Below are 144,179 nucleotides of genomic sequence, written 5' to 3'. Positions count from 1 at the left end.
TCTTCTGTAAAATAATGACTTTCTGTCTTTTGATGTGTTCTGGTAAGATCCCTCAATCTTTTAAATTAACGCTGAAATTGCAGGCAAACAAACAAAAATTTAATAAAGTCAGTTATTACTGGTATAACTCCCTATCTGTGTCCTAACCTGGGCCTCTTGTCTGTTAGCTTCAGTAAGAAATAACCAGGTGTTTTTAGGTGTTAACTTAGCTGTTGGTGAGTCTTCCTTTTGTAATACAGTTAGTTCAGCTGTTGTTGTATTTTGGAAGCCATCTGTCAGAAACGCATAGTAGGACTTACAAAAATTTTCCAAACTTGTGTTGTTAGCCTTCAGTGTCCACAAAATCTTACAGATTATAAATAAGTTTGAATTGTCTTTACCTGTTGTATTCTTTCAGCCTTCTTGCTAATTTGGGGGGGTAAGGGGGGTGGCGGGAGGGGGGAATATGCTTAAACTGTTAGAAAGACAAGATCGAAATTCAGGAAATAATTAAAAAATGGTTGCCACTGCTCACAGAATAAAAGTTGATTTATGTATCTTGAGGAAAATGTATATGGAAAATTATTAATAAAATATTTTGGTATCTCAGAATAGATGCATATTAGTAGCCTGATACCTCACTCCATCATGTCTGTAATGTTTGTGTCGTCCTGTAGCTGTTGATGTTACAGCCTTTCTGCTGATAGATGAGCTTGGGTCTCCCATGTAAGGGCATTGTCTTGTGGCAATGCACTGGGCAGAGGCTGTACCAGCCCTGGGTTCTTCCTTTAGCTCTGCAGGTGAGTTGCTATGTGACACTGTCGTCTTGATTTTTATAAGAATGTTACATTGAAGCTGCTAAAAATGTGTATCTGCAGAAACAAAACTGCAATTTTAATTTGCTTTCTTTGCCTTTATAACTGTTTATATATCTTTAAAAACTCTGTGGTTTTTATTTAGATTTTGGGAAACATATGTCTGCTATGGCTGTCTATGCAGAGGTTACCACTATGAGTTTTGATCTCCTTTACATAGATTTCCAGTGATGCAAATGGAAACAAATATTGCAGCACAGTAAAGGCAGTAGTGACGTGCCAGCTTAAACTTGGCAGAATTGATGGCATGTCTTTCTGGTAGCAGATCAGACTGGTAGTCCATTTGTAGCATCTGTAGTCAGCTTCACTTTAACATACGGAAACAGTTCTTTGATGTTTGGAAAGCTTCAACAAGATGTAAAACTTAAAAGCTTTTCTGGTTTTAAACTTAATAAAACAAGAAGAGTTAAAATCATTTTTCCTGCAGTCATTTGGAAACTATCATTCTTGTGCCGTTGTACCGAACATTTCCTCTACAGATTTTTTTATGCTTGAATACTTTGCTTCATGCTGTTTCTGACCAAAACATTGCCTGTGATTATCTCCTAAGCTTTATCTCCTGCACAGTGCTCTGTCCATGGAGTATATCTTGTCTTCCTTCAGTATTAATCCTTCTTCCTTAAACTCTGCCCTGATCTTGGTCAACAAGTCTTCACTCCCCTCTGATAATGTATTTCTTTACCCAGATGCTTTCCTCTGTCGCTTACACTATTTCCCCCCCCCCCCCCCTTTCTCTCACTCTCCCCCCTCCTTCCTGTACAGATATTTGAGGGATTAAATGTTACTGGCGACCTTACCTTCGATTTCAAGTGATACTAATTTGCTTCGTGAAGGGGATTATGATCCTTCTGTTCAATATCTTGCTAATCTTTCTGGAGGCTGAAGTAGAAGATTTCTTAAGTTGTACGTCTGTCTCCCTTATCAACTCTCTTCTTGTTTCATTACATCTGCCCATTATTATGGTTTTTTGCTTGGAGATTATTTAAACACTACCCATATCAACTTGTCTTCCATCATCCATCTAAGTCAAGTTAACCCTACAGCAAAACTCACAATTCACATCTGATGTCTGTATGTTCAAGTTTGACCTTCTGAGTATGCCGTTCATGGATCCGACTCATCAGTTACGTCCTTCTATCATTTCTTTCTCAGTCTTCTAAATTGCATCTTCTATTCTCAAAACTGATGATGTTGGGAAAATGTAAATATTTACATGTGTTTATATGATTTCCTCTAGACCAGAAGAGTTGTCTGTATTGACACCTGATATTTTTACTGCTGGTAATTTGCTAAAGCTTATGAGAATGTGAATTCTCTTTAAATTTTATGGACTGAAAGTTGGAAGATGAAAAAAATTTGGAAGGTTTTATACATAGGTGTGTAAAAATAAATAAATAAAAAGTTAGACCTTGGGTATTTTCATATTTATGGCTTAAAACTATCTGGAGCTTTAATATGGGAAAATGTAAGAAAACTTAGAAACATTGAAGTTCATCAGTTGGTTTCCGGTCAGGTGATATTAAAGGCACATGTTTCTTCACTAGTTTTCTGTAATCCCTCATTTTAATTAATGAGTCAGATATAGCTGGGAATTTTAGAAATAAATGAGAGGTCTCTGGAGAGTTACTGACAGATGGCATGTATGGAAGTTATGTAAACAAAATTACTGACAGTCTGTCTTCAGCAAAGGTAGGTTGCAGTGTTGCTGTGCCAAGAATATGCAATCACACTTTTTTTTTTTAGTTGTAGTTTGTTGCATTTCAGAGTAAGAGCTGTTATGAGAGATCTGTAAATGCTTTCTATATAGTTCTGTAAAACATGCCTCACCAAACAGAGTACAATCTGACTAATCAGTCATTCCCAATTTAGTAGTGTAATTTTGCTAAGACAGTATGTTCTGGTGTTACTAATTTCGTTTGCCATTTTCACAGCTGAAGTACAGCCGAGCATCTGATGACTTGTGTCCACATTACAAGCTCCTGCAGCAGCTAATGATGAACATCATAGCCTGGGGCAGACTTACATTTCTGTCCAACTCATAGTTCAATAGTTCTTGTAGTACTGACGCACTCCAGGAAACTACCCTTATTAGACGTGTCTCCTGCAGAAAGCCTAGCAAAGAGAAATTTGGATAGTTCTTCCATAGGACTTAACTTCCTTTATCAACCCAGGTCTGAAATGTCTTTGATCTGACGCTCACTTGGGGCAGGGGGGTGAGAATTTACAGAAGGAAGGACAAAAACTTAATTGAACATTTGCATGGCTACCTTAGCTACATTTTGAGGCTTTCCACAATTTGTGTATTAAGATGTGCTTCTTTCAAGTATATGTGTATATGGAGGTAAACAAAGAGAAATAAATGAAACAATTTTTGATACAATTAAATAAAATCCTAGTGCAATAGTTAGAGCCTACTTTTGGATTCAGTGCTGCATCGCTGTTAAGCATACAATACTCACATGCAACAAAAATGTGTCTGAATACATCTGGTATTCAGACTTAAAAAAACTGGGTATTTTGGGTTGCCCATGTGTGCTGGTTTTGGCTGTGATAGAGTTAATTTTCTTCATAGTATCTAGTGTGGGGCTATGTTTTGGATTTGTGCTGGAAACAGCTTTGATAATACAGGGATGTTTTCCTTACTGCTGAGCAAGGCTTATACAGAGCCAAGGGCTGTTCTGCTTCTCATACCACCCCAGCAGCAAGGAGGCTGGGGGTGCACAAGAAGTTGGAAGGGGATACAGCTGGGACAGCTGACCCCAATGGACCAAAGGGATATTCCAGACCATAGGACGTCATGCTCAGCATATAAAGCTGGGGGAAGAAGAAGGAACTGGGGGACATTCTGAGTGATGGTGTTTGTCTTCCCAAGTAACTGTTGGGCATGATGGAGCCCTGCTTTCCTGGAGATGGCTGAACACCTGCCTGTCCATAGGAAGTGGTGAATGAATTCCTTGCTTCGCTTTGCTTGCGTGCGTGGCTTTTGCTTTACCTATTAAACTGTCTTTATCTCAACCCATGAGTTTTCTCACTTTTACCCTTCTGGTTCTCTCCCCCATCCCACCAGAGGGGAGCAAATGACCGACTGCGTGGTGCTTAGCTGCTGGCTGGGGTTAAACCATGACACCAGGTTAAAACGGATTCAAGTTTTCTGCATATCTTAAATCTCTAAAGTACCTTAATAGAGAAAACATACATAGCTGAGGACCAAATCTCCACTGCAGACTTCTGTCTACCACAGCTTTCCATTTGTAAAAGGGGAGGAATAGAATATAGTGTGAGAGTAAATATATTCAAGGTTATGCCATGTTCAGTGACTTTTTAATAGGTGCATGAATTTTTAATCACCAGAATAGTAGAAGCTCCTTAGAATATTACATAATATCCTTGGCAAACCTTTAAAAGAATAGCTCAAATTCAGACCATGTGTCCTTATATGATCAGTATGTGTGAGTATGTACACCAAGTTCTCATTGATTTCTCCCTTGTGCGAGACAGAATTGTATGTTTTGTTTGTCAGAAATATGGGCACCCTGTGCACCTAATGAGCTTAATGTTCTCATTTGTGTGTTATTTTCCTGAAGAAGGCTAACTTGAAGAACATGCAATATTGCCTTTGGTGTCACAATTTAAAATAGAGAACTCTGCTTGACCAAGACACATTTTGCTTACCTCTGAGATGAAATCACATATCCATGCTGTAAGAAACTGACAGAGAAAAAAATCCCACAGTACTTTAGACAAGACATCTCAGTTCAGGGGCTGCTGAGCGGCAGCAGCTCATCTTGTTGTTTGAGATTATTTATTTCCATGTTCTTATCATCATTCAATTCTGATGCTGCTTGATATGTTACCTATCAATGAAGTTGCATCTTTTGATTTTAATCTCAAGATGTCAACTCGCCTTTGTGAACCTGTAGTAACACAATATATAGAATCATATTTGTCAGCTTGAGAAACCTCTAATGATAGCCGAAGAATGTGCAGTTAGTGATCTGGCTCTGTGTAGTTCACAAATAATCTGACCGAACAGAATTTCTGCTGGTTGGATTTATCTGTTTTGCAGCCTCAATCGTAAGTAGAATGAAGTCATAATAGTGTTGCCCCTAAACAGACATTCTTTAGGATTTAAGACATACCAATTTTCATTATTTGGAAGAATTTCATGTCATGGAGTATTGTGGCCTGACATGTTTGTTTTTCTGATGTGCAGTAGTCATGTCATTCCTATATTAAAATAGACGTGGCTACATAACAGCCAAATCATAAACCTTCAACTTACTCATCTGAGGCTGTTGCTTTTAATACGTTCTTTCCCTGTATGCTCCCTTCCTGATCTCATGGGAATCTTCACTTCATTGCTGAGTGAACTGAAGAAATATTCACAATCCCGAAATGCATCAGTAGATTGATCCATAGTACTCAATACAATGTCCAAAGCAGATTATCACTCAGCAGCTGTGTTACAATAGCATTTACCACAGCTTCAAGTAAGCAAAGAAATGAAGCTTCCCTTATTCAATGATTTAGGTAAAAAATAATGCACCTCTCCATTGGAAATTAGTTTAGCTGTGTTCCCATCACTAGGAGAAAATTTCCTGCCTAAAGAATTATACTGAGGTAGGGAGAGGAGGAGGAAGGGGAAGAAATTTATGGACAGCAAGTCTGTTACATAGGGATATGTGATGTTGTTACTTTTTTTGTTGCAAAGTTGTTTTCAAACTGAATACTCTGCAGAAGAAATAGGCTGTTGTCCCTAAAGCAAGTACACCACAATTCCACAACTGCCATTTCTCAAGCATTTGGGTAGTAAAGGATTTTGAGTTCAAATGTGTAACTTCAATATGTGCTGAAAACATTAATAAATTACTTCGCCTGCTTCTAGCAAAATACACTTCTGTAGTCAAGCAGAGATTTCTCATAACATCCAGCTATAAATTACTGTCATACAGTCCTTACATCCTACAAAACTGCAGTATCAAAATTTAATAGGATTGTTACACTGAAAATACAGGAGCCTTCAAATTCAATCTAAGACTTGACTCTTCTGTATATTAAAAGCTAATGGAAAGAAAAAAGTCTTTCCTTTTATTGGCTCTACATTAAGTGCTTTGAAATTTAAGTACAAAACAATCATCTGAAATGTTTTAAAGCATCAGCAATTACAGTAGCATTTTACATTTATCAAATTTTTTGTTGACATATGTAATCTCTTGTTATATAATATAATCATTGTCCGAGAAAACAAAGTAGAAAGACTTAGTGTATTCTGTACTGATATGCCCTGTTGTTTTCCAACTGCTATGTGCACTCCTTTGTGAGTAAATGAACTTTTACAGGGTGGTCTGTAATGTTGCATGACACTGTACATCCACTGTGGAAAAAATGGCACAATTACTGCGGTGTTGAGACTTGTGTACCATGGAAGGTCTCACAAGGGCTCCATCACAGTGTCTTCTACCAGTGATTAGTTTTATTTTTCACCTATATACAAATTCCATACAATGCTGAACATTAGCAAGCTTTATATTGTTTAACTTCATCATGCAAAATTCAATTTTGCCCTTTCACCCCTTGAAGCAAAAATTTGGCTGAATGAATGGGAATGGCTAATTAATGAGTTTTCTGTGTCACCTCATTGAAGAAAGGATATAAAAGATGGATTAAATGTTGCCTGTCTTCCTCCATTATTACCAGATGTGTTCGTGCCAGTGTTTGTCAAGTTAGCACTCATGCATAAGTGAGGAATGAATGGGATGCCTGCACTTTGTCCTCATCTGCAGACTTGCCACTGGGAATAAAGAAATATGAGACTAGCAAAGTTTCTGCTATACTGGATTGTGGAGCTGTGGAAAGGAGCCAGTATCAGCCACTCAAAGATAGGTGGAGGTTTTCAAAAGACTAGAAATGCAGGCACAGCAGAAGATTGAAGTCTGGAAGGCATGAACAGGTTTCAGGGTACCTCTGTGTAAGAGAATGAGCAGTAACTCATTCAGAATAAAGCTTGAAAGGTCTGGTGGTGGAGTTAAGCATGAGGAAAAAATTCTTATGGAATTGGTGCATGTGTTTTGTTTGAAGAGTGAGCAATTTTTCATATACTGAATATGTTTTCTCAACTTTCCACAAGCAGAATTCAGATTGTTTAGGAATCATTAGGAATGACTCATTAGGAAGAGTGTGTTGGAAATATTGCATCTGTAAGAAATGCAGGAGCCAGCCTTAATGAATGGAAGTTGTTCTCTTAACAATGTGTAGAATAGCTTCGCTTTTTCTGGGGGCTTGGTTTTTTTCCTTTTTGTTTGATTTTGCTGCCTCTTGAGGCGTGCATCAGCACTGAATTGATATAACTGTCTATTCAGAGACATCTTTTTTAGTAACACACCTGGTTAACTATAGTGCAAAAAACAGGATTTTATTTTAAAAAGAAAAAAAAAAATCTGTTACAGCTGTGAGTACCTATTGATTGAGGATAACAGTACCATATTACTGTGGGTGAGTTACCACAGTAGATTTCCCTGATTTAGTCCACTAGTCTCTTCAGAAATGATCTCTCATGGTAGGGCATGTGTTCCCTGATGTGGAAGGAGTGGAAGTCTTGACCCCAAGTGCATCTCTCTTCTGGATCGAAAACAGACAGTAGGGCATTTGTTCAGATATCTTTGGTATTTACATGGGCTATTGGGTTTCTTTCTAACCGCACTTTCTTATGTTAACTGCTGAACTCTGCATGTCCAACATTGACCCCCATCCCTTATCTCTGGAGCATAGGGCACTATGCATCAAGAACACACTCTTTTCTTAAGAGAATGAAGGTGAACACTGTGGCTGTGCTGAGTAGCTGTTTCACGCTAGTGGCTGAAACTGCCAGATAAAAAAAACAGGACAGAAGTTAGAGGTGTGACTAACAGTAGCTGCTCATGTATCTTCATTTTCTTGTAAATACGAATCTGCAAATATTTAAATAGTCCCTGCAACAAGGAATGTAGGGACTACCTGGATGTTACAATGTGAATGAAGCACAGTACCGATGAGTAAATGCAGTTGTTATTTCTGCACTCTCTTATTGATCCAATAGCAATGATTTTTATGGCAGTGGCCATGTGGATTATTAAAATCAAAACAATGATCTGCAAATTTTAGCTAGGTATTTCTTACATAATCAACGTTTCAGCAGTTAGCAATCCTATTTCCCTTGAGTTACAGAACACTTGTGAATGAAACAATGGTGTCAATCATAACTATGTGCTACAAATGTGGTATCAGATCTCTTCTTTATTAACTGTCCTTGCGCTGTAGACAAATCAGTTTATAATATTTTTAACTTTCCTTTTGATATGCAGCCAAATACTCTTTTGTAAGCTGTTAATACTGTTTTAAAATATATTTTCTAGAATGCTTTTTGGAGAAGTGTTGAAATCAGTGATGGTTACTTTTTTAGATAGATGATTTTCTTGAAAATTAAAATTTCCTGGAACCATGAATTTATAGAAGTACGCTTCCCTAGCACTAAATAAGCTGTTTTCCCCAGTATATTCTGTTTCTGAATCCTTAGCCTACTCAACTTTTTTACTGTGAAGAAGATAATAAATTAGTATATGTTAATAAGAAAAATGTAGGTTATTGTGTTGTAACGTGGCAGCAGTGGAGGAAGGACCATCATTTTTCTGAAAATCACTGTTGACTAGCACTGATGAACGATAAGAGGAAGTATGTCGAATTAAGTGGTTTTGATATATTATTTAATTTAAATCATTTTATCCCAACAGGTAGGTAGTTGTCTTTTTCTGACAAGAACAGCTAGTCTGTACAGTCACTCTTTCATTGTTTTTACTTGGACACATCAATATAGCTTTGCTGAAACAAGCAAAACCTGCTCATTATCTTCTCTTGTTCTTTCCAATTCATCACCCAGGGGCAGCCTTGTCCTTTTATCATTTAATAAATCTTACCACATGTATCCTTAAGGCTCTGAGCACTCCAGGCTGCACTGTATCTACTAGCCTTGGATCTATTTATTGGCACAAGTATAAGCACAAGCATAAGCACACTGTACTCAAGGATTGCAAACTTATGTCTTAGACATAGCTCCTCATCTGTCTATAAAAATACAGAACTACTTCTCTAATTTTGAAAACGACGTTTTCTCTTGTATACCTTAATTGGGCTTTAAATTGTAATTTTCCAGTCATTCTTGTACCTGATAATACAAACACTTTAATATGCAATGTAAGGTTATTCTATCTGCTGTATTTTGAGTTCAGAAAGCAAAAGGATGAATCTTGCTACAACTGCACTCAATAGAAGTTGCTCTGTTGAACGTAGACAGCTCTGAAGTGAAATGTTCCTTGATATGCTAATAGAAACTTCTGGGAAGAAGATAGATTTCCAGATATGCATGGTGGGTTTGGGACCCTGAAAAGCAAAGAGCTGTTCAAATTATGTTGTCTAAACTGCTTCATTAGTTTTGTATACAAGTTTGTGTAGCCCTTTTACAGGGGTAGACACTTAGAATTGAAGTTAAAAGTCAATTCAGCATGTACTGCAGTGGCATGGAAGTGTGCTTTCATTAGAATCATTGGGTATTGTATCAGGTTCTGGGTTCTCTTACCTTAGGCACCAGATGATTTGTTTTTTATCACAGCATAGTGGTTGCTCAGAAGTATATTTCAAAATATTCACCACCTACCTTAGTATATTTTATTATTTTTCTACACATAAATATTTGAGCTATTGAATCTGAATTACAAATATGCATAGTAGCCATAATTTAATGAGCCTGTGCTCGTTCTTACTCCTTGATCATCTTCCTTAGAACCCTTCAGTACTTAACTGTCAAGTTTAGAGCTTCAAACAGCAATGAGGTGTTGAGATTGCTTCATGAAGGTGACAGGTGTGTTCTCCCTTGTCCTGGTTTCAGCTGGCGTAGAGTTAATTGTCTTCCTAGGAGCTGGTACAGTGCTATGTTTTGAGTTCAGTATGAGAAGAATGTTGATAACACTGATGTTTTCAGCTGTTGCTAAGTAATGTTTAGTCTAAAGTCAAGGATTTTTCAGCTGCTTGTGCCCAGCCAGCAAGAAGGCTGGAGGGGCACAAGAAGGTGGCACAGGACACAGCCAGGGCAGCTGACCCAAAGTGGCCAATGGGGTATTCCATACCATGTGATGTCATGCCCAGTATATAAACTGGGGGGAGTGGGGGCGGGGGGAGATCGCCACTCAGGGACTAACTGGGCATTGATCGGCGGGTGGCAAGCAATTGCACGGTGCATCATTTGTATATTCCAATCCTTTTATCATTACGGCTGTCACTTTATTAGTGTTATCATTATCATTATTAGTTTCTTCTTTTTATATTCTATTAAACCATTCTTATCTCAACCCACGAGTTTTACTTCTTTTCCCGATTTTCTCCCCCATCCCACTGGGGATGAGCGGCTGCATGGTGCTTGGTTGCTGGCTGGGGTTAAACCACGACATCCCTCTGTAATAGTAATTCACTGCTGAACTGCTGACATTACAGGTTCAATCTGTGATGCTCAAGATGAGAGCCGATGTTGAGTATTCTTGCCCCCTCAAGTCTTTGGCTGAAAGTCCATTTGGTAGTAGGAAGGCATAGAGAAAAAAAAACCCAAACCAAAACAACCAAACAAGCCTGTAAGCCAGATCAGAGGGAAGAACAGAATGAGTTAATAAAATGTGATGTATTATAATAAATATGTTGAAAAGAAGTAGTAAATTATGATTGATGGAGATGAGGGACTAAATGTAATTTTAGAACTCTTTCCAAATGTATCATGGAGAAGAATCATGTTTTCACTAAATGAAGACAATGAAATTATTATCTCAAAATAGCTTAAAAAATAGAGTCCCATCTCACAGGGGCATATAAATAGATAATTGATATTAATGTTAAAATGCTGAAATGAATTTGCATCATATTTAACATTTGTGTATTAACTAAGAACAATCACAAGAAGCATAGAACAATCTTCTGCATCCCAGAGCTGCAGTTTAGATTTTACATTATTTGGAATATATAGATCATATCCATAATAAATTTAAATAACCCAGCCTCATTTTGAAACTTGGGAAGTAAAGTAGCACCAGTAGACTGGGAGGAAGATAACTAGGGTCCAATTCAGTAGCACAAATGAGCAATCACCTCCACATTTCTTTTAAACTGTGTACATTTGCTGTTTTTCTTATATCCAGCAAAATTATGAACTAAACACTAAAATAAGAAACACTAACATTTTAGATTGTAAGGTTAAGAAAAGTGAAGCTTCTTAAGGACACAGAAAGAATTAGGTATTTTAATAAATGCAGTCATCCTTTTTTACTTTCAAATAAACCCCCTTAAGTATGGATCACTGCTCCTATTTAAATTTGTATAAATAACTTTGTATAAGCACGAAGGAGCTTATATTCAATTGTGATAGGGCATGGTACAATGTCCAGATTTTGCTTGAAGGTTTGGGCTAAGGTTAGGATGCTTATTAGACTGCATGAGACGTTCCCTTGTGATGCTGTGCAGTGTGAAAGGAATCAGTTCTGTGCTGAACTGGATTTACGATGTTGTATCACCATATATACACAGTTTGTCATAATTTCTTTCCTATGTCTCTGACTCAACAAAGTTTCAGTTACTGTTGTCCAAAAGCTTTTTATTGAACCAGACAAATTTTTTTCAACAGTTAATCAGGACATTAATATAATGAAGCAAATCTAATTAAGAAGGGGGTAACATTATGATGAAGGAGAGATACTTTATATTAAGACAGTATCCTTTCAAAGGATCTATAGTGGTCTATAGCAAGCACATACATTTTATCTATTAGTGAAATACAGTCTGGGTTAAGGTAGAATGAATGCAAACTGTGAGATTATCAGCAGAATGTAGCAGTTATTGAAGTGGTACCATAAGGCAGTCAGTAAAGCATTTCTTGTGTACCAGTTCAGTATAAAGTATGGATGAGATGGACTCACCGAGGAAACAACATGAGTCTGGGCAACAAGAAAAGCCATGAGAAGGTGAAGAAAGCATAAACCGCAAACTAATTCATATACCCTTTCAAATTACTCAGAACTCTCTTAGTAAATCTCCACAAGCACCATACCCATCAATCAGTATGCTATGTGCTTATACTAGGAGACCTAATAAATACAGTAATTCGTCATATACTTGCATGGTTAGTGCGACAAATGAATTATATTTTCTATTAGCGTTTTACTCTTGTAACCAGCTTACACTTCACGTACAATTTATGTTGCAATTCACAGATTGCTCAGGAAAGTGTTACAAACATATCTGCACTGGAAAATGGCAGAATGTTTTGCATTTTCAGAGAAATGGCTGAGATGACAAGATGTCTTTTCACCTCTGTGTCACATTAAGTCACTGTTTCACCATTATTATTTTATTACTGTACAAATTTATGTTGGCTTTGCTATTCAGATCCGTTCATGTTCTCTGCCTTCCCCTCTCTGTCAGTAAGCTGTTTGGGTAATGCATTCCTTTAAAGAATTTTATAAAGTAAATAATATTTATTAACACACTTGCTATGGTATTTGACAAATAGCACATGGCCTTATAGGTCTTATTCTAGCAAAATTCCTATTGCATATTAGTTTCTGATACAATTTCTAAAATTGAAATCAGATTAATTTGATATAGCAAGAGAACTTAAATTTCAGCTCCGTGATTCATGATATAGTACTTACCAGTTTAAACAGTGCCTTTTCAATGTGGTAAGGTCTCTCATTTAAGTTATGTTGTCTATCCTCTAGAAAAATCTTTACCACAGTTCTCAGAGTTCCTAATAGTAAGAGTAGCAGTACATGGACTGTGATGCTACTGAAAGAAGGTTGACGTAACCTTCAAGTAACTCTTTGAAAAGGAAAAGACACCTCAGTGGCAATTGACTCTGTATGTCTCAGCTTCAGAGTCAATTATAAGCTCCTAAAGAAAACCGAACCTCAACCCATTCCTGATTTCCTATTACCTTATTACTATATTGTTAGAGTTTCTAATAGTTTTTTACCTTCACTTCTTTCTTATATTTATTGAATTGTATTCTGTGCAATCAATCTGTCTTTCAGTATCAATCATGTCAGTTATCTTTTCTTGTAGAATTATATCATTTATCAGTCTTTCTGCAGGGCTTCCCAGGCGCTTGCTGCAGTGTTATGTAAGCTGTCTATATGATCAAAATAGGCTTCTGATAACAGTTCACCTATCTTCCCTATATTCTCTCCCCCTCCCCCTTAAGAACAGATGTAAATTACTACCGCTTCATAGGATGAACCAGCCAAGTAAAAGCATGAGTAAGCTACTTGTCTCTATGTAGCACGTCTCTACTAATGTGCAGAATGGTTTCACTGCAGAGGTAACCCAGAGTTTCCACCCCCAGATTCCTTTCCTTCCACACACATACAGTCTTTTATACCTATTTGTTTATACTTAGAATGTAGTTTTGCGGCAGGGGCTGGCTCAATGCTGTTCTGGTGAGTGTTAACATTCTTCAAGGTCATTCATGCTGTTAGCTTCCTAATGTACTAGCAATAGACTGTGTGAGTATAGTACTTAACAATGCAGTCTCCTTTGTAGTCTCATTAACATAGATATGGGGCTTACTTAAAAACACCTAATGTTTGCACAGAGTCTGTCTAAGTGCCGTTCACCTTGAAATACAGGTATAAATTTGAAGTTATTTTTTCGATTCATGACATTGTTAGTATTGTTGAGAGGGTGAAGTAAGGCATTAACATAATTGTTTTAAAAGATTTTGTAAAACAGTTTTAGAATTTTGTTTATGCCTTTACTGTAAAGCAGTTTCTTCTCAGAAGATGTGATCTATCTGTTGTTGAAACCAATCAAAGATCTCCCTTTGACAGGAATTATGTCAATTATGCTGATGCTTTATTTTTCAGTATAAAGCAGCTTCTTTGTGTCTTAGTTGTAGTGGAAAAAAATTAATTTGATTTCAACAACAGTGGCTTTCTAGTTCATGCAAGTTGGACAGTCCTGCCAAGCTATGCTAAGAGCATCTGCTTGCTTGTTTACAGATTGTCTGGTTTGCTGTGGATGTTCAGTGGTTTGCACTACTCAGCCCATGGTTATGGCCTCAGCACTCTGTTAGGTTTATTTATTTAAAAAAGGAAATAGAGTTTTGAGGACTTGGGATATCCTTTCTGTAATAAAATGAAAAACAGAAAATGAAGGAGAAGGAAAGTTTCTGAATTATTAGTGGATGCAAAAAGGTAGAGTAAGTGATTAAGTATCTTTAAAACTACGGTCTGCACAGTGAGTATTGTGTAATTTGTAGAGAAAACCCATTGTATCTCCAGTGTTATAGATTTCAGTGTTGATGTAATAATACTTGCACACGAATGCCCCCTTTCTGATTTCAGCTGTGATTTAAAATCCATCCACTCAGTTTTGTGCTGTTGTCCAACTGAACACCGTAATGTGCTATAAAATTCAGCATTTAAAATTAGTCATCAGCCTTGAGCATGTAAAGCAAGTACACTTGAACCCCTGGTGTAAAGTAACATCAGTGTTGTCAGGGATTATTTCATTAAGTCTAACTCGCAAGGAGAAACCTTGAAACGCCTTCCTGGATCATCTGTTGTCATTTTCTTGACTTAGAATGAGCTCTACAAACCCCATGATCTTTGTACTGTATTTATGTTCTCAATACTAAGGTCTTTCAGAGTTTATATTTATTGTATGTAGTATGATAATTTTAATAGTCTGTTACTACTAACTTGTTTTAAAGTTTGTAACATCAGTGCTTAAATTATATTTTATAGCTGAGAAACAGTGAAAGGTTTTTGACATGTGGTATACTGACTGCTGTTTCAATAAAATAAAAAATTAAGATGCAAATTCAAATGTCCGTATTCCTCTAGCTGTGACAGTCAAGAACTGTCACAAGAGCTAATTCGGTTGTGTCAAATATGTCTATTTGAAATGCATTTTGCATTCTTGTGGTGCTTAAGTGGATCCCCAGTCTTGAAATATCTTTCCTGGGAACACTTACTGTCCATAAATAACCAAAGTCACACTATAAGTATAGTATTTGTTAGCCTATAGCTGTGTAAACAATGTACAAATATACTAGTCATTTCCATTCAAATAGAGAATTGATTATTTTTAATACTGAAAAACGTCCAGCCTGTACTGTTAAGGTTTTCTTTGAAAGTATTATGTAACTGAACTGCAGATAAAGCTGTTTGAATACTCCAGAAGGCAACAGTTATTTCAGAAGAATACAGTTATTCTAACATTATGCAGATTTAAAAAACAACGACAACAACAGCAACAAACATTTTTAATGTAGGTTCTGTGTGGGATTATTGACAAAACCAGTTGTTTTTACTTTAAAAATATGCAAATTTAAAGAGCTTCTGACTGAAATACCTTTAACTCCAAAGCTGGATGCTACATGCAGAGAATACTTCAGCAGTTTGAAATTTGGCACATGTAAATCTAACCTTGAATTGTTTTATTAATGTTGTTCCAGGTCACCTGAGCTCATAAGAACATGACCTCTTTTTAGCATGTATCATTGCATATTAATGTGGGCCACTTCTTAGGGAACATAAGAATCTATGTCCCAGCAGAGCTAGAGGTAAGTGTAAGGTTTTTCCTTTTTTTTTTATTTCCCCTGCACCCCTCACCCCCCCACCCCCAGTAATTTGGGACAGTATATATAACATCCTGTAGCTGCAGGTGTATGATTTTTCTTATGCATGCTCTCCTGGTGTATAACGATTGCTGTTTTTGTTTACTGTCACAACAGTCTTGTCAGTTCAACTTCTTAATTAAGTTGAAATGAGTATGACCAACTTACTCTGATTGGTAGTCTGATACTTATCAAGTTGTGAGCTGGGTATTGTACAGACTGGGTGCTAGTCAGTATGATCAAGAACATCTGTATTTACCTACTAGTGGTAGCAGATTGCCAATGAATATGAAAAAGTAATATTTACTTGCACTTTAATTTGTATGGTTTTGATTTTCAAAACAAGAATCTGAACTTTCAGTAGAAGAACATAACACAGAGTATGCGTTATGAAGATTTAGAAATGCGAGTACAAGGGCAAGCATTGTTTTCGGATAAATCAATAAATGCCTGGTTAATTTGAACAGTAGGAACATGGCAGTATTGACTCTGCATAGAGCGTAAGAAAAAGTTTGGCCATTACATCTTTTCCATAATGTTGTACTGTGTTGCTCATAATACTGTGAGATGAGTAATATTTCAGAAGTAGCTTCCTTTGGACTCCTAGACAGACCAAGTACCCTGAGCATTATTTTGAGTTAGGGTGAGTACTGTATTTTAATATCCAACTTGCATCTTGATTACAGGTAGATTTTTCTGTACATCTTCATGCTATTCATGTTTTAAATAACCAGCACAGACAAAACCTTTAACTGTTTGCTCTCTCAAGTACAATTTAATTAAGACTAGGTGTTATGATTTAACTTTCTAAAAATCTGTTAGTCAAGCTTTGTTTTAAAGTGATCTTGACTTTGCATTTCATTTTGATAACCACAAGTGCTTTACAACTTTAGTTAAAAGAGTAGCAACAGGAACAAATAGCATTCACTACAGACTCACCAATGAGTTACACCTGTTGAATTTGAGTTTCACTTCCCACCCTTTCATGTACTAGTATCCAGAAAGCCTTTAAAGGTAATGGTAGGTGGCAGCTATGGCCCTAATGCAATTTTGGCCCTCACTGCAATTTTGCATCCTAAAGCATAGAGAAAGTTTTAGGACTGTATGAGAATCTAATTGTTTCTGTTTCACTCTTTAATGATGACAACTTGGTATAAATTGTAAAAGGAGCATAAATTACTTCTTTTCTTGACAAGACATACTATATGTATGCTATGGAGTATAATATTTGTTGTGTCATGCCTTTTCTCACACTATCAAGTTAATCCTTTCTCACTAGAATTTTCCATCTGTCCAAGGTACATCACATTTGCCTGCTGAATAATTATACACTTCTTGCGTAAACTATGGCCATAATATTTAATGGATTATTAGGAAAGATGTGTTATATCTAAACACCAGCTTTCTCTTGTGACTTAAGTATTTGTTGGGGATTGTAGCTGCGGAAGGCTTGTCCAACGTTCAGGAGAGTATTTGAAACATTGAGAAGAGGGCTAGTCATTGGTGCTCTTCCTGATATTGAATGTCATCTTGCATTGATAGTATCCATCCAGAGTTTGAGCGATGTATTACTCTTCTTTGATGAAATATATCAGTATATAGGTTCCCATTAATCTGTGGACAGGGCTTTTTGGAAATCAGCTATTTTTCCTCTACAACTGAAGCACAGTCCACTTTTTAAATGGCAAAATGTCAGTTTGTCTAATAATGAGATTAATGCTGCTTTTACTGGAACCAGCGGCAAAATTTCAGTGTGCAAAGCAGGAGCTACATTTCATCAGCTTCACTGGACTCAAAGTTAATATGATCTGCCTCAAATATACTGCTGTAAATCTTAAAAAATGCACCATTTTTGGTGATATGAAAACACAGGTAATGTGGAAAATGTGAAAATAATGCACATACTCTGCATAAATCCCTGATTTCATTTTCTCATAGACTTAATAAGCATAGAGAGAGTTTGAAGATTTTCTGATTATTTCATCACCTGTCCATACACCAGTGCATTCTAGTTGAATAGCTATTTTAGAGATATTGCAATCCTGAGGTGAAGGCCTCAAGTGACAGGAAAAAAAAAAATTTCTTGATGTGTTTTCCCAGTGGTTAGTTGAATATATTAAAATTAACTCCATTCTAGCTTATTTTACTTCTGATGCAGCCTTTTTAGGCTCCCCCAGATCAAGGAAGATCCATGTGCAGTCGGCTTTAATTTTTCAGTCAAAATACAATCCCTTAATTCTTAATTAAATCCAAAACACTTAAACAGATTCGCAACATTTGATCACAGGGGTGTTCTTTAATTTTTCTTTTTAAGTGGCTAACTGAAGAAGTGGTATATGACTTAGTCAGGTGTACTTTCAGATCATAATCTATGTTAGATTCTGTTCTCTCCTGACAATTCACAGAAAGTGTCAGATGCATGGGATGTGGGTTTAAGACAAAAAAGAAAAAACAAATATTTTTTCATGCTGGCTTTTATGCTGCTGTCTTAAAGTGATAGGTAGTGAGAGTAAGGGTTATATCATGTGATTCAAACTACCACCATATGGTTAATGTAGCTCAGTGTCTCATGATGCAGTGAAATCATTTCAATTTGATGCAATTAAAAATGACAAGTAGAAAATAAAAATCTTTTTTTTATGTTACGGTGCCCATATCCAAAATAAAATGCTAATCCAGTATTCTGCTTTGTATAAGATGTTTTTATTCTATTTGTGTAGTCAGAAAGTTCTGCTTTCAGATGCATCTGGTTTTCAGCAAGGTCTTGCTTTTGGTTGTTTTCTGGATAACCTGATCAGAGTACAGCAAGACAGCTCATTTGCTCCAAAGTCAAAGTAGTGTGGTTAAAATATAGTTAACTATAAAATGTGCTGGAGTCCAGAAGCGACCCAAAGACTTTCTCCCAAAAGTTAATTTGGCAACAATATATCCATCCCCTACACATCAGTAGAGCTGTGTTCTCTTGCTGTGACCTTCGGCAGATCGAGGGAACATAACACATACTGTATGCCTTTCCAGTTTCATCTTTTTTCTGAATCTAGCAGTTCCTATGTTGGGAGCTACCCAATGCAATTCTGATAGTTCTAATTATGTGTGTACTGAGTAGCTGTAGCTATGGCAGCCGTTACAACTGTATGGGCTGTGCAAAGCCTGTGTAAAAGCCTAAAGGAAATTGTAAGATTGTTTCTGTGCTTGTAAGTGTAGCAAAAAATCAGTTGAAAGGGGAAGATGGAGGATTATGGAAGGAGCTGGGGGACTAGTATATAGTGATTTACAGGGTGATGATTAATCATGTTCCACATATTAAAGTCTATTCCTTTTTTTCTTGTGATAAGATTCTTACTTATTAGGGATTATTGTCTGTATAAGTACTGTGGCATATGCTTCTTAATATACTGATTAATCTTCTGTACATTTCACATAAAGTCTTATGTTCAGGTTATCCCTGAAATGGTGTTTGAATATGTCTGTACAGCTATGAATTAACTGAATTAGTGCCAACAAAAAAGCATTTGCATGCAGAGGTTTGAATTTTGATTTTAGCATTAAAGCACTTTCTAGCCAGACCTGCCTTAGCAGAGGAAGCAGAATTTACAAGACACGTCGAAGAGGAGGAACAGGTTTTGTAATAGATGCCACTCTGACAGCATTTCAGATATTTTAATTCATATTAAGACTAATGGTAAAAATCAGGGAAATCATGCTATGTGGATCTGCCAGCCATTTTCTTCTCCTTAGAGAACTACACAACCAGAGCGCCCTATTCTTCTGGCACTGTGGTTGGGGAGGAAGACAGCTTTGGACAGTTCTGTGCTAAATTGCTTGTCCAGGCCTTGTTTCAAAGTGCGGGGTTTCTTGTTCAAGAAAAGTGTACCCATCAAACCAAAAGCCTTAGGAAAGACATTTCAGCCTTTACATTTTCACAGTGGGAAAGAGCCCTATTTACAGCAACAGTTCAAAACATTTAATACACTTGCCAATTAATAGAAGTACTTAGTCATCTCTCAATTATCCAAGGTAATGGGAGATAAGAATGGGAGAGAAATTCAGTATAGTACAAGTTGTATGTAAATTAGGCTTATAAGAATATATTCAGTAAAATCATTTTTGAAAAGCTTGTAAGCAATTTTCTGTAGAGAGTAGGTGTGGGCTGCTTTAAACAGCAGAAAGCAGAACAGAGCCTGATGTAAGTGGCTTCCCTAGTGTGACTGGGAGCAGGGAGAGAAGCAGTGCAAAGGAAGGACCAGCTTCATGCCCTTTACTAATACTGAACTATGCATCACTGAGAATGGGCTGTAGGTCCAACTACAGCATCAGACAGGCAAAGGTAGTGACAAATTGTAAGTACCACTGAAGCACTAAATCAAGCATAGAAGAGGATTAATGCAAATAAAAAAAGTGAAGAGAGCTTCCTAATCATAAAGCTGTTGCTGTAATTACCACAACAGAATCAGAATTTGTCAGTTATGGGCCATTATGTCTGCTCCACTGCTGTTCTATAACATGTGCCAAAGGCATGCTTCTGTCTTTTAAGTAGATTATAGGAAAGGTTAGAAAGCTCAAAACTGCATGCTGATTCTTTTTCTTTCTTCCACCCCCGCCCCCATGTCACTTAGGAACAAACTCTACACGCTCCCCATGTGAGACTTTTATATGTAGGATCACATATTTTCTTCCTCAAGTATACAAAAAATTGATTAACTGCTCACTAAAATATATTGAGAAAGTCCAGAGGTGCAAGAGCGAGCCATCTATTTCATCATCAGGGGATTTTGTCACTGTCACGATGTGCGTTAAAGGCCACATTTTGTCTTCAAGCACAATGTCTCCTCACTGGAATCAAGGGACAATATAAATGAGATGAGGCAGTGGTTTCACTTAAAATGTCCAGTACTGAGCATACAATTAAAAAGGATTTGAATATACAAGTGATTTAGCTGTACTGGGAATCACTGGCACTGATAATTATCCCCTTCAGGTACATCCTTTGTAATAACTAGTCTCACATGTTTGTTGACAGATTACGTGGTATCTTCCTATTTAACTTAGTGTGCTACATCATCTTGAAAAGAATCAAATATAAGCATCGTGTACGTTCTCACTCAGAAAGGTATCTACAGAGTAATTACAGACTACACACTTCTTCCTTGCACTTACAAAGAGTCATTTTTTTTTCTTTTTTCCAAGAAATATCCCTTTCAATATATATCTGAGGTGAATTCTGCTTTTTCTTAGTGATTTAATCTTTCTGATTGTGAAAGGGACTAAAGCATGTTTTGTCATCCCAGTTTCTTCTATTAAGCATCCTTCGAGCTGAAGCAGCATGTCACAATAGATCATAGTGTCACCACAAGCTGGTGAAAATTTTATAAGCGGAAGACTTTGCGTGTTCCATAAGCATGCAACCTAATACACAGGCATATACCATTTTCTGAATAACAAATAAGAAACGGAAATAATTATCCCCTAGTGTTCCAAATAAGTCAAAGCATGTTTTTAATGTACTTACTTGCTCTAAGGATAATACTACTCACAGTTAGGTCTTACAACAGTGTATTTTGCGTCACTGTGTTGGTGATTTACAGACCACAGCAGCAATATCTCTGTATGTATCGGTACCGTTTACAGATGAACCTGTGTTAGATAGCTGTGTATCAATGTCTACCTACCAGAAGTTTTTCTAGTGGTAAAAGTCTAGTTTTACAGTTTTAGTGATGCATAGCTGTCAGTGACTGGGAGAGCAATGTAATATGATTTTAGGCAACAAACAGGTTTTGACATGCTCATATTTAAGCAGTTGAGTAGCCTGACTGGCCTAGGTACCCAAACATAGAGAATAACTCCACTCATACTGAGATCAAAGAGCAAGAAATAATAAGCTGAAGGGCTTACATTTTAGGTCACTGCAGTAACAATGAATGCCCACCATTCATGGTCACTGAGCAATGAGAAGTAAGTATTTAAAGTGAATTAAAATGGTACTTGTGTCATTATGTCATGTGAAAATGAGTGTTTTGGAAAAGTTGTCCAATTTGCAAACAGACATTTAATTGGAGTTATAAGTTAATTAAAAATTTTAGGATTTTGTGTGACAGCTAAAAACAACAGTGATTTTGAGGGGGGGGAATCAAACCACCACCACCACCAAAAAACCCCCAAACCCTACAATGTAACTCTGGCACATTGGTCCCTCTGTTTATTCTCTCAAATTTAAGAATAAATGTGTTGTATCAACTTACAGCAACCAGCAAAGGTGATGTTGCATTGTTTTTTCCACTTAGGATTTTATGAAAATAAGAACACTTTAAAATTTAACCAAAAAGGTTTCTGGGTGTTTATGAATCATGTATCATGTATAAGGGGGAAAAACACTCTTAAGTTATTTTCCACCAATTGAAAGGATTCATACTTAGGCCCATTTTCAGGTGATGGAAGGCTTTTGGTTTTAGAAATACTTGTGATTTTCAGAAGTAGAGAAAGCATTAAAATAAAGGAGGTGAGAAGAATTCTGGATATACTAATCTTATAGATTTAAAATATTTCTGACATCATGGAGTTTTCATTTATTTAGCTTTTTCATGAACATAGAGACTTTGAAGCATAAACCTGGACATTTCATGAACCAGATTCATCAAAACTGGCAGGCATGTTTCAGGCATTTGATTCAGGCTAGTGTATATAGAAAATTAACTATTGCGTTAAACCATAAAATTTTTGAGATGATACTATAGTTGCAGTTGACTGATGTTATGTATCTCTTTAGTGTCAAAAGCACAGGAACTTCAAAATATTCCATCTACCAATTTCCAGAATTTTCCTCTATCTGAATTGTAGGATGTATTGCCTACAAGGCTAGATCTATACAATCACTCTTTTTTTCTTTTTTTTTTTTTTTTTTAATTTATTCTAATAACTGGTAGGCTAGATTCTGACTTAATTGCCACTGATACAGATCTAGGTTAATTCAGTTTAGGTGTCTTTAGGTTTTCATTGGTGATTCCAGTCTGAATCTGCCCCATATTTAATCTCTCTATGGTAGCTTATGAAAAGGGAATCCTTTGCCTTTAATTAAATAAATATACAATTATTTACAGCTTAACAACAAAAAAACCCCAGTAATGATTTCATTATTTTTAATGTCACTCCCTTGTACAGGTTGTTGGGAGTTAGGAAAAAAAAAGAGAGCGGATCTTTTAGGGGAGAGAATAAGTAGTTGCCCATTGCCACTTTGAAAGTCTTGTAGGAGAAAAAGCTCCTTTATTGCTGAATGTGTACACTGTTAGTGACATGTAAGCCTCTAAGTAGTGCTTTGTCAAGGGTGTCCCAAGTCATTTGTGTTAAAAGCTGCAGAGAACTGAACACATTGGAGTTTGGCATGTGGCCTCTGCTCACTGACAACTGTCATCTGTTCATGATGCCGTGGAAATATTTCCATTATTATCTTGCAGTCTGTGGAGATCCTTCATTTAAGAGGAATGTGTTGCAAAGGAACTTGGGATCTGAATAATAAATTGGTAGTAAAACCTTTTAATTAGAAAAATACATTGTTTATTAAGCTATAAAAACAGTGTTTGCATTTCTTTGAGAGAGTTAAGGAATGAGAACTCTGAATTAGTTAAAAATGCGATTGTGATATTTCTACCCTGCAAGGCTCCATAGCTTTTCATTTTTAATACTTCTCAGATAACAAGTGAAATAGAATAGTAAATGTTCGTGATGAATAGTAATTATTCTATAATTATTCATTTAATTTATAATTTGCATTCATATATCTAATTAAAATGCAGTATACTGCAATTAGGCAATATTGAGCTGGTAATATCATCTAATACACACAAGGAAATGCAAATTTAAGGCTTAGTCTGTATCTAAATGTTATCAGACTCCTTGAGGGTAATGTTCTTTGCATCCAGCTACCCTGGATGTAGTTTGCACTCTGTGTACACTCAGTAACTTGTAGGAACCAGGGGTTTTTTTTCTATATATTTAAATAAATCATACTAATTCTGTTCATGTCAAGGGGTTTATAGTTCTGATAGGTAAAGGAGATCAATATCAAGCCCTTCATTTGCAGTCAGCAGCCTTCTAACAATGCCTGAGAGCCTGAAGAAAGGGCAGTTTTATTTTCAGTGTTTTGAAGCAATCCATTTGAGTATGGTTGCAAACATTTCTATTAAATGTCATGTGTGTTAGTCTGAAACCCTTGAGAAAAAACAGGTGGGTAGGTAAATAGCTTAAATTTTGCTGGACAGGAATTGAAATATATCCAGACTATATGTCTGCTTTATTAGAGAGCAAATAAAGCAGTTTTGTGACAGTTTTATCATCAGCGGTCCAGTGAGTTTGAGTGGCTTTTGGAAGAGCATAGCTATGCCATTAAACTCAAAAAAGCAGCCATTTCTGTTATTTCTCCCAACCAAAAAAAAGTATTAGAAAGAACAAGATTGTGTTCTCTGGATATAATGTATGGACTCTTCATCTTCTGAGAACCTATAACTTTTTTTTCTTGAGAGCATTGCTCTTCCTGTGTTATTCTATTTTGGAGGGAGACTTTCTTTTGTGAAAGATCACCCTCATTCATCACCACTGAGGTTAACCTCTCTCTGTTAAGCTTTAGGATTAATATGCAGATTTGATCTGAGCAAAAGCAAAATAATCTCCTTTGCATTAGTCCTTGTATTTATTCTGTGGCTGGTGGAACACTGATTATTTCTCTAAACCAGTTTATTTTGGTATCATCTAGTAAAGAATCAAGGTCGTTCACAATATAGCAAGCCTTAAAGGAAGCATATGCATCTTATCATGTTATCATGTAGCTTAAACGGTTGGTTACTTCTCACAGTAGTTGTTTTTTGATTGAGAATGTACTGAATGATCTCTCTGTGAGGCTTTCAGACAATTAGAGATCACCAGAGCTCTGACTGAAATCAGTAGGAAGTTGAGATAGTAAGTGTGACAACAGCTGTGGGATTTGAGTTGTAAGAAATAAAATTAAGTTTGTTCTATAGTTATAATAGTGTTGTAACTGGATATCAGGACTGTCCCTATATGAACACTCACTGCATGTAAGTCATTAATTGGTTATCCAGGAACTCCCTCATTCATCATCTGCATAGAGGAGATAATGGAGTGGTTTGCATCTGCGTGATTGACAGGACTCCCAGCCACCTTCACAGTGAGGTATTTGACTGATGGCTTCAGGGTCTTTCCAGGTGGGAATTCTAGTCGGTTCTCAAGATTCCCTGTGCCAGCTCCTGCTGTGTTTAGTACAATTTGTATGCTTAAATTATTGCCCTGAGTGGAGTGTCCCAGAGAGTTCTGGCTGCAGAAGAGGTCAAATTGAATATAGGTAAGACATTTGTATATACTCTATGAAACTCTTCCTGTGGGTGTCAAAATGGTCATATATAGTTAAGATGAAAGCAACGGATTATGCATGTGCTGGAGTGGTTATGTAGGACCTTGGGCCAGCTGGATTGTGAGGTTTGAGCAGAACAGTCTGGGTAGTCTCTCACAATCCAGATGAAGATGATCCTGCAAGGATCCTGGCAACAGAGACTCCCATTGCATTCCAGACAGAAACTGGCCATCCTGGTAGAGAGATTTGTTTCCCCATATGAGTGTTATCTGATACCTAGGTCCTAAAGAATTCATTTCTTCTTTTTAATGAATACTCTGTCCATGGGTGTCAATGTAACAGTAAGCACCATTGAAAATCAGCATCCTTTTTTGTCATGGCTAAATAAAATGGTAAGAATGCTCTCTTTTCTCTGTTTCACTTCATTCACAACATGTTCATCAATTCACTTCTGACTGCAGTGTTTGTCCCTACTTCTGTCCCTCCCAGATACTTGCCACCCATCAGATCTGTCAGCTCAGCTGCTTAAATGAACCCTGTCTGACCTGTTTCAGTTAAAACAAGTGGCTGAAATAGATCAGAAAGAGCTTTAGCAATGCATCAGCTTTTTCATAGTAGTGATCAGTTAGTGTTTATTGGATTAATAATTAACATGACCATACTCTTGCAAATATGGACTTTTATTGCTAATTCATTTTGGTACTGATTGAAGGAGATTTATATTTTATCCCAGTAAACAAACAAGACTTCATTTGCCAGTGTCACTTTGCCAATGTCTGCAGTTTCCTTTGTTGACTGTTCATTCCAAAAAAGAAATAGCTTGAAACAATTATTAAAATAGCTTGAAAAATTTTTTAAAAGCTTGCTTTAATTTATAACTTCTGTCACTTTTATGATGCAGTCTTAATAAATATCTCATTGCTCATTGCTTTCTTTGACTTACTTTGTTCCTAGCTCCCAATAAATGAGGCTTTGAGTGATGATGATGGAATCATCACCACTTTTGCAATGAAAGACTTCTGCTAGCTTTTTTTTTTTTAACCAGCTTAAGAATGGCAGCACTTTTAGATGCATCAGAATATAGCAATTACTTAAATGTTATTACCAGTGTACCGTTTCCTTAAACTTTTTTTTTCACTACAAGACCTCCTACAAGACACAATGACCCTCTTTTGTTTGCCTAAAATGGTATTCTGTTTCCCACTGAGCTGTAAAACCTGTTTCCAGCTTTCACTTAACAACTTCTGCTTATGTTATTCGTGGCTTAAATGGTATTAATTATTCAAGCGTAAAATAAGTATGCATCCCCTGTGATAGTTTAATATGTTTTTCCACTGTGCGGTACTGTACATTGATTTATAATGCATAATTATAACCTATTTATATAACCATATTTAACTGCATATAACCATGTTTATATAAGCACTATAACCATGTTCTGCAGAGGATGAAATGGAACATGCAAGCATACATTCCAGGTATGTGCTTTATGATTATGCATCCAGGGTAATAGCAGAGACTAGAAATAAATTTGGGTGACTGGGACCTTTTTACAGCAAATACGTATACAGTGTTTGGAAGCTTAATTTACTCAGTGAAACTCCCTAGAAAAAGTGAATGATACCATAAGTGAAAGTGCTGCTAAATCACGCAGGGTGCTCATGTCTTACAAGTGAAGGGAATTGTCTCCAGAGCTTTTCTTCCTGCTTCTGCTCAGACTGACAAGGAAATAAACCAGTGACAGACCTATAAGGATCAAGATGAAGTAGGCACAGATGACATGAGTAGGGTGACCAGATATCCCAATTCAATGAGGGTAGTCCTGGAGTGAGAGCCACTGTTTTATGCCAGATGTTATTTGTGATGTAGCAATTTAATTTGTTTTTCCCCTTTTCAAACCTTAGTGCCACGTAGCCTCACCCTCCAAAGGTCACTTCTGGGATCTGTTTGTGCTCTGTAATCCTGAGCCATCAGCACAGTTCCCAACATCTTACCAAGACAGATTAAAGTCCTGTGGCATAGCTCATATAGTCTGCTGATGGTGAGACTGTTGGTGCTAAAAATCTTGGTTTCCATAAGTTCCACACTCAAAGAGCGGATAATTTTAAACCACAGAGGACTTCCTGCGACTAAACTAGTGGGAGTGGAACACAGCTATACCACCTGCAGCATCATTTCCAGATAGTAGCTATTGTGCCAACAAAAATACGTGGAGACATGGATCTTTTCCTATGCTTCAGCAGCAACAGGCATTTTTAACAGCCACTAAATGCTGTGTCTTTTGTTGTTGTGAACCTTGTCTCTGTGGTAACCATCCAGAGCAAAACCCAGTATATGCTTCTCGCTTGCATTGGTTTCCAAGCCAGGTAGGCTTGAGTTGAGTTTGTTTCCAAACCAAATACAAGAGATGCACAAAGCAACACTGAACAGCTCTAAGTCCAAAAGGGAAATTTGCCTGATTTTGTATGCATATAGCATATGACTGTTAGGAAGAATAGGGCAAAATTATGTGATGTTTTGCCTGGGTGTTTATTAGGAGAAAATCAACTGTAGGACCACTGTAATGTTAACAAAAAGAATGCTGTTTTTCACCCAGGTGCTTTGTCTGGTCAGTTGTATGATATGCCTTACCTAGGCACAGAGTTTAGAAAGTGGTTGTCTTGTGTTCAGATGGAAAGATTTGAACATAAACAAAAGGATTGAATTAGAATAAATACGTTGTAATTATTTTTTCTCTAGGCATAATTAATACTAATGCTGCTAGTAATGTTGCTGATGTTTTCAGAGTTGCAAATTATTAACTAGGGCAGATGAAGACTATTTGTCATATCCTGGTTTTAGTATAAACTTATAGAATATTGGGAGACACTGATAATTAGTGTAGTAGGAAAAGAAAATACTGCTTTTCACTTTTCTCGTGTTCCCCTAATGCACATCTGTAGCACAATGATGAAATGTTCTGTGTGTGCTTGTTCGCTGGTTGTGTACAAAGAACAGCAGCTTGAGGGGCTTATCAATACGTATATACCTCTGCAAGTCTGTAGTTTCTTTCATGAAATGAATGCTTACAAGAAGAGGCTTGGATACAAGTGTCAAAAGAAATGTATTTAAATGCAGACAGGCAAAAAAGGACAATTAAAGGTAATGTCCAGTGTAGGGGTGTGTGTGTTATTATGTATATGTATATATACATATGCATGCATAAATATATATACTCACATATACATGTGGATGTACAAATTTGTTCTTTGCTGTCAAAGTGTAAAGTTTAAAGCTCCAGAGTATGTTTCTTAAACAACTAATGGAATTCTCCTGGGTTTTCAGGGGAAATTTATAAATGATGCTCATGTATGCATCAATATCAGCCAAAGATTTAGCTTGTAGTCTTCAACAAGAATAATTGCAAAACATTTTGATGATATTGCAAAACTGCCATTCAGCAGTGCTGGCCATATCATGGGGTTTCTTTGTGCTTAATTGTTTAGAAAGAATTAATTTTGTTTTAATCTTCATCTCTGTCTTCACAGCTAGGTGCTCTCTGGAAAAAGTAGTATGGGGTTTTCTCTTTGTTTTAACTCTGTTGCTTGCTGTGCTGTGGGAAAAGACTTCATGAACTTTGTCTTGGGCTCTGAGGTAGCCCACTGTAGCTGGTAAGTTTCTTGAAAGCATTAGCCAAGAATTCTTTCTGCCACTTGCTTGGAAGTGGTGCAGAGGCAGGATAGCCACTTGTGGAACTAACTGTCTTTGTGTTACGTATAGTTATTGCAGTCAAACAGAATACTTTAGTAACCAAGCACATTATTTTGACAGGTCTCTGCCAACTATTTGCAAGCAGTTTAACGTAAAGAAGCTACAGTACTGTTCAAAGTTACAGAAATGATTGTTTTAACTTGACCAAGGGGCAAAAAAAATTAAACCTTTGTTACTTATTTGCCTTTTCAGGTAGCTGTGAATGAAGCAGACTTTTTTCATGAAATGTACCTGCAAAGATATCATTAGATCAATTGTTTGATTCAAAAAGTAGAGAGCATATTTATAAGAGGGAAGAAAAGAGACAAAATCCTTTTTATTACATTTTACAGCAGTGGGGAACAAAAGCATTGCTGTTTTAACTTGGAATTAATGACCAACTAAGAGGTACTGCAGTTGTGTTATGAGCAGCATCACATCCATTTTGTTTCTGGCATATTGCTAGTTCATTGTTTTGATGCTTTCTTGTTCCCTAAAGAAAGGAGTTAATATTATGGGATGAATTATGCCATACTGTGTGTGCCTTTGTCGTTCATCTCTAAAATTGCAGTCTGTAACTTTGGCTCTCAAAAGAGGGGAAAATTTGGTGTTAAGTAGCGCAAAGATAATTGCTAGGAAAAGGACTACATGCATGTCATCAGTGTCTATATGAATATTTGTATCCATTTCCAGTCAGATTTAATATCCTTATGGTCTAAATCAATAGGTGTATTCACTTGATGGATAGTTCCATCAGTGCACAGTCTCTTTGTCCCCAGGTGTAGGCAGTTTATGGATGGAGGAATGTGTAGAAGCGGTAATAGACTAAGGATGTTTTACTGGTCTGTGTTGTGAAGCTGGTCTCCACAGCATCCTACAAAACAGTAGAGGGAGACTCCTCCAAGGGACATTTCCAAGTAGCTTGATGAGTCAGTCCTCTGTATGGAGCTTTCCTTGGAGAAGCTCAGCCTTCCATTGCAACTTCCAAGTAACTGTGCTAGCTGGTAAACAATATGCATCTCCCCCCTAAATATCTGTCTATGGACTCATCCATTCCTTACAAAACAAGATATCCTGGTTAGATAGTTCTGCAGAGAAGGGTGTTAAAAAGAACTCTCCATTGAGAGGAGGTGCAGACTTCATTTGTTAATGAAGTTAAATCCAGATGAGAGATTGTCATTGAAATTAAAAATAATGAAGTATTTCAGTGTTAGGAGTGTGAGTTTATGCAAATGCGACTTTTATACCTGCTTTAAGTACAGCTTACAAGTAGAACATGTTTGAGAGGCTGCAAACAGTAGGAGTCAGCTGATTTGGTTTCAATTCACAACCCCCTGCTGTGATAATTAGCAAAAAGATGACAGAGAATTAAGCATGAGGGGTTTGTTTCTTAAACATTACCTTTTGGATGAAGCGTAAATAATGAAGCAAAAAATGTCCATAATTAATATTTTGTCATTCCTACAGTTCATTGAGGATTAGATCAAACTGCAGGAGCACCAGAATATTAAGTAGCTTGTTCTGCTCTTTAAGGAACTGTTATCAGATTTCTGATCACACTTCTTGTTTTTGAGGCCATAATGCAGACCTATTTAGAAATGCATAAGTAGTGAAGAATTCAGCTTCATGTAGTATTGGGAGTTAATTAAAAATTATCTGCTGTTCACAAACAGCCAATTTTAGAATTATCTGGCAGAAATTCAGATTAGATACTTGCTTTCCAGAGTAATAGTGAGGAATATGTCTCCTCTGTTGGCATTTTGAAGTATCGTTATGGGAGTCAAATTGTATATTAAATGGTAGATGGGTGGACTCATTCTGTAATCATGAAAATTGATCTGATCTGTAATTTTTTCAGAAAAAGAATCTGAACTAGTTTTATGAATTTGGAGAATGGTAAATAAATGCTCTTTAAGTACTATCACTCATTGCATGGGAATGCTGTAGATACAGACTAAATATATATAAGTATATAAAGACCTAAAAGACTACTTAGGTAGTAGTAATTGCTAAGTTGTAACTCATTTAGGAGCAAATTTTGGAAATTGCCAAGCATTTGTGAACTTGTTAACTTTCTAGTATATAAAATTCTTAGTAAATCATTAAAAAAAGGTGAACACACCCACATGTTTTCATGGATACATTTTAAATTTATGAGTGGGTCCTTTTGCATGAATTCTGTCACTGAACTCTAGAGGTTCAGGCACTACCTGCAACTTTCTTTGGCCACACTCATTACATGGTGAAACCTGCGTGTTGCCTCCTAGTTCATATTAGCATTCTCCTTTGGACTCAAAGACCCATTGATCTGATTCTCCAAAGCCATATCTGTTCACTAAAAAACTGGGTAGAGTATGGAAGAAACCTGTTCCAAATCAGTACAATTTGTAAACGAACTGAGTGACAGCTTTTGAAAGAAGTACTTGTCAGGACTGTGCTTGAACTTTAGATAGGCCATGATTTTTGTCATTCTGTCTACTTATCATAATTGGACAGGGAATTTAAATAAATCAACTTTAATAAATAAATAGAAATGCACATTCATTTGTGAATGCAACCCTCAAAAAAGTGGTTGTGAGAGTTTTATGCCTGCCTTTAGACATCATGTGAAGGGAAGGATGTGGGGATGCCTGATCTCCTGAAAGTAATAAGTTAGGAGGACAGCGTGCTGGAGGGCCGAGGGGGTTGATTTGTTGGTTTTTCTAATCAAAAAGTAGAATTCTTTCTTTAATATTTAATTCCTAAATGTGGGAACGAGCAAAGAGCCTTGCTAGAACAGGAAACCTGTGTGTTCTTATACCAGGACTTCTGCTGCCTCAGCAGCCTCTATAGTGTGTAACTGACATTGACAGGCAAGAATTAGCAAACATGGAGTTCATAATACAGCATTAACACAAAAGTTTGAACTATTTTTCCAGATTTAGTAGTGCACAAACTAGGCAAAATTCTGATTAGGAGAAACAATAGCCTTCTGCTTCATTCAAGGCCACAAAATAATTTAACTGTAAGAGTATCGAGTGGATTCTTGCAAGTTCAGTTCCCAAACTCATGAACCAAAATCCAGTCTTACTATACTTGTATACTTAATTTTAAGGATTTTTACTTCCTAGTGTCTTATTTTTGTTGATCATTGATCTGAGGCCATCAGGAGTGTTACTCGGAAATTGATGGTACATAGATACTCGTCACAGGGGACAAACTTCAATTTAAGTGGTTTAAATCAAATCAGGATCAAAGCGGTTTATTGTCTTATTAATGACCCATAATTAGTCAGCTATGAGGGAACTGTAAATTCAGAATCAAAATGGTTTCTATCAAAGCCCTAAACACAGGTATGTTTTGAAAAGTTCCTTATTAAAATGAGATATCCAAATTCCATTGCATCTCATTAAACACCAGAACAAATTTCCAGTATCTGAAGTAAAATTATTTAGAGTAGGAGAAGCTGTTAGAGCTAAATACAAAGTCCCTTCTGCCTTCCACACCCTCACAGGCAGCAGTGACCCTGCAATCAGAATACAGCCAACACTGCTGTTGCTAATATGTTCATCCTGTCCTTATGACCATGTGGCATGTTAGTCAAGAAAGAATCTGTCCTTTCTGTAGCCTAGTTACCTAAGGGGAGAGGATCCTGTTTGATCTCCAGCACAGAGAAAAGATGATACAGAGACTTAAGAGGCTGTGTAAGCAGCAACTTTAATTATCCTTTCTAGCTTCAAAATACAGCATTTGGGAACTGATAAAATTAATTCTGGAAAAAAAAAGGGGCACTACAGTTTCAGGGACAATGTAGCTGAGAAGTTGTGTTTTATATTACTGTAATCTGTTAAACAAGTTTAAGCTCCTTGACAATTTTATGGGACCCCATGCTGATCAAAGTGGAATAGTCTGGTCATTTGTTACAGCAGCGGCCTGTGTTGCTTTGTATGATGTTGAATATTTGGTGAGTTCAGGTCATTAGAAGAACGTGATGACCTTGGATCCATATCTCCAGATTAATTTGTAGTAAGCAGGATGCTGTCTTGAAGAGTTTAGCTGCTTGAAATCTGTTGTAAGTGAAGAACCTTTAAAGTAAATTTCTCTTCATTTGCAGCATTGTATATCGTGGTTTGCAGTTCTGATACCACGTTGTATTGAACTGCATTGAATCCTTTCTAACACGATGTCAAATTCTGTTTCATTTTTATCTTGCGTAGGGTGAGGTGGTTGCTTTTTCAATTGCAAACCGAATGAAAGATCGGAGAGACCTCTGTGGCTTCAAATGTTCCAAGTATTGATATTGTGCATTAACCCATCCATTTCTGGATACTTTGTCTAGATGAATGCAAAAAGTGTGCATTCTAGAGAAGAAACTGAGATTTTTCATTTCCCAGTATTCCTTTAAGTAATCTTTGCATCTGTTAGAGGTACTGAACCAGAGGCAGAATGGATTAAATGACAGCTCGCTCAGCTGGCTTAATTGGTGTGTTAGAAAGAAACGTGCCTTCAAAACCCTGTTAAAGGCATGCAACTTTTAGTGTTGTATTCTTACTGATTTTTGTTACTTGCATGATGGTAGTACCTGTTGATGCTGGCTATGACTGGTTCCCTTTAAACATGGTGTCTGGGTAAGCTAATATTAGAACACAACACTTGTACTGCTGTATGTATGGTATAATCAGGGAAGACTGAGGCTGGAAACACCTAGGAGTTGCAGTGATGCATCCAAAACCACTTAGCAAGCCACTGGCAGCACTGGAGAACAAGTCTGAGGTCTGTTTCCTGCTTGAGTGCCATATGTTGGGGTTTTTTTATCATGGCTAGTGTTTATTTTGAGCTTCTTTTGGGGTAGGGATGGGTGAAACTGTTCAAAAACTTGCTACACTCTCTTATTGATGGAGGAAGGTGGAAAGTTTGCACTGGTTCAGCACTAACTGCCATATACCCCACAGCAAGTCCGTCGTACTCTTCTAGTGTGGGCTGCATCTAAGCTAGGGCTACAAGGCTAACCATCTAGGCAGCTGATAGCCAGGACATCTTACAGGTGTAGGCTTGGACATCTGAAATCAGACTTAACTCTCTTGGATATTATAATCTCTTCTAGTTTTATTAATTGTCAGTGTCGTTACACTGACCAGTATCTCAGAACAACATTTCTGATTAAGGCAGAAATAGTAATTACAGGTTACATAATTGTCATTTCTACTTGAACTTCAGCTGCTTATTCTGATGAAGCTGTATTATAAATGTAGGATTGCATTAATTGTCATCCTGTTCTTTAGACAGTGATAGATTAAAGATAAGACAGGAAAATACGAAAATTATGGAGAGCTGAATCTTCAGCTAGATGTGAGGAGCAGGGACTTTGAGTGAAAGGACTGGTGTTATGGTTACATGATAGTTACAAGACTTTTAACATAATTCAGAATGATTTGGAGGTCTCAATAATAACACTGACTTCTGGCATCCTCTGAAGACTGTAACAGGCACTTGATATATGAAAGAAAGGAACTCTCTTGTATCAGTGCTCTCTCTTCTGTTACAGAATTCCACCCTGGGGGTAGTACTCTTCTCTTTGGAGGTACTGGTTTTATATTTTGTGAAATGTAGCCATTCTGAGCAGATGACTGCTACAGCAGACATGCTTGCAGTGGCTATGTCTAAAGTAGCAGTATGCTAATATTGCTACTAATGAAGCCAGGACTGATCTGGATTTGTTCACTGTGCTGCATAATTTATGCTTGAAGTTTATACCCCTCACTGTCATTTAAAAATGCAGCATATGTTTTCTGGTGCTTTGTGTTATTTATTCTTTATCAGCTTTTTACATTTAGTAGGGTAAGTAGGAGGCCACCCCACATACAGGAGGAATGCCAAAGAGTTGGAGTTTTTGGAGGAGACTGAAAATGGAACAAAGCTGGGTTGAAGCTGAATAGCTTACTGCAACAAAGGTCATTTTTCTCCTCATGAGAACAATACCTTTCACTGTCCCTTTGGCCTTCACACTAGTTTTCTATAAACCTGTTTCCAGCTGCAATGGAATTTTATTTTCTTTCTAAAGTTCTTTGATACTCTCTTTACGGTTGCCATCAGTCCTATTAGATTGGGATGAAGAGCTGCTGTCTGGCCCTGCTGTTTCCTACCTCCTTCACTGGATCCTGAATATCCTTAGGCTTTTTTTTCCCCCCTATATTCACTTACTGCAAAGCTGTTCCTTGGGTTCCTGTGTCCTAACCACATTCATTCTAGCCAAAAAGACTGAAGAGAACCTTGTGGAATGTTTGCTGCCTTTTCCCGCCATTTCAAAGAGAGTTGTTAATCATCTTGATTAAGGCCAGCTTCATCTTCATAAATGCTGGCAAAAAAGAGGGATCGTATACTTCTGACCCTTTAGTGGTAATAGCTGATGGCAGGCATTTTGAGTAAGGAATAATTCACAGGTTGGCCGCCTTTAATCATGTTTTGATGGTATGGTGAAATTCCCAGAAGTGTAGTGATGAGGTTATGAGGTACGAGAACATTTTAGAGATGTGAGTATGAATGCATTCACATCTGTGAGGCGTTACCATCCTGTGGTGCTGGAAACCATATTGAGTCAAATTAATCATTGGTATTTATAATTTCATTATTTAGTCTTTTTATTCTGACATGTTTACAGAGAATTGGGGATATATTGGAATGCCTGTGGTCATAAGTCAGTCAGGGAAATGTTGCAATTCTGTTGTGTTTAATACATGGTTAAGTTATTCTTGAACTTCTGCATTTGCTAAGCCTGAATTTTGTGGATTTTAAAGGCAACAAATCAATTTGAAGCTGAAGTGTACTGTATTTTATTTTTTTCTATTTCTTTCTATATTGTTTTTTTAAAGGTCCTTTTCTGTCTTCCATTGATCAGTGTAACCAATGGCAGATTTTGCAGTAGCCTGCAGTCAGATCAAGTTGTTTCACTCTGTAAACAGAAAAGTCCTTGTATTCACATTGTCTATTTAGTCTCAGTGAGAATTATGTAAGATTTAAGTTCCCTTGCAAGATGAAATGCCAGACCTTGCTCACAAATCAGCTCTTTAACATAATTAAGGGAAGAAACTCTATGGTACTGTTCTATGAAGAGATTTGAATGCTAAGTGAAGAAAGCTTCAAACTTTTTGCTTTTCAATTACATTGTAGCATGGAGGTTAAATTAGACAAATTTTAAAATTCCTATTCTTATGCTTAACATTTCAGTTACATATATTCCAGTTTATATGACTATTTAATGATGACAAGTTTTTATATATTCATATATTTTATATAAATATACACATACAAGCACAGATATATCAATAATGTAAGACAGTTAAAACATTCAGCTTTATGATTTGTGGGAAATCTGTTGCTTCGCTGTTGGCAGCTTTGTAATAAATGAGTACATTGTTTATAGTTGACACTGCTGTGTGCTGTAAAGTGTACAGATATGCATTATGTTACAGCAACTGATGTAGCAATTTTTCTTTCTGAGCTTTAGTCTTAGAAGGAGTCTAGGATCTTAGGGATTGCATATGCAAATATACTCCTGCAGCCTCTCACCAGGAAATGAGGAACACCTCACTTTTCCACAGTTTCTTTTCAACTAGTGAAAAAAAGTAATTGAAAATCTGTAGTACTAGTGAGTGAGAACACTCTTCAGTCTCCTTGTGTAACTTCTGCAAAGTAAATGAGTGCTTTGGCCATCTGTTTCAGATTGAGGGGAGTGAGAAGGGGAAGATATTTAGCTAATTCAAAGTAAGATTATTTTATTGCTAGTTTCACCTAAATATAAATATTTAGCAAGTCATACATTACTTATTAAGAATGACATTCATTAGCTTTCGTGTGTAATTTTTAACTTTAATACAGTCAATCATCATACGCAATATAGAGATCATTAAGAATAAAGTAAGTGTGAATTCTTCAGTATTAGTATGGGAGGCTAACACTCATTGCTTTAGCACTTAACGAGAGATACTTGATGATTTATTTAGAAAATGGGGGAGAAATCTTAACTGGTTTCAGACATACCAAGAGAAGCATACTTTTTCCTGTTTTTCTTCACCAGAGAGGAGTCTAAAAGGTTCTTATAATGACCACTTGGAAAGTTTTCTGTCACTTTTACATTTGTAACAACTCTGTTCTATCCTTGTGTCCCAGGTTGTCCTTTATGCTGACTATTTCAAGTGCAGACACTTCTGTGGTGGAACCATAATGTAGGAGAGGAAATGAAGAAAAACTTCATTTCCAATTAAGGCTGCAGAGAGAATTTAGGTAGACAGAATGTAATTACACAGATTGGAATTTGCCCAGTGTTCCAGGTCTAACAGCTCTATAATAAAATAAAAATCTTTTGTTTACAAATATTTTATTCTTGTGAGTGCATCCTACACTCAGTTCCAATCAATTTCAGTATTACCCAAAAGAAACAAATGACAGCTTGATGCTATGAGTAGGAGTAGCATTTTAGGGGCAGTCTTTTATTGATTTGTTCTGGGATTTTTACCTCCTGAACCACGAGATCTAATTCGTCAAATTTTGTTTTTCTGTTTTTTCATATTCATCCCTACAGTGGATGAAATCTTACTCTACTGATCGAAAACAGTTGGTTCATTACCTAGCAGACAGGTCTGGGTTTTTTGTTTTGTTTTGGTTTGGTTTTTTTCTTTCTCTGTCTCTCTCTCATAAGGGATATTAGGGAGGCAGAAATACCAACAGTTTGGTCTTTGCTTTCTGTTGCAGTAAACTAGTCTTGATTTAAATCCATTTGTCATTCCTTGCTGAGTTTCCCAAAAACTAATCCTGAAGGTTGCTGTAACTGTTTTAGCTGTTGAAAGATTTCTGGTTAGTATATGGGGATCTTTATCTGGAACAGTAAGTGCAGTGTGGGTTTTTAAGGCAGAAATAAGAAATTAGAGTCATCATTGTGTTTTAATGAGCTCAATCTGTCCTTGAAGGAGATTCTTTCTAGTATATTCTTGTGCACACAGCAATGTGGGGTGAGGGGAGGAGTGTTTACTATAGTGATAGACTGGGAAGAGTCCTGTGACTGTTGATACCCATTGAGTAAATAGCTTGATTATCCAGGTAGCATTTGTGATCAATGTGAGCTCACTCTCAGTGCTTGAGATTAACCTGGTCTGAAGTGCTGTGTCCAGATAGATCTTACTTCAAGGAAACTTGCACTCAGACTTGAAAAAGGTGATTAGTGTAACCCACCCCTGAAATGATCCAAACAAGAATACTCTGTCTTTATTATTGTGCACTGTGAATAGTGTGTTTAGGCAGCATTTTTGAAAAATGCGTAAGCCAGACACCAAAAATTCATTGACCTCCAGTAGCATAGAAGCACCTAATTATTTTAGGCAGATATAAAAATCAGTTTACAACAAGCTATTGCAATAATGAAATGCATTTCTAACCTGAGCAGCTAAAACCAAAGCTTCAGCCTTAGAATATCAGTGCGGTTTTATTTTGGGGGGGGCAAACTGTGGATTCAATACTTACAACTCATGCCCTCCCATATTTTCCTTCCTGCAGATAAGCTACATGGCATCATATCCATAACAAAAGGCAAATATTAGCCGATTTCTACAGTTGGTAAATATTCACAATAACAGAAGTGTACAGAGTAATGAATTTTCTTTGCACTTCATTTACCTATGTGGGAAGCTCTCAATTTTCTAGATATATCTTACCCAAATGCAAGTTATTGTCTTCAGTGTGAAGGTTTGTGGACAAATTATTAATGTACTGTGACATACAGAAGCTAAGGCTGTGTGGTCTGGTGACCCTTATGGCCTTAAACACTGAGACTTGGAGCCTATCACTCTGATACTGCCATTATAATCCTGAGTTCTGTTTTTAGCACACTTGATACAGATCGTATGTGTTTAAAAAAACAAAACACAAACAAATCTTCCTAAATATAGTTCCCTTATCAGTCTCTAAAAGGAAGATGCAACCAAACTTGTTTGTAATGCTGCAAGTCCATGAATTTCAGCCATACCTTTATCTTCCCAATTACAAGAAGATTGCAGCTTATTGAGCAACTGCTGCAGAGAGGAGCTAGAGTCTGTTAAATATTTAAGTAACTGAAAAGAATCTTTTGCTGAAAATTATTCCATGGCTATAAAAAGCATGATTTTTAATTTTCCATAGTAAGAAGTAGTCATGCAACAGATTCCTCTCATTGTTTTACTGCAGGCACCTGAGATTTTAAAAAAGGTAGGATAGCAGATTAAAAAATATCAGTAACCCAGCTCTATAGCAATGGTCTGTGGAAAAGGAAGTCCACACATTGTGCCCTGAGCGCAGAATGTGCTGTTTTAGTGAGGTGCTGAAATGCAGAGTTCAATACCCAGTTAACTCTTGAAACACTTCTGATGGTTGGTTGCTTCTCTGACGCTGATACATCAGTCCTTTAGGAAAGAAACATGTGCAGTGGAAAAAAGGTTAGAAGAGTGTGTGTGGGGGTTTTGTTTTCTTTTTTAAAAATAATTGCAGCATAGCATATCTGGAGTTAGTAGATTGCCATGTCAATGTATCTACATTAATACAGCCTGCCTTCACCTTGCCCTCTCTGTCCTCAAAACAGACTTCATAGTAGGACTCCATCATCCATGTACGAGTAGGAACTTGAAAGCATCGACTGCTTTTTTCTTCTGCTCAGGACAGATACAGACAGGCTGGATCTGGAACTTGGGAGCTGTAAGATGTTTTCCACGGCCGACAGGCATACAAAGAGGGGAGCAGAGCCTGTTACTGTGGTGACTTTTTGATTATCCCTGATTTTGCTTTGTTGATTCAGACAAAAGGATGTTGTAATTTAAAGCATATGATTATTCTTAGTATTTCTTTCTCAGTCTTTTGAATATATTTAATAAAGGTACTTAATCATGAGTCTCCATAACATATTCTTCTATGCTTACTATCCAAAAAGGTAAGGTCTTTTCTTCATTTGTGTGCAGTTTGGGTCTTCAAACTGTTCACATTGCTGGTATAACAAGGAGAAAACAAATGTGACCCAATGGCATACGTCGTGATGCCAAGTCTCCAGTGGTAACTGTTGGCTCGTTTCCCGTGCTCCATTTGTTCGTTTAGATTAGCAAGCCAGTAAATACAGCAACAGGAGAGCAGCAGGCACAGTTAGGCTTCTTATCCATTTCTGGCTGAGGAAATATCTTCCTATGAAGCTGTCTGACAGAAAAAAAAACCCAAAACAAAAGTCCCATATGTGGGTATACACCTTCATATGGTTCTTCTGTAAATAATTAATCTCCCCAAGCTTCCAGGAGTCATGGAATAACGATAAAATGAAGGTGGTGTTACATCATTGTTAATTTATATTTCCCTAATCATAAAAATCTGTATCTGCAGATGGTAACTTAGTTGATTATACCTGATAATTATTGTATGAGATTTATATTAGTTGAGAATAGTGTATAACCATGTAGACTAATAGACTGATGGTCTTTGTAATTTTTCTTATGATTAGTTGTAGCTGTGGTGATGGTTTTGTCTTTTTTTAATATACTATTACGTGTCATCTTGAACATGTATTCAAAGGTTATTTTCCTGAAGGCATGATAGGTGCAGAAGTCTCAGTGGAGTTAATACATGGATCCACCCTTTTACTTTTTATTTCATTCAGTAGAATATATTCAGCCTGGTTTAGATTTCTGTAATCTGCAGAATTCAGATCCTGGGGCTTCAGGAGGATGTCACTCCCTTGTGTGTTCTTTCCTATTACCTCTTTTGCTCGTGTTTCCTTTTTCCAGTCCCTTAGTGTAGAAATAAAGTCTAAATGCAGTACTCCTTGATAAGACCTCTTCTCAGGAATATTATCAGGACCATCAACCCTGCTTGGAAGACTGACAGAAAGAAGTGGTGAGGAAAGGAAAGACATCACCCAAGCTCTGACACATGCATAATAGGAAGATGGCAACAGAAAGCATTAAGCTTATGTTTAGTCATTTGTAGGATCTCTCCAGTAGATGTGCAATTGAATTAAACTTTCTTCTGCCTACCAAACGTAAAAATCTGATCAAACTGCCTACCTTCTTGTTAGTGTTCTCCATGGCAAATGCTGCATGAACAGACATTATGAGCCAACTTTTGCCTTCTTTCACATGGCTCCAGTGGTTTGAACCATTGCACGTACTCAGAATGAAGTTGTTGTGTAAGAAGTTGCCTTTTCTTACCCAGGGATGGATCCTAACTCCATTAGACTCGGTGGGAGTCTTCAGCATTAATGGCTTTAGCAAATGTAATCTCAAGCCCATAGTCAATTTTATAACCCTACTGCAATTTAAGTTCTGTCTTGTGCCCTCTAATCCTTTTACCAGTCTTATTCCTCATCTTTGAACTCACTTCCTTCTTCAAAGTGGGTCTGTCATTTGAGAGTCACTATGCATTTTGTTTAAGCTGCTTGCAAAATTTTTAATTAGAATAGTATAAGAACTGAATCCCTCCAAAGATTTTACTTGGCTTGCTTTTTTCATCTGTTGTTTAAGATTATGCAATTTTCCAGGGAAATACCCTTTTGGAAGACAGAATGAGGTTAGCAATACAAGCTTCATAGTGGGTTTAGAGAACATTTGCTAAAAAATAGATTTCAAAAAAAAGTCTCAAGATAATACTACTTCTATACTCCTTGCAGTACCCATCATGGGATTGAAAGAAGGTAATTATTCTGGCTAGGAAATTCCTGTGATGATACTATGATACTTAAAATATGATAAAATGTTGCCTCTCTAATGGAAAAATGCACATGTATGTAGCTATAGTCAGTCAATATGTGCTATAAAGTGACTTGAATGTGTTTTCAGAACTGTATTTACAAATTTACAGGGTACTTGTAAAAACTGGTGTATTTGCAAATATTACACAAATACGTGTAATATTGGTTCTTCAAAGAAGTGAGCTTTCTAATTTATTTCCTCATGCCCCAAAAAATAATGGCTTTAAAGAAATTGAAAACCTGAATCATTACCTTACTTCTTGCTGTTCCTGAGTGCAGACCACTGCACTCCAGGCTTAAGACTTTTCCCATCAAGGCAGTTTTGAATGGACATATTTGATATAACTGTATATCCCTACTTTTCCAATTGCCTGGAAAGGTTCAGAAGCAGAACTTGGCTGTCATTGTGAACTTCATTTTCAGAAAACCTAAAGAAATTGAAGCCCATAGACAGATACGATGTTTTCACTGAGTTTTGGAGTAAATTCTGAATTCTTTAATGAACACTGAGGATGGGAACTTGTGATAAACTGCAAGCATTGGGGGCTTAAAAGCTGGTAAATTTGTACTTGCAAGGGGAAGTTTTACATCCAAGGAATTTTGCATTTCACTAGTTATATGCTACTACCATTTTTGAAAGCACATCCAACAGTGGTAAAAAGAGAAGCAGCTTTCCACCAACCCAAATGGAAATGTTGCTGTTGGGAGAGAGTTTGCAGGTAAATTGTGCATTGAAGGGAAGAGGCTGCAATAATTAGCCTTAGTTGTCCTGGTGATAGCTGTTCTCTCTTGAGTTTGCAATATTGCATTTTTAAGGATGCCTTAAAAACATTGGCACAATAATTGATAGAACTTTTTGACTTTCAAATTAATACAGATGATTGTTTTGAAGAGATGGAATTGGTGCATTTGCAGAGAGAGTTGAGATGATACTAGAAATTAAGAGATGGTGATGTCTTTCTCAGGTATAGTGTCACTAGATGGCACAAAAAAAGCTGCTGTTGTAGTCTGTATCCTGTGGGAAGTCCTGGGAAAAGAGACTACAGTTTGCTTTTGGTTTTTGAAAGAGGGAAAGAGAGAATGTGCTCAGGTAGCTTCATTAAAATCTCTTACAAGGAAGAATAATACCCAGACTAAAAAGTCACTTTTGACTTATGCGGGCTGGAGGATTCTCTGAGCTCAGGGGATCTGATGCTGCTACCTGAGGGTAATGACAGGACACAAGTAAACTTATTGCAGCTTTGATGTTTCTGAAGGATTTGCATGTACAGGTGACCTTATTTACACTTCAATTGTAAAAGTGTGCCTGAACACATCACTTGCTCAGTTGATTGCAGTCACTGTCACAGCAAGTAATTGCACCTGTGCAGTTGTAGGGTTTTCTAGTTCTGAAAATGAGGCTCAAAAGCCTTATTAGAACAGCACTGTGCTCTTACCTGTCCCTGGTTCCACTTCCCTTGTTTTAAATCAAGCACATAATCCACAGCGTCTAAACCACACTCAAAGCAGCTGAATTGAGCATGTCTGACAGGATTTTGGATTGTTCTTTTTAGAAATAAGTGTTCTTGAATATGTGAGAGGAGTGGTACAACACGTAAAGTATGCTTTCTCACTTCAGAGTTATTTAAAATCCAGGTATTACTGTGCAGTAAATACTACAGGCATGGATACAAGAGGAGTACATTAGAAGTTTGCAAAACATACAAAGCTTGTTCAGGATCATGTAAACAGCTTCTGTAAACTATAGAATTATGTAAATAGATTTGTACCTCAGAAATGTTAACTTATTTTTCTTCATGAGGAAAATAATAACTTTGGTAGGTTTTAAGTTGCCAGGTCACATAGGTACCATTTAACCAACTGTTAAATAGCTAGAATAGAAAACTGTCATTAAGACAGCAATGAAACAAACAGGACTGTAGACAGAGTAATAGTCACTTTTTTGAAGACCTGTCAACTTCATAAGCTAAATTAGTTGTCACTGTCTTGCTGATTTGAGATAATTATAGGGGGGGGGGGGGGGGGGGTTGGTTGGGGGCAAGGGGTTTCACAGTAAGCTTGTCAACCTACCCAAGAAGACTGTCTCCCTTACCTGCTGGTATCTCTCAGTCTTAATGTTTGAGATCCTGTGGTTAAGTTTTCATCAAAGATCTATACTGACATCTTAATCCTGCTCCACAGTTTTTACAGCTGAAGTTTTACCATTCATTTTAGTAGAGCACCCTAATGTTTTCTTAGAAGGCACAAGGCTAGTTATAATAATAGGACTCAGCTAAGTCATAAGAAAATTCCCACAATGATAAAATAAGGAAAAGGAGAATTATGGGAGCAGATTGGGTCATACTGTAGTGTTTAGTCTGTCATTTAATTTGAAATTCATGTACGTTCCCAGCCTTTCTTTTAACTTGTTTCATAACTTCAGCACACTAGCTCCAGGCATATCTCGTTATATGCTGCCTATTTGGTTGCGCAATTCTTTTCTGAGAGCTGAAAGCTGAATCTGCCATTTCAGTCGCTTCAGTACTAGGAGTGCTTCACAGAGGTATTACTCCAACAAGGACTGCTGGCAGCTGTGAATCCTAAAAATGGATAATACAGCTGTAGGTGCAGGCAGAATTTTAAGCAAAGTAGTAAAGTAATAGTTAATGCCTAAGCAAAATTGATATGCACATAATAACTTTTTCTACGCTATAAATAATTCAGATGTTGACAAAAAAACCTATATGTTTTAAGTATCTTCTTGATGCTAATATTTTACATACATAGTTCACAGACATTTTCAGGTTAATAACACTGTAATTGTGCCATACTGTTCCACCCTTGTGATGTTTCTTTTGCATGCAGTGTGTGGTATTCCACACAGAAATGGTACAATCACATCATTTTTTAATGCACAGTCTGTATTTTTACTCTGAGGTATTTCAAAATATCCCCAACCTGCATCCTTTCCTTGTGAAATCAGCTGGTTTCCCCAACATTTTTTAACTGAGTAAATTTCTTTTCAGGCATATGTCAGTTTAGCTTACAGTAATAAATTACTATCTTAAAGATAGCTATTTATAATGCAGTAGCCTCTGGAAGCCAGTCAGTAATTGGCCTTTGCTAAATGTATTATGCTGTACTTCTTCTCTGGAAGCAGGAGCACTCCTACTCACTTACTCTTCCTATAAACAATGTGCTGAGAGTTACAAGAGCCTTACATGAAGTCAAACTCAATCCCTTTCTTTTATATGATGGTATAGACACTCTGTTTTTATCAGTACACATTGTCTATTTTATTAGGCTATTCTCATCAGAGATTAAAAGTGTTTTCCCAGAGAGAAAGTAGCACGCTTGATAGCCCAGCAGCTGCTGTTTTAAATATAGATGCCAGTAACTCACACAGGAAATGAGGAGCTAATAAATACCACCAGGAACCACTTGTGGGTTTCTTACAACTCTGTATGTAAGTACCAATCGTGTTAGGCCATATAAGGCTATCAATTGCTGTGAAGCCACAGAAGGAAGAGGAGGTACACCAGGTTAGAGGATGAATCACTATCACCTATGAAAAAGAGCTTGTCTGTGCTTACTGTAGGACTGTCAGGAGGGACAGGATGTATTTCTTCCCCCAAACCCACCAAAACAAGCACTGACAATAATTCTTTACAAACTGATAGCAAGTGTTACTCAGGCTTATCCTAAGCATATCCTCCAGGAGGTCATCTTTCTTGATACTGATTTGTTGCCTCTGCAGAATCAATGGTCTGTCAGTTTGCCTTGCAAGTTAGACAAGCGTTTCAGTAAAATAAGAGAAAAAAAAAAATTATTTAATGAGTTTTAGGCAGTCATATGGGCAATAATTGAAACAAATGTTGTGAATAAAAAACAAAAAGACCTGACAGTTTCGGGGATTTTTTCCCAAAAATGTTGTGCTTGTTTTCATGGGGCAATCCTGTCATCCTATTCACAAGCTCTATTGTAACTCTTCAGCAGATTGTGGTCATCGACGTTGTTGGCTGAACATTTTTGCAGATAAAATTTTTCAGAAGGTGGCATATCTGTTTCTAAAACCCCTCATTTTCAGATCTTTACTGTACTCCATTATCTTTCTCCCCTTCTCCTTCCTACTAAGGTGAACTCTTGGAAACCTATTGAGATCTAGAAATTCCATCATGTGCTCTTGAAAGTTTGACCCATAACTGGACATCAGTTTTGTTAAACTTGTGATCTTCACAGTATGCTGAACTTTTGATAGAAACCACGTATAACTTAGATGGATATAGTACTTAAAAGATTCCAGACATCGTATAGGGCACTGGTCCTGCTGTCTCTCTTAAGGGCAGGCTGTCTCCACCATAGCCAGTTCTTCTCATACTTCAATTTCTGGGGACTTCTAAGTCACTCTTCATGTCCCCTGTGAAGTCACTTGTCTTTCCAATGAGCACCACCCCATTTCCCTCTTGCCCCATTCTTCAGCGCAAAATACACCCATTCTCATCTTGACCAGCTAATTTTTTAGGCTTTCTTCGTTTCAGAGCAGCTCACAAGAATAAGCAACCTCACAGTGAACAGCTTCTTAAATCAGAGCTATTTTTTTCATCTGCTGCAGTTTGGAGTCTCTTTAGGGTAATCTGAGCAATGTGTCTATACTGTGTAAATAGTAGCTAGTCTTCCTCTCTGCTCTACTTCATACTCATTCTACTTCATATTTAAAGCCAGTATCATGACCCTGGGAACTGATCTTTATTCAGTTCTGGGACGTCGTGGGACAGGATCAAGTGAGAAGTAAGGTGGAAATGTAGCAGAACAAAGCTGAGGCAGAAAGTTGCGTGTTTCAAATAGGTGCCAAATGCCACAGGTTCTGCATGTATTTTGAATGAGATGGTGCTCTCTTAGCACGCATGTTGTCTTCTGGAGCCAAAAAGGTACACACAGAAACGTAGACCCTTAAGATCATCAAGTCCAACCAAAAACCTGACACTGCACGAATGATGATTGTGTGACAGGGCTGTTGGGAGAGTTTGGCTCATGTAGGTTTTTGTTGCTTGGTTTGGGTATTCTGGTGAAATTGGGATGAAATAGCTGCAGTCATTTTGCAAGTTTCAGTATTGCACACATAATATTACTTGTCCTTCCTGGCATTTGCACATCTAGTATACGTTACCTCGAATAATAAGTAATGAGGTTTCCTTTCCATTTCAGTTCCCTGATCTTTTCAAATTAATTTCTTTATAATGGATAAAAAATACTAATAAAGAGAAAATAATGAAACTCTCTCTGTCTTGTGAACCTTACCTGCAATCATAATAAATGCAGTTTATCTCTTCAGAGACATGGGTCATGCAAATTTAAGTTCTTGAGCTATCCTGAAAGACCAGCTTCCTTTGCAGGGAAAATTCTTACCTGTACATCTGGTATAACTCTGCCAGCATTTGCAGTGGGGGAATTCATGTCAGAAGGGAAATGATCAGTGTATAATCAGTACCACCCTGCTGCCCAGCTCTGTTCATCACACAACGCAGTTGTACATTTGCACTAATACCACCACCAGTGATTGTGTGACTTCTTTCCACCTAAGCTCTTTATTATGCTTCATGTAGTGACTTCCCTAGTGGAAATGAATGTTCACCAGGCTTCTATTTTCAAAAATGTTTTTGATCCAAATTCTGAAAAGCACTGTGCTGCCTCTGAGAATATGAGCCCTTCAGGTCTCAAGTGTGCAAATCTCTTTTGAAAATTGGGCTGAGGTTCTTCAGGCATTTAAACTGCTTTGAAAATAATATCTAAAACTTAATTCTTTGAAAAGCTTAAAGCTTTTACAGTTTAGACAAAAAAAAAGGAGAAAGATTTTGTTCAATATTTAGGTAGCATATAGTAACAGACATTAAATGGTTACATTTGCCTCACCTCTGGTTCTTGCCCTACACTCTACAGCCAGTCAGCCAGTGAATTACATGCAAATAAAATTTGCTCACACCTTATCTAGAAAAAAGTCCTTTTTCTGGCATGGTTGTATGTGCATATTTCCCTTTATTGGGGGGTGGGGGGTGGGGAAGAGATTGATTTTGTACATAAAGCTTTCCAAATACACTATGATAGAGTATTCTTTATCTGTGTTGTCAGTCTTGTTAGCTGGGTAGGCAAATGTCGTGGTTTAACCCCAGCCAGCAACTAAACACCACGCAGCCGCTCACTCACTCCCCCTCACCCAGTGGGATGGGGGAGAAAATCGGGAAAAGAAGCAAAACCCGTGGGTTGAGATAAGAACGGTTTAATACAACAGAAAAGAAGAAACTAATAATGATAACACCAATATAATGACAACAGCAATAATGAAAGGATTGGAATGTACAAATGATGCGCAGTGCAATTGCTCACCACCCGCCGACCGACACCCAGCCAGTCCCCGAGCGGCGAATCCCTGCCCCCCCACTTCCCCGTTCCTATACTGGATGGGACGTCCCATGGTATGGAATACACCGTTGGCCAGTTTGGGTCAGGTGCCCTGGCTGTGTCCTGTGCCAACTTCTTGTGCCCCTCCAGCTTTCTCACTGGCTGGGCATGAGAAGCTGAAAAATCCTTGACATTAGTCTAAACACTACTGAGCAACAACTGAAAACATCAGTGTTATCAACATTCTTCGCTCTGAACTCAAAACATAGCACTGTACCAGCTACTAGGAAGACAGTTAACTCTATCCCAGCTGAAACCAGGACAGCAAAGAGGAACAACTTTTGGAAAAAGGGCTGAACTCCTTCACTGTAGAGTTTTGCCTTTGCTGAAGTTCTGCCTAGTCTTTTCCTCTTCCTTGCAGATTATTGGCTTGTATCAAATGGCAGTGTGACTCACTTTGCCTGCCTGCAGACCAGCATTTCTATACTCACACATCTTCAGCAGCTTTCTGACTCAGCAAGAGCTCGTGCTCTGCTCTGTCACAGAATAGCAGACTGAGTCCTCTGCAGTGTGGGAAGTGAAAATTTACTGCCTTACCGTTTCCTCTGAACTACTCTTGTGATGAAAAATACATCTTGCTTCACCAGCTTCTTTACATACATCTGCTGTTCTAGTTTTGGTCTGCTATCACATATGTTGGGTTCTAGCTACTCTGTGATTTAATCATTTAAACTAGTGGAGAGTTTAAAAATAAAAAAACCCTGTAATAATAGTTATACTTTGGGCTGTAATCTATTGCATTCACTCATGCTACCAAAGTTAAGCAAAGAAAATATGCTTGCGGCATAGGCATGTGTGTCAGGTAACACGAAGGAAGAGTTTCTTTCTTAAAGCTTTTTTTTTTTTTTCCAAGTGAATGGGAAAATCAATGCTGCTACTGTCTGGAGAAAAGTAGTATGGAGTACCTGCTGTACCCTCATGATGCTCCCTAACACAGATCATTTCCAAATCAATTATATAGTTTGTGGCATTGCAGAAAGACTATTGAAGTTTCCATACTAACTCTGTTCAAGAGGAAACATTCACCACCCTCACTGGAGGTGAAGGCCCCTTATGAAAACTGTCAGTAATGAAAGCTTTTTGACCAAACACACTGCATACTAATGAGAAAATTGAGACACGAAAAATGCCATCTCTGATACCTCAAAGAACTGGAGAATAAATTAAGTTATTTTTGAGCCCAAATAGTCTAAATTAGGTGTATGTATCAAAGGTGACAAATATTGCAATTCAGAAAACGCTTTGTTTTTTTGCAAAAAGTTCTGACATTGTTCAGCTCTGAGAAAATGTCTTTCTGTTGTTGTTATTACTCTGCCTGCTGTGCAAAGAGATGATACCACTATTCTTGGGGCCCCTGGAGCAAGGGGCTGATGAGTTTGAACTTGCAGAAGTTGCAAAATGAAGGTGTGTTTTGTACATAATATTGGGCTAAATCTCCTGTCATTTACACTGATGTAGGGTTACTGTTAAAATATGATAAAGCCAGTGTCTGGAGATGCAAATCTCAGAGTTTGCACTGTGCAGGTTTTATACTGCTGCAAGTAGACAGGACATTTTCCAGTGCACTAGGGAAAGTGCATAAGAAAATAAATGGGCTTTTATTACTGTATTTAGTGGGCATGAATCCACTCTTTCAGAACTGAGGTTGGATGCTTTAGATCTCTGCAGTGCCATTCATTACGGGTTGGCTTCCGTTGGGTGCACAGAACAATCCATTAAATGATTGCAAATGAACAGTGAGCTTTTTTAAAAGACAGGCTATAGTGCGCTAGGGCTAAAAGCTGTGCTGGCCATAGGAGTTTTCACTGGTAGCCCATTCAGCCCACACAGATTGCTTCAAAATTTCAGCAAGAAGGTTGTTACCCCCATCCCGTTTATCAGCTGGCATACTAAAAGCCCTAGCATATTACTGCAACTGAAAAACTACTGGAAAGCTATGAATTCCAGTAGATTTTTAGCAACAGAAACCATACTGAGTTTGAGATAACATATACATTTTCTTTGCATACATTTTTTTCAGAATATTTTTGCAAGTGTTTATTTACATCTTCGAGTATGTTTTGTTTCAACTCTGTATCCCTGAAGAAGCAGACTTTATATGTACATGTCGAAATAGGGGGAGGGCAGTGAGATGTTCTCTGAGTTAGATAAAAGGGACAAGAGGGCTTCAGGCTGTGACCAGCTCTAGACCTTTGCGTATGTATGTCATTAAATGAAGTGCGGTTCAGATCAGTTGTCACAAATGAGGCTCTGCACATGTATGTTAAGGACCTAAATTGAAGTGTGGCCATCTGTGACTAGTCTGTCCCCAGTCAGTGTGGACCTGACCTCTCTCAGCTCCCATCTGGCACAAACAGCACAGGCTGTCACTCAGCTGCCGGTGGTCAAAGAAAAACTTTCCTATGGCTGTCTGGGCTTTGGTGTACAGTCTGGTACTGATGATGTATGTCACAGCTCTCATTTGATGATGATATCAAACCTGCCTCCTCCCATTCTCTGCCAGTCCTTCATATGCCCTTTTTTACCTTTTACAGCTTGTTTTAAAAGATACAATACTTTGGCAGCTTGTCCTTGTTCCTAGTCTCTTCACTGCAAGATACTTCCAATTATAAACAACATGGACAGCGTGTAAAGTATCAGGAAGCAATGATACAACAGGTCTTTGCTAACTGCAGACAGGATAGTGAATGTTAACCTAGACTGCAGAGAAAGATGCTGCAGTTCGACTTTTAAAACTGGTCTAGTGAAGAAAGAACTACAACCACTGTGCATATCGTTAACCTTGTTTCAGCTTAGTCCAGTTTAAGCCAGTTTCTGATAGACTTAAGAAAAGACTAATTGGGCTACGTATTGCAACCCATCACTTCCAAGTCTCTTAGATTGTTACCTCGTCCAAAGAAAGAAATATCTTACAAGCTGAGCTAAGCACTAACCAGTGAAGACAGCACATTCTCATTGTACCCACATACACAGCATAGTCAGAAGAAGGAAAACTTACTCGTTTTTCACACCGCACAGTGGAACTGGCAAGCCTGCTTTGCCCTGCAAGTACACTGCTGCCATCTGTGAAGGCTTCCTCAACTGTGACAGGCGTATGTGCACTGCAGTGTTGGCAGGAATATTCGTTTGAAGCATATTATTTCTAGTGCGCAGTTTGGCATGGTAATGTCAAATTTTGTGACTACAGTCTCTCTTGAGTCAAGGGTTAAACGTACATACTCTTCCTGAATGTTGGTCCTATAACATTCTTTCCAATCAAAATATTCTGCAAATTAGGTTTCACTTGGCCAGAAATTGGAAGAAGGACAGGGAGTAATAAACGTGCTGTGTCAGCAAAAGCAGTCTCAAACAGGAATTCTTATATAGTAGAATCATTGAATCATAGGATCGTTTAGGTTGGAAAAGACCTTTAAGATCCTCAAGTCCAACCGTTAACCTAGCACTGCCAAGTCCACCACTAAACCATGTCCCTAAGCTACACGCCTTTTAAATACCTCCAGGGATGGTGACTCAACCACTTCCCTGGGCAGCCTGTTCCAATGCTTGACAACCCTTTCGGTGAAGAAATTTTTCCTAATACCCGTTCTAAATCTCCCCTGGCGCAACTTGAGGCCATTTCTTCTTGTCATATCGCTTGTTACTTGGGAGAAGAGACCAACACCCACCTCACTACAATCCCCTTTCAGGTAGTTGTAGAGAGCGATAAGGTCTCCCCTCAGCTTCCTTTTCTCCAGACTAAACAATTACAGTTCCTTCAGCTGCTCCTCATAACGCTTGTTCTCTGGATGCCTCACCAGCTTTGTTGCCCTTCTTTGGACACATTCCAGCACCTCAATGTCTTTCTTGTAGTGAGGGGCCCAAAACTGAACACAGTATTTGAAGTGCAATCTCCCCAGTGCTGAGTACAGGGGAACAATCACTTCCCTGCTCCTGCTGGCCACACTATTTCTGATACAAGCAGGATGCTATTGGTCTTCTTGGCCACCTGGGCACACTGCTGGCTTGTTGACCAGCACCCCCAGGTCCTTTTCTGCCAGGCAGCTTTCCAGCCACTCTTCCCCAAGCCTGTCGCATTGCATGGGGTTTTTGTGACCCAAGTGCAGGACCTGGCACTTGGCCTTGTTAAACCTCATACAATTGGCCTTGGCCCATTGATCCAGCCTGTCCAGATCCCTCTGTAGAGCCTTCCTACCCTCAAGCAGATCATCACTCCCACCCAACTTGGTGTCATCTGCAAACTTGCTGAGGGTGCACTTGATCCCCTCATCCAAATCATTGATAAAGATATTAAACAGAACTGGCCCCAGTACTGAGCCCTGGGGAACACCACTTGTGACCAGCTGCCAACTGGATTTAACTCCATTCACCACCACTCTCTGGGCCCAGCAATCCAGCCAGTTTTTTACCGAGCGAAGACTATGCCAGTCCAAGCCATGAGCAGCCAGTTTCTCCAGGAGAATGCTGTGGGAAACAGTGTCAAAGGCTTTACTAAAGTATAGGTAGACAACATCCACAGCCTTTCCCTCATCCACTAAGTGTGTCAACTTGTCATAGAAGGAAATCAGATTAGTCAAGCAGGACCTGCCCTTCATAAACCCATGCTGACTGGGCCTGATCTCCTGGTTGTCCTGAACATGCCGCATGATGGCACTCAGGATGATCTGCTCCATAACCTTCCCTGGCACCGAGGTCAGGCTGACAGGCCTGTAGTTCCTGGGATCCTCCTTCCAGCCCTTCTTATAGATAGGCATCACATTTGCTAACTTCCAGCCAACTGGGAAACTATTGTCTTTTACAGCAGTAGCCAGATTAAGTTCTAGTTGGGCTTTGGCCCTTCTAATTTTCTTCCTGTATAACCTCACAACATCCTTGTAGTCCTCCTGAGTGACTTGCTCCTTCTTCCAAGGTCATAAACTCTCCTTTTTTTTTCCTGAGTTCCAGCCAAAGCTCTCTGTTCAGCTAGGCTGGTCTTCCCCACTGGTTCATCTTTCAGCTTTTTATTTGTACATGGGGACGGCCTGTTCCTGTTCCTTCTAAGATTTCCTTCTTGAAGAATGTCCAGCCTTCCTGGACTCCTTTGCCCTTCAGGACTGCCTCCCAAGGGACTCTGTCAAGCAGCCTTTTTAACAGGCCCAAGTCTTCCCTCTGGAAGCCCAAGGTAGCAGTTCTGCTACCACCCCCTCTTTACTTCTCCAAGAATCATTTCATGATCGCTGTGCCCAAGATGACCTCCAACCATCACATCACCCACAAGACCTCCTCTGTTTGCAAACAACAGGTCCGGCTGTGGTGGCTTAACCCTGGCTGGACGCCAGGTGCCCACCAAAGCTGTTCTATCACTCCCCCTCCTCAGCTGGACAGGGGAGAGAAAAATATAACAAAGGGCTTGTGGGTCAAGATAAGGATAGGAGAGATCACTCACCAATTACCGTCACAGGCAAAACAGACTCAACTTGGGGAAAATTAACTGGATTTATTGCCAATCAAACCAAAGCAGGGTAATGAGAAATAAAACCAAATCTTAAAACACCTTCCCCCCACCCCTCCCTTCTTCCCGGGCACAACTTCACTCCCGGATTCTCTACCAACCCCACCCAGCGGCACACGGGGACGGGGAATGGGGTTTACGGTCAGTTCATCACACGTTATTTTCTGCCGCTTCATCCTCCTCAGGGGCAGGACTCATCACACCCTTCCCCTGCTCCAGCGTGGGGTCCCACCCATGGGAGACAGTCCTCCACGAACTTCTCCAACGTGGGTCCTTCCCACGGGCTGCAGTTCTTCACGAACTGCTCCAGCATGGGTCCTTTCCATGGTGTACAGTTCTTCAGGAGCACACTGCTCCAGCATGGGTCCCCCATGGGGTCACAAGTCCTGCCAGAAAACCTGCTCCGTGGACTCCTCTCCCCACAGATCCGCAGGTCCTGCCAGGAGCCTGCTCCAGCATGGGCTTCCCACAGGGTCACAGCCTCCTTCGGGAACCCACCTGCTCTGGCGTGGGGTCCTCCACGGGCTGCAGGTGGATATCTGCTCCACCGTGGACCTCCATGCACTGTAGGGGGACAGCCTGCCTCACCATGGTCTTCACCACGGGCTGCAGGGGAATCTCTGCTCCGGCGCCTGGAGCATCTCCTCTCCCTCATTCTTCACTGACCTTGGTGTCCGCAGGGTTGTTTCTCTTACATGTTCTCACTCCTCTCCCCGGCTGCCGTTTCCATCTGTCACAACTTTTTTCCCATCTTAAAAATGTTATCACAGAGGCGTTACCACTATCGCTGATTGGCTCGGCCTTGGCCGGCGGCGGGTCCGTCTTAGAGCCGGCTGGTATTGGCTCTCTCAAACACAGGGGAAGCTTCCAGCAGCTTCTTACAGAAGCCACCCCTGTAACTGCCCCGCTACCAAAACCTTGCCACACAAACCCAATACACTGGCAGAACCCCTTCCCTAGTTGGCTCGCTCACCAGCTGTGTCAGGGAGTTATCTTCCACACACTCCAGGAACCTCCTAGACTGCTTACTCTTTGCTGTATTGTATTTCCAGCAGACATCTGGTAAGTTGAAGTCCCCCATGAGAACAAGGGCTAGTGTCTGTGAGACTTCTCCCTGCTGCTTATAGAATATTTTGTCTGCCTCTTCATCCTAGTTGGATGGTCTATAACAGACTCCCACCATGATGTCTGCCTCATTGGCCTTCCCCCTGATTCTTACCCATAAACTCTCAACCCTATTGTCACTATCATTAAGCTCTAGACAATCAAAACACTCCCTAACATACAGGGCTACCCCACCACCTCTGCTTCCTCGCCCATCCCTTCTGAAGCGTTTGTTGCCATTCATTGCAATACTCCAGTTGTGCAAGTCATCCCACCATGTTTCCATGATGGCAACTATATCATAGTTTTCCTGCTGCACAGTGGCTTCCAGCTCCTCCTGTTTGTTGCCCATGCTGCATGCACTGGTGTAGATGCACTTCAGTTGGGCTATTGATCCTGCCACCTTTTTGAGGGTAAAGTAACAAAGTTGTTATGGAAATGTTTACAGCTGTATGTAATCCATGTGTATAGAGAGGTAAGATAATATTGTCTGAGGGATATTGTGCGTATATCTTGCTCTGGGATGCAGATTATTGGTTTCCAAGCCTAAAGCCAATTTAATACAAATATTTATATTTTAATTTTTGGCTTATTCTTAATTCATTTGCATGCCTACCATGAACCAGAGTAATACATAAATGATAACTGTGAGGTTTGTTGGACTGAGTATGGTCCTTATCCCAGACTCTGGACTCAGTAGAAAGATTTCTCTGCCTTTTACAGGCACTGGGTTATATCCTGAATTGTTTAGTTAAGAGGAAAACCTCTGTGGATGTTATTCTCATGTACATATATTCCAAACTAGCATTATATCATGTCATGGCTGTTAAATTTTTGTTGGGTTTGGTTTTGGGGGTTTTTTTGAGGTAAAAATACGCAGATAGTTCAAATTATTTTGGAGTTTAAACTGCTATTCCTGTATAGCTTTATTACAGGGACAAGTCACTGCAGCTCTAAAAACCCAGTGATTTACTAGTGATATCTTTACAGTGAGGGTATAGACGAGACACTGAAGCTACATTTCAGACTTGAATATTTTCATGTTCTGTTAATAAATTGCAATTTTGAATGTGGTCATTGGAGTGTGAGAGATTGTTTATTCTCTCTCTATGCCATCATCTGCAAATTGCTTAATAACACAAATAAATGTTACATAAACGTTAAGGTTTTCTTCTAAGCAGCAGAAGCAATGTAAAAAAAAAGATAATAGCGAAAGGCTTTCATTTGTGGTTGTAGTCCTGTTAAGACCCTGTTTGATTACCAGGTTAGATTTGCTGTAACGTGCAGATTCTGTTCACAGCCTTTTAAGATTTTCTGGTACTTTAATATCATGATGTTAGGCTAAGAAATCAGTTTTGTTGAAGAGAAAATATATTCTGATTGTTCTTAGAGGATTAAAACTGGATGGCTGATACTGTTACAAGTATCAAGACCCAGTTACAAGCCACAAGACCCAGTGTTCTGATGGACATTGCCACCCACAGGGCAATGACATTGGATCTGCTCATGTATGAACTCCTAAACCACAGCAGCTTTCAGTCTGCCAAGCAGGTGCCTGACAGCAGTAGTAGACAGTAGTCTGATTTTAATCCCCATTCACAAATGCTTCAGAAATCGAGTATGAGTGATGGTAGGTTTATACACAGTGCCAGGAAACTGCCTGGTGTGTGCTGAGCTAAACCTGTCTGACCATTTTGAAGTATAACGGTAAGTCTGAGGTAATATGTCCCGCTTCTCAGCACTCGAGGAAAGGGAGTAGGCGTGTTGGCTTGGAAGAGTGAGCAGCCATCGGCATGAGCCTCACCTGAATATCTGACACTGTGACCCATGGCAGCTCTTACCCAAAGACAGGGTGGATTCAGTAACAACTACATGCTTGTATGACTTGCTGTGTTGACCTTGACCAAATTGGTCTTCATCAGCTGTTCTTATAAGCTTGTGGAATCAATAAGGGAATGAAGTCTTGGGTTCAGCAACACTTGTTTTACTACAGGCACATGCTTAGCAGGATATTGTAAAGACAGAAAGCTTTTCAGGAAGCTGTATCAGCATGTGGGCAGTACAACTCATCTGTCTGCTAAAAACTACACTGGCATGTTTTTTCCCCATCTGGGGGATATTTTGCTGATTAGATATTTTTTCACCAGTAGCCAACAAACAAAATTTGCAGCTGGCAAAACCAGCAGTTTATTCAGCTGGTATGGATTTGTTTTTTCTCTCCTGTTTCTCTCTTCTGTGTTAAACTTCAAGAATGAAGTTAATACTGCCATTGAGGCCAGTCCAAAACATAGGGTATTTCAGTCCTACTTGGTTAACTTTGACCACTTATGTAAGACTGAAGTAATATATGTTTGGTGTGGGAGTGGTTTGCTAGGAGAATGTGAATGTATTTATAATTATCGAAGACGTTTGTCATCCCAGATTGATATATCCAATGACATTTTTCTTTCTTTTATGGCTATTCATGTTTTCTACTGCTTGAGTTTGTTTCCATTTTAGCAAAATGAGAAAGAATCAAAAGTCTCTTGATCTAAATCTTTTATTTGTACTGGACTGAAAAGGTATTGAATTGCTTATATGACAATCAGTACCTGACAGATGTAATATCTCTTTCTAATGCCCTTTATGCAATGTTTCTTAATGTAAAAAATAGTATAACAAAAGGAAAGAAAATCTGGGACTTTGGTTTACCTTCTTTTCTTGTTAAAGAAGGTGAAAAGTTGAATTGTCACAGGTGAACTGAGATTACATCCTGCAGCTAGACAGAATGTAAAGAGAATTTAAAGAAACCTTTAAAAAAAGTCTTACATAGTATTATCAATTCCTATATAAAATAATTTAATATTTTAAATACTGTTTAAATAATTTATCTGTATTTAAAACTAACCTTTTAAAATTTCATGTTTGGAACTTTTTTGGCATTAACACTTAAATAAAATTTTTTAAATATTAAAAAGTTTTTTAAATACTCAATACAATTCAATATAAAAACAGAAAAAGTAATATACATTGTTCACACATAGTATTGTACATGACAGCTGAGCTCTAGAGTGAGCTTTTAAATTTGTCAGACAAGTCATAGCTTAGTTGTGGTGAACCACTTGCTTATCCTCTCTCTGGACTCTTAAGATCATTACAGATCCTTACCATCAATATGTAGTCTTTAATATTATATACACATACTGTATACAGTATTTTATTTCCATCTTTATGCCCAGAATTGTAAATAAATATTTTTCCCAGCATTTAGATCAAAATATTGTTTAGCGGATACACGAATATATTTAAGACACACACAATTTGACAAGAAACATACCAATTTTGCTCAGCTCAGTTATAGGAAAATTTAACTCATAGGTGCAAAATAACGTAAGTGAGAAGTTGTCACTGTTGTATTTAAAATTTATAATAATCTTATTACCAAATGTTTACAGGTTGTGTTAACAGTAGGAAAATTAGGATTCATTTGTCCCCTTGGTGCATTTTCATTAATCCTGCCAACAATAAAGGCAGTAGTGTAGGCATGATGCCGGTGTCTTACAGCTACTTTGTCTAACACCTAGTATTCACTGACAGTATTACAAACTTTGACAGTATTACAAACTCAGTGTTACAGACTTTGGCAGGACTTCACTAAAGGCCAAATACCAGTCTCCAGTTTTTAAGCGTAGGCATGTCTGTCATTGATAATGAAGTTTACTGTCAAATTGTAAATTGTTTTCTCTATCCTTCTATAAAGAACTCCTGTATTTAGCAAGATGATTTCTACAGATACTGTAAATGGATTCTGGTGGAAAGACGGGTACTTTCATGCTTCCTATATTACATGTGTCATGTATTATGATTGCAATAGTTGTGTCTCATTGTACAAGGTAGTCCCTAAAAGTCTTCCATTTCTTCTTGAAAAATTCTTCTCCAAGAGGACCCCAAACCTTTACAAACACTAACTGGAACGTTCTATGTAGCTTTTGCAGAAGGAAAAAATACCAATGCAAATCAACATTCACATCAGGAAGCCTAGTCTAGAAACATTACTCGGAAGAGCAGCACATGCCACATCATATGCGTAGTTATTCACAAATAGGCAAAACTCACATTTCAGATTTTGGACTCATAGTTTCCTATTCATATGCAATCTACAAACTAGAAACTATTTGCAGGAATTACTGCATGGCTAATTCTTAATAATTGTTCCTGAAAATATAACATCTTCACAGATAACTCTGAGACAGTTTCAAGATGAGCTTTCAAGAAGGATTTGAATGCTTTGCTCATGTCTTCACAGTGTGAGATTCTGAATGAACATTCAGGAAGACAGAATTCACAAACTGTAAGAAATATCCTGCCTTCCTTTCACTCTCCCTGCCCTTTTCGCTGGCATGAAGGTGCTTAAGCAAGGTGTTCACTCGGGTGATGGACTATACCTGTGGTGACTCTGGGCTTGGTTTACATGAAATTTGATTCTCCTGCTTTCGGGGGAGCAGACTCTGAAAATGAAATTGTTATCTAGGGAGAATAAGCATTTCAGTCACTTTATTTTAATCCAGCTCAAGAGATAAACTCAGGCTTTGAGTTTATTTCACAGTGAAAACATGGTACAACAACAGGCCTCCATTTGTGTCTCTGAAGACCTCAGCCAAAAAGTCAGGATTCTGTAGGACAAAGCAAGCAGTCAATGCTAAAGTAATCCTCCCCCACACCTTTTACCACTTTGATCACTGGTCAGGAATACTGGTGTGCCAGCAGGAGACTAATTCTCAGCTGTTCTGTACACATGAAGTTTCAGGTCCTGGTATTCTCAGCTCAGCCCTTTTCATTAAGACATTGAAGTTGCATGAAAATTAAATATATTTTGACAGAAGAATTTCAGAATCAGAAATAACACGAAGTGATGAACTATTAGTTTTGCCTTTGCAAATGTCTGTCTAGACGTAAGAGAATTTGTATTTATGTCTTAACCTTTCCTTGGATGTATATGCAGTGTGTACATATAACTATGTATTTATACAGTTTATAGTTTATATCAGACCCAAGAAAGCTTTATTATTCATTAGTGCTCTTCAGGTGATAAACTGAGCAGAAAAGGTGCAGTTTTCTTGTAAAGACACGTTATGGTGATTCAACAAAAAGAGGTCTATAAAAGGCTAAGCATATGACAGCTCAAACATCTAATTTTTAAATTAAAACCTTGATCGCAGCATTTAATGGCTTCTTTTTACTTTAGATTCTTCATTTATGCTTAAGCCTGTACAAGACACTGAGTTACTTTTTCCACATTGCAATCTGGTTAACAGTAAAGAGACAAGTGTGTGTATTTTTTTAATTCTTTTTTAAACAAGTGAGGAAAAAGGCATCATAAATCCTTCATTTTCTTTTTGATAGTGAAAAAGGTCATCAGTTGAAAAAATGTCTTTCTGGGGAGATGGAAGAAGTAGTAAACACTGTGAAAATTACTGTGAAGCCTGTTCGAGAATTCAGGCTAAACTTCTAGGTCAAATCCAGAAAGGACAAGTTATGCAGTGTATCTTCTTAACTTTCAGGTTTCTGGTGTCTCAGACAAATTCAGAATCCTGTGAAGTCACATATGATCTCTCTAAAATGCCTGGAGGGAGTTGCAGGTCTGACTGGTTATGAGTGAGCCGGAGAGCTACATACCACAACTCAGTAAGAAGCAGTAACTGAAGAGCAAACTATTTCTCCCTGCTGTTTGAGCTTCCTTCTATTTGGATTTAATCCTCTCCTAAACGTAACTGTTTACAATCCCTCATTCGAATAGTTAAGATGGACCACCTTCTATCTTTTATACAAAGTCTGGAAGAAGTGACATTGTTGGCATTGCCTACCTGTTATTTTGTAATAGCCAGTTCAAAAATGTGTAAGAGACGGTGGTGCAATGCCCTGTCATTCTGAAGGGACTCGCAGCCACTTCACTTCTCCCACAGAAGAGTGCTCAGAGGAGCTGTGCACAGGCAGCTCAGGGAGAAATCCTTGGCTTCCCTTCTGAAATGGTGCCACTCTTCCAAAAGGAACTCAGGACCAGAGAGGGGGACAAAAGAAAGCAGACAATGAGAAGCAGTATACTTACTAAAAGCAAGTGATCAAACAAAAACACACTGTTATTTGCTACATATCATACTTTAGAGAATCAGATTGTACTTAGGAGTTAAGCAAAATCTTTAGACACAGCCTCTACAAAGTTTGGTGCTGACATTAAAATACCAATTGTACAAATGATTGTGAAGACTGAAAAAGCCATCAAGCAGAGCCGATCTACTACAGAGGCTGCAAACTTCCATTCGTTGCAAATGGCTTCCTCTTCATCCTGGTCTCTGAATCGGTTTGCAATGTACCTGACCTCTTCCAATATCTTAGCCAAATCTGGGTCACCTTCAGAGGGGTGGCCACTGTGCAGCAGGTTTTCTTCATCCGTTGGTGAGCAGGTCATCCTCCCACAGATCACCCCTGAATCAGTGGTAGGTGTGCAGTGAACCCCTTCCAGCCCCCTAAACCCAATGTATAGCATATTCCCATTACTGGATTGCTGTCCACTCACAGTGTTCATCTCCACACTTGATAGGCTACATCGACGCTGTTTATGTTGACAGGCAGGACGTACTTTATCTTCCCCTGGTCTTTTCATCCTCAGAAACCAAGCACACCAGTTGAGAAGGATGATTCTTGTCTGAAAGAAAATTTTTGAGAATAAGCATCTCTGCACACAGCCACTGTCTTTGGGCACTGTTGGTTATTTTTACAGCCTGGATGACTGTCTGGTCCGTGGTCTCTGCTTAGTCTGCACAGGAGTTCTAGAAAATGGTGCCAGAGTTTTCCAGCTGATTAATTTGCCAATCATTGAGGCTGCTTTCTTATTCTAGCAGTGCTGTTAATTGCCTCAGGCTGACTACCACTGTTGGGAGTCCCCCCTCCTCTGATGGGAATCTCCATAGTGTTGATTTTTCCTTACACTTGAACATTGATATGGCAGCCTTTTCCACTTTTACTAGAAACCATGAATTTAAAAAAACCCCACACTTACTGAAGAAGAGTTACTTTTTAATAGTCTTAATAGCGCTGCTTTAGATTGTAGTCAATAAATTACAATTCTTTCACTCATATTTGTGCTCTAATATTAAATTCACATGATATTACTGTTTGGAGGGGTCTGCTAAAACAGATGCTATACTGAACTGGACCGGGCCACCAAGCTTTACAAGGTTTTGGCTCTGTTCTCACGTTGCTTTCATGACATTTGATTGCAGATTTTAGAAAACAGATCTGGATATAGCATGGAGAAAAGATGGAAAAAATACTTTGATTAAAAAAGCATGCTTTGCAAATTTAATCAGTGAGTTTCATTTTATTGTTTTCTACATTGCCTTAATCCAGCCTTACAGAAAGTGCAGGCAGGCCAGAGACTGTTCCAGTTCAGATGCAAGCTTCTGTAATTTAGTTCAATCAGATTTTAAGAGCTCATTCCAGTGTTTCTTTTCCAGAGCACTAATGAAATATGATTGTCTCGTACAATATGCAAATCTTCCACTGTAATTAATATTAGATTTGGTCTATTTAGTCTGACTGTGGGTTGCCACTCAGAGTAGATATATCCAGGCTAACATCCCAGCCAGAGACCAATCTTGCCTTGTTACTCTATTTACACTATCAAGCTGTGCCTAGAAGGATGATATTCTATTAACTGAGGGCCTGATGCAAAATTCACCAGTATCCAAATAATGTTTAATGGACTTCAGCTTCTCAACACTGATGCTCACTCCTCAACCTCAAGCACTCTGTTTTCTGAGGATGTTTAGCTCAGTATAAACATCTGTCTCCTTTGGGTCACCAAACATGCATCTAAAGATATATACCTTTTATTCTCTTCATTCAAATTTATTTTAAAGTCACTACCCCAGAACGGGCCAGGGAGTATCTCATTATCTCTTGGCTGCAGAACACTGCTGTATGCACATTCTTTTTGGCTAGTAAGGATAATAATAACTCATTGTTCTAGAGAGAGAAAAAGGGAAAGGGCTTTCCATCTTCAGTAATGCCTGATGCTGCCATGAGCTGGGTGAAGTTAGGAAGAGCGGACAGTTAGCTGATGATACTCATCAATATTTAGTAATCCAGTATCAGAGTAATGTTCTCTGTAAAAACAACCACTCATAGAAGTACATTATAAAGAAAGTCTTATGTGCTTAGAACAAGACTTTAAATTTTCTTTGCACTCTACAGATGATCTTGACCAGAGATGTAAAGATGAGTATTTTCAGAGCAAGTTTCACTTCCACTTTAACAGCCATCTTTAACAAGTGCTTTTTAGGCTATTGATGTTTCTGTATGCACAGCAGCTAAATATGTAGTGGCTGCACAGTTGCACCTTGAGGCTAGTGTATTTCATGCATTTATAATCTCCATCAGCATCTTGCTCTTTTCTTCTACCTGTTTCAACTTTTGACATCTGCAGCTTATTTGAAAATCACCTCCACTAGGACATTTAGGTTTTAGAAAAATCCTGAGGTGCTTCTAGCTGTTGTGAAGGAGATTCTGAATATAGAAGCAAGTTGAGGTATATTAATTCTCTCTCGTGCGCATACACTCTCTAAGAAGCCAACCACACGAAACGTATCTGGACATCTAATTTCTGGTGAAACTACTTTTCAAAACAAAATGTTTAGGAAGGATATCTATGTTTTGAACAATAAGAAGTAAACATGGGTCACTAGCTACTCTATCACATCACTGATCTGGACATTTATGAAATGGATAATGAATGAAAATCAAACCTTACCCATTTAGGCATTTTCCCCCCATCTGGATCATGATGATGGTATTGTAGAACAATAACAGTGACAACAACAGAAAGACCAACAATAATCATAGTGCTGGCAAAATACTGAGCTGCAAAATAAACAGATAATTAAAGCAATATACTTTGGCTGATACTGCTTTGTACCTATTATAAGAGGTGTTTATATACATGCATACGGAGTGTTAAGTTCTTTTTCCAGTGTAGTGATACACATGCTACTTTAGGTACTTGTTAAAGATTTCTCAAAAGCAGAAGGAGCAGCCATTATTTTGATAGGATAACCAGCCTTTAGCAATTGTCTTTGTGGAACTGAGCACCTGCCTTTTCTAAGCAATCTTGAAAAAAATTGTCCTCTAATTTTCTTCCACTGGTATTGCAGAGCCTGGCTAGTACTTATTTTGAAGGTTTCTCCTTCTGTTGAGCAATTACAATGGGAAGATTAATCATGTTTAGCTCTGTATTCCTAGTGTCTGGCCAATTGTGTTGAAACTGCAACGTCTTCCATGGAAAACTGACTCCCTTACACTTTCCCCAAATACACATAGGTTCTCTATTTTGTTCAGAGCAGAGAGCACAGAAGTTGTATAGTGGATCACACCCATCAGAGCCTCTCATCAATTGGCAACATTTTTCTAATTCAGTTGCAGTAGACCATTGTACAGATGGTAATTTGCCTTACTGCTGGCCTTCATGCAAAGTCACTGCACCTCATTTGACAAAAAATAAAAGTGAATAAAAGCAGTAGTTAGCTTACCAATTAAGGGCACAGAATCAGATGTTGCTGGCATAATTTCAGCCACAAGTAACATGAAGACAGTGAGAGACAATAAAACTGTTATACCTGAAAGATAAACATGAAGTATGAAATTAGATCAGTAGCTTGTAACTACAACGCAGTAAGAAGCAGAAAATAAATCTGAAGGAGTGCTTTTAGCAAGATGCATTCCCATTGTTACCCTCACACCAGCACATTAGTGGTACTCCTATCCTTTCTTGTACTACCTCAAGTTCAGGGCAGCAGTGCTGCCAAACTAGTACCAATGCTTGCACAGACATATATATTTTTACATCCTTGTGACTGTTCAGCTTTTATCACCATTTGCTAATTAGCTGAGGTAAATCAAAGTCATTCTTGCTGCTTGTTTGCTTTAGGAAGACGGTGTGATTTTGAGTATTTGAGCATATGACACTCAATTAATGGGCATGGAAGCTATGGGTGGGGTAATGCATAATATTCCTGAAAAACAGATTTGCTGTCTTGGACAGATTTTGGTATCTTTGATATTAGCTGTTGGGTTCTGCACGTGGCTATGTCCAAGCAGTCTTGACTGTTGATTTTGGGAGTTTGACTTCTGTTGCTTAGTGATGAGCTCCCATCTTCCTGGAACAAGGCTTAGCTCTTTTCTCAGGACTAGTCTTAAACAAGAAGGAGTCATTATCAGGTGGAAAAGGATTTAGGAAAAAAGAATTCATCTTAAAATATGGGGAGGGACTTCTTGATTAGGGAGGCTACTACTCAATTTAAATCATGTTCTGGAGAAATGTCAATTTTGTTTCTACCTTTTAACAGCTATGTTAACTTAGTAGAAGCCACTGCATTTGCAATTTTGTATGAGGCAGGAAGTTTCATTACATATTAAACCTCCCATCTTAAGGATCAAGTAATTAAAGTCATAAGATTTGTTTCACAAACCAATACTTTAGTTAAAATTCTCTATAAAAATTAGAATAGTAGCAGTTAGAATCAGTCTTTCTGAGAAGGCACCTTACACTCTTAATACAACTCACTATTAAAAGGAAATATTAAGAAGAATTCCATGTTAAAGTGTTCAAATGCATATTTGTAAACTTAAGCTCTACTCAGTGAATGTGGGATTTTTCTTCAGCAAATAAGCATCAAAAAATGAAACCCTGCTTCTTAAGGAAGGCAGTCAGGAATTGTCATGCTTCAGCTTGGTTGTTTGGAATTCCTCCATTTCACAACTTCAGTGTACCCTAAGCTGAGAGCAAGGGTTAAACATCACACAGCTTCAGCATCAAACAGTAAAAATAGCTCATGAGCCAGAATAGGGCACACAAGCTATTCCTCGCTGCCTACTAAGACTGTTTAAAAAACTTTTAAAAGGACAACTTCTTTTGGTTTGGTCATATTTACAATATCCTATTAAGGGTTTACCTAGTGAGATCTTTTCTCCCGAGTCTGCTGGAAGCAGAAAAACTAACAAAGCAAGTGCTGATATCAGTACACAAGGAATAAGAAGATTGAGTCCGTAATAGAGAGTCCTACGTCTCATAGTTACTGTGAATGTTACATCTGGGTAGGGTTCTTTACAACATTCATAAAAACTCTCAGTTCTCTTCCCAGGAACTCCTGTGTAGGAGGGAAAAGGAAGAAAACCAGAAATTAATGTGAATAAACTGTGTATTATGTAGTGATTATTTTAAAAAAGGATAAATGTAGCTTTCTAAGTTTTACTATAGGTAAAACTACTTCTATGAGCTTAATTCTCAATTAAGTCATTTTTGTCAGATAATAAAGGAAAATCAGATAAAAGATACTTATTGAATTCAAGAAGCAATTTTGTCACCTACTTCTGTATGTTGATTTTCATCTTACATCTGTTCTCAGAGTTTCAAATGCCACTAGCTAGGTCATTTATTAATTTAATTTCTGTCCTCATTTCCCAATCATTATTCCATCCATTTCAGCAGTGGAGACAGGGCTGCAAGTTCACAGTGTAAATAAGAAATCAAGAGCTTACCTACTAAATCCCACTCTCCATTTGAAATATAGCCAGATATATCTGCTTCTTGCATTTGTAAGTCCAAGGACCAGCCTCCGTAAGTCCAGGATCCAAACTTCAGGTTACACTTCTGAACATCAAATGGAAACCAGCGCACATCTATGTAGCATGAGCTTTTAAATATGCCTAGATTGGATTTTAAACAAGAACACTTAATTTAAATGCTTTTTCCATATAATTTCATGTACATTCTGAAAGCAGACCTTGTTCTACACTGCACCCCAGTTTTTACTTGTAAAGCATATTTAATCTCAGTTGACGTGTAAATAGCAAAAGTCACTCATAGAAAAGGGAAAGAATTGCACCATTAATGTATTGATGTTATAAACTATTTTTTGAACTACATTTCCATTTTGGCACATAGTGGGCGAATATCTAGAGAACAGCTCAGATTTCTAGATACTGTATTTCAGAAAGAAATGAAGCAGAATATGCATTCTGTTTCTCCTATTTCTTTTACTGAATAAAATAAGAAATCCTGAAAGATTATTTGCTGTTTTATTAGATTTACATGATCTTGATTTATTCAGGAAAGCTAGCTTCTTATTCTTCCCTTGAATGAAAATGAGTCACGCTAAATGAGTCAGGCCCCTGTCATTTAGCAGCTTTCAGAATTAAATTGAAAAACCCCCACCAAAAGGAACATCTTAAATCAAAAGAACAACAGGCAAACCCCTGAAATCCTCTGGGGATCTTAGATGGAAGTTAATTCTAAGAATTGTGCTAACTGAGCCTGGGAACAGAAACAGTACTCCACCGCTATACATCCAGAGAATCAGTGATATATTTCTGATATCAAATAAATATCAAGCACAGACTACTTCCCTTTTAGACTAAAAATTGTTGTGATGAAGCATCCAGTGAATCACTTCAAATAGAAGATACATCCAAGATATTACTAAGCATCTTACTATAAAGTAATGTATTAATAGAAGAAACAGCTAAATTAATGAAATACATTTTTATTAAGAGGCATTACCATGGCTTTCATAAACAATATATTTTTATATTAGAGGCTTATATTTTTTATCTTTTTTATATGTCCACACTTCTGAAATAGTGCATTATGACAGAAGATTTTACATAATTGCAATTAAAAATATATCTTGTATGGTGTTTCTCATACAAAAGTATTAACCATGTAATTCATGATGCATTCAGCTTAAATCTATCAGATGATGCTAGCTAGATAAATAAAATATCAGAGAATTTATGTCAGATTTGAAACCACACCATATATAAGTAGTCTGAGTTATCAAAATTTATGACATGAAAACAGCCTACCTGGTGGCAGATACTGGCAATGTCCCGAAGAATTGACTAAAACATTAGTGTGAAATGTAGCATCAAATCTTTCATCAGCACTAGAATAGGAAAGAAAAAAAATTGGTTATATGCTCTTTGACTGGCTGAAGAATATCTGAGATGAATCTGTTCTTGATAGAAGGATTATTCCTCCCCAAAAACTTGACAGCTTTTCTCCTGTCACCACTTTTCTGTGGCGTCAGAGTAATTGGCCTGATACTACTGGATTTGTTCCTGATTAACTACTCTAAGTGAAGGTGAGCCACCTCATTCTCACTGCTCACCAATCCCACTACATTCATTACAGTGCCTTGGCTCTATTGATTTCCATTTTGAAAGTAAGCACTTTTAAAAAACTTCTCAAGTAACTGTACAGGGAAATCTGTTCTCTTGCTGTCTACATTAACAGCAGCTAATGAATACTGAGGAGATGGATACTCCAGTGTTTCATCCTACCCCTTTGCATGGGTGAACGTTATTACTACATGTCATACATAAGACTTTTAATGCAGCTCCAGCCTTCATTATCTACTTCAGAAGCCACCAACTGGGTTCAGCAAAAAAAAAACCAAACTATTAGAGGTGTCAGTGTAGTGGTGCTGGCCAGGACCGCCCTGATGTGCCGTTCTTACACATCTCTATAAAAGAATCATAATGTTACTTGGAGAGTGCTTGAAATTATGAATTCGCGGCTACTGCCAAGGAATCTCTCAACTACATCTGACACTATGACCCAGGAATTTACTAGGCATTAAAATTTTAAGAACTTCTGGATGGGAAACAACCTATTTTCAAATATTTAGATGATGATATAAAGACTCTTTCCTATGACAAGTTTAGTAAGTTCGCTGACTCTATGAAAGACATTTAGATTACTTAGCATTGCAATATATGTATGCTCATGTAGTATTATGCCCTATTTCACAGTTCCCATTTACTACTGCAGGTTTTCGTGGTAAGTTATTACAGATTTTGATCTATACATCCTTTAAAGTTCAGGACCTAGGTATTCAAGAAATTGTCATAGTTATTGAAATTGGTGCCTAGATTAAATTCCACAGAATGTACTAGGAGGGTACTAGCAGTGAATGATCCTTGCATCTCAAAATTATTTCAGGAACTGCTGTGTTGAGTTCACGTCTGATGGCTGTTGGCCCTGATTACAGACACAGGCTCCTTTCTTGGGCTTTCACTGGTGCAGGGATAAGCAAAATGAGACATAGGCTACTGTATTTTGTTGTATTGTTTGTAGTTTCCAGTCACCTTGCGGGGACGGGTTGGCACACAAGGCAAATACAGTGCCAGTCGCTCTGGGCCAGGGCAAAGGAGGTCGCACGAGCCTCAGGGTCTGGCTTCTTGCTGCAGTCTGTGCTTTCATTGATCTAAAAACCTGTGTTGTCTCTAGGTTGATTTGAACATGGCAAGTCTCTAATGTCTCTTTGCCTATTAGTGGTTTAGTATCTCATAATTTTCTAATCACCTTCTAAAACATCATCAGAAAAATACAGTAAGAATCTAAGATGGGGAGAAAGTGAAATATTCATAATTCTAGCAGAAAATGAAGTATAATAAATGGCACATTCTTCCAGCAGGAAAACCCTTTCTGAAATACTGTTTTTAAAAAAGAGGACTTTAATATTTGATCTATTCTGATGCAAATTTTGTATCTCAGAAGCTAAAATAAAGCAATCACTATTTTAGTTATTGTTACTTTGCTTTTATTTTCCCCTTATGTATTTGAAGAAATTACATTTTAAAAATATCTGGACTGGTCTGTGAAATATGCAGGCAAGACGAAACTAAATCCAAATAATTACATGCCCATCTGGAGTTGCACTCTTTCCTGTGGTGAGCAGAAAGCTCACAGTATTGAAAATCTTTGCAATTTGAATTTGCAGTATTTAATTTGAACTCTGAAGACAAGCAGAAAAGTCTAAATATTATGTATGTAGCATGAATGGATTCTAGGACTTTGAGGGGAAAAGGCAATTCAATTCTAAGGCAGTTGAGCTAATGTAGACCGCTCTCCTTCAGATTCACAGCTCATGGCTGGATTGTCTGAGTTTGTGTTGCAGCTTCTCTTCCAGTTGGAGCACTAATTGTTCTCCCTCCTCATCTTGGCTGCCTGTTTTCATGACATTTTTAAGAAACTGGTACTGCTAAGATCTCTACTGATTGCCCTGCTAAATTTGGCAGAAATGGATTCAGAGGAAATTAGGGAAAGGGGCAGCAAGAAAGATCATACACAAACATCTATATTCACACAGGTGTGCATGCCTACACGTGCATCTTGTTTCCTTAGAAAACCAGACTTGAAGTCCTGCAACAGGTTTCTATATTAGACATAGACAGGTAATTGCTTTGACTTGAAATTAATAACGGCTACATGATGAAACTCCGAACAAGTAGTCAAATTTAGGATGTAAAAATATCCATGCCACACAGCTGACTTGTAAAGGGGAAATAAATGACTAGAAATAAAATTCTTAGCCTCCTAGGCTAGATTCTGTTCTCTTCCCCTTGAGCGGAGGGCAGTTAAGCACCAAAGGATTGCTTCTAAGACCTTGCTGCTGTTTCTGGTAATTGGCAAAAATAAAATATTCGAAAGGACACTGGTGATCAAGGAACCTAGGTTTCATTGCCATGTTACTTTGGCTTTCATAAGACGCATTCTTAAAAGAATATCAAGAGGTACTTAGACTCAAATATGAAATTCTTTTTTCTGAAAAAAGATGATATGTGTTTTTTCTACACTGTAATTCTAATTGTTTTTTGAAATGCAGTGCTTCAGTTGGGAATGCACCAAGTAGCTAAGCCTTTGCTTGGTGAGACTTTGAACTCAAATGTAATGATAGAAAAACATTTCTGCTATGTTACTTCTTCAGGGTATAACCACTTGAAAGCATATACTGACTGCAGTACATTGAAATGACAAAGCTGTACCTAGCAGATATAATCCCACTGGCACCTATCTGGAGAATCTCAGGTTTATAAAACTGGAAAAATGAAATTGTTAAAATGAGACATAACTACCAGAATTTTTGTAATTCCATGAAGTACTGAACCCTATGTGGCCATTTGGAAAATAATACCACCAGAAACGAGCACTTTTAGTAAGTCTAGTAAAACTAACAAAGTGGAAGAGAGCCATACATGACACTAACACAGTCAATCCTGGAATTTGTTCATAGGCCAAGATTTTCTTCCCTCAGACAAACTACAGATGAACTGGCCCTGCTCTTCACGATAGACTGGTTGTAAAATTTAATACAGCTGCCATAAGTTTCTCTGTACTAGGCTGCAGCAAGATGTGTAAGGACTCAAGACATAGTGAAACATGCATTCATTAAAAAGAAAAGTGAATTTATAGTTCATTAATTTCTTTGTAACTGCAGATGCATGTCCCTAGTGAAGTGTATAGAAATTGAAAGCATCTATCTCAAAATACCATGTCACTATAAAAGAACATCAAAACATTCCCAATGCAGTTTCATACAGGAATAAGAATTTGTTTTAAATAGCTTTGCTCCCTGACTAAACTCTGAATAAGATTTAGGATTGAATATGTGTTTGAAATACAAACACTGTAGAAAAATTCTTCATGACTGTGCCATAGTTAACAATCCCAAGATTTGAAACCCTATATTAACAGAAAACAAGTGTTTTCAGTTTTTCAGGTTATTAAGTTACCCTTCTCATTCGATAATGCTCTTCGGCTACAGTTAGCATGTATGTATTAATATTACTAATTTCTAAAAAAATAACCCTTTCATTTTGGATACACTTACTTAAATATTGAAGCATAAATCCTCAGACACACTGAAAGTCTCCTCTCAGGTATATGATATATGTGAGGAAGAATAGTGTCATAATTCATTCTTTTGGAAACCTCTAAACTGCTGTTGTAGAGTACCAATTTTATGGCATACACAGTGTGTTACTCAGCAGAATGGAGATGAATGCGTGATTTGTCAGATTCTCCCAAGAATGCTGTCATTTACAGAATCAAGGTAGCTAGGAATAAATGCTCAAGAGAAGAAATTTGCATTGAAAAATACATTAAGCAAGATTAATGTTGCAAAAATACCTGTCCAGGTTGCATGCTGCTCCATTTTGTGTACAGAGCATTTGAAAGGTTTTTCAGGCTGGTGTATGGGCAACTGAAGTGCTAATTGTCGTGCTTAAACCAGAAACAAGAATTAATCTTGACAGGCAGTTACCGTAAGTATGGTGAACTCTAGTGGAGATCACCTCAAATCATTTCGTATTAATTGTACCTCTGAGAGAAGCACTGCAGCATGCTGTAAGCAAAGCAGTAATGTAGGCTCTAGAGAGAAGTACTTAAGTGGCTGACAAATGCTGTCACTGGGTGCTGTTATCACATTAGTACAATTCAACAACACCTGTGACAGTGACATTTATCATAAAGGTGATCATCTAATGGCAAAAGGGAGCATAACTGCAGCTGACATATTGGGTACAGCTATTTTCTAGGTCTTGTTGCAACAAAAAGCAGCTCTTGAAGTGGGGAGGGGGAATCAGGTTGATAAACACAGTAGCGTTGTCTTCTTAGTAAACATATGGCAGAGAAACAGAGAAAAAAGCCATTAAGAAGACAAAAGGTTCATGTCATCTGCATGGGCAAAAAAATAACAATGTACCTTGGCTACCACAAAAGAGCCAGTGCAACGTGTACAAAGCAGATGTAAGGTCTTTCCAGTACCTGGGGAACAGCACACAGGCGCACAACAGCTGCAGAAAAAGGCAAGTTGTTAAAGAGCAGACAGCTCTCAGTGCTTTATCTTTTTAAACTAAATAAATTCCACAATGGGAACTACCATATAATAGCGCAGCCAAAGAATCTCTCAATGTCAGCCAAAGGTTCTGCAGTGGATTGATGGCAATCTGTCTGTCCCTGAAATAAGCCCAACTCAGAACAGATAGTTTGAAGAGGAGAGCAACAAATAGTCTAGCTATTTTTGTAGCAGGAAGAAAGAGTGACACCAAAACTGGCCATGGGAAAATCCAAACGTACTTACTGGCATTTACCTATCCGACCTCTAGTGAAACCCAAACTAAAACTAGACAAGCAGTCAAAAGTCAGATTTTAATTCACCAGTAAACATTTAGACAAGACAAATAATTTAAGAGGAAATTATCACTACCTGTACCATTAAACACAGCCAGAAAAGTTTACTTTTCTAATCATCTCACAAAACCCAACTCAAATTGGTGGTAGGGAGGATGTCATTGTTTACAAAGTATTTGCAAATATGACCTTCTGTTGTATAAACAGGAGACTGGTAATTTTCCAGTATTCCAAAAACCCGTAAAGTTTGAAAAAGTATTTCAAAACCTAGGCATTTTGATGAGATGATTATATCATTTGCCTTGCCTTATCTTTGCAATTGGACAGGGTGCTAGATAATCTCATCTAGGCTCCCTTTCCCATGGAAGGTTGGACCAGTTGATTGTTCAAGGTCCCTTCCAACCTGGGCTATTCTGTGATTCTATAATTCTATAGAATTCTCTTTCTCTCCTTGCACACATGGAAAAAAGTGTGTCTACCTGTTATAGAGAAGAATATCTGGCTTCCAAATCAGTCCATCAGGAAAACGGACATTCTTCACTCCCGGGTATTCAGACACATTCCACTGTAGATAATGATCTGTCCAGTACTAAGACATACACACAAAAAGTAAGTTAGGTCATCTCATCCACTGGTTTACTGTAGTTCTCTAGGGACTGGCTAGCCTGAAACAATAGGTGTTCTCTTGTTAAAGAGCTACTATCTAGCTTCAGGCAGTGAACTGTTTCGAAAGGGTGAATTAGGCCACCTAGAGCTCAATGGAAGGCATAAAAATCTCATTTTTCAATTCACACTGCAGTGCACTTAACAGCCTATAAAGGAAGATTTGGGGTGCTTGTGTTTTATTGTTCATGCTGTCTCAGGTGCCCATTTGGGACAGAACAGATCTTCTTTTACAATTCATACATTAACTTCAATTATGTTTATCTTCACAGACAACATTTTTTTCTGTTGTTGGAAATTCTCAGGTTGCAATAACTTGATTATAGACAGGTAGAGCAGCCAACAGTCACTGCTGACAGGGAGAACAACTGAAATGGCAGAATGGTTAATACTAGCATAGGAGGTCTTAGGCCTGAAGTTAGGCAACCTCTGAGGCAGATGCTCAGCGGCACTGCACTGTCCCACAAGCTTCCTTCCTGGCTGGCACTTGCTGCACTGGAGGCATCTGTCCTGGGGGCTATCCGTGCTCCTTTCAACCTGTCCTTGACTGCCAGTACAGGCAGGGAGTCTGTAGCAGTCAAACCAACAGGGGTTTGATCTGTGTTTAGCGTTGGTAAATCCCAGATACTGTCATTGAAGCATATGATCGTGCACAGTCATAAAGAAGAGCACTGCCCCAAACTGCAGGCAGTTGAGTACCATGGCAGATCTAGCAAACTGGTTACCTCCTGGTCTCCTGAGAAGCACTAGCATGAGCTACTGTATTTTCCTGAAAGTGAGGTTGCACTTCACCCCTTACTAAGCAGATGACTTGTCAGGATACAAGGGTGGTTCCTGTTGTGCACAAAAGGCATAAGTAAGAAGTAAAGTTCATTTTGTTTCACAAAATGTATTTCTTCTTATAATTTCTATGCTTCATTATATTGTGCCTCTCTCTATCTCCGTATTATGTTATTTACATCAACTGCACATAGCTGTAGGCATCACATAACCTACAGTGAAAACTTCACCAGATTTACAGTGCTTTTGCAATGCCAAAAGTTAGTCTTTTAAATGTAAACTTTGAAACAGGTGGGTAAATATACAATACTTAGCCCTTCAACAGTCTTGAGGCTCTTGTCAAAATCTTTGACAGACATTACGGTCAGAAAAAATTTCCAATGGGTATTGTGGAGGTAATGTTATTGATCACTCTCCTGGGGTATTCACATCAAATTGTTCTATGTAATTCCTTGCATTACTGTCACAGGCAAGTTTCAGTTTGATACACAAAACAAGTCCCCAGTTAGCCTCATGCTGCAGGTGTTCAAATTCATTCTTGTGCCTCTCAAACAGTGTTTGTAGATGACGGTTTTGATGCATGCAACACATCTAATAGCACTCATTACACATCTTTTGTAAAGCTTTTACTATACAATTTCTTGGCCTATGCTTCCATACTTACTCATTTTTTACTGTGAATTTGTAGCGCCCTGTCACTTGGACAAATGATCTGAGTTGTGCATTGCTTTTTCCTTTTGCTTTGCAGATAACAGTTTTTTACAGAAACCTTAAATCAGAATATCTGATTGGCTCTGTTCATAGTTTTTTCTTTTCACTGTCTGCTCCATTCACAGTTCTCTAATTAAACTATGTGTATTGCTCACGCTTATCAATACACAGCTTCTATAAGCTGATCAACTGCTTCTCATCTTTTTTTTTTGGAAATTTTAGATCCATTTTTACAGTAAATTTTTTTACATGAACTTCCCAATAGACAAATGTCACTGTACTTTTTACCACTTCATCTTTCGTGGAGTGTAGAAATACTGAGATCCTCATGATACCTCTATTTTTTATGAAGTCCAGCAATGTAAACAAATACAATGTGTGGTTTTGAGGCATTCAAACCTGTGGGCTCTTGTTGGCTTTAGGCGACTCATTTTCAGTAGCTGACAGAACAAGTCACTTTCTGAGTAGTACTTGCAGGGCTGGGGCTGGCAGGCTGCGGGCAGCTGCTGCAAAGCATGCTGCCGGTTGGCTTGGTTGTGTGCAGCAGGCTCTCCTGTTCATTTCTATCTGAACTGCATTACAATAATTTATATCAATATATCCAGTAATTTCTTATTCTAACTTCTTTTAGGAGTTATCATCATGGCCAATACAATGTAGCATAGGGTGACAGTGAATGATGTAAAGACAGTCCAAAGGGTGATAGAAAACTTAAAGTCTGTATTAGAGATAATGTTAGGCAGATTGTATGGTTGCTCTGTTCAGCCGTGTATACAAAGTGCTTACCCATCCAGCTGGACACAAGCCACCTCATTTTGTTTTAACTTTAGAGCTATAGTCTCCACTGTAGCTGAAGTACATTTCATGCAGATTAAAATAGCAAACAGCGCAGGGTACTTGGGTTAGTATTAATCTGTGTGACTAGGCAAGGCTCCTGCTGTAACTTAGATCAAGTTTGAGATTTTGATACTGAACAGTATTTCCATGGAGATAGTGGTCAGGATCAAAGAGTCTGCATGTATAAATACTAGATTTATATTCCCCTTTCTCCCAGGTTAGGTTTTGTATTTAAGTATTTCAGTGATGATTACATAAAATATATTTAAGATACATCGCTGATTATACACACATACATATCAAGAAAGGGGGTGGAGAGGGAACTTCAGGGAAAACCTTATTTCAGACCATTTAGCATAATAAAATGACATGTGTGCCTTAAGCATGCTTTGAATCTGTCTAGTATACCATTAATAGACAGTTAATACACAAACACATCTTTTTTTTTTTTTTTTTAAATGTGTACACAGGCCATGAAGAGTGGCTACATTTTTGTAGTAAACAAATGATCTGCTCATTGCAGTCTTAACATGCTCCACACACAGTATATGCTAAGGTGAATAAATCAAAAGAAATACAGAATATATAAAAGAATCAGGAATTTCCTTAGGGGGAAAAAAAACCCAATCTCAAAAAGGGTAAGGATGCTGTGGGATAAAAGAGGAGGAAAATAAGTGATAGCTTCTTGAGTATGAATTGTCAGCTGTTTTGCTGGTAAGAAATCATAGCAACTGTTGTCATTGTAGCTTAAAGCCAAAAACATACTATATTTGACAGTTTTAATCTTCCTGTACAACAAGCCTGTAAAATAACATGGGCTGAATGCTTCTTCCATGTCAACTTTTCTTTGTAAATAAATCGAATAGCCATGCTATCCGTTGTAGGTCATCAAAATAGTCTTTCCTTTGTTTCCCAAGGCCTACCACAGTGCAAGAGAAGTGCTCTTTACAAAATGTTAACAATAAAAGAAAAATGAATACCTTTAAACTGAATGAACTGGTTAAAGAAACTGAAAGGTGTAGCGTGATTATCTTGAATAATAAAACTCTTCTGTAAACCTTTACTTAACCCAAACAGTTCAGTTTCTGTAACACAGATGGGAATTCAACTAATAGCAAATTCTCATCCTAGCTGCTATAGTATGGATAAAGCTCCCCATATCACCCCGTCTTTGTAAAGCACAAACTTATGGTAGAAATGTTTTGTGGAAGCATTAGGAGCTCCCCAGTGGTCAGCATGGTAAGAAGCATCTTCTTAATTCTAAGTCTTAATTAAAACTAATGCAAAAAAATAACCACTCAAGTCAGAATAAATCTGTGTAGGCTCCTTTGCGTAGGAGCAGCTCTCTCATTAGTTAACCTTTCAGAGAAAAGAAACTCAAAATACTCTCACAAAGTTCTTGAATATTCCATTATCTGTTCCATTTATTAAAAAGTGAGTGAAACTTACTCCTGCCCAGCAATGCCAGCCATGAATTAATGGGGGCAAAGTTCCCTGCTGTGGTATCTAGCGGTGGCAATAGTTAAGTAGTAAGAGAGGATGTGAAATTCTGTGACAACTATAACAACTAGACATTGCAACAAAAGGTAAAATAAAGCTACTGTTTGAAAAATGAACACCCTATGTGGGCAAAACAAACTGGGAAACCAGGAAAAAGTATACTGTTCCCAGCTGAACATTAGGAAACTGAACTGGTGTTCCAATACCCATTTTATTCATGTAACTGAGATACAGAATTTAGAGAAGTAGCATAAAAAACCTCTCATGTTCACAGTTAACTTCTGATGATGACCTATGTTTAAACAACAACATTTTGAACAACATGGGAACAGCATGGCCATTTTAATTAAAATCCTCCTGCCGTTTCTTAAGGAGATAGACAGCAAAGCAAGGAGGATGGCAGAGACATTCAGTTAGGACAGTGGCTGCAGCTCTCAGGAGATAATGAACCTCTTTGGCACAATTTTTCCCCTGTATCTGAAGAACCATCTGGCAATTTTCAGAGTGCTGATCAGAACAGCTATTACAGATGAAATGCATTTCTTGCATGTGTAGTTATCTTTCACAATCAAATTATTTTCTGCAACATAATGGATTTGTTGAAATGAGTGATAAGGCACTTGCAACTAAAGTTACTCTACCTGGGACTCTTAGGACACCATTATCTTACAATGATTAAGAGTTTAGCATGACTAAATCAACTACAATGAGTTAGTAACTTACTTAGATGTAGTGACTCAAATTCTTAAAAGTTTCCAGAAATATCTGAAACATCAAGACCTAAATCTCAGCCTTACAGTTTTCCATTCACCTTAGCTTTGTCCACTATGTAGCAAGACACAGAACAAAAGCTTGAAAGTTTCCTAAAGTTCAAACCCCTCACCTGATTAAACTCAAACACCAAAGGGGGAAAAAAACATACTTTCAAAACTTACCATTTGTAGCCAGATGTTTGTTGTTAATACTTGATTCTTTTCATCCTGGGAGGAAGGAGAGGAAGACGACAAAACCAAACGACAGCTTAGTACCATACAGATAAAACAGCACCGGTAAATATATTTGACTATTATGAAATAGCCAGCTGTGCTAAGATACCTTTCAAAGTAAAGAGAATCACTGCCTCTAACTTACTGCAACATATATTTTCACAGGTACTTTTTAATGTATTTCTTATTACCACAGTCAATCAAACTGTTTCCTGAGGGTATCCTGAGTCTGCCAGACTCTTCCCTAGGGCTTCTTCTTTAAAAAAGAATCTCAAAAGGCAAAGCAGATTACAGTAGGGGTTGCCTGTCTCACCTTTGTTAGGAGCAGCCCTCTCACTAATTAACCTTACACACCAGACATATGCAGGTAGTAGAAAAAATATTGAACAAAGAAAGTGTGACTAAGCTCAGATGATGTGTGTTGAGGCCATATTGAGTAGCTTCTTATCAGGCAAGCAGCACCACTGATACCAGTGGAACTATACAAAAAGTGTTGTATCGGCTTTACCAGAAAACTGTTGTCAGGGCAGAACATTATTATTCTTCCTGGAACAGTTCCAATTTGAAGGCCTTCCCCCTTGCCTCCTGTGACTATCTGATGTAAGCTTAGGTGACACAATAGGCATCTTAATGCTGCACTTAGTTAAAGAGTTTAATTCTTCACTTCTCAGACACAGGAAAATGTTGGTGACCTTATTTCTGTGGAGGTACTGTGTCAGTATCCACCTGGGTTGTGTGAAGCTAATGGAATACACTATATATACTGTCAGTATTACACATTCTCCAAACTGAAGACACAATCTCTGTCCCAACAGCAAAGCTTCATTTACAGTCTAAGGAAGTGTCACAGCAAGTTTCAGTCACCTGTACAGCAGCAACTATCAGAGCTGCTCATAAGTCTAGACCTCTGAACTTAAATCTGTCACTCTTGAACTTAAATGTTGTTCCTAAATGCCCAAAAATGGCCAAAAAAAAAGGTTTAATCACATTCCATACAAAAAAACCCCCACAAAGCCCCCACAGGTTTCTTTTTTTGATAATACTCATTACTAAAGGTCAATACTCTTTACTCTTTTGCTGTTGTTTGGTGGACTTCTAACAGAACAAAATTCCTGAGAGACCTTTAATTGAAGCCATTTTAGAGCAGCACAATAGTAAAAAGTTACACACCATGTAAAATCAAATACAGTGCAAGGGACAATGGCATTTTTAAAGTAAATGAAGCCTATTGAGGAGCAGCATCAGTAAATGTATGCCAGTGTTACTAGGTCATGTATAATCACAACTAGATGTACAACATACAGACAAATAAAAAGATTGTAGGTAAAGATCAGTATTGTGCATTAATAAAGTCTGCCCTCAAATGCACGCTCCTACCTTCCTTTAAAATGAAAAGTAAAATAAAAAATAGAAGGAAGCACAGACCACAGCTAGTGATTCAGCACCCTTCCTCTCTATTTTCTGCTTCATCACCTCCATGAACCTTACTTTTTCAAAAGTATCTCAAGTGGACAATTCATTTAAATGGCATCCTGGGGAAACAGGTCTCTTTAACCCCTTGGTTTCAGGAATACATTATTAAGCTGCATTGAATTAGCATGCTGAAGGCATTGCTGAAGATGTCAACCAGGCAAAGTAGTAATTAATTTGCAATAGTAGCTGTTATTCTGTAGCCATACAAACATTAATTTGGTGCCTCTCTCAACAACCTGCTTATAGTGTTAAAGCACAACAGAACCAGTTTGCATGGGACCTGTAACTCATGAATGAAGAAACAACCCTTAAGAGATCATTCATATCACTATAAACTAAAGTCTATATACAAGTGTTGCAAATTAAGGACATGTAAAACCTCTATATGTTTCCATTCGTCATAGCCATCTTTAGGTCAGATGTAAATACCACCAACGATAACTTATCATTAAAAGTTCGATAGCATTTTCTCAAAGCTCTGTGTGCTGTCCCAGATGAATATGACAAGTTCCTATAATGGAATGTCCCATCTATTGCACCGGAGCAAAGCCAAGAGCACCACTGCTGTGTGGTTTCTCTGCAGGGCAGACAGTAATTGTGTTGCTTTGCACAGGCGTAACTGGCTACTCAAAAGTGCAGAGCAATTCAGAATCCATTATGTTGTGGGAAGCTTGTTTCAGGACTATTAGCTGAATGGCATGTACTCCTGCTTGGTTAAATTCTGAGTTAAACTCACATTTTATTCCCAGTGTGATCTCTTTCTACACATGAATGGCCCCAGCCTTAGATTAGTGATGTTTCAAAAATTCCCTTTTCAGTAGCAGGAAAAGATTGTACCAAAGCTGGAGTTCTGCTGATGCTTAAGCTAATGATACGGCATGGGGATTTATTTTGAAGCCCTGATCCCACAGCATAGTCAGATGAACTATTTTAGGAGTACCAGAAAGGAGCTCTACTGTCAAGCAGCACACATCACAGAACCAGATTAGACAGCCATCACTGAGCAGTCAAACTAGCAGAGCTGAGGGGGACAGCAGACTTCTAATCCAGCTGTGCTGCTGGCAGAATGATTCAGCTGCCTGCCACTGCCAGGCAGCTGGGCACATGGCAGAGCCATCGCAGGTTTGCCTGCAGGAGACTCTGCAGATGTATTCTCAAAGCCAAGAGTTATTCTGAAGTGTGATCTTTCACTCAAACCTAGCTTAAAGAGGGTATCCTGAGAGTATTGACTCAAAAGTAACTTGTACAGTGAAGACAAGCCCTAAATGAAGACGGCCCATGCTGTTTTCCTGGTGTTTCTTTCTGTTATTTTAAGCATTTAGAGCCTGAAAGAGTATATTTGAACAAAGTAACTCCCACTCAGATCACTATATTTAAGGTTCCATCAGTGTTTAAATCATAAATCCCATCATTGCTCCTCAGCTATAGAAACTTCGCTGCATAGTGTTTGTTGGAGCAAATGGCTGCCAACATTTTAGTCATTATTGGATTGACTCACCCATCACTAGAGGAAAGATTCTGATTTTAGAGGGTTTGTCCCTCTCTGTGTTCCCAAGTGAAGCTGGTGAAAGGTGAGGCAGGAGACATCCTGCAGGGTTTCTCCCAACTAGGAGAGTTTTTTGGACACTGTTCTAAAAGCTTTACAGCAAACTGCATTAACACTGTTTTTCATTAGAGATGTGCAGTACTTCCCCATAAAATGATGGGTGGGCTTGAAATGCTTCATAGAACTTCACTAGTTTTTGTCACTTTGCAGTACTTCGTAAACACTTACTTACAGAAAAAATGTTGAACACAAAAGCAAGGCAGCTCCTATTACAAACCCCTTCTACTATAAAGGAGCAAAGAAAAAGGACTTCACAATATATTCTGAGATGCTGGGAAAATTAGTCAGAGAACGAGACCAGAAACTGTATCATGTTGTTTGGATTCGTGTGTTTTTTTCCCATACTAGCTACTTTAGGTTACTTGCTGTTCAGATAGTACTGGCCAAGTAGCACAGCTAATGGAAGAGTTAGGTTTCGTTCACACAGTGGGAAGTGGGTGGGAGGCTACTTTGGTCTACTTGATTCATAACTGTATCATGATCTGTGAGGGCAGGTGGCGAATTGCTACTGGACTGCTTGTCACATTATTTCATGGCACTGTAGTTAATGAAGGAAAAGTAGCTGACATCAGGAAGACTTGAATGGTCCTTCATTAATTTCTGAAGGTAGAGGTAACAACTTCTGGACGTTTTTTAAGGGAATTGCACTGTCTCCTTTCTTCCAATTCCGATCTCTAGTTTTGTCTATCTTTTCAATTTAAACAGTCTGTCAGACTGATCACCTTTGGAAACACAATATCAGATTCTCACATTATCTTTCCCTTACCCTGTGTTCAACAGAATATATAAAGAAGAGATAGAAATTTGACAATGCTTTGTGAAAGGCATTAGCCTGGACATGGCAAACTTTGTAAGGAATATTATCTGCTGACTTTCAAAAGGATGTCAGCATGTGTAGTATCCACGCTAGAAAAGTTATGCAGCAAAAAGCAAGAGGAAAAAGCAGTAAAATAAGCCTGCATGCCTATAAAGTGACATGCAGTGACATGCAGCAAGAAGCACATACTTTCCAGAAGACTTGCATAAAGTGATGTCCTAACTAAAATCTATCAGCTGTAATTCTTGCACTTCAAATCCACATTCTTGATGTTTACATGGTTGAATCTCACCTAAATTACAGAAAAAGTAATGCCTCTTTGAACTGAGCTTCAGTTACTACGAACCTTAATAAAAGAGTTTGTAAAAACATTTTAAGGCATCCCTTGTTATAGCAATAATGCTAGGTTCCTGACTGGTACCTTGTAGCAAGACTGAAGTTAGTACTTGTAGTCTAAAGTTAAAAATGGCCTGGCAGCCAGTGAGAGACACATAAGGCACTCCCTATATAGATTTTCACTTTTGTTTGCCTGAATGTCATCGTACTGAAAGCAGCAGGTTAATCAGTTCATTAGCTCTTACCTTATTGTCTCAGCACTTGCTTATTAAACATTCTCAACATCTTCTGATCCACAATGTCAAATTACTAGCACCTAATGACATTTTTTTCCCACATCATTTAAAACCCTGTTAGGCTTAATTTTTGCTTAACACAGCTTGGGGTTTTCTTCCTCTTCCTTTTCAGGGTCATGCACTCAGCTCACTAAACTGTATAAAGGCTGAATTCTTATAGGATTAGTACTGAGAGAACAGGCTGGAGGGTGACTTAAGCACTCATAAAACGGCCAGTTGACAAAAGATTGATGCTATGGCCATACTTTAGGCAGCCATAGTGACAAGATTAATCTGAGCTCCTCGAAACTTATGGAGAGTAGTGAAAGGGCTGGATTTCCTCATTCCTGCCCACCATGCTGGTGCACACCAGCGCCCTGTGTGGTCAACATAGGATAGGCCAGAGTAGCATGTGGTCCAGCTTCACCCACCTGGAGCCCATCTGAAAACACCATAGTGACCTCGCATTCTTTATAACACTAAGTCAACATGGGAGACTACCGCAATTATCCTTTCCTCATATGCTAGACTTTTGTATTAACGGTGGCTCAAGGCTTCTTGGTGGTGCAGGCAAAATTGAATTTTGCTATCTCAGGGGTGAGGATAAAAAACAGTTACTTAAAAAAGCCAGCCTGATGCTTCTGCAAGGACACTGAAATGACAACTGCAGCTGCTTGCCAAGGACTACCTTTAGTCCTCCACAGGTGGGGGCTGTAGCTGCAGCGAGTCTTGATCTTGAAGAACGTAGCAGAGGGTGCAGAGTCAGGCTGCCCTGTAATGGGTGCATATTCATTACCCCTGAAGCCTAAGGTATCACCTACATTGTACCTGCCAAAATGCAAGATTAATTAAAATGCAAATTTGGATAGAATTAAGGAATGTTTGGGGTTTTTGCATAGGAATAAAAAGCTACACGGAGAGTTGGCAATGTGAAACAGGTTTTTTAGGCAACATAAAGATGAAGAAAAAGGCAGTGTACAGGAATTGTGAGATGAAAGAGATTTGAATTCCTGATGCCTCTTCCCCGCCTGACTTCCTTTTCACCACAAAAGGAATAGGTTAGTGCAATTACCCTTCACTTCTCCAGTCGTCAGCAATATACCTTTTTATCATAGTAAAATGTTTTTGACTCAGCTTACAGCACGTTTCCATTTATGCAGAAAATGCTATATAAACAGGCATTACCAATGCATAAATAATATTAATAATATTCCATGATCCAGCATGTGAGGCTTAACATCAGGAACAGGCCACAGAATATTTCTGATTTCTTGAAAACAGATGCAAAAAGTGCAAAATTACTCAAAAAAAGTCAGAAGTGGAAAATACAGATTTTTACTGTTTCACTGCATTTTTCTCGAGACCACTTCAAACTTAAACACACATTTATATTTGGTGTTCCGACTTTTGCCGTATCGGTGAGATTTTTATACAAAAACAGAGCTCTGACATCTGTGACTTAATCTTGTAGTGGTACAGCCTACTGCTAGGAAGCAACACTCCTTCAAAATCACAGCAACTGTTGCAAACTGTTTAAACTGTTAAACAGAGTTTAAGATGATGTGTCTTACTACACAGCCCAGTCAGCACAGTGTGCCAATTCTGCATGACTTGGCCTCGGGCTTGTGCTTGCCTTAGGCCAGCTCCCTTTACGTCAGCTGCTAATTTGCCCTGATTCTGTTGGTGCTAAAAACCTCCTGAAAGTTGGTCTTCATCATTTTCATCACTCCATGCTGCCAGTGACCTCAGTGAAAGTTGAAGGCATTTAGGACATCACCATTTCTTCTCTTCCATATTCTACTTCAAAGCCAAATTCAGCCCTGAGGCACCCTCACTGCTAGGATGATATATGACTCTGTGACTTACCTTCCAACTCAGACTCCCTCTGGCTCTTTCAGACCTTTAGGGATAAGGTATTGCAGCTGTTCTCAGGATTTAGCTAAATATCTCCTGTAGCATTAAGGTGAGTTTTGCAGTTAAATTTCTGAAAACCAGCCTGAAAATGTCTTCCTTCCTTTGTGTGCTTCTTGATCTTTGATTTAATTTCTTCTAGCTTTTTTTAATCAAAGAATTAAAATCTTAAGACAAACCAAAATGTGAATGGTTAATTAAAGTGAAATTTGAAAAGAAAACTTCTTTTCTATTGAGCTCTTAGGTTTATTAGATTTGTGATGGATGGCATATGAATTGCTCTTCATACTCTCTACATGCTGAAGGTCTTTGAAATAGACAACTGCTCTGTAGAATTGCTCCTGACTGGGGAAAGTGGAGTTTTGTTGCTGGAGATAACACAGACTGGCACAGATTGCTGCCACTATCCATTTTTATTTTTTAAGAAGGCTGACTTTGGACTGTAAATTCAAAGAGGAGCAAGGCAATAAATGGCTATTCTGGGACTAACTGAAATACTTAGAGTTATATGGGAAACAGACAGTTTCCCTGTAGGGACACCCCCTCCTCACTCTCCCCCTAGCCCACACTTTCATTTGTGCTACAGCGAGTGAAGTTTCTTGAAGTCCCCTGAATCTCTAGCCAGGAACAATGCAGAGCAAATCTCTGGCATATTCCCAACACAACCTGCTGTCCTAAGCACTTTCCATAATCTTGAAGGACAGAGTGGCAGTACCAATCCCAGATGCAATGACAGTTCCTTTGTTTCCCATTTGAATTAAAAAATCAGCCTCTTCACATCATGTGAATGGTGCAGCAGAGCTGAACAAGAACCTATGCTAGAATATACAGCTGAAAAAGAGAATGCAGCTGAAGAGTATTTGTGAAAGAGTTGAATCATCCATGCAAAGTGTTCAGGCTAATGACTGTTGTATATATTGGCTCAATTTTATAAAAAATTTATACATATTTGTAGGAAAGGGCCACTGTAATCCAGTGAAGTCTCCTGCATGAGACAGGTGGGATTAAGGTCTGACTCTGCACTCTCATTCTATTTATTTATTTATTGTTCTTGTTTTGTTTTAGAACCATGACCTACATTCAGTGAGTCCTCTGTCTGGCTATATTTACTAGAACTACTTCTTGTACAAATTCAGGAGTGGGCCACACTTACTAGAAATAATGCTGGATAAACCAAACATTCCAGCTCAAGCTACGTCTCTTTAGCAGATAGTGCTCTGTGACAGCCAAGACCCCATCTTGGGGTCCCCATCTTCAATTCTATGCAACTTCTCACCTTCAAAATATGACCTATCTTCATAGATGTTTACTTAATCAGAGTGTAATGTTTAAAGTTCAAGATATGGAAGATTTATTTCAAAGCAATATCTATTTACGTCATCTTCCTTTGAAATGCATACATCTAGTCTGTCCTACATATATACGTGTAATGCCATTTTCTTTATTACCTGGGCTGTGGACTAAAACAGTACCAGCAGTACTTAAAGCTAGCCAGCTACGCTGTACTGGGTCTAACTTTTGGGTATTACTCTTATGGCATATGCTACTTAGTATTTGTAGAGCATATTCCTGTCTTAGCAGTTTGTAAGCATGTCCCTTCCATCAGGAACATGTGAAATTGTTCAGACTATTTCTTATTTTGGTGGGATTTTTTACTGAATCATTATAAATGGGATTAAATGAGTAGAAAATTAACAAATGCTTTTTAAAAAATGATTTTGTAAATCTTCCTTCTAACCTACAAGCATATTATTTTCAGCAAATTAAACACAAGGAAAATGGTGCCTAGCTACAAATAACAGTGCAACAGTGCCAAATGAATACTTTACAGTACTGCTACGAAACTATTACATAGCATTACAGATTTCAGCACTTCTATAAATATCCTTAGCAGTGCAGTCTTTGCACAGTTACACAGCTCAACATGTAGCAGCTTAGACTGCCACATCTGCTGACATTAGTTCCAGATGTTTGCATGTAGTAGCAAGGACAAGCAGAAGAGACAGGCTGAGGAACAGAGCAGAAGTAATGCAGTGTTACCACAAATGGAAACAAGCATCTGCTGTTGGGTGCAGAGAGGTCCTTGGATAAGGTATGCAGAGGCACAAGCTTTAGCCATGGTGAAGCCCACTACGGTGAGCTCCTGGTTTTATGCAATGGAAACTGCAATAGGATGGTCTGCGAGTCACTGGCAACACCGGTGAGAAACGGCATCCAGCAGCTGGGAGGAAGGGAATGGGAGAGGAGGAGAGGAAATCTCCTGGTGTGAGTGGTGGAAAGATGCCCTGAGCACTAGACTAGCTACAGTTCTGGTCTGTGTTTAACACTTGAGCCAGCACATATTTAATACGAGGTTTGCTATGAGCTTACCCACAGTTACAATTCAGACTTAGTGACTGTAGACCTTGACCTATGTGTAAGTCTAAAAAAAAATGGGGATTTTTCAGGTATGTGTTCTGCGTGGGTATTGAAGCCTGGAGTTCACCTGTCCCATGCACTGTTCAGGTGCACAAGGAGAGAAACAAAACAGTGGGGAAGTAAACCTGAATACAACAGACAAATATGCTTCTGCTTAAAGCTAAAGTTCTGTTAAAGTTTCTAGAGTTAAAATGCTAAAATGTTACTAAACCATTCTGTACTGCTGGAGTAGGAATAAGTACTCATTTTTGGCCTTTTGAATATCTTAATTTTTTCTTTAAAATAAAAATTAGAGAAATGTCATTTGAATTTTACCTGGGTTAAAGTTGAGTTTGGAATGTGAAATGAGGAGTCTGATTGCTTTGCTTAACTTAATTCAGGTGAAATTCTGAGGGGGGGTTGTTTGTTGGTTTGGGTTTTTTTTTTTAAATTGTGCTGTGTGCGCTCTATTTTGCAAGTCTGAAAAAATCCAGTGGTTTCTCCACACCAACTAATCCTACTTGCTTTTGCAAGAAGCATTTGCTCTCTCCCCAACTACTTTATCTTACTTTAAAAGAAAGGTGGAGTTTGCTCAAAACATACCCAGGTCTTCCCAGATGGATGCAAATCTTACACAGCAGAAAAGCTGCTGGAGAAAGCATAGAAGAGCCATCTTAACTCTGGGCAGAGCATCTGCATGAGCAGCCTCCTTAAAACGTGGGAATGTATTTCTGTTCCATATATACTCTGACAGGGTCTGACAGTCATGCTTGTCATTGACTGTAATAGGGCTTTGTCCTGGCAGTGGGCTTGAGATGTATTTTCACGCAGTTTCACAGAAAAGAAGCGGAGATTATAAATATGTCTAAGAGCCTCATGATGTACCATTTCTGTTACCATGGGGACATAATTGTAATAGCAGTCTTTTTTCTTTTTTTTTCAGTACATCATTGTTAACAAGAGATTGTATTTATATTTGAACACATTCATCTTTGCAAAGACAAGCAGGGATCAGGCGTATGCAATGAGTAGAGTACAGCATACCTAATAACATACTTCAGCACGTCTTGTGTGAAAAAAATATTCTTTTGAAGAGCAAGAGGGGGAGGTTGCAGTTTTTCAAGTTATCATCTTATGAATGCCCATGGTTCACTGTAGGTTTCACTCAGTTCAATTATTAAACATAGCATAGAGCTTAAAGTGCAGTTACATTTATTGCAACCATGCAAAGTAATAATCGTGTTCTGATGCTTTATTTACAAATAATTCTTGATTCCATTGTATTCCATGGCAGACTCCCATTGAGAGGATTGAGCCCTGAATTAGTGTTAAATACTGGCTCTAGGTGCTGATTATCATTGCCAGTCTGACACAGATAGGCATCCCAGCTCCAAATGCATGCTGGGATCTGGGAACTACAAACCATTCCACAGGCTAAGAGGGAATAATAGAGCCCCTGTAGCCCCACTCCTTAGACAGCATTAAAACAAGAGGGAATCAAGGCTTTTGAACTTGATTTATTTGCCTAGAGGTTAGCTGCAAAACATGGAAGTTGAAAGGTCAGGTTGTTACCCCTGGATGTACCAGTAATGCCAGGACAGCATTATATCAAAGGATTTGACTCTAATTTTATTCTTGCTAATCAACTTTAAGTCATGTTCAACTTTTTATTAAGGCTTTCTCCTCAAAATGTTCATAAGTCATATGGAAATGCTGTTATAGCATGTATATTTAGCAAACTGAAGTGAAGGAAAGCAGGTGATTTCTTCAAGGAGAGAAGAGAAAGTTATGGGAGAACAAGGAGCTGAACACAAAGCTGTGTCTTCCTCTCCCTTTGTGTGATCAGAGCACACAGCTCCACCACCAGCCTGCTGCTGGCATTCTTCTATCCTATTCTCGTGAATAACTGCAACCGAAATTTCCACCCCTGACCAGAGCACGTTGTCCATGTTTTAGCATCCGTTCACATGCTGAAACTGCAGAACCTTTGAGGAACACCAGAGCCATAGAGATAGAGGCGTCTGACTAGGACACAGTCACAAGGAATGGCTCTGTCGACTACAAATGGACATAGTTAAAGCCAGCTTCAGAGGACCAGTTAGCAAAGTGCCATTACTCATCCCAGACAGTTTCTCTAACTATACTATCTTATCTCCATCTTTCCAAGTGTAGGCAAATTAAGCAAGAAGGAATAGCTCCAAAATGCCTGTGATATGTAACATAATCCATTATCCTTGATGTCTTGGGGTCTCTGTTCAATCTAGGATACAGCACAGACATCACCACTGCAATTAAAAAATTCCCTAGAGAAGGGTTTAGTACAAAATACATTGCTTAACCTGCTGAACGTCTCTGCAGCTCTGGACACAGAAGTATTACAAAGACACCTTAATAACTCAGGAAGAGAGGGTGAATCAGCATTACAGAAATTCTAGTTATTCCTCACCCTATATCCTCTGAGGGACAGGTTTGACAGTCCTCTTTTACAGGGTCTTAATTTTCAAATTTCCCTAAAAATCCATATGGCCTCCACTTCTCTTTAATGCCTGTAAAGAACCACTGATGAAGAAACTGACAAAGGAATATATTGATGAAAATCAACTGTGTGTCTGTCTCTCCACAAATGCAACAAGTCTCATGACTGAAATGTCGGAACACCTACACAGTCCTTCAGGCTGCTGTTTTCTGCAACACAAAAGAGCAAACTCTCTCCTGTGAAAAGAACATTTCTGTCTGCATGGAGTCGGAGAGGGAGCGAGCACTCCAAAATCCATAAAAATGCTTATTTCAATTTCTTGAGCTCAGTGAGTGGTTTAGTCAAACTTACCAGTGCTCATTATTTTTTCTGTCTTCATTCTTGCATTTAGTAGCATTGGTGGTAGTAGGTAAAAGGCCTGCTTCTTTCCTCTCAAATACTTAACCGACACAACTCTGCAGTTATTGAGAGTAATTATGGGGATGCCAACCACAGAAATATGTTAATACTCACAGCTGAACACAGAAAACAAGCCAATGAAAGTCCGAAGTAGTAGCGCTGTATAATTAAACATGTGCGTGGGTCCACCAACTCTGCACATGGTTATTGATTATTCCCTTCAGGCTACTCTGTTATAAGGATCATATAAGCAATACGGAGGCGTGATTATAGACCATGCAAATATGGCTTCACATCACTACCAGAGGATTTTGGAGACATGAACTGGATAAATATCATATTCTTACGTTGCTCCCAAGGAGCAGCAGCATGGCTTCCTGCCATGCTCTTAGCACTTCCCAGTTAGCTGTTGTTGAAGCCAGTGTTAACAGCCTTTCCTTTTTACAAATCAAATTCTAGTTTCAGATAACAGGCATGAACATGCAAGCGTAAGTGAAGGTTAAACCTGAATATATGTTTACTTCAGGCTTCTTCTGGTTATTCTTGGAAAATAATTCTTTTAATTTTGAATAAATTAAAAATTCAAAATAAATAAGTTAACACGTTAAAAATAAATAATGTAAGTAATTAAAGTTCTAGGTGAATGTTAAAAGATTTCGTTTCCTATATAAGCGCTTGTACATATATGCTCTCTGCTGCCAACACATTGTGAGATCGTCTTCCCTTTTTTTTTTTTTTTTTTTCTTTTTCCTTTTTTGTAACTCAGAGATATATTTAGATTGGGAACAGTTGGATTATTTAGTATTCTGTTCAGGCAAACATGGTGAGGAGTTCAGGAGAAACTGAAGAATTCACATCTGTATCATCTAAATTTGAAGTAATTAACATTTGAATGTTTCTATATTAATACGCTGTTCATAGATAGAAAAGTATTTGCTTGCAATCCATTGACAATGCTTTGTTCAACCACTGTCAGCACTATTAGATTTGTAAATTACTGAAAACCTTTTATAGTGTGTGCTTTTCAGAGAGAAAAGCAGGCACTGTATCTGCACAGGTCTGAGAATACAGCCCTAAAATGAAACAGAGAACAGAAACAGAATACCACCTACTCGATTGTTCCAAGAGCCCATCAGGACTACCATTTAAAAATGTTAGACCATGACTGGTAATCTAATCTAGTCCTCAAGCTCCTCTGGTAACACAGGTGCTCCCAAGGATGGTGTCAGAGGTTAGGGACATTGCTTTAGCAGCACTTCCTGCCTTCCCTTGCCATCATCGCCAAAACTGCTGCAGCACCTTCCCTGTCAACTTGTGGACCCACACAGATCACGTCACAGGAGCAGGGCAGAGGCCGTGATGGTTAGGTGTGGGTTGCTTTTCCCCAGATAATTCATCCAGCCCACAGCATCTTCTCACAGCACTTTCAGCAGCCTTCCCAGGAAAGAAATGGGTCCAGCAGGGACAGGCACCTACATTTGAACTCCTTCCTCAGTGCACATTGACACTGCAGTCAGAGGCAAATCAAATCCAGGGAGAGCCAAGATAACTCCCATCTTTGTGTGCACAGTAAAACAGGTTTTCCCAAGAAGCACCAGATTTACAGAGCATGTAATTAGTCTGTGTGTGCACAAAAACCGCAGCAGACCAGCAGAGAGACTAGACTGCACACACAGAGTGTGTCAGCTCGGACTGAACCTGTTGATCTCCCAGGAGCCTGGGAACAGGGAAGTAATTTAACAGGCAAAGAAGGTTTGAAAACGCTGATCTAATACTTGTACTTTATGGAGCCAGATTCTCAGCCAATGCAGATCAGTGTAGTTCCGCTATCCAAGGACAAGAACATTGCTAAAGATAAATATGGGGCTTTCAAACATTTCATACAAATTTCCACAGACTGTAACAAGGTGATCCATATGGGTCAAAACAAAGGACACGAACTTATGTATTAAGTAAGTAGTGACATGATGTATTGTCTAGTTCTTGAATATGACAGAAATACTGTCATTTTAACTGCATAGAGTCTGTAAAAAAAAAAAGAGGAACGATTCTGAGTATTACAGGGAGTATATTCATTTCAGTCCCCAAACTTCTGTAAATTAAAAGCTTTGTATAAGAACAAGTATTAACTAGCCAGACCTGACTCACAGAAATTATGTCTTGTGCTGTAATTTTGTTTTATTAGCTGATTACTGAGGACTAGTAATAATTACTAGATGATGTGACTTTGCAAATTCTGTTGTTCTTGTAAGAGGTCCTGTGTAAAATGTGAAAGCTTTATATTCTGGTCCCTTGCTCTACAGCAATCCATCACAACAGAATCTGTTTTCTAGGACCTTAACCATACTTTTCACAGTAAGGATGCAAACCTTCTTCATCACAAGTGGCATACCAGTAGATGTCTACTCACTTTTTCAGTTAATGGGGCATCCATACCAATGTAGTTAGAAAACAAAGAAATGAAGTACTGAGCTTCTATGATTTGTGCTGATTATTTATATCGTAAAGGATGAGGAAAATGTTAGAGAAACTGCTTTGCTTTACTCATATTAAAAAACAAACAGAAAAACCCCAACTGATTTGTATTACAATTCCAAAGACCTCTCCTGTGGAACCAGAAAGCAGAACAGAAGTTCTGATTTTCATATAGAAGGAACATCTCTATGTCCTCCACTTAACTATTGTCAAGAGGTTTTTTAATAGCCTTTAGTCAGTCCTTTATTCCTTCCTGCAAAATGCCTTAAATTAGTGTAAATTCATTGCTTCCCATTCCATCCTACAGAATATAGACTGTGTTTAAAATATCTTTCCAGATCTAACACTGCTTGAGAAGACTAGGTAAAAGAAAGATGCTGAAGGAAAAAATAGTCAAAGCCAGAAGATATTTAGAAGCACAGGAAAAATGGACAAATATCACAGAAAAAAGGCTGCAGTTTCTCTCAGTGTACCAGTATCTCACCTCAGTAGGGTAGGGAGCAGTGTTGTCTGCTTGTTTAAATAGATCAATTATCAGAATATTTTAGACTGTTATTTGAAAACATCTGTTCTTCATATTTCATGGGGAAGCAGAATACTCTGTTTTCTGTTATAATCCAGTAATTTTCATAGGTATTAAACTAACTAAAAATATCACAAAGCATATCCCAGCACTGTTCCAGTTTTCTAAACTCTCAGAATTAAATCATGGTAGAATGGAAATGGCTGCAATATGAAAGTGCAAATAGTTTCTCCCTTTAGCATGGAAAGAATAAAGATCAAGCAGCAAAGTGAGAGGAGAATAAAGCTTGGAGAGACTTTTTCTAATGTACACAAATGAATGCTAAAGATTAAAAGAATAATGCAGATTTGATGAGCTTCTGCCACAACCATTGTTTGCAAAGAGGCTGCTGAGGTTTGATAAACAGCTTAGGAACTTTAGCACCATTTCTCAACAAGCCTCTTGATTTGGTGGTTTTATTCGTCTTTCCAGATTTAATAATTTTGGTTTTTTTAGGGGAGATATTTGTTTTATAGTCTGTTTCTTTACAGAAGCTGTTCAGCTTCTTTGAATGACAGCATAATTTTCTTTTTAAAATTTCAAGGTATTTCACATTACTATCTTGCCCAGTGTGTCCAGGGTATTTGATTGCAAATACTGAGTTGCAGATTCTTACACAGAGGCTTTGCTAAGCACTGTATGTAAGTCATTGAAGTTAACTGTATCACTTACACTGTGTAAAATGAAACAAGGACGAAAGCCCTTGAATATATAAATCTAAGTCATACAAGTAACCAAGGGCAATGTAGGATGAGCAAACTTTGACTGAGTTCAGATAAACATAAGAAAGTTTGCCTGCTTTCATTTTTCCTTTGGTCTGCACAAGTGAATTGAACAGCCTAAAGGAACAGGATTTCTCTTGAGATTCTGCTGCTGCTCACTACATACAAACAACTATTCAGCACTTTTCTTTTCCCTAACTAGAAAGTAAAAAAAGAAGCAGGAGAAACTGGAAAATAAGCGAAAACTGTTGTGTAGTAAATGATTTAATTAGCTAGTAAATGTCTGGAGGAGCCATGAAAGAGTCCTGACTAAATGGTGTTATGCAACATAAGTAAGAACTTGAATATTCATGCAGATAAATAACTAAATTCAACTTTCTTAAATAAATTATTAAGTGTTGATTCTTCTGCTAGTAAAAAAAAAAAAAATTATGATCAGAGTTGACCAAAATGGACAGATTCATACCCACCACGATGTTTGTTACCATAAGTCTTGCTACAGAAGTCATAAGCTAAGATAGTATTGATCCAGCATTCTCCCAAGTTCAGCAACTTGGCTCAGAGAGAGATGGAACTAGCTTGGTTTTTTGCTAAATATATAACAGATTTTAAGTGAAGAAGAATCACGGGTAGAGGTTTGTGAGCAGTTTAAGCTAATCTAAATCCAAAGTAAGTACAGGTCATCTAGAAAACTGACTACTCAAAAAATTGACACAGCTAACTGCTCAGTCCCAGAGGCACTGGCACAAGCCAAAGGGGTAGGAAAATGAGGCCAGAAGTTAGTGGGATCATCTCTTTCAGCAGCAGAGTGCTGAGATCAGCTTAGGACACTCACAAAATGGTGCCCTGAGTTCCACATAGAAAGTTGGTATAAATTCTAGATTCAAACCAGAAAGCCCCAGAACACAGTAATGTTTTCAACAGCTACAGAGTAAAATTGCTGAAATTCCTTAGAAAAATCTAAGAGGGCATATTAATGAAAATTAATATCAGAAAACCATTGGTCTGATCCCAATGCAATAATTCTTCTAGTCTTAAGTTTAGCATTTTTATGATGAAGTGGTATTTAACACTGTCTTGTATGCTTCGACAGTTATGATATGAATGATTCTGATGTTCAAAGAATCTAGCTTCAACAGTTATTATAGGAATGATTCTGATGGTCAAAGAATCTAGTCTATCAATATATAATAAGTTTGTAAATGTTTTGGAACAAAGATGATCTTTTCAGCTGTGTTTACATATGATCTAGTACAGGGAGAGTCTGGACTATGACTACAATAGTTGATGGAATGATAAAAATAATACAAATATCTGCCCTCATACAGAGGCAGTACTGACGTGTCTTTGGTTCCAGTTAAGAAAGCACTTAGGCATCAGATTAAACTCATTCAATACAACCAAAGCCTCCAGCGGATGGATTATTTCCAGTACATGCAAATATTTCTTAAAATATAGTACTCAAAATTTCACATAATTTAGGCTTTGAAAAAAACATGCATCAAATTGGTCAAACCAGTCCTTTTACTCTACTTTTACAACAAGACAACATTAAATTCTAATTTTGCCCTCAGTATTCTCTGAACTCCTCCCAAACTTATGTCATCTGTAAATGTAATAAAAATATTACTTATTCTATCTTCCAGGTGAAATGAAATTAAAACACTGACTCAATATAGGTTCCTGGGGAATCTCGCCACGTAACTAAATCTCACCATTTTGAAAGTGAGCCATTGTCAACTACTCTTAAGATTTTCTAACCAGTTCTGCCATGTGGGTTTACCAAGGCCTTATTCTCTAGTTTTCTGCTAAGAACATTATTCAGAAAGGCTTTATTAAAGTCAAAATACATACCTTGCTGCAAATAGTCAAGAAATCTGGTACACTTTGCCAAAAATATCTTCATGCTGCGTACCCAATTTTGTTGAAGAAGGAAAGGTGCATCATTTTTCTAGAAGTGTTTTTTAGTTTTGTTCCCAAGTTGGAACATGGGAAGTTCTGCTTAGATGTTAGGAAAACAAGTCTACCATGATGATAGTTGAATACTGAAACAAGTTGCCCAGGGAGGTTGTGGAATCTCTCTCTGTGGAAGTGTTCAGTACTTGACTGGATGCAGTCCTGGATAACGTGATCTATTTAGACATATCTGGAGCAGGGGGGTGGACTAGATGACCTCTGGAGGCCCCTTCCAAACTAAAATAAGACTGTAGGATTCTTCTACTCGTTTAGATAGCAGTAAAAATTGAGATTGAACTATCACTGTATATATCAATGTATTCCAGTTCTTCATGTCTGTGTTTCTAAGCAGTAATTTTCAGTGTAAGTGTATGATCATTTTGCATAAATTTCTAAGGTTTCATATTCTGATTTTTAGGGATCGAATTCCCTCAGATACGTTTCTTTTAATTGTGTTAACTTACAGTAGATACAAATATGTCTATTGTAAAAATGTCAGGCTAGGCACAAAATTCACACCTTCGTGATCACTATATTTGTTTTTCTATGCCATTCACTATTCTGCATGAGATGTAGCAGAGTAGGAACAGCACTGCTGCTGTGCCTATTCCTAGTGTTCGTTCTAAACCAATAGGTAGTGGCTGAATATTCTCCTCTGATGCTATTATTGGGATGGATGTTACAAGAGAAAATAAGGATGTTAGAAGGTATTTGCCTCCATTAGCGTTTAAAAAAGTGGTGGCTGTAATTTTATCCAGTGTGGAAATTACATCAGTGTATTTCAAGAATCTGTTTGTCAAAAATGCTTATGCTGGAAGTTTTTCCTAAGCGTAAGTTAGGTTCATACTCCATGCCAACACTGAAATACTAGACAGGCAGAGGCCAAAGACTAGCTTTTTGTTCAGGTAGTGGGATATCCATGAGGTGAGATGTAGAGAAAAATTAGCTTCTCTACATCATGTTCCTTATTTTTTTGACATTGTACTGAAGCTATGACCTTGATCAACTATGACCATGAATTAACCCTTCTTCCTCTCCTGCCACTAAGGTATGCAGATACCCTTAGTGTTTAAGATTTTCTTTCTGTGCTTATTCTTAAATTTTGCTTAGTTTTCTTAAGTCAGATATTTCCAAACATTCTTTGATTCAGATCCAAAGAGATGTTTATTATCAGGCTTTGTTCAATATACATTGCTTTCCTGCAAAGAGTTTTGAAACAAGATTTCAGCAAATCAGAGAGGAAGTAGGTTATTTTTAATTTCTTTTGTCAAATTGCTTGGCATTTCTCATTTCAAGAAAATTGAAACAAATAATTATGAAAAGCAAAAGAAACCTCTTATTCCATCTTCTGATATTCTAATAACTCAAATGTCCTTGAAGAGCACTTCTGGCCAGTTAGCTGTTTCCACTTTGTTTTCACTTCAGGATGATATAATTGCAAGATTGTTTGCAAACGTTTAAGAGCAGTGGTTTTTCTATTAAGGAATACAGCAATAAAGCAAACTGAAAGATACCTAGGATCTCTCTCTTGAAAGTTCTTATTAACTTGACAAAGAAGCTTTTTTTAAGCCCACTCCTTTCAAACCTCCTTCTTTCCATTTAGCCCCCCATCCTCTTCCACCTAAATTCTACCTTTCTTCCAAACTCCTTTGCTGTCTTTCAGGTCATGCATTCCCTCTTCTCTAAGCACTGCCCCAGTTTCCTAGCTCTCCTCTTCATTCATGTGTCCCTAACCTGCATTTTTCTCATGCTGCCACTGTTTTCGCTTCCCATTTAGCAACACTTTGTATAATTTACTATGCCGTCTTGCATTCTCACTAGACAGTTCATTAACTCTATTTTCTCATGAACTAAACTAAATTCAGGCAATCAGCACTTACAGGCCCCTCATTATGTAGTCCTGATACTAGCATGCATATTAATATGCAATACCAATGGAAAAAAAAAACACGTCTGCAAGCATAGGGTAGAAATAATTGCTAGTTTTAGAAGGAAAGGGTTAACCTAAACTAAAAATGTAAGGTAGGAAACATCCACTGTATTTGGAAAAGGTTTCATATACTGTCTCCCCTCTCCTATCAGCAAAGTCAGAGTGGAATGGAAGAGACTTCAAGTAAGGAATAGCAGCAGCCAGGGTCCAGCCTGGCTCAATCTGTTCTGGCAGGGATTTCATGGATCTGCTCTGGATAGGTCTAACTCCCAGTACAGCTGGTATCAGCCGAGAAGCCATTAAAGTGAATATATAAACTCCAGGAAAGCATGATGGTGACATGTTTTGTTTCTAGCTTGTTAAACCAGTAATTGTTATTGCAAGTAGCTGTCATTCCCACCAGCATTTGCTTCTTGTTGACAATGAAGAAAACTCATTCGTTTTATAGTGTGAAGCTTAATTTACTTCATGGTTGGTTTCTTTCTTTGCCTGTCAATCCCAGATTTCTGAGAAAGAAATGCAGTCAGTTTTATAGCAAGCAGAATGAGCTGTAACTAAACTGCCAGTACAAAAACTATGGCTTCTTACTGATTTTGCAGGGTTGTTTTTGAAAGGCACATAGGATCAAAAACTCCCTTTTGAATCATATTAGCCAAGACTGCTAGTCATTGACTATACCCAGATTGGTGAGTGATCTGTGGATATTTGCCCTTCAGTTTGTATGGTTTTTAATTAAACTTGACAACTCCATAAGAAATTAATTCTGTGAAGTTGACTGCCTGCTGGCCTTTAGCCATTTGTGTCTCCAACAGCCAACTGTTCGTACAGTAGTCAAGGACATGGTTATAGCCATGTTGGGAGTGTGGGGAAGAGACAGCCCCACTATTAACTCGTAGAAACGCAAAGGAAACCTTTATAGTATAGATGCAATATAAGAAGGAAAAAAGTCCCATCTGCATTCAGCTTATTCTATTCAGGAAACGTTTTTGATGACATAAAGAAGGCTTCTGTAAGCTGTGTCATCACTAGGAGGGTTTGGCCATACAACAAACTCAGGGTGGTTAATACTTGAAAGCATGTTAGCCTAACATATTCAGGCCAAATGTGTCTATATAGAATGACACCAGAACTGCAGTTTCTGAAAGCTGGGGAAAAAACTGGTCTGTTCAGAGCCCTGTTTTATTTTGGATCAAAGTGCTTTTTCGAGCTCTCCTGTTCTGAAATAATTCTGAAATGAATTGTATGTAGCGTAGTGCTAACAGTAACAAAACCAATCAAACAACAAAAACCCTACAGCATCAGGGTTTTTATCCTGGTTATCAAAATAAAGCACTAGAGAAATGTTTCCTGAACACACAGTTGTACAAAAAGAGTTGTACAAAAATCCTTTGAAGGGGACTGTACTGTCCTGTACCAAAGCAAAAGCTCCTCCAGTAGCTGTGAGAAGGCACATACTGCAGCAGGAGGTCATTTCCCGAAACAGAGCTACAGAAGGCAGCCTAGTGTAAACTAAGTCCATGGTTGGGAAGCGGTTTTATTGAAGCCTGGTTTAAGATTCAGTTGAGGCACGAAGTATTATGCTGAGTTCTGCAGAGATACGTTAAAATGTGGAGTTTTGCCCGGGTGCTCAGTTTGAACAGGCCTTGAACAGACTGGCTAAGCTTTCCTGAACATATTGGCCTATTGCTACCAAAGATAAAAATCTACGTAAAACCAGAAATACAGAGAATGTATAGCTACGACTGAAGACTCCAGCCAGTAGGAGCTGCTGCAGAAGCCACTAAGGGGCCTGATGCACTGGAAAGAGGAGCTAGACCAAAGCTCCATCACACAGATGATACGGGGCCACGCAAACCGAGTGGTCGTTTCTGCCCTCCTCCACATTCCCTGCTGTACATGGCAAGAGACCCATGAAGGTTTGAGCCAGCGAGAATAACTGCAGCAGTAACCCAGATGGGGACCTTCAGGCATTCGGACCTTTGAAGCACTGCTGTCCCATGCTGCCCTTCATTCCCTTCACTTCAGCCTCGTACTTTCCTCTGACCTGCGCTGTCCTCATGACTCCCACTGCCCTTCAAATGCCTCTTTGTGTTACCTTGACACATTCTAAAGGAATCCAGTTAGAAGATGAATCATGAAATTAATACATCCCTTAGTAACACAGTATCATTTATTCCTTTTGTGTTGTTCCTCGCTATTACACTTCTTCTGTTGTCTCTGATTGTCTCTTGTTCAGCACAAGGAGATCCCCTTTTTTCAAAATCTCTAAGCCCACCCATAATAAACATCATTAATAACAAAAGCACGCCCACATACAGTTAGTGGGATGTTAGTGTCATCTGTTATATCAGCCCACTGGTACAGGCTTTTATCTCACATCAAAGTTTTGGTCTAATACCTGGCTGTCCTCTCCTAGCTCTCAGGTGGCCATGCAGTACAGCCAAAGTCTGCATCGAGTTCAATCTGCCAGCACCATTTGAAATTGTTGCACTCTGCATAACACATATTCTTCCCTCGCCATCATTCAAAGAATTTATGACTCCATATAGCTTCCGTTATGCTCGTTGATATCACATATATTAAAACTCAACTGCTGTAGACAAGGATAGAACTGACATATTTTGCCTGTTGGCTTTAGTGGCGCTGACACTGAAACAGTTCACTGACTGCAACTGCCTACTCTCACTTTAACAAATACTAAGTATCACACTGGAAATACACATCCTAGTTTTCACCTTAGGTCTAATAAATCTAAAACTTGCAAAAACTGGCATAGAAACTATGAGCAGTTAAACCTGCAGAGTTCTCTGTGTGTGCGTGCTGACCTTCAGATACTAAATGAACAGTGTCTGGATTTTGGCAATCGACAGCTTGTAAGAGAACAGAAAGCAAGCCACTTGTCAAGAATAATCCCATCTTTTTTTTTTTAATTTTGTTGTGTCTCAAACTTCAAGCATCTGAAGGAAAGATAATGGCATTTTGAGGTTAACTACTAATTTTAAGTAATTAACTTCTTTACTAGTGGCCATAGCTAGCTGAATTCAGTAAAAATGAATACTGTAAACCCACTTATACGTAGAGTTTGGTCTCTGTGCCACTGTGACAGAGTGAAGCTTGAATTACTTGTATTTGAACCCAAAAGATCCTACAGTGCATTTTACAAGCCTGCCAAGGACTGCATGGGAGTATCTACTGATATAGCAAACAACTGTGGTTGCAAATAGAGCAGCCAAAATTTAAGCATATAGAATGTAACAATCTTATCTAAATAAGAAATAATATAACTTGGATTTTGGCCAGGAGACCCCCTTCCTCCCCCCGCCCCCCATCTCCAAAAATAAGAAGCTCTTCAGGGACCACCAGAAATCAAGAGCTTTAGTTTTGCATATCCCCCCTGCCAGACTACACTTCTTGTTGGTTCTAAGTACAGTTAAGGATTCAAAGTATGCAGCTTGAGCTTCACTTTAAATATTTCATAGTACTAAGTTTGGGAAATACTGACAAGAGATCTGAGGAAGAGGCAAACTTTACTTTTAAGTTTACTTCTTTAAAAAGGCAGTCAAAATTTGACATTGTGTCTGGAATTATTTGTGCTTTCCAATATCTTGCAGTCTTCCTTCACTATCACAAATCTCCATTCTAGGAAGGAAAAATCCACCCTTTTAAAGAACCAGTTTCCTAGAAGGTTATAGACTCACCACGTCCATGATCTGCATGAGGCTGAGAGTGAAATGGACAGTGAGCGGCTGGGAATCATTTGCAACTGGTCGCTCCAGAGGGTTGTAATTTTTCAGCAGCTCCTTGTAAAGCTTCCTCTGGAACTCTCCTTGCAGGGTCTCTTCGAGCACAGGAATAAATAGATAAATAATTAGGATTCTATACCAGAAAGTAAAGCTAGGACGTATGTTCTTTTCCTGCTGTCAGATATTATGTATCTATTATTTTACCTGCTGCATTCCCAGAAAAAAATCTTACCACAAATAGATCACTCTTTCTTTTCATCCCAGCCTGGAAGGGGGATTCCCTCTTTGATCATTTCTTGGCTGGCCAGGAGTGATAAATTCTAAATGCTAATGATGCTTTGTCAACATAGGCACCCTTCGGTCCAGCAGCAAGAAGTGATGAGGAGGAAATACACTACCTGTATTTTGACACCTGTCCTGGCATAGCTATAACCAGAAAAGCAGAACACAGATACGACAGAGGGCATCAGCAAGACAATGGGAGAAAAATGGCCACAGGTTAGGCTGAATCCTGCTCTCAGACGGCTTCAGATTGAGAACTCTTTGGGGGAAGTAGTCTCTGCTTTGTTCTCTGTTCATAGAGCTATGAAGAAAGTGGGGGTACAGGGTTCCTGGCAGAGACGATAGGCACTACATTAATATACGTGATAATATTCAGGGATTTCTGTCCTTTTTACACCTCAAATCCAGGGAGGGTCTTTATTCTGCCGTTTTCCTGTGGAGGGAGAGGGAGCAGGTCCACACGGATGGAGCAGAGTAGACCAGGGGCAGAAGCAGTTGGAGAAGGAAAGGAAATCTGGGTCAGGGTAGGAACAGGTCCTCTGGATGCCAGCCCTCCCTGTCCCCACTCCAGATGGACTTTCCTCTTCCCTATTTTCTAGTCCTTAACTCCCCCCACCCCCCCACAAAAAAAAAGCCACCATCTCTGCCCTGAAGCAGCCACCGTTTAAGTGCCTTGACAGAGTTTGCTCCCCCATCCCCATTGCTCTGTCCACCTCCCACGTCCCTTCCCTGCAGCTCCCAGCGCTGGCAAGCCCACAGAGCGGCCCGGGACAGAGGACAGCCCCCAGCCGCAGCGGCAAGACGCGGGCAGAGGGCTGAAGGGGACGGCGAGGGGCCGTGGAGGATCCAGGGCGGCTGTCCCTGCCCTCCCGCTCGCCCCTGCCGCATCCCTCCCCCCCCCCCCCCCGCCCCGGCTCCCGGCGGCTGCCCGCGGAACCGGCGCTGCCCGGAGCCGGCAGCCCGCGGGAGCACGGCGTTCACTCACCGCGCACAAGACCCGCCGCCGCGAGCAGCCACACCGCCAGCTCCTGGAGGCCCATTCCGGGAGACCCAGCGCGGCGAGGGAGGGCGACAGCAGCAGCCGCTTCTCCCGCCACCAAGCCCCGCCAGCCCCGAGCGGCGCGGGCGGACGCCGAGCAGGGCTGCGGCGCGGGCCGAGCCGCGGATCCGGGCCGCTGGGAGCCGCCAGCGCCCCGCGGGGACCTCCGGCCGCTCGGCCCCTTCCTGCGCCCGCACCGGAGCTCGCCCTACGGCGCCGCCGGCTGAGGCGGCGAGGAGGAGTGCCGACGGCCCGCCTCCGCGTCCTGCCTCTCCGCCTGATGGATTTCCCCTCCCTTCCCTAATCCTTGAGCGTCCCCGGGCCGGAGGGGAGGGAGTGGAGCCGCTCGCAGGCGCCTACCGCAGCCGGGGCGACGCGGCGCGCTGGGCAAAGCGGCACCTGCGTTATAGAGAGCGGGGGCAGCCCCCTCCCCTGCTGGGCAGCCGCGCCCGCCCGCGGCCCTCCCCGCGCCCGCCGGGCCTGTCCCCGAGCCCTGCCAGCTGACGCCCCCCCCCGCGGCGGCCTGCGCTGCGGCGGGCCGCGGGGTGCCGGCCCTCCCTCCCCGCCCGCCTGACGGAGTCGCGAAGAGCGAAGGCTGCGCCGGCCGGGGCTGGGAGGCAGCCCTGCCTGCCCGCCCGCCCAGCTCGCCCGCAGGGCAGCCGGCGTGCCCGGGTGCCGCGGGAAGACGCCCTGCCCGCGCCAGCCGAAAAGCCGAAGGACGTCAGGTCCCTGAGGGCCTCGGAGCTGCCCTCCCGGCTCCCCTCCCCTCTTCAGCCCGAGCGCTCGGTCCTTCACCTTTGCCGTCGGCAGCGGCTGCCGCTGCGAAAGGCACGAATTAGCCCACAGGGCAGCGGAGCGCCCCGGGCGCGATAGCCGCTGCCTGGGGCAAGCCGGGCAGCGGGAGGGGAAGGCAGCCGGGGTGGGGGTTCAGGGCAGGGCCAGTCCCTGCTGGCCTGAGCCAGGAATCTGGCTTCGGTCACGTTTTGGGGAGGAGGAGGGAGATGGGCAAAATGGTGTTGCACACATGGCTGTTAAATCCCCAGGGCTGGGGGCTCAGGTGCTGGATGTTTTTGTCTAGTCGTGGGAAGACCAACCGTGGCTGAGAGGCGTTGTGTTTCGTGCTTGACAAACACACGACAGTAAAATGGTGCCTGAGCTCCTGCCCGGTGTAGGTATAATGCACCACAGTTGGAAAGCGGGCTCAGAGGATTCAATGCATTTTGTTCATTGTCGGGTTCCCATTTGCAACTTTAAGCATGTCTTTGTGCTAACCGGGTGTGGGTTATTTCTTTCAGTCCAAATCCCTGCACTTCAAATCCAATTGCTGCATTAAGTGTATGTCTTAGGCAGCTCCATTTAAAGGAGAATGGTATTGAAGAGTGTCCTCATTTGCAAGGGGTGACTAAATGCTTGTTTTTCAAATAACCCAACAAACAGCAGTTTATTAGTCCGTGTTAATTCTCAGCTTTAAAAATCCAGGTAATCTGTCTTGGCTGAAGCACTGACCTAATTTATGTAGCCACTTTAAAAATATTTTAAATGTTGAGGACAGAACCACACGAAACTGGGGGCAACCCGAGTAGCCCAGCACATTGGTGCATCATGTGTTCCAGCCATAACATACTGGGGGACTGAAACATTCCCCTTTTCAAATGAGCCAACATGCTGAACAACTTTACCAAGGGGTAGTGGAAATCAGCCAGTGGCAATGGTAACTCCCCAAAAGCCAAGCCATAGCTGATACAGGGGCATACACTGTCAAAGTTCTCGGGTATTTTTTTTAACAATCCATCTAGCTTGAGTTTATTATTTCCCTTTTTTGTTTCATGGTGGTATTTTTTTCCTGTGAGATCTTGACCTTTTTGGACCAGCTAGCAGACAGGAGCGAGTTGCTAGGGGAGCTCTGTGTTATTCGCAGAGAAACCAAGTGTTACTATCCATTTGTACCTCAACCCTCCCATGACAGTGCTCTTAGTACCCGGATTTTTGCCTTGTCTCATTTTGGGAAGGAAGCTCATTCTCTTTCCTCCCGCTTCTGTTATCCACTGCTGTTTTGGCACAGGTGCCCCAGATCTTTCTGGGTGTACAGTAAACAGCATGGATTGTTCAGGCAAGAAATCTGGAGAGGAAATCTACAGTTCATGGCTGACCTCTACTGTTGGCTCATTTTTTTGCTCTGCACGTTGCTTTGTTGACAACTGCCTCACCCCGGATGGTGAAGGCAGGGTCAGCAATGAAAGCACTGTAGAAGCATGCACAGCTCAAGGTCCTCAGCGCTCTGCTATAGGACTCAAAAGGTAAACCCTTCAGGGGATGGTGCTGAAACCCCAAATTCCAGTAGTGTAAGCACTGAAAGAATAATTCGTGACTATTTTTTTGATAAATCTTGACTTATTTTTTGTTTGTGGTGGCCTCGTTTGGTTTTGATGTTAGCAAATTAAATTTTATAGGCACTTCAGAAATTCTCTTTAGCTATTCTTTAAGAGCAATCAGCAGCCCAACTCCTTGATTAAACTGTGTTCAATCAGGTGTATTCCTTCTAAAGTGTTTACCTTTCTAGTCAGAGATTCTGGTGTGAATGTACACAAATGGCAGGAAGGGGTTACTTTGGCTTTTTGTAGACATCCTGGCTAATAAAAGTTAATTTCACAAATATTTATATGGGTTGATTATCTAGATACCAGCAAAGATTGATTTAACAAACACTATACTGAAGTCCTCCTAAAGCCTTCATTTACGGCACGAGTTATTTTCGTAGAAGTCTATTGTTCAACTTAAAAGTAAGCTGTACGGGCTCTGGCCAGCAGAGGCTCTTTTCTTTGCCTCCAATGCCCACCAGAGGTAAGACCCACTCTTCTCGGAGCTTTAGTTCTTCTCTCTGTTGTATACTATCCAGCCAGGTGATTTGGAGGGAGCCGTTTCCCCTCCGCAGATAATAGCTCTTTAGACACCGTGATGAATGCAAGTTCATTTTACAATTATGGGCTGTAGAAACTATTGTGGGTCGCCCAGCCCACCTCCCACAGTTGGGTGTTTGCCCTTATAATATAAACAAGCCCTTAATATCAGTTTGTTTCTCATATACATTGGACATAATTAGGCACGGCCAATTGCATGTCTGCCTATTTGTGAATACCCAATATATTCATGGTGATAACAGTATGCACAGGTCATACATCTTCACATGAAGGTCAGACATAGGAAAATATTTGTAGTGATAGTATGTATCTAATACCAGCATGCCATCTATTGTTCCTTTATCAGGTAAACAAAGAACTAAATAGAGCCTTGTACAAAAGGCCGAAGTCCTCACTCAAGTACTATTTCAGATCTATTTTGAGAGTCTGAGTGAGGCATGGAGCTATTAGAGAAACAGCTACAGGATTCTGAGTTAATGTGTCTGTAGAAAAGACCCTCATCGCAATTGTAAGGCGTTTGTTTATACCCAAAGAGTATCTTCCTAGTTTCATTTATAAGGCTAATCTCATACATTGGTCAGTTAAAAGAGCCAAGGACTGAAGAACGTTTGGAATGACTCATGCAGTTGTTACAAGATGTTGCAGTTGTCCAGGGGTTATAATATCCCCGAGCGTGAGGAATATCCTCTTTTTCTCTTTGCACAGATTTGCAGATGAGCAAAAGCATGCAGCTTCCTAATGTGACAGAAGATGATAAGGTAGCCCTGAGATTAGGCTGATAGTAAAGTGACCATCTTATACTATATACAACTAAAGTGACTGCAGCACTTCCTGACTTTGATCTAATTATTGTGCAACTGCAATGAGCCGGGACTTCCATATCAGAAAAAAAATCTGCTTTTCCTTCTTTTCAGAGAAGAAGGTAGAATAGGCTAGGATTTTAAATGGTAACTTACAGCATATGTTAGATGAGACTAGCCCACATTTATTTGAGTGTTATTTGAATTAAATTACCTCTTTAATTGCTACCTATTTTTTTTAATTTTTAGGGAGCCTTAGTAATTGCATCTCATGTTATTAGTTATTCTATGTTTTTTATTTTGCACAACTAGTAGTCTCAGTGATGGAGAATATATACGTGATGACCTTGATTTTTTCCTGTAAAACGTCCTGAATATTGCTTCTTCCTTGCAAGAGGTAGCAGGTAGTTTTGATGTTGAGTTTTCTATTGAAGGACAAATTAGTGATCTGAAATCTGGTTAATTTTGTGATTAAACTTTATATTCTATACATCCAGTCTTGAACACAGGTTCACAAAGAACCAGGACAAAGATAATCTCTTTCCAAATTCTTAGTTCCTACACCAGTATGTGATTTCCAGAAAATGATCCATTCCCCAAATGGTCTTTTGTTGGGAAGGTTAAAGAAGAGCACAAACTGTTCCGTTGTTTAAAAATAACAAAGCTGCTGCCCTCCCACTTTGTAAAAAGTAACTACAGAGAGTGCATTTCTGAACAGTGCTCAGATGTGAAGAATAAGGATTTGTAAAATTTGCCCAATGAATTTGCATAACTAATGGATAGGTCCCATGGTCATTTCTATAACGCCAACATCTTTCAAAATTCATTCTTGTCTTTTATTACTGTTAGCATTCACTCACATTAAAGTGTGAGCATAGTTATTAAACAACAGTGGCAACTCCACTGTGGTATCGTGAATGAAATCTCTCAAATGAAATAACTGCAGAGTTTTCTCAGCATATCTACCCTACAGGTGCTTTTCTCTGACAAAAAAATATCACAGGTTTTCATCGATGTCATGCTTAGCACATTTCCACTTTGATTTCTATATAAGGAATTACTTGTTCCTCTCATTTCAGCCTCTATCAGGTCCTTCTGAGTCATTTTGTAATTCTAGGGCTTGGTGTTCGTTTCTCACTGACACAGAATTCACAGCATTACAGAATCACTTTGCCATCTTTTTGCATGAGTGTGAACAACAGAAAGTTGGCAAAACTGCTTTTCTTCACCCTGGCTGATTTTAAGTAACTACGTAATTTAGAGTTCATGGAAGTTAATTAAAGTTGACAAGAAATCTGCATTTTAGGCCTGCAGCTTTAACAGATCCTCATCTATAAGCATCTGAAGATCAACCTTATTTATCTTGTCCTAAAGCAACACACTAGAAATTTTTCTTTGCTGAAAAAATTACCATCTGCTACAATTTAAATAACTAACATGAATCCCACAAAAATGGTCATTTGATCTGTAAAGACTGTGCTAATAAGGCCTTTGACCATAAAGCTAAGCTCGAATAATTTCAAAGACAGAAGTGTTTCAAACGTGACTTTTTTTCCTGGCAATGCTAAATAATGTTGTATCAAAACTGAGAGCAAATTCATTTAAACTTTGGAGTTATAGTTGAGGCAGGGGATATGAAACAGGTCAGTCTTACAAAGCCAAATTTCTACAGATAAGATTTCTAAAAAGAAAAGCAATCAGGGTGCACTGTTCTGCTAAAGAATACTGAATTTTCTCCTTTAGAATTCCAATGGTTAAGTTTCGGTTCATCAAATACATACATTTTTAATATGGCTAAGGGGAGAAAGAATTTTTTATTTTCTCAGGTCTCTGCATTTTGTCTTGGAATGCATGGATTGCAAATTTATGGCTGTATTTCTTACATTGCATAAAATGAGCATTCCCTAATAATCCCTCCCAGCTTCTCCTGCAAATTCTTGGTATCACTACTGAAGTAAATCAGTCCAGTCCATGTATGATTTATTTTCACTAATCTCTGGTGAAGGTGAAGTTGATGTTTTTCAAGGACGTGGAACAACAAACATCATGTATCATCTTCTATTTTAAATGAGATCCTGTCCTTTCTGTATAATTGCATCCTTCATACTAGCACAGCACACTGATATCAACAAGAGGCTATGAAGGGGCAAATGCCATGGTGGGTTGCTAGCGTCAGGAGAGGAATTCATCGCGCTCGGCTCTGTGGCATGGCAGCTGGTCACTGCTCAGTGAAAAATGCTGCTTGTCTCCAAACAGCTGGTGACAGCTCCTTCAAGGAAAGTGTCGCAAATGGTAGCATTCAGAGAATGGAAGCAAAAATGAATAATTTTTGTTGTCAGAATACAGCATATTTGGAGGCTGTGGATCCTTTGGAGACAGGGAGATTTTCAAAATGAGATTCCTCACTGGACTCAAAGGAACTCTCAAAGCAGCTACCAGCTTGTTTCACCACTGAAGAGCTGTGGACCTCCTGAGGGAGGAACTGAAACTACTTTAAATACATGTTTTGATGGAAAATTCACTACAAATAATTCAAATCACAAGATGTGATCTATTTCGTCTGGATACCTTTACACAGAGAAATACAGACTTAGGTACTGCTTATCCAAAGTGATGAAGAAGACCGGTTGTGGTTTTGCCGTGTTCTGGAATGCAGGCCAGGTTCTTCCTCACGGGCAAGACAGCACAGAGCAGACTGTGCTCTGAATTCCCAAACATGGCAAATGTAAGCAGCAGAATGCGCCTGCTGGCTCCCAGGCCTGCCAAAATGGCCAAGTGTGTGGGAGTAGTGGGTCCTGCTTCCAGCTGGACTTCTGATGTTATTGTTTGTGACAAAGCGAGCGGGACTTTTCCCTACTCATTCCTGGTTTGAAGTGGGTGTACTAAGTATCAGTAGCATCAATCATGAAGCAGAGGAGTGCACTCTGGCTGTTGTAAATGAACGTGAAAAAGCAAGTCTAAAGCCCTGTGTATCAGCCCCCAGTACCCGGCACTTGACTAAAATGAGGCCTTGCTGAACAGCTAGTGCCAGAGAGCGGGGTTGGTCACCAGAGTGGGGATGGCATATTCATGTGAATGGATGTCTTATAATCAGATATTTAAGTAATACATAGAAAATATAGCCCTCAGTCATTTGTGATTCATCTCCTCAGCACTGAAGAACCTGACAGAATAAATGACTGACTAATGGTTCCAGCATAGATGTCTGAAGTAACCATTTTATGAGCAAGCTGTTTGGTAGCAATGAAAATAGGCAGATGCACAGAGGAAAGACTTTTCCAGCAATAAACCTGCCTTTGATTTTAGTGATAGTTCTCAAAATAAAACTTCACCATTTTCCAGTAACATCAAAAGGGTTTTGTTAGTCATGAGTGAATGCAAATTGCTTTCAGTGTGTTTTTCTTGAACTAGATTTAAAAGACCACGGCTAGTTCATACAGTTATTATGGACAATTTTTTCTAAAAATTCCTTTTAATATGACAGAGAGGATGAAAAAAGGAGAATGGGTCCATCAAGTAGAGAGAGGGAGGAACTGCCTCATTTTTTTCAGTGATTTTAATTAGGTTGGAGGATTTTTCAAGCTTGGAAAAGCTTTCAGGTATTTCCTTTAGCATTTGTTTTGCAGGAAGAATTTTAGACCACTGGATGTTTTAATGACTAATTATAAGATAAAAGATATGATAAAAATAAAGTAAAAACCTGACCTAAAATTTGTCTACCAATTAGACCAACATATTTGGAATGTCTTCTTACGTTCAGAGATAATCTTGCTTCACACAGCTCTAGGACTTTCTTCTGCATGTCTTGCTAGCACAGCTACAAGAAGCCAAATCCCTCATTTTATAACTCTATTGGTATTGAATTTGATCCATTTAGTATGTTATTAGAGCATTAGAAAAATTTTCACCGTTACTTGAGCCAGGCAAATAAAGCAAGAAATTTGAGCTTATTGAAAGCTTTCTATTTTCATATTTCAAGTTAATTTTTTAACCAGAGATGTTTGGATACCCAGACTTCTTTTAATGAAACTACACTTCCAGAGATTTGTCTAGTTTTGCTCTATACATAGAATGTCTACCTAACTAAAACAGCATTTCTGCTTTTGCTAATTTACATAAGTGAATCTAATTTTCAATTGAAGCTATTGCTCCTAATAAATCCTCTGGGATGCCTGAATAAAAATGCCATGGGTCTCTTTAATGGCTGTAATTCAAGGCTATCTTTTTATCACGGTCAAAATTGTTACTCTGGATTTCCACTTAATTGTGAAGATAATGCAGTGTGGCAGGTCAGAGGCAACGACATTGCTAATGCCAGGCTGCAAGGATAGCTTGTAAGTAGCTGAGATGGCTTGAATATTTTAAGTAATGACTTAATTTACCAGTTTGCTGCTGCATTGTCTGTGGTACTGATTTTTATAACCCAGACATTTCAATATTTTCACAGGATGATGATCAGAAGATAGAATATGTTAATAGTAGTACAGCTTTCAAAACCACTGCAGTGATTTAGAGCCTATGTCATACCTTTTAAAGAGATTCTGATCACCTGGGAGCTTAAGTCTTATGGGAAGCCAATGAGTTTATATGCCTAAGAGCAGGTTTTCTAAGCGGGCAGCTGCATTTTATTCTTAGGAATAAAATAAATAATAAATCACCAGAATGTTTTTGAAAATTTTACCCTATCATTTGTTTTAATATTTAAAGTTCAAATATTGTGCATCAAACTCATTTAAACTGTTGATTTTGAAAGTTGTGAATGTCAAAGCCCAGAAATCCCCAATTAAACGTGTTAAAAGAACACAGTTTCCCCAAATTTCTCTCACAGAATGGAGATTAGCTGAACGTGTCTTATGTAAGCCAAGCACAGGTGCTAACTTCCTGCTGATTGCTTTAGGGTATTTTGTGACAGAGGACTGGTAACTAACTTGTCAGCGTGATCCTGATAGTTCACTGAACAGCAGTTTGGCAGTCGCACACTTTTCCTCACCGTTGACCTGGTTTGAAGTTGAGTCACTCCAGTAAATCATTCTGTTTCTCTAATCGGTTCTGAGCTGCTGCTTTTTTATCCCCGTGTAGCAGTTTGTTTGATTCGTGCATTACATTGCCAGATTCAGCCCCAAATTCCAGTTTCATTGTCTCATTTTTCTTGTTTTTAGGAGGGAGTGGCAAGATTCCTTTGAGAAGGAGGAAATAGAGTTGTTCTGTGAATGTGGAAGTGCCCAAGTGATAAAGAGCAGGATGCTGATAGGGTTCCCACCTGAAGAAGACTGACTGGGTTTTAGGATCAAGGACAGGAACAGGAGAGACAGAGGTGCTCTCTTGAGAGCATTGGCTTTATTAGAGTGGTAGCTCTCTCTGTATATATATATTTAAATTTTTTCCCCTTTTTGAATTGAACTGGTATCTGCTTAGCTAATATGGCTTACCTTTAGTGGAAGGATTAATTGAATTTTGAATGAAATTTTAATAGGACATTTGCTTTGTTATAAAGTGAGTAATTGTAGACCTGCTGGTTTGGGATTTTTTTCTCTTTTCTTTTTAATTAAGTCTGGGGATTCACAGAACATCTTATTGTTGGTGCTAGCACACATTCAGGTTAATTATTTAAGAAATTTACTTCTGTAATTCATAATCCAGTGAGGTTTATTGACATATTTTCAATGCATCCAATTTCTTCAACAGGGACTGCATAGACCATGAAGAAAACAAGAATATCATTGTCAAACTGATGAGGCTGAGACACAACGCAAGTTGAAAGATGACAGCCAGGTAAGTTTTGAATTTTTTCTCTTTGAACATCTTGCTAGAGCCACATGATTCTAGAGAGTCTTCCTTTATGAAAATTTCATTAAATTCAAACAAAATAGGATTAAAACAAAGTATGGTAAAATATTCAGCAGAGATCTGCTTCTGAATCTCCACTTTCTTAGGCCTGCAGGGCTTAACTGCATTTTTCCAGTGTTACCTTGAGCTATGTAATTTAACTGAAAGTCCATTGCTTTAATAACCAGGAGCTAATGAAAGGAACCCAGATTCATACAAAGCTGTGGTACTAACCTGCAAGGTCCCCAGTTTCATTCAGTTGCCTAGTAGGTACGTGTGGAAAACTTGGAGTGGGCTCTGTGAAAAGCAGTATGTGGGTAGAGAGCCACCCAAGGCAAAGCGGTGAAGAAATACTGGGAATACGTGCAGGGCTTAAATGTGTTTTTCTCTCTCTCCATGTGTGCTAAAGGCATCCGTGTCCTATCTGTCTGGAGTACCTTATAGAAGAGAATTCAAAATTTATTAAGAAAAAATTAGTATGATCATTTAAATTGATGCCTGTGTTACTGGTGGAATTGAGTCTTAATTACAAGGCATGTTTATGTGTATGACAAACCATCACTAGTTAAAGTAAATGATGCCATTGCTAAGGCAGTAATACCTTTTGTGTTATTTCAGACTGCAGATTGTCATATGTAGAATCATTTTCCTGACATTTCTGAGGGACTTCTGTAAGGTTTAGGCATGCGGGACAGAAGCATTTCCCTTCCTGAATGCTTTTTTGGTAAGACACACCAAAGAACCTGTTCTTTCGATAGGTAAAAAAAACAATTACTGTCTTTAAAAACAATTCTTTCCCCTAGGAGCCAGAACATTTCCTTGTCATAAGTTTTTCTTCTTTTCTTTTCCTTTTTTTTTTTTTAAACATAGTGCTATTTATAAAAATTCTTGAAGTGAATCACTGAATTCTGGGCTTTGAAATTCTTTGCAAATAGCAGCAATGAAACTTGCCTAAGGTGTAAATCAGCAGCAATTTAAATATTAACTATCAGTTGATATTTCACAATGCTTCCCACATACTCATTTATAAAACACTCAAGCTGCAAGCTTTGTATAAATAGCATTTATTTACTGCCATGGTATAATTGGAAGTTTGATGTTTGAGGAAGGTTAACACTGGTAAGTGGGAACTAGTACTGACTGTTACCTACTTGCTGTATCATAGCTTTGCTGTGTAATCTTGAGAGATGACTTAAATTAATGGTGTGCAATTTCCTCTAACTTGAATTGTTATAATCCCTATCTAATAAGGATATTGTAAAACGTAATTATCTTATTATACAACAAAATGGTATTGGTGTGCTTAGACATAACTAATGTGCAGCAGGAACATCTCTTTACAAAGGGTCCTTCAGCGTCTGGGAATTTGGAATCATCAGGTTCAGTAGTGGGTGAACTTAAGATGATAGTTAACCAGACTCCATTCATCTATTAATTTAATTGCCTTGAGTGAAGGAAAAAAGGTCAGCACAGAAAGAAAGGCCATTATTTGCCTGGAACACTGTCTTGCAATGGTTTTCAGTGGTTTTATTTTCTATTAGTACCTAACTAGGAGCTCAAATTGGTCACAGTTTGCAAGAACTAGACCATTGCATTACTTGTGGTTGCTTACACTTTCTCTTTTTCTCTCTTGCAATAACTCCGTTAATACCTCTCTATGTACTTTTTTTTTTTCTTTTGTCCTGTACCTCACATACAGATAGTGATTTGGCTGATAGTAGCTTGTCACAAGAAGCCTTAGTATGAGTACAAACTGTCCTGGGACTATGGGGTATTGGCTAATGGTGAAATTGAAACCACAGTCACAGAAAGGTGTCTGATGCATCCCACATAAGCCAAGCATTTAAAATATGTTTTATACTCATGTGAAAACCAGGATGATCATGCATGAAGCTGCAAATTTGTTTAGATGCAAAATCAAAGATGTATTTTAGATGCCACATACGAGTAGACATTTCAGTGTTAACCACTACATGCTTCTGTGAGTAAGAGTATAAATAACAATTTAGCTTGTTTATTATTTGTGATTAATCATGCCACATGTTCCTGGGCTGAGAAGACCCTGAGAGCCAGACCCTCTGCCGCTGTTCCAACGGGCCTTTCCTTGTTTCTCTGACTGCTCATGAAGCAGAATGGTCTCATATAAGCATAGCCGTGCGTTTTATTTATTTCTCCTTCTCAAACTTCCGAGTGATGATTAAAATATCTTCCTAGTGAAAATCTTGTTCTGTTTTTAAGACCATAATACTCCATTGCCCTTGCCAGCTGTGAACAGATTACCTTGCTGTAGTAGAGATCACTCCATTCCTGTCCCCGTTGTTTAAAAAGGGCCTTGAATCCTCAGTTGTTCCCCTATCAGCTTGATGAGGACTCTTTTCAGGGCCAACAACAGGTGGTAAGAGATTCACAGTCATCATGAAATGTATGACGTTCTTTGGTCTCTGCTTGGGCTTAGATCTTGTGTGTCAGACAACTATGTTCTCATTTATGGAGTTTCTCCTACTTTATTTTGCTTTATTGGGAACCGGGCTGTAGTAGTGCAGGTGGAGGAGGGCTTTTTTTCCCTGATGCGGTGTTTGCCACGTAGAGTTCCTGCCCGTTTGTGTGCGCGCGGGGGTCAGGCAGTCCCACCCTATGCCCAGCTGACCGCAAGGAGACACACTTAACTGAATCTCTGGTTTTGCCTTGGTTAATGGATTTGTCTTAACAACTGCTGTCCATAAGGCGTGATCTTTTGACTTACTGAAATAATTTGTATGACTTCCCTCTGTGCTTCCTACCTGCTGAAATCCTATCCAGAGCTGTCAGTTCTTGCAGACACGCAGCCTGACTGCCTGCCTTCATCTGACAAGCATAGTGACATCAGGTGGCAGTAGGGCCTCGGGGACAGAAAAATACTCAATTCCTCCTTACTTTTTCCTCAGTATTTTTTGAATTTAACATGGTGTGGGAGTTACTACAGCCAGGGCAGTGTAATGAATGTAAATAGTCTATAGTTTACTGAAATAAAGGGCACAAAGCTATAGATAATGGGCCCGAACTAGCCCCAGAGCAATCAGGAGATCCAGTATCCCACCACTGTGCTCTGGGGTGTCAGTATTATTCGGATTTTCCCAGGCCCCTCTCACTCTGGATAATGGAGATGCATTACTACAAATAAATGCTAATAATATTACACCATTCATTTTTTGTCTCATTAGTCCATGATAACTGGAAACCCAAAATGTTAAGTAATGGTTGAGATTTTGCTTTTAACATGGCGAGATACTAGGAGACCATACCAGAGACCAGCAACCCCTTTTGTTTTGCAACATAAAACATTATATATGCAAAGAGGTAAGCAAGCAGTTTACTATAAGCTGTGAGCTGCCACATTCATTTTAGGGAGATTAATCTCACAAAGGAAACCATACGTGGAATTGGGTCACAGCACTTCACATATTCAAACTTGTGTAAGATACAAAGTGATCAATCCCTGTAAGATCTTTGTAAAGTAAATAAGGTTTATTCTTTATAGTAGTAAACAAGTTAGCATTTATCTTTTCAAAGCATGGCAGTAGCTTAAAATATGTTTTAACGTCTATTGTTTTCAGTTATTTGCATTTTAAAAAGCTCTGCTTTGAGTTGTTATACCTTCCTAGAATTTTATGGCTTATATAATGTAAGATACTCGCAATGTACTGAAATGACAATTCTCAAAGCTAGTGAAGAAAAGAGCATGGCACAACATGGAAATTCAATGTTATATATGCAGATGTGTATATGTGTTCTAATATGCAATTATTGAACCCTTGAAGTTATTCTTAATGGAGATAGCAAGATCACAAAGGCCACCTAGCAAAGTGGTTGCCTACCTCACAGTCCTGAAACCATCAGGAGGAAATGGTAGCACAAGAATGAGACCGCAAAGTCAGTAAAATCTGTCTTCATTTATAGTCTGCTTCAACTTCGGTTGCATGTAATGGAAGCCTGTTTACTGCAATGGCATTTGAAAATGACCCTTAGCAGAAACTGAGGTCAGGTTTAATGAGAGTAACTGTTTGGAGTATGTGCAGCAGTGCATGATGCGTGTTATTTTTATTCCTGTCACTCTACAGGAAGCAAATCTCCTTTCTCGACTCTCACCAGCAATTCCTACTCATCCTCTCATACAGTTCAGGCTTTTTGTATTATCACAATTACTACTTCAGCTTTCTTCTTAAACTAGATCCTGGTTTGGTATACAGCACTGATGCTCTGCTGAGCTCAAAGCATTTTTTCACTGAACCGTGACAGCAAAAGTTACGTGTCTCCCACATATTTTGCAATGTTTGAGGCTATTCCACTGTATTATTTATCAAGATAATCCTTGCATGGATTGAGAGCAGCTTTTTGTGCTAGGCCCAGAGCTTCATCTGATAGTAACTGTTCAGATTATCCTGTAGTCTTTCAGCCAAAGTCAGTCTTGGAGGGGGAGGCAGTGCTGGCAGAAGAACCTCCTCTGCATGTCTGCAGCAGCTCCTGGGACAATCAATGTGAAATGCATGTTGCTTTTTGACCTTTGCTTGATTTAAGGTCTTATGCTTTGGAAGAACTGCCCCTGAATTTTTTCTGGGTTTGGGAGTTGAGGTTTTTTATGCTTTGTGTTGACCAAAGTTCAGCTGACAGAAAAGGCAGCAGAGAGCTTTGGTCCCCACTCAGCATTCCTTGCACATTGTCTGAAGGGCCATCGCAATCGCCCTCAGAGAATTCTGTTTAACTGAACATCTGCCTTTATTGAGATTTTACAGAGTGATGTCTTTAGAATGTTCTTTTTTTTTTCTTTTGTCAAATGCATAATATTGTTAAATACGTCCAGACCCATCTCAGTGGTATTGCAGCATTTAAGGATCACACATATACACTGAGCATCTTCCTTGGCTTGCCAAGAGTAACAGTGACACCCTGTGGCGAATTCAATCGAGGACTTGCACCGAATTTCCATTGTTTTCTTTCAAATTTGCCTCTGAATTTCTTACACCGTGGGGAGTATCACAAGAGGAATCCCTCCTCTACACATAGGAGAGCTTCATCAATTTGTCCTGTGTCTCTCACTAGACGTCTCCATTATTGGAATACATGTCTAATGAGCATTTTAATTCTAAGATACAGAGAACACTCGCTGACCCTGATGGCTAAATACTTGAAGGTAGAGCAGGAAATGTAGAAGTTGAGAAAAGAAGAAAAGATTTCATTTCAGTTTAAATTGATGTTACAGGAGTATACTGGTGTTCGTTATCTTTCATACCATTTTTCTCTAACGTGGAAACTGTCCAGTGAACTATATCGGTATGTAATGACAAAATATCCACAATATAAAACTGTACTACATAAACAACTAGATGTTGAAGGTAGGATCATCCTTTTAACTTACTTGCATCATTACCTTGGTTTGTTTAATGAGTCTAAATAACACAATTGCTCTGTAACTACTGACATAATTCTGTTTCCAGTTAAGTCCTTCACCGCACAGCACTATAGTTCTACTGTGTTATCACATGCTAATGTAAAAGGCATGTACCCCAGTTAAAAAATTTATAATAAGTTTATCCTTTGACACTTGCTATGTCATTCAGGCAACACAGCTGACTGAATACTATGGTCTGCACGCTGCAAGTTGTTTAAGCCTCATGCATGCTAAATGGCTGACAAAAGAAAGATTTTAAAACTTCATGAGAGGAAGTGGCCTGCTCTGGGCTGGTTTTGTTTTTTGTTGGTGGTGTTTTTTTGTTTTCAGGGGTTTTTTTAGGGATATAGGAAGGAGAAAAAAGTTTAAGAAATATTGGGCAAAGATTCCTGTGAAACTTCATCTGAATCTTCTGTAAAACACAGATTGCTTAAAAAAATTAATGGACATGCAGGGAAGAATGTAAAAAATTAGGTTTTGTGTTCTCTGTGCTTGAAATTTAAGCCCATTAGGTCTTGTCCTATCAAGAGTCCATTTAGATTAGGTGTTTGGGAGGTGGAGTGGTGTTCCTTAAGTGTTGGAATAGACTGCATTAGTCCGTGGTTTATTCTTGAAAGATTTTTGTAAGCAGGTTAGACAAGTGGCTATGACAAATATTTTCGGTAGGGTTGGCCCTATCTTGAAGCGGAGAGATGGAGCAGATGGCTTCTCAAGGCTCCTCCCAGCCCTTCCTTCTGTGGGTTTATGATTACGTCAGTGTACTTTGTGTTTTAAATAGTATTTTGTGCATATTCAGTATTATACTTTCCCAAATACACTGAGTCTCACTTTGTCTGCTTGAGTGTCATCCAGAAAAATAGTGCCTCTTCTCACTACCTTTTTCCATTTGTGGGCTCTGGCAGAGCTGTGTTTGGTGCCATAGAGATAGTGACTCATAGCATGAGTACTTATGTTGAACAAAGAAAGGGCATTACTTCCACCATCAAAAGCCCTCTGTATCCCTGAAGGACTGACACACAGGAATGCCACTGGAGACCAGCATGGAAAGGAAAAATAAATGGGCAGTGAGACGGGGAACCAAAGGAACCTTAGTAGATATAGTAGATATATGAATGTAGATAGGAATTGTTTAATAATTATCTAGCTTATAATGAAATTAAAGAAGTTTCAATAGAGGTAGACATGGCCCAAGGGGATGAGAAGTGATGTTTAACGTTTCCATTGTTGAGGCTGACTGAGACAGGAGATAGTCCCTGATAAGAATCAGCAGTGACTCCAAGAACCAGCCAAGACCGACCTTGTGATTTGGACAAATGCCAAGGGACAACTGAGTCTGCGCAGGGACAGAAGGTTAAGAGTTCACTGTGAAGAAGACATACAGCCTTCATCTTCACGACCACCAGACGACCACCATAAGGAGGCACTGCGCAAGCGCAGTTGAAAGGAAACTATGGAAATGACTTCCTAGAGCTAATTATAATATGAAGCGGGGATAGGTAATGCCTATGTATAGGCGTATTGCGAAATTCTATGTATATGTAACACTTGACTGTATAAATTTAAAGTGAACTGCCAAAATCAGGCGCACACGACTTTGGTGGGACTACCCCCCGTGCTGCCCAGCGCTGAATGAACATACCTACTTTACAATCTCACTGATTGTGGAGTCTGTTTTCCGCACTTTCAAGCACAGCTATTTCCTTCTATTTGGTTTTACAGGATCTCTGCAGGTCAGTTTTCAGAATCGGTTTCCGCTTTGCAAAATCAAGCTTTCGTAGACCATAGTGTCTATAATACTGTCCTCCTGGCTTCATAGTTATTCCTCTGGGGTCATGCTGTTTCTGAGAAGAGTATTTTGCCATACAGCTTTAAAATGATTGAGAGATACAAGGACTCGTCTCCATTGAAGAACTCAGCTGGTACTTACCAGATGTGAGCACTCCCTGACAGACTATGCAGACAAGACATTGTTGACCTATTTTGTGCAGAGAACTTAACCAAAAAAAAAAAAAAATTAAGTAACTGAAGAGAAAGCAAACCAAAAGAATTTATTTCTCCAATTCTTTGAGCAGAGTAAAATGCAGCAGGCAAGTAGGGAACATGAATTATGACAAGTCAATTAATGTGCCCATCCTTGTGGGTTCTGTGTTTTGTATCAAATATATTATTGTTTGTAACTTTCAGCTCTTTCTGAAATTGTCAGACCTGTTCTGTACTTCATCAGCAGGTAGCTACTCTTCCTTGCCTTTGCCCATGCAGCTACTGTTCCATCGCTCCACTCTTCCAACTTACTCTTTTTCTCTGTTACTTCTCCAGATTTTTCAATCTTTCTTCATATTGCTTTCTTCTATTCTGGCTTTTCCTCAATTTTTCTGCAGAACCCTCTTGGTCTGGAATACGTGACTTTGTTTCGCAACTGACCAGTTAGAGCACTCTGTGAAAATGATGCGCAATGGGCAGGCTACACTTGTGTGTGTCTGTGTGTACGTCTAGGCCTAGCTCACCGTTTCTGTCTGTCTCTTTCCAGCATACAAGTCCCCGTAACCTGTGCCTCCCACCACATAGCACTTTATGTAGTTTGCTGGCACTGCTTGGCAGTAGGTCACATTTCAATATTGTTTTATTTGTGTTTTTAGTTATTTGCATTAGCTGAGATTTAGGAAAAAATACTTTCAAAACAGCAAAAGTATAATTGGATTGGGTTTTATGTGTTGTTTTATATCTGGATGAATGACGCGTGATTTTTACAAGAGAAACAAGTTATATAGGACTTGAATAAAATGTTTCTCTGATTCCTTGTATGCTCTTTATATCATACCAGATTCTCTCAGGTACAGGCTTCCAATTACAGAAGAAAAAAATTGTTGGGTTTTTGTTCTGTCTCTTTTTGCTTCTTTCTTTGTTCTTTTCCTGTTTTATAAAACACCAGTGATAGCTTTTCCACTGCACATGGCTAAATATCTAAGAATAGATAAGAATACAGACATGAAGAAAGAATGATTTTCTTAAGACAATTATTAAGAAATATCTGCAAGCATTTCATTGTCTCCCTTTAATGAACTGGGCTTTCCCCTTAGCTGCCATTGTAAATATATTTCACAGCACATGGATGATACAAAACAGGAATAACAGAGGCAGTTTTGTTATCGGAGAGCACTGGAAGCCAGAGTTGTGAGAAGTTCATGTATCTTTGATACATTAAATTACTTTCAACTATATAGGAAGTGAATATAAACTTAGGTGCTAATCCTGTAAAGATGTATGCATTTTCTTGATTTTTACACACTACACTGTCCTACTGAAGTTAGTGAGTTTAAGTTGTTGGAGCAATTTTTTTAATTTTTTTTTTTTTTTTTTAAATATGGTGACTCTGGGGGCCAAACCTTCTTTCATGGAAGTGATGAGAAATTGACTGCTAATTTTTCCAAATAGGAACATGGTTTTGCAATACTGGCTGAAAGAAAGGTCCATTAATAGGATGTCTCTGCACCATCTTTTGTTTACGTTAACAGTAATGCTTGTGTAAATTAATAGTATTTTTGTATATGAATTACTGTTAACAGTGTAAATTAATAGGATACTGGGTGAAGTCTTTTATTCTTCATGAGTGCTTAATCCTGCATGACTTACAAACATAAGGAGCAATATCAAGCTATGAATGCAGATATAAAATCAACATATATGTTTTTTCCTGTCTCAGTTAATATGCCATATGGGTGCTGATTTTCATTATATAATCTGTTCTGGGAATGGAAATAAACACCGTTATTATTTGGAAATATTGTGAATGGAATTAGCAATTTGAATCTACTGAATTATTAATGTCTACTTAAATTTGAAGAATCAGTTGTTTTACATCAATAAAAATTTCTAGGCAGATCATAAACTCATTTTATTTTACATTACATTCTCCAGACTATGTTAGATTATCACCTTCTCTTTTGTTTTCAAACCTTTTGAAGTTTTTACCAATATAATGAAACAAGTCACAGAAACACATGCCCAGTTATAAAATACTGTATATACATCTTCTACCTTGTCTCAACTCCACTTGGTTATTAATTTAAAAAGGTCACAATACTTAAGACCACGTGAGTTAAGTTTCTTACGTTGTTCATGAATCATCTTAGTCTACAACTACATTATATAACACTGCTTAGTTTACACACACACCAGAGGATATTTGCAAAACTAAACAAAGATTTTCTGATGGTATCTAGGTTTTGAAAATTGGTCTGTTTAGTGCCAATTCTGTCTCCCCAGGAAGTCAATAGTAGAGAAAGTCACTGTAAAAATGTCTGTTGAATTCAATTAAGTAATGTGTATCAAGGTGGAGAACCTTGCCAAACTGTTATTAAACAAATTATATCAACTTGTTGGTTGTTTGGTTTTTTTTTTAAAAAGGGGCGGGGGGGCAGGCAGACATGTACGTGTTTATGTATATATGTGTATATATAAAGCATATACCTGCCTGATCAAACCTTGAAAACTGGGGAGTACTGCAATGCCTTTAGCAAATTAGGTGCCAGCTTCACCAATATATTACTCCAGTTTTATGCGGTGCTTAATCTCCTGAGAGCAACTAGAGTATTGCAGTGGCAAATCAGTACCTTGGCCCTAAAAGCTTGTTGTCAGTTGATCTATGAAGAGCTTGCATTTACCGCTTTGAGTAAGCATACGGACCTGTGCAACAGCAGCATGTCATTTGGTACATGCATTTAATTTGAATTACAGACTGGAACAAGATTATAGTCTGCCTATTTAGCCAGGTAAATATTAATCTCTCAGACAAATTCTTGAAGTCATGGTCCAGCCTCTCCCCATGTTGGAACCTCCTGCTTCATTTGGTGGATCTGCTTCTGTAGTTCGTCTCTGTCCAGCTTCATTTTCGCTTCTAGAACTTGCCGTAGAGACCCAATGCTCTCATAGATAGCTGCAAATCCTAATTGCAGGTGAAAATTAAATTAGTTCATAGTCAAAAGCAAGAGTATCGCATAATTACTATCAGAATGCGCTTCCTACCATAACACTCTGCTTTACACTAGGAAGATAGCTAAACTTCTGAAGAAAAATAGGACTGTAATTGTGTGCTGATGGCAAAAATGCCCCCGATCGCAGCCAAGCTATGCCTATGTATGCTCTGGGGAGAGCACTTCTAAGCTAATAAGATGTAACCTCTTGTTGCTGTGAATTTCACACGTAGTGAAAATCCTTTTTAATGCCACAGGTGTGGCCATTACATCTGGCCCAAAAGTCTTTAAAGTACTTTGATACAAGCAAAGGCATTTTGCATATTACTATAGGTCGATCATTGTTACCACAATGCAGAATGAAGAACTTGATAACTATGGTCCTACCAGCATTAACTTCAGCTTTCATTTCTTTTATATCTTCATTTATCTCATTTTGAAGTTTGCCAATGCGAATATTTATCTTTTCTTCAGTCTGTTTTGCTTCATGTGCTTCCATGTTTATCTTCTGTATTTCTTCTATTTTGTCAATTTTCTCTGCCATTTGGTTGAATTTCATCTCTATAGCTCTTTCACTCATTTCCTGGAGCCGGGAAAAAGAATTTTCATGATTTATTCTGCATATGAAATTACAGTGGTCTTTCCTAAATATGCAATAGATACTGATTAATCATCTTTTATGTGGAATTCAAAGGTCTAAGGAATGATAATTTTTTATAAAATGGTTTAAACTGACTTGATTACTGTAGGCTAAAATACTGATCTATTTTGAAGTGATTTATTTGAAGACTCAGGCTGTGGGGATGTTATACCTGACATCAGTGAAAAGAGTTATACAAATATTGAGGAGGTCTGAAAATATCACTCAAATAATATCTCAATTACATCATCTTAGTTATTAATAATGCTTTTGAATACTTCCTGAGAAGTATTATTAGGACATTTTAATGAAACTTACAGTGTTTTCCTTTAAAGTCAATGAGAGTTGGTCAATTTTTTGCACAAGCTCTTTTTCAATCCTTTCATGTTCCTGTTCCAACCAGCTACGTGCAGACAAAATCTGGCTGCTGAGTTCCTCAGTAGCATTTTTTAATCTAAGAGCATAATAGAAATTAGCAGATAAAAAAGAGCAAAACTTTTGGTCATTCAGCAGTGACCTTTTTATGGACATGTTCATTAAAAAAAAAAGACAATTTAATATGTTCTTGACACCATATTAAGGTGAATCTTTGAACTTTAAGGCTACTAAACTGGATAAGGTAACAGTTTTAGAAAATAAAGATGAAAGCACAAAAAAATAGCAGTTATTTATACAAAACACATCACAACATTTTGAGGCATAGTAGGATGCAAATTCTTTGCAGCATTGAAAACAGAATATGGTCATCCATTCAGATTATAATCTTTGTGTCCATAGATCTTAAATCTGAACAAAGATTTGGTAACCGTTTATTTTAGTGGCAATGCTGGTTCATATAGCCCCACTTATGTTGTTGCCTATACCCACCTCAAGTTTACACCAACCAATTTTGCCAGTGAAACTGTTTCTTTAGACAGTCTTTTTTCCAGTGAATATTTGAGATCTGGTTCTATTCTTTCTTCTGGTTTGCAAACAGTTTTACTGATGTAACTGATGGGATTGCATGAGGATGGCAATAAGCAGTAAGAAGTAAGGATGTGGACGGCTTAAGCCAGGACTGCCACCAAGTGAAATGCCTGGAGAGGAGTTGATATCTGAATTGAATATATCCCTGTATAATGTCTAGTAGTAGCACAGTAGCTTTTCATTAATAATTTAGGTATTTGAGTTACATATTCATATTTGAAGCCAATTTAAAGCAGTAACACTTTGTGAATGCTGCACCTTGCTTCCTGGTTGCTCGAGTTGAACTTTTTGCCCTGCTCTTGGCAGCCACCTCCAGCATTCGTTGCTTCGTACGGTTCTTGCAAAAAGGTACCAGGCCACTTTTACAAAAATCCTTAGTTCTGTTCTTTAATACAAGTTCTGCCTGAATACTTAACTAGGGACTTCATGGGCATTTCAAAATTGCCTAATCACATTAGGGGCAGAATTCTTGTTGAAAGAGAGTCCCACTTGACAGGCCATTGTGCTTTTGTAGTATCTGTTGAGCACACATACTTATTTAAACAGGTTCATACTTTTGTAGACCTGAAAATTACAACAGTCAAACTTGGAAAATTGAGGCCCTGTCTTCCAAAGGCGCATGGCAGCAGCATGGTTTCCCGGGCACTCACTCACTTCATATCCAGAAGGTGGAGCTGTTGGTTGCTGTCTTTGTAGGCAATCTTCAGCTTCGCCTCTTGTTGCATTATTGATTGCTCTACTCTGCTCAGAAGATGAGAAATCTGAAACAAAATTCAGAATTTACTATTTTTCAACAGCATTTCATCACAGTCTTATTTGGGACATTTTCATAACAGTAGAGGAGATCTTAAAGAAGGGCTATTTTTTCTGACATTTCAAAAAAAATCCTGAATTTGCGCATTTTACTTTATAATGAAAAATATACTATCTCGCAAGATGAAAGTAGCAACATTGTGAAAAATGTAATTTTTCAGCCATGAATTATTTGAACAGTCTTGCCTTGAAAGGGCCTGCCTGCTCCGCCCCCTTGAGACGGCTGAATTTACATGATCCATACGTCTCCAGGTTGCCACATAAGCAGAGTAAACGAATGGCAAAGCACTACACCAATACTGACTGATATTCTCCATCGTTTCATGTATAATGGCTACTGCAGTGACAAAAGTGCTGGATTTAACTGGGGATAGGTCATTACTAACAGAAAATATTTCTCACCAAAACAATCATCCCAGTTTTACATGACATTTACAAACTGTTCTGTTTTACAAGATGCATGACAATAAGCTCCTAGCATGCTGGCATGCTAATATACTATATACTGAGTCTTCTGAGAAAGGTAAAGTGGATTTTAACCATTTACCTACCGCAAAATGAAGATGTAAAATACTTTTGTTGCCCAAGAAAATGGGAAGGCCTTGAGTTGGAGATACGAAGAATCCTTTTCCTTAATGTCATAAGTCTCTGCTTGTATCTAGTGCTCACTTCCATTCTCATACCCAATGGAAGAGAAACCTGACAGACAGATTAATGGATTCACAGAACCCAAAACCAGTTTTGTTTTGCAGACCTTAAAAAATTGTGTTCAAATACCTATAAAATCATCCTGGGAAGGCCAAACATACAGGGAGAGACACTGATGCTTGCATTGTTGTGGTAGTTTTGTAGAGCATCCATGTCATGTTCACATTCCAACCTCAAGAAGCCATTCAGGCCAGTAATCACTGGCTTTCGTTCATTCCTGGAGTCCCTTCAGGTGCCTTTAAATACTAGCCCCTTCTACACAGCATGCTGAAGGCAGCAAATCAAGGACATTTTTTCAGTCAGAGCAGTACAGTAATGCAGCTAGGTACCAATGTTCAATCTAATGAGGACTGTGAGGAGATACACCTCTCCATTTGTAAATCTGTGACCTTCCAGGATAATAATTAACAGTAATGGAGTCTGTGTGAATTAGACTATAACTCTTACCCATACATGGATCACCTTGGTCTAAATGCCATACCTGTATTTCTGCCTCTTTAATTTTAGATTCTAAGATCAGCTTGGAGGTATGTTGGTCTTTAGTTAGGCTCTGAAGTCTTTCATAGGTAATTTTGTGCTCTGCAGACAGTCTGGCTAACCCAGCATCACACCTGTTGGAATAAATAAATACCAAAGCAACAGCTGAATAGAATATAAGGTCCAGGCTTTTTAAATTATCCATTTTAGACTGGGCATTTCTGTGAAATTTCTGGCTGTCTAGCAAAACAATGTCTTATGAGACTGTAAGCATGGTGATATATCTCATAGTATTCAGCAAACTGCTCCCAAATGGGACTAGAAGTCAACTAGTCTGACATATACGCTCCTGTCTTCTTGGCACTGACATAATATGTGTAGACTGTGTTGTTATCAGTCAGGGAAATCACATTAGAAATGCAAAGGTGCAGAATTTCAATACCTTGTGTTTTTGTCATACTCCAAAAGATATCTGTTAAGGGGTGTATGATTTCCCGTACGTGATTAGAAGCCTAAATAATTGAGGACCATTTTTTCATTACTGTAGCTGTGTTCCTCTGAGTTTTACATTTTTTATTTTTATTTGTGAAATAGTAGTATACAATTAATATGTGTAGTAAACAATGTGGGGCAAATTTTATAGTTATTAGACTTTATTTAGGTAAAACTGTCATTGAAAGCAATGGCAATTTTGTCTTACAAAAGACTATGAAATGCAGCCCTGGAACATAATAATTATTGTTTCCTTTCTTCGCATTAGAATGTTTCTTGATGCTGTAATATTTTCAGGATAAATGTGCTATAGAACGTGTGCATTTTCTACCACATTTCAAAAATACCTTGGTCAGGTGGATTTCATCTACAGAAATACAATAAGGACATTAACTGAGCTGTAAAAATCTAATTACTGTAATTTCAGGAGTAAGACCTCTGAAGTATGAGTCATGTATATTTTTTTGCTAAGGGAAATATGTAATCGGCAATGTTAACAAATTTGATCTATGAAACTGATGGAGAACAGACAGCAGTTACAATTTGAGGGAGAAAAAGGCTGTAAAATGGAACAAGCTAAGGCATGTTAAGTCATTATAACCAATGACACATTTTAACCTCTTTTTAGTCACATTTCAGTTTGAAGACTTTCATTGCACCATGCATTTTCATCACCTCAGTTACAGTAACTACCATTATCATTAAACATGAAGGGAAAGTAACAGCTAAAATGACAAACGGAGCATCTGCTTAGTATTATGGTACAATTTCAATATGAAAATAATCAGTAATGCAAAATAGCACATAGAAATTATAACACTTGTGGGAATTAATTTAGAGTTTAGCAGTTCAGCATTGTGAGACCAATTAGTAGCATCTGTAGGAAGACCAGCTAAGGTTTACACAGCAGTGAACCATACTTGTAGGTCTTACAACCAGGCTGTTTCTATAGAAAGACGAGAGAAGCCAAATCTCTTCCATGTTGTTACAATCAGAGAGAATCAGAGGAATGAAATCATCTTGCATCTAGTCAACAAAAGCCTATGGGCTCAAAAAAATGGTTAGCTTTGTTTCTCTGAGGCATGACAGAAAATATAAAAAGCAACAGCTTTGAAACTACTGTAGCCAGTGTAAACAGCAGGCATCTGTAATTGTTTTTAAGGCAAATTAGTGTTTTGGGTTTAATCACAGTGCATCACAGTGGGCGTTGAACTCAGTTACGTGATCAAAGGGGTCATATAGTTGCATGGTAACTGAAACATTAAAATTCTGACTATGTTAATTTAGTGGCAGCCTGATATGCATTAATCAGATAATTTCATTTTTCTACAGGGATACTGTAATTGGTACCTTTTTAAACAAAGATGGAATAAAGATTAAATTCCATTGTCTGTGGTTACGGAATGTTTATCCTGCTACGGGGTTTTTTGTTTTTAAACCAATATTCCATATATTGAAGTGGTCAGAGAGAAGTCTCTGTGCTATATATATGTACACACTCACAAACACCTGATTAGTTTTGACCTGGAAGAAAATATTAGCGTGCTGCAGACAAAGAATGAATATTAGTTTTGTGAGTTATATACATTTTCAGTTAAAAACTTAGAACAATTAAACAACTTGAGTCCATGCTTCCACTAGCTTTCAAGTGTGTGTGGAGGGGCAATAATAAGATGAACACATGGAAAACCATGGGCTTTCTAACACTTTTGATTCAGGTTTCTACTGCAGGGTGGGTCAGAAGAAAACGAGCAAGCTAAACAAAAGGGCACATTATAGTTTGGAATTTTTTGTGTTTAAAAAAAAAAAAAGAGAGGAGAAAAAAACCTGGAACACTACAATGCCCACTGAATTTCCCATACTTCTGAAAGTTCTGCTTTGATACTTCGTTATAGATTCATGTTAAAATGACAATAGAGTTCTTAAAAATAGAACTAAATGTTTCTGAACACTGGATTTAAGTTCCTGGGTAATTTAATCACGCTGTCTATATAAATGAAGCCAGTGGACTATGGCTATAAAGACAGAAGTTGAAAACAACTTTCAAGATTTGGTCATATTAAAAGCACAAGGAAAGAAATGAGAAATAGATTAAGATGTCTAAGAAGATTACTAGTTTAAAAATATAAGAGCTGTATATACAACAATTTTTTACAAAGAAATGCACAATAAATAATTCTGTGTCTTCATGTCTGAAATGCTGAAGCTGGCCTTACAAACAACCCAGTGCAGTTTTTCATGTGCAGTTGCACACATGCACTGTTGAAATCTGGGGCAAAGATGCACTAGAATTTGTTTGGTTTACTACTGTTTGATTTTGGAGGAAATTCTCTGAAAGTTCTGATTGCCAAGCTGTGTACTTACGTGAAATTAGTAAGTGAAGAATAAATTGAGAGATTTCATAGTGCCAAGTATTATTCTCAATTTCAGAATGCAGTATAATTCTAGAAACCAGTAATGTTTAATACAAAGAGTGAAATTATCAAACAACTGCCTTCCAAGTTGTAAGTTGCAAAAGCAGTAGTTATTTTTCTGGCACGCTGAAGAGTGTTTTTGTTATCTTTGATCTCTAAGAAATCAAAACACAATGGCTGCTCTATTCAGTATCACCAGGGACTAGATAAAGCTGAGAACTACACTGATACTCCACAGCAGTATGCTATATAAATACACTGTAATGGTAAATATGGATTTTTAATGTTCCTGTTTTATTATACGAGTGTTTCAGTGAAAAACACGTAGCTGAAGAACAAGTAGTGAAAAGCAAGTTGATAACGTCCAGAGTATCCACTGGGCAAGAACAGCAGAGCTGGTAGATTCTGAATAGCCTGGATCAGGGAGCCCAGATCAGTCCTCACTGTGTGCATCTCCTACACAGCAAGTAGCCAGAGTGCAGCAGATGTGTTGTGCTTATGAAGTTCATAAATGCAGTGCATCCCAGATGCATCAGACTCATTTTCTGTGCAGTGTAGGAAAATCTGCCTACATGTAATGAGTTCAGGGTGTCTGAAATGAATCAGATCTACAATGTATATAAAAAATTATGTATATATGCAAAGTAGGCCCAATTTGAACATGCATAGTTGCCATTTCTCTGGATGTTTCAGCTATCAGGAAGCTTCTGGAGACAGCTACTGCTATGGTTCTGACCAGGCTGCTGTATTTAAACTTTCCGAATGATCATAGTCTACAAGTTATCCTGTAAATAAATGATAAGGCACTACTCATGAGTTTTATGATCTAATATCACTAGAAATAGAATTGGTAAATCTGTGTTATATAAAATTGCCAACATCAGGGACAGGAGGCTGGAGTAATGGATCTATCGGTATCTATCTAATGTGTCACTGAATTTAATTACAGGTAATATTTTCCTTAAAATTAATAAAAATAATGCTGATTCTTAGGAAAATGTGCAGCATCATTCACAGTGAACACTGTAATGATGCTTTATGATTTCATCAATAAATTATGCTTAATGAGAAACGGCCCCGAGACATGAGCTGTAACGTGTATTCAGTCTTCTGCTGCTGCTGGGGCTATTAGTTGATTCTGTGATGCAGGTGAGGTCAACTGTGACGCCTGTCCAAATCTCACCCCTCCAGAGCTGTGGGTAGCGTGGTTTTGGAGCTGTGCTTCAGAACTGCATGTGCATGTAGGGATCCCTGTTCTCATCATTAAACGCAGCAACCCTCAAGAAATAACGAGACAGTTGTTGTTCGATGATATACTGACATGTTACAGAACCGTTGGTGTTAGGAAATAAACACCACTCTCTCCAATATTGAAGTTGAATAGGATGTTTAGTATGCATGTAATTACTGGAACTGAAATTTGGCCAGAATCCTGAGATTGACACTGAAATTATTACGTGACCAAAAGGTTCAGACTCAAATGATTTACTATCATGCAGCATATATAAACTGATTCATACTGATTGTCCGTCTGCACACTTCTAGCCTAGAGCAAACGTGGTGTACTTGGAGTTAAATTAGCCTACTGTCACTACAGCCTGAGCCATACATCGTACCTTGACTGTGGCCGGGAGCTGACGCACAGTAAGTTGGTCACCCACAGTAACTTGATCACGTTTCTAAGGTTTCACTCTTTGAACTCATCTGAAAGCTAGCAGGACTAGGTGTAAAAGTAAAATTACACTAGGTGAGTTCAGCTTATTTTATATAAGGAGCATTGGCTAGAGTAATCGGAAAGCGTTTATCCCAGGGAAAGTTTCTGCTAAGTATCCGTACAGTGCCAACAGCATAACAAACTGCCATCTTGACCATGATCTCCAGATATTACTATAATCATTATTCACAGGAACACTAATTTTCAAAGTAGAATATGTCTGTAAATAAAGGCAGATAGCTTTCTTCTATGGAACACTGCTTTAACTTGATATCTGATAAAGGGAAGCTTATTTTCTTCTTATTCAGGGAAAATTTTTATGTAGAGAGCATAATGTTGGCTAGAAGGTAACAGTTAAAAGACAGCAAACTCATTCTCTTATGGTAATGAATACAAATATCCAACATTCATTTCACCGTCTGACATAAGGCAGATTGGTATAATCTCATACAACTATCAGATAAATTGCCACCCAGGCACAGTACAAGGGCATTGCCCTAAGTAAGTAAAGGAAGAAATCCTGGCACAGACTGTGCTAGTGCACCACCGATCCCCGTACGAAGTACTTGGGACAGGCAAGGGCCCCATTGTGAAGCTCAGGCTGGCATGTGTTTATTCACTTGAGTTCTGTTACTGAAAGCAAAGTCACTATATTTTGCTTCACAAGGTGTCAGTAACTGTGTTGCTCCAAATACGGACCTCTCTCAGGATGTAGTATGATCTCAAAGTGGACTTTTTATATAAAGAAGCAGGAAGATCTAAGCATGTAAATTTGTCAGGGATTTCTCAGTGAGGTAGATATATGTGTGTGTGTGTGTGTCTCTCTCTCTCTCTCTAAATTTTTCAATCAGTTTTCTGATTTGACAAAATAAATTTGTCTAGTTCTTTCCTGTTTGCTAAAGGGTAACAACAACAAAAAAAAGAGTATGTAAAACCTCTCTAAAGTATTCTTTACAAAATGGGCTATGAAAGTTACAGTGGAAACTTCAAACAATCAAATAATCTATGAGAAAGCTTTAGATCAAGGAGAATACCCCCCTGATTATTTTTGTAGGCTGTTGCAGGTTATCACTAAATCAGTTGAAGTATAAGAAAGAAGAATAAAAATTATCTGTACAATATAGACAATAGGTCAAATTCAGGACAAGTATAATTCCACCGAAGTTATTAGCCAAGCTACTTTAGGCCAGATTAGGTCCTTTTTCTATAGCTGTACATATCCTCTGTCTTTTATGTTCAACTTTACAGACACTTAGATAATGATGTTGTACTGGGGTTTGTAAATGTGTCATTGATGGCACAACCTGACATCTGTGTAGTTGCACAGTTGTAATCTGGAGTTTCAAGTAGCCTGTAAAACCTCTATTATTTTATAGTTTTCTGTTCCTTATGTGTCAGGTAGCCTATGTAGTTTTTAATATGGCTAACCAATAACTGAATGCACAGATTTTTACTTCTAAAATATATGCAAAAATGTGCAACTATTCTGTTCTTTACAAGTGCAGATTGTTCCCTGCTGCCTTTATAATTGTGCTAATTAATTTGTTTCAAAGATAGACCAGTCTAACCACAGTACTTTTAAAAGCTGAACCAAATCCAAATTCCTAAGGAATTTGAAGTAATTTACTAAAAACTAATTTCAGGAATTTCAGGAATTAAGAATGATATTGTTAAGTTTAATATGTCACACTGGAATGCAAAGGATTATTATTCATTTTCTTGAAAACACCGAGCAAAATTATCCTGGGAATATTGCCAAAGTTGAATTCAACCCATTATCATTAACATTCATACTTCAAGATTAAAACATTAGCTAGTCCCCAAAATATACTTCCATGTTGACTTTTACCTTGCAACTCTTCCCCGAAGATCTCCTAAACCAGAAAGCTGCCGCATTTCCAGACTCTTCAGGGTAGAATTTGTTCCATAGCTGAGATTGTCTCTGACACGTATCTGTTCCTGCAGCATCTACAAAGCATTCATATGCAAATATAAACTCAGTATGTCACATTTAATGTACACTTAAAATGTCACTTGTTATCTTTCATTATTTCAGTAACATCAGATACCATTTTATTATTACTTTATTAAAAGCTTTGTCTTGTATCATACTAAACCAGATAGCTTTTAGGTCATTTATTTCTTATTCTTAGTGTCCAATCTGCACATAAATACCATAATATGTATAAAGTATAACTTGACAATGGAATGGAGACTTAAATATGAGTTTTTATCTTTTTGTTTTCCCCACCAGACCCCTGTTGCTCATTGCAGCAGAGGTCAGACATGAAGTCATGTATCTGCATACGATTAGGTCATAAAAATGAGCAGTTGGGTTTGGCTATTTGGTGTTGTCAGTAAGTCGGAAGTGAAGGAAAGTTTGTTACAGAGCTAAGGCATTTCCTAGTGTTTATACCGCACGACTTTTGGACTGAAGTTGAGCTGGCTGTTAGTGTCTCATTAATTCATTTTTTCAAGGTTTTCCAGTGCAGCTTTTGAAAGCAAGCTTATTAGTACCACAAAGGTTTCTGTGTTTATATGCTAATGTCCTGTGCTATTTTCATAGCCACTGAAAGAATTATGTAATTTGCAAACAGTTTTTCAAGTTATAAAAACAATTTACAAGCTTACAGGATCTTCAGACCTTGCCTGACCTTTACTTATCCTGTGGTAAACTTTCTTATTAAATTAGAAGGAATAAGTAGCTGCAATGGCATTAGTCCTGTGAAAAATTCTTAACATACCTCAATGTCCCGATTAAGCTGCCTCACTATTGCCGTTATGTTTCGGATATGTTCTTCCAAGAGTTGCCTAGCCAACCGGTCACCCCCCCCTTTGTTCTGCATTCTGTGCAGAGTGGAAACAATGTCCTCCTTAATGCGAAAAGCGTGTTCCACAAGAGCCGCCGTTGTTTTCTCATGGCTTAGGATTCTGTCTTCCAGCTGATCCACCAGGCTTGCAGATGCCAACGGGACTGCTGTCAACGCCTGGCTATGCAGTGGTATGTTTCGAACTCGTCTAGTGAAGAAGAATATCCAGATATTGTTAAGTTCTCACACAAAACTCTGCAATGTCTTTCCACTGGAGACAGTGCGATACTATCTTAGTAGCAATACTGGGGCGAAGCACCAAAATACTCCCCGAGAGAGGGCCCACTGCTACAAATCAGTGAGTGCTGTGTTGGCTACTGTGTGTACCTTGTACAAAGGCAGGTCAGGCTCTTTTTCCTGCTCTTTAAGGAAGCTTACAAAAAGCATAAGATCTTAAGAAAAGGACATTAGCGTTATAAAAGTAGTTACAATTCAGGACTACAATTTGATTAAGAATCCAAATTCAAAGCCCTCTTACTGAGTTTCAAAAGCGATGCTATTTGTGTCTACAGTTTTCAGGCTTAATCAAAGCAGTAACTGTAGAAGGTAGATGCTGCAAATGAAATGGAAACAGACCAAAATTAAAAAGGAGTAGCTTGTGTCCGTTCCTTTTTTCAGTCTCTATAGCTATCCTGTAATACCATACAGAAGCTTGTTCCCCTATGAACTGGACAGGAGCATATGTAGGTGTAGAAACTGAGAAGAGACCAAAATTATGACAAGCTTCTCATAGTCTTAGAAGTCAAATTTTCCCCCCAAATAGCTTACATTTGGGTACCTTGAATAATTGTCTAGATTTTTCAAGAGAGCTCTGCACTGCATAGCTTCCATGGAAAGCAATGGAGCTTATGGGTGCTCCAAGTAAAAAATAGACTGCTAATGCATGCAATCTTTTCCTGCTGCTATATTCTGTAAAGAATGAAGAACATTTTCAGAAGCACAAGTGGAAGATACTAGTTCAACCCCACTTTGAAAGAGGAGATCTTTTTCTTGGAACTCTGTTATTTAGTGTGTATTCTCCATGTTGTTTCCTGTTAATGAGCCAAATTAACAGTTTACTTTCACCATGATGATATTGTTAGAGAGATGTATGAGGACTCTAACAAAGGTCACTTCTGGCTCTGAGTTTTCACACTTATTCCATGCTCTTAGAAGAGTGGCTAAAGTATAGTATTCTTGGACTTATACTCAGTTACAGTTTAAGCTATTTTTGGGAAAGGTTTAAGTAAAAGCTGAGTAAGGAAGTGTGATTTGGGCCATGATTTAAATGAGTCTACAGTATTTCACTTTGCTTTGCATACTAATGCCAAAGTCCCAAGTCACAGCATTACTATATATAGGGAACTGAGAGACACATAATACTCTGCAATATGAAGATTTTATTTTTTACATTCCAAACTGTACCTTTCAGAAGGGGCAAGAGTTGGGAAGATTGGGCTTCGCTGGGCCATTTTCTGGTCAATAATTTATGTCTGTTGAAAAAGTACACATTGAATTATTTAATAGTTTATATCTGGCACTGAAATGACTTAATGCTTCTGCTTTAAGTGAATCTTTAAGTAAAGTTTAAGATTATGCTGATGGCTCTGATCTTGGCATTCAAATATTGCTTATGAAGTAAATGCAAATAAAAATCAATACAAAAAAACAAAAGAATGAAAACTAAAAACTGCTAAGAAGCTTTTTATAGTGAAAACGATACTCTCGAAAAAGGCAAGGTTGACAGCCTTGAAATTGAAGTCTGCTGTTGACCCACAGAACTGGTTTGGCAGGACAGAGGCAAACAAACTTCTTGTCCCCAATCTGTCTACTGGTCTCAGACATCATCAATCGATGAATAAAAAGTAAGATCTACAGGATTATCACAAAGCTTAAGAAAGTATTGGCTAGAGAATGAAATAAAAATATTTCATGACAGCAGATTATGAGGGGAAAGGTGTTTTTCAGGTAAAAGCATTGGCAGTCAGAAACCTAAATAAAATGTGTTAGACATCAGCATAGTTTAGCAAAACTGAGTCTTTCATTAATTTGTCTTCAAATCTAAATGACCACACTTTATGTTGTAAGTAAATTCTTCTGTGGTAAGAATATAGGTTCTGTTCTTAATTTTTAGATGTAGCCAGCCAGACTGCGACAGACGTTGCAGCAGGGTAGGTCTGTTAAATTGCTTCAGAAAGACATTTTAGATATCTTGCTGTAAGTGAGACCAGTACCTAGCTCAGTAGCTTTGTCTGCTGACAGAAATTAAATTAATGAAAAAGGTGGTAGCCTTAATCAAATCCAGCTCTTCCACCCTATATAGAACAAATAAACATTTTTAACTATAAAGAGAATGAGCATGGCCTGAGCCTGAATTCCCTGGGAACTTAAAATCCTCACTGAAAACTGAAGGCTGATGTATGAAAAGAATTTTGCAATTGCTGATGAAATGTGGTGCAATATGCTGTACAAACAGAAAGAGAAAAATAGGGTTATTGAAACAAAATATTCAGATATCGATTGTAAAGAAGTGATAGGACTATCCTCTGAGATCTCAAAATGCAAAGCATGTCTGTGCTTTAGAAACGTATGAAAGCACTGCCTAAAAGCAGAGAGCAAACATTGTCACAGTGTGTGTGTTCTATTTATAGCACAGTGCTTCAGAAACTACAAATTAGAAAAAAAATAGGTTTAAGAGAAGCTGGGTTGCTGAGCAGCAATGACACTAGACTGGAATTCAGAAAGTCTGATTTTAATTCCTTGCTCAATCTCTGATCCTCATGACTTTGGACAAGTATTTCCATGTCTAATGACTCAATTTCCCTATATGGAACACAGAGATAGTGATACCTACCTCCTTGTTTAAGTTCTTACATGCCTATAAAAAGCATGCTGTAAGAGCTGGGATCATTATGATGACTTTGCATTCAGAATCCTGCGCACACACTGAATGTCCAGTCCTGCAATCTGTTCCTCACACTCGTAGTTTCTCAGTTGATTTTTTTTTTTTAAACAACGCCACTGCTCTGCAGGGCGTCCCTCCTAGCTGTACCACGAGGTTATACAGTAACCGGGCACCCAGTTCTCAGTACATCTGAGCTCGTTTACTGTTAGTCCTCTGGGCCATAGCACATTTTAATGATCTTGATGCAGTGAAGCATTTAAACACAATTTAACTATAAACACAGGAATATCCCACTGATTTAAGAAGAGCTATGTGTATCACAGCAGCAAAGCACTGGATGCTACCTAGAAAAATGAAGAACAAATATTAAAGTCTGTACATCTAGCAGTATCTTAGTGAAATACACCTTATAAAAAACCAGTCAAACAAAAGAATCCTCAACTCAAGTGTTTTATGGCCTTCATTTATTATCGACTGAAAAAAAATGTTTGCAGCAGAGTAAGCATAGGACTGCTTCAAGTTTTTACTTTCTCTGCCAGACTACCATTAGACATGCAGCTAAATGCAAATGTCTGGAGAAATTGTGCACGTGAAACAAAAGTTAGGCAGATGGACTTCTCATTCGTTATTGCTAACTTAAGCACATCACTTCGTACACAGTGAAATATCCCATCATCAGTCATCAGATTTCTTAATCCAATCCAACATCCAGAAAGGATGTGCTAAGATCTTGTTCAGCAGTTGTACAAAACTTTTCTGCAGTTTGGAGGTATTTGCAGTAAACAATAACAGATAGGCGTCAGAACTAATGACAAATTCCCTCTCCATGAGTGTGTGTAATACCGATTTAGACCAACAAATACAAAATAAAAGAAAAAAAAAATGTTCTGATGCCTAGATTTAGAGGAGTGTAGTTTCACATAGCTCCAATTTTAATGGCAGTTAACAGCGATCGACTTAGATATCAGTTGAGATACTGGCTTCAGGTGCTTAATATTTTTTTTTTTTTTAATGATGTTGTCTCCTGCTTGATACTGCCATAGCAGTTGAAATCATGATATATTAACCCAGTAAATCTCAGTTGATTGGTTTAATTTACTGAATATTCAAAATATACTTGTCACATGGACGAGATAAAGGTTTTTCCCAGTTGTAAATGGTATGCCTGATTGCCAAAAATAACAGTTCACTTGATACGTAGGGCAGTTTCCATGCAAACACGGGGTACTACTTTTGATCTTCAAGGTCTTTTCCAACCTAAACAAGTCTCTGATTCTATGATTTATCATTTAAGTCACTGACATCAGACATGTAAAAGCTTGAAAAAAAATCATACATGGGACATGCTGAAGAAACACTTTCAGCAATGCGAAGTTCATTCCTTGCTATTGGTACTGTGGCATCCCTTCCCCACTTCAGCAGACTGCCTTGCATGTTTATTTTCTGCAGGTTCTCCATTTCTCCTGTTTTGAAAGATAATCACATCTGTAGTGTTCAGTTCTCCATCTTCCATTATAACCTATGTCTAATACTTGATGTAATGTCTGTGCACCTTGGAGCGTTTTTCACGTTCATTCTCACAATATGCCTGTGGGGTAGGAAAGCGTTATTATCCCTGAAAATATTATTTTCCTGATGTCGCTGGTAGGGAAGTGAAGCACGGGGAGGGCTATGTGACTTGCCACAAGTCACAGGGGAGTCAAAGCAGACTGAAATACCTGCCTAGGCAAACACTTTAATCACTCTTTTCTTCTTAAAATAGAAACCGCTTTGGTTGCTCTACAGGGAGCATATGACAGCCCCACCCCAGGAGCTGCAAGATCCTGGTGTTACTCCGAAGCACTTTGGGGCAACGTTTTGGAGTAAGTGAGGAAGTCCCTGTGTCGCGACTCGGCAAAAGGATGGGTCAAAGCCCGACTGTATCGGAGAGTCACGTGAAACGAACCCTTGCAAAACCCCTCTGGACCGCTATGACATTTTGTGGGTGCTGGAGTGCGGGGGGGAGGCTCCCCACTGGGAGAGGGGTAGCCATGCCAGCGTGGCTCCGAGCCCCGGCTAAGGGTCCTCTCGAGAAACAGGTCTGATCAGCTCAGGTGCTTGACGGTGCTAAGGCAGCTATGCAGCAACTGGGATCCGAGCTGGACTCCGTGCCTGTGCCGTGCCTGCGCTCCGCCTGCGCTCTGCCTCGCCCGCGGCTCTGCCGCACGGGCAGGCCCGGGACCCCGCAGGGACCGCAGCCGCTCCTCGGTGGAAGGGTCATCGGTAAACGCGGTGGTGGTCGCGGGAACACGGGGTATACGACAGCCGACAGGACATCACAGCGCGGACACCGCTCTACGGCCATGCAACACGGAGGGACAGAGTCGGGACAGACTCTCCGGCGGGCGCAGGGCGCTGCGCTCACTCACCAGTGCTGGATCAGGGCAGGGCAGGGCTGCCCGTCCGTCCCCTGCATCCCAGCGGCCGGCTGAGCCCCGCTCTTTAAGGCGCTGCCGCCGCTACGGCAGCCGTTCGCGAAGCGTCCTGACCGCCCCTAGCGCACCCGGGGCGTCCGTCCGTCCGTCCGTCCGTCCATCCGCGGCGCGGCGCGGCGTGGCGGCCCTCCGCCCGCCCGGCTGCGCGGAGTGGGGCCGCCGCCGCAGGCCGGGCTGCGGGAGCGGTTGCCAGGACGCCGTCGCCATGGGAACGCGCTCGGCGGGGGGCAGCGCCGCGCCGGCGGCCCGGGGGCGGGAGCGGGGGGGGGCGGGAGGAATATCCCAGCGGCGGGACGAGCCGCTCGCAGTCGTCGCTTCCTCGCTGTGTTTCGTGGCAGTGTCCGCTCCCTGGGAAGGAGGGGGGAGAGACAGACCCCGCAAATAGCAGCGGCGCTCCCTGCGGCGCGGCGGATGGGCGAGGAGGCGCGGAGCAGTGGGCCGTGCCTGCGGCTCCCGCACCAGCAAATGTCGGCCTCCGGCAAGAAAGTTTGGCGGCGGCGGCGGCGCAGCAGTTACTCGGAATTTCTAGCGGTGCGAAAGAGCTGGCTGAGAGTGTGACTGAAAGCACGGATTTTTCCAGGGCGTGCGACAAATCCTGGCAGAATACAAGATCGTTAAAATCAATGGCAAATAATAGTTTTGTTTGTAAGATTTCCGGGTTATATTCTCAAACAAGATCTAACACGTAGCTTCAGTAAAGCTTCGTAGATCACAGAAAGATGAGCTGGCTGTTTGACAGCAGGGGCGTGTGAGCCAACAGAAAGTATTACTGGCAAAACAAAGTCCATAGAGGGTGTGTCTGCCTTCACTTTTGTTTCCTGCTTGTGTCATTCTTTGGACTTCGGTGCAACCACCTTGGGTAAACAAAGGGTAAGTAAAATCAGAGACAAACTGACTGCGTCGCTTCACACTGAAATAGCAGATCGTCTCTGATTTTGGTTAAAATATACAGTATCTCATACCGTTGAGTAGGCAAACGATTGCAGGACTGGGGATCTGGCAGACGCAAAGGATAAAAGTGTTACAGCGTGCACATGCTATTGTAAAAAGCAAGGCGGGGTCTGAATCCACGCTCTGATTGACCTATTTATTTTAAAGTAATTCCCACATCAAAGGATTGGGCCAGAAACAAAACATGCCATAAGTGCTTTCAAAATGGGATAGTAATTAACTGAGTGTCGTAGGATTGTGGGATAATTCAGGTTAGAACGGACCTCAGGAGGACACTTGGCCAACCTCCATCTCTAGGCGAGGCCACTGATGAGGCCAAATGCAGTTGTTCAGGGTTTTACCCAGCCTGCTCTTGAAAACCTCCAAGGATGGGGACTGCCCAGCTTCTCTGGGCAGCCTGCTCCTATGCTTGATTGCCCGCTGGGGGAAGAACGTTTTCCTTATACCTAGTCTGAACCTCTCCTGTTTGCATTTATGTTGTCGTCTTCCCACCGTGCATCACTGTGAAGAGTCCAGCTTTGCCATCTTGATGACTTCCTCACAGGGCCCCTGTTAGATCCCCCAAAGTCTGCTTTCATCAGGCTGAGCAAGCCCTGCACCCCCAGCCTCTCCTCAGGGGCCTGGGCTCCAGCCCCCAACCGTCTATCTCACTGGCCTCTGCTGAACTTGCTCGAGTTTATTGATGTAAACAGCTGTATTCTCTGACCCGGCAAATATCTGGACTACCTTCATGCACCTGTGTAGGTTTTGTGCACCTGTCTAGTGATTTTTCTTGCTAAAGGACTGCTTGGATACAGGTGTTTCTTGAGCATGTATGTCTGCAGGAGTAGGGCTCGAAAGCAAATTTTATTTTAAAACAAATTGATTAAAGTTATTTTAATTTAAAAACATGTCAACATTTGTACCTCCTACTGCAGTCTTGAAATTAAGGGTACCTCCATACTAGCTGTCAGTCTGCTCCCTTCCTCTCGCCCTTGTCCGGTAACAGTGCTCAGCAGGGCAGGGGCCAAGATATGGGGAGGTGACATGTACATGCTTGTCCGTTCTTGTGCTCTTCCCTAGGCATCCATACCGGCCATCGTCCGACACAGGAGATTGAGGTGAATGATCTTTGGTTCCACCCACACACATGTTATTTTCGTCTTGTGTTATCAGAGATCATTATTTTTGCACTTATATCACTTCCTTGATGTTTCTAACTAAAGCAGTACTAAACTGTTGTATTTTATATAATTACATCTTCAGTGTAATTGATAATGTACACGTAGATTTATTCTCTTAAAGACAATTTCAGATCACTTTCCTTATCAAGGCACCACATTAACAATAATGTTAATTTACTCTGGAGTGTTCAACTGTCTCACTCATTAATGGAGCCCCATTTTAAATAATCAGAGAATTACAGAATGGGGCAATTTAGGCTGGAAGGGACCTAGGAAGGGAATCTGGTCCAACTCCCAGCTCAAAGCAGGGCTAATGTTGATGTTAGATCAGGTTGCTCATCATAACATAAAGTTTTGATCTTAAAAGCTTGTGTAATGTTTCAAAAAATCTCCCCCTGAGGAAAAAAAATACAATCCTTGTACTTTTGTTGATGTGAACCTCCATAGCTTAACTGAAGTCAGTCACAGGAACACAGGAGGCAAAACTCCTCGGTTATGAAGTCCTTGTGGACTTCTTCCAGGATTATACCAGCCTTGCAAATAACAACATTATTCATACATTTTGGTTTGCAGTTGGAGAAAAATTCAACTCTGGGAATTCTGAGTATCTCTTACATCTGAGGCTTCTATTAATCAGATCCTGAGTGAAAGAGAGACATGTTATTTTTCCTAAAAAAAAACCCCAGTGGGTAAAGAAGGGCTGTTGACTTTGTTACTGTACTTTTTACTCTAGTGGTATTTTAGATGGACATGTTGAACATGTTAACAAGCATGTTTTCTGAACAGGTATGCTTCTCTAATTTAAGGCCAATAGAAGAGAGGAAAGAAGGAAGATACTGTGTTAGGTACAGAGAAAGGGAGTGAAAGCAAGCTAAAATGATTATACTGTTTTCTAACATGGAAACCTGTCTTAATCATTGAATTGATTTCATCACATTTTAAGTTATAATATTCTGCCTTTATTTTATACATGCCATTTTGTTTCTCCTTACATTTCACAAGAAGAAATTGCTGAATCCGTTTTTTATTTTCTGTAGGTAGAATTCTACATTCACCAAGTGTAACCGAAGGCAGAATGTAACCATCTGCATTTTAGCAGAAAATGTTAAGATTATAAAGTGTCTGTTTATTCTTTGGAAAGCAGATACAGCAAAAAATTGCATTGAATTTTTAAAGTTTCCTTAGTTTTATACTATTTGTTTTTATATGACACAAATCCTTCATCTTTCTAAGAAATAACAGATTGTGTGGTTTTCTGCCTAAAAGTATGATGTCTTGTTAAGGGTATTAAGCCTTATTTTAGTGGCTTTCAGGCATTAATTAAATTATTAATTAAATTATTCTGGTCAACAGAAGACAGATATGTGGCTTATAAAACTTGTTCTAAATATATTTTGTAAGTAAGAGAAAAGCAGTAATGCCTTTTTTGTCTTTGCTGTCATTTTTAACCAATTAGCAGTCAGGGCAGTGCCTATTCCATTAAAATTTCTGATCTCTTCCAGATTCACTGACTTCTCATAAGAGTTATTTCTTTCTGAAGCCACAATAATGTTTCTAGAATGGAGGGCAAGGGAAAGTTGTGTTCGGTAGTGTTTTCAGAGGGAAGGACCATGTTCTTTTTTCAGATGGTTTAGTCTTTATACATTTCAGCATCAGCCTGATTCCTGTTTGGTGCTGGCACGCAGTGTCACTCTGGCAGTGGGTAGGTGGAAACACACGTGCGTCACCAGCTGCACTATGGCGGCAACAGCTTCTCTCTTGTGGCACTGCCCCGTGCAGTGTGGGCTCCAAATCAGGTGATGGCAAAGAGGTTGTAGTCGCTCCTCGGCCCCAAATGCTATGTCAATAAACCTCCTCAGGCACTGAAGTGAAGCTTGTCCTTAAATGTTTTCCTGAAGCTTAGCACTAGTGATCGATATCAGGAGGATCAAGTGCTGCAACTGCTTGCAGCCAGAAAATATCCTCAAAATATTTTGTGATGTTAGCAGTTCTGTGCATGAGCTGGTAGGTGTTACTAAGCAAACACAACAGTGTCAGACAATACACGCACTGAAAAAACTGATGGAAGTTGTTGATGCAGGGAATTTTTCTTAAACCTTTTCAAGTTAGGTCTTTTAAGGGTAAACTGTCCATATGAATTTTATGACAGAAATGTCACTGCTTCTAAGCTTTGCACATCATTTGAAAGTACAGAGGTTCCTTTTTACTCTGCTGGAGCTCCTCAAGATGAAAATGTGGGTTCTGCCTTTCTCAGAGGTGGCTATTATGCGTTACTGGCTGGAGGAGCCCAGGCATGCAGACCATTCAGGCACACCACCACTGACACTCGAAGGGAAATGCCTTCCCCTGCTTCAGAGCATGGATGTTCAATAAGTGTCATTCACTTAATATAGTCAGCTTGGGAATTAGATGTTTATCATTAAAATAAGCAGAATTAAACGACTATGTTTAAAAGCATGAAAAGAGTTCATTGTGAATTAGACTGTGCGTGCTACACACAGTGCTTGGCAAAAGTTAGTGCAGACACAGCACTGATGCCTTCAGCCCTAAAATTTTTGTTGAAATCACCTTCTAGTCCGTCTAGAGTAGATGGACCCCAGTAACACACATAAAGTGCAGTGAACTCAGGATGAGTTTCTCAATTAGCTATCCAGTGTGAATGCACTTTTTTACTCTTCTTCCACGACCTAGTTTCTCTACTTTTTTCATAACTTGTTATAAGGATATTTGTATGTATGTATGTAAACACACATACATACAAATATGTATGTCTTAAGAAAATGAACCTAGACATTTGAAAAGACCCACATCCAAAGCAAATAGAAAAAACCTACAAAACCTATATAGATTCTCTTTCTTTTGTTGCCCCTATATATGCTCTCCAGATTCTTACAGGTTTTTTTCACTGCTTTTTATCACAGTCTCATAAATTTATGTAACATTTCCATGTTCAAATGAAAAACTAGGCAAACTATTTTTGTCCTATTTCCATAAAACTGCTGTTACTCACCTTCTGTTGGGAATCAAAGTGTGAAACTCATCTCCTGTGAAGTTCTGCTCACTTTTAGCACTATCAGATATATTTTTGTTTTAATAGCTATTGCAGCTCATATGTACCACCCAGCTACTTTCTCAATGAAAATATTTTCTACCCCTTGTATCGATGTCAGTTAATATCCAAGCAATCCACTATGGAAATCCCAAGCTTCACATGATCAGTAATCATACAGTGTAAACCCAGCTGAGCTGAAGAAGTGTTTTAGTATTCTTCAAAACCAAGGATGAAAGATGCCCAAGGGGCTGTTGTGGCTCATCCAAACTGCCAAACTTCGTGGGACCTAAGAGGGGGCCAGATAGATACATAGTTTAAGTTTTGTCCCATTTCTGTATTGAGCGCATCAGGGTGGTTT

At 38.9% G+C, this 144,179-nt stretch overlaps 2 protein-coding genes across 7 annotated transcripts; both read right to left on the bottom strand.

The window, feature by feature from the left end:
• Positions 1 to 56,904: 56,904 nt before the first annotated feature.
• Positions 56,905 to 102,730, bottom strand: CHRFAM7A (CHRNA7 (exons 5-10) and FAM7A (exons A-E) fusion). Of its 2 annotated transcripts, XR_008238286.1 has the most exons (11): positions 102,211 to 102,730; positions 100,899 to 101,038; positions 77,815 to 77,859; positions 72,868 to 72,977; positions 67,279 to 67,358; positions 65,953 to 66,120; positions 65,367 to 65,561; positions 63,945 to 64,031; positions 63,170 to 63,279; positions 60,225 to 61,063; positions 56,905 to 59,033 (listed from the first exon to the last, which is right to left on the bottom strand). XR_008238286.1 is itself a non-coding variant. In XM_052808314.1 (10 exons), the coding sequence occupies exons 1-10, from the start codon at positions 102,263 to 102,265 to the stop codon at positions 60,545 to 60,547; spliced, it is 1,509 nt and encodes a 502-aa protein (XP_052664274.1). In that variant the 5' UTR covers positions 102,266 to 102,730; the 3' UTR covers positions 56,905 to 60,544. The 2 variants fall into 2 exon arrangements, 1 of the variants encoding a protein (XP_052664274.1); XM_052808314.1 differs by having other exon boundaries at positions 56,905 to 61,063.
• Positions 102,731 to 121,100: 18,370 nt separating this feature from the next.
• FAM81A (family with sequence similarity 81 member A) lies at positions 121,101 to 138,718 on the bottom strand. Of its 5 annotated transcripts, XM_052808642.1 has the most exons (12): positions 138,590 to 138,718; positions 137,734 to 137,769; positions 137,518 to 137,644; positions 136,131 to 136,525; positions 134,702 to 134,769; positions 133,172 to 133,445; positions 132,277 to 132,395; positions 125,812 to 125,941; positions 124,464 to 124,570; positions 123,162 to 123,297; positions 122,591 to 122,786; positions 121,101 to 122,175 (listed from the first exon to the last, which is right to left on the bottom strand). In XM_052808642.1, exons 5-12 carry the CDS (start codon positions 134,746 to 134,748, stop codon positions 122,036 to 122,038), a joined length of 1,149 nt encoding a protein of 382 aa, XP_052664602.1. In that variant the 5' UTR covers positions 134,749 to 134,769; positions 136,131 to 136,525; positions 137,518 to 137,644; positions 137,734 to 137,769; positions 138,590 to 138,718; the 3' UTR covers positions 121,101 to 122,035. The 5 variants fall into 5 exon arrangements, with proteins under 5 accessions (XP_052664602.1, XP_052664599.1, XP_052664603.1 ...); XM_052808639.1 differs by having other exon boundaries at positions 137,518 to 137,769; XM_052808643.1 differs by lacking the exon at positions 137,734 to 137,769 and having other exon boundaries at positions 138,590 to 138,674.
• Between the last annotated feature and the right edge of the window lie 5,461 nt (positions 138,719 to 144,179).

This window comes from Harpia harpyja, chromosome 14 (genome assembly GCF_026419915.1).
Source record: "Harpia harpyja isolate bHarHar1 chromosome 14, bHarHar1 primary haplotype, whole genome shotgun sequence".
Taxonomy (NCBI): Eukaryota; Metazoa; Chordata; class Aves; order Accipitriformes; family Accipitridae; genus Harpia; species Harpia harpyja.
This window is presented reverse-complemented; position numbering and strand designations above follow the sequence as displayed.

Bases quoted from the DNA above. Each gene is read 5' to 3' on its own strand.
- CHRFAM7A (XM_052808314.1), bottom strand. From the start codon at position 102,265: ATGGGCCTCCAGGAGCTGGCGGTGTGGCTGCTCGCGGCGGCGGGTCTT. The intron at 101,039-102,210 runs GTGAGTGAACGC...CTGTGCTCGAAG, and splicing joins GGCGGCGGGTCTTGTGCGCG to AGACCCTGCAAGGAGAGTTC. The intron at 64,032-65,366 runs GTAAACCCTTAA...TTTATCTTTCAG, and splicing joins GGGAGAAAAGATCTCACTAG to GTATAACAGTTTTATTGTCT.
- FAM81A (XM_052808639.1), bottom strand. From the start codon at position 134,748: ATGGCCCAGCGAAGCCCAATCTTCCCAACTCTTGCCCCTTCTGAAAG. The intron at 123,298-124,463 runs GTGAGTGAGTGC...TTATGCTCTTAG, and splicing joins CTCCACCTTCTGGATATGAA to ATTAAAAAATGCTACTGAGG. The intron at 122,176-122,590 runs GTAGGACCATAG...ACCTGCAATTAG, and splicing joins GAAAGCTGAAGTTAATGCTG to GATTTGCAGCTATCTATGAG.